At 43.1% G+C, this 132,121-nt stretch overlaps 1 protein-coding gene across 8 annotated transcripts; it reads left to right on the top strand.

Moving 5' to 3' along the window:
- The first annotated feature begins 30,790 nt into the window (after nt 1-30,790).
- Nucleotides 30,791-131,389, top strand: PASD1 (PAS domain containing repressor 1). Of its 8 annotated transcripts, none has more exons than XM_083722835.1 (20): nt 30,791-31,269; nt 82,599-82,655; nt 83,946-84,100; nt 85,472-85,563; nt 89,784-89,873; nt 93,285-93,405; nt 95,098-95,211; nt 97,395-97,513; nt 100,299-100,381; nt 107,776-107,882; nt 110,649-110,796; nt 112,595-112,676; nt 115,539-115,662; nt 116,656-116,765; nt 118,027-118,125; nt 120,030-120,188; nt 121,629-121,847; nt 122,922-123,133; nt 125,045-125,243; nt 125,483-131,389. In XM_083722835.1, exons 2-20 carry the CDS (start codon nt 82,624-82,626, stop codon nt 125,648-125,650), a joined length of 2,433 nt encoding a protein of 810 aa, XP_083578961.1. In that variant the 5' UTR covers nt 30,791-31,269; nt 82,599-82,623; the 3' UTR covers nt 125,651-131,389. The 8 variants fall into 8 exon arrangements, with proteins under 8 accessions (XP_083578961.1, XP_083578957.1, XP_083578960.1 ...); XM_083722831.1 differs by having other exon boundaries at nt 122,901-123,133; XM_083722834.1 differs by having other exon boundaries at nt 121,629-121,850.
- Nucleotides 131,390-132,121: the final 732 nt, after the last annotated feature.

The following is a 132,121-nucleotide window of genomic DNA, read 5'->3' as shown; positions in this document are numbered from 1 at the left end:
AACCTGTTTGACGTACTCGAACTCCACACTGCACAGTCTCCAGAATAATGCAGATGTCATGGCAAGCATTTGAATTTCCCTTAGCAACTGCGGTGCTAAACAGCAGGAGAAAAGTGCTCCAGCCAATTCTCACAGGACATCCCTTGGCATTTTTACAACTTTGCTTTTCTAAAAGAAATCCATCTTTTCTCGATATTGTGCTGCAAAACTGTTGTTTTACATTTCCAGTATAATTCATGAAGTGGCAGCCAAGTCTAGAGATGTTGCCACATGGAGCTGCCATTGCTCTACAATTGTTGCTCAACACCCCCCTGCCCCACCAAAGCACACAGTTTGTAAATGTCGTGTTCCCCCACTCTTTCTTTTTTCCCTGGGCATCCACTAGGGTTTGTGTGCTTGTGACATGCATGCATGCATAGATGCATGAAATAGTTGCCTTCAACTCTGATTCCTGTGATCCAAAGACTCATGCTTTTTATGCTGGATTCTTTTGTTTCCATTTTAATGGGTGCTGCTGCTGCTGAAGGGCCCTGGACTGGATACCCTTATTGCAGGATGGAGAACCTTTTAGAACCTGAGGGCCATATTCCCTTTCTGGCAAGCTGCCAAGGGCCACAAGCTAGTGGTGGGTGGAACCAAAGGCCAAAATGGACAGGACAACAAATGTAATTTTGTACCTTACTGCAAAGCACTACTTTCTACACACTATCTTTATTTCTCGTCCATCCTGAGAAGCAAGAGGCATTTTGGGGGGCTCAAGGACTCTTACCAGCCAAGCAAAAATGCTCAGGTTGCAATGCAGAGCCAGGGAGTGGCGCAACCTGGGGACAGTTCTGAGCACCAGATAGAATGACCTGGAGGGCCACAATTGCCCTCCTGCAGTTCCCCACCCAGCCTTATTGAGTCCCCTCCACAAGCAGGGTCCATCTCCTCCTCACCACTGACATCACTGCTCCTTTCACTCACTTTCTTCCCCTGGGACCAATCCATGTGGCAGCCAATGGGGAGGGAGGACGAAGCGAACAAAGCGTGCCGCCCCTTTTCCATTCTCCTGTTGATCACAGCCTGCTTGTATAGAGAGGACTGTTGAACAGGCAACCAAGAGCAGCCCAAGATGTTTTGGCAGCTGAGGCAAAACGCCTTGCTGCTGCCGCCATAATTGTGATGTGTGTGTGGGTGTTCTGCAAGGGCTTCCCCATAGCCAGTAACATTATGTGCGCTTGGCTTCAAATGCAAGAGGAGGGAGCTGCAGTAAGCTGCAATGTGTACACAGCCTTAGTGTTGCCCTTGCAGAACTTGTCTAAAAAGAGGATGGGGGCAAAACTGGAATTAGCTGCCATTGGCTTTGGCTCTGGCTTTTGTTGCCTTTCTAACCTTCTGCCTCACCAGTTCCAATAGACACCACCACCACCACCACCACTGTCCATTGCAAGAGGTCCAAGGAAGTTAGTTGTCCAGTACAACCTTCATAAACCTGCAGACCTCCTGACGTTTTGAATTGAAACTCCCAACAGCTCCAGTGTTGGCCGGGGCAGATGGGAGTTGTTGCCCAAAGCATTTGGAGGCTGCCAGGTTGGCAAGGACTCATTCAGTGCACAAGTATTTGCCAGAGTTTCCTGCTTGTTCCTCTGTGCCACTTGTGTCGAAGGGTGGAGTAAATTCCTGTAGCTGGTGGCACCCAGAACTATGCAGATAGACAGTTTTTATTTAGGACCAATAAAGCAGCTGGAACAAAGAACAAATGAAGGAAAGGTACACTGCACCAAAATATATGCGCTAAAATAGAACCAACTCTTAAAAAACATAAATTTCTAAGTTTTGAAGCGGGGGGGGGGGGGAATAAACCCTGAATCTATTTACCTTTGGTTTATGTGTGTGTGCAATGAGGTTATAAGAGCACGTAATTATAACCATGCAAATTAACCACAATCCTATTTCAACCCTAGCCCTGCCTTAAATTAGCTCTTGACCAACACTGCTGATCCTGAAATTCCTGTTTAGGTGGGGATATGCCTATAAAACTTTCTCAGAAATTCCCTGCTTGGTTAGAAACAAAATAAATATTCATAGAAATATAAGGACTCGTTGTTTGCACAGCACAAAGTGGACTAACTGTGCCAATGTTTTGGTGCGAATCTGCTAATTCTTATGAACACAGTACAGTGGTACCTTGGGTTAAGAAATTAATTCGTTCCGGAGGTCCGTTCTTAACCTGAAACTGTTCTTAACCTGAAGCATCACTTTAGCTAATGGGGCCTCCCACTGCCACCGCGCCGCTGCTGCACGATTTCTGATCTCATCCTGAAGCAAAGTTCTTAACCCGAGGTACTATTACTGGGTTAGCTGAGTCTGTAACCTGAAGCGTATGTAACCTGAAGCATTTGTAACCTGAAGCGTATGTAACCCGAGGTACCACTGTACCTTTGTTGACATTAGCAGTGAAATGCCATCTGACTACTGAAGAAAATTCTGCTTCATTCATAAATGGCTTTCAACACCAAGGTTGCAGCATTTGGGACTTCTTAGTTAAAGAAAAAAGCTCATTGGAGGTGACAAGATAGAAGTTTATAAAATTATGCCTGGCATGGAGAATACGGATAGAGAAAAGTTTTTCTCCGTCTCTTATAACACTATAACTTGTGGGCATTCAATGAAGCTGAAAGTTTCAAAACAGATAAGGAAAAGTATTTCATGTAGCGCACAGCTAAACTATGGAACTCGCTCACATATTGGAGAAGTGGAGAAATTCACGGAGGATAAAACTATTGATGGCTTTATGCTAGCCATGATGGCTCTGCTCTGCCTCCAAGGTTGCATGTGAAGACCCCCAAACCCCCTCCAAAATAAATCACACAGGACACAGAATATTTGTTTAAGATTTTTTGGCATTAATTTGGCCACAACTTTATTGATTACAGCATGTGAGTGGTTGCTTAGGCATTGGTTCGGACTACCTGAACCTGCACTGGCAGGAACAGGACTGACAACTGGAACCTCCAGAGGTCAGTAAAGGAAAACATACTGGGGGAGCACAGAGTGGATTTCCACCTCTTAGTTCACCCCAGATGCTCCCAGGACCTCTGGCCTGGCCCTACCCCTGATTGGATTGGACAGAGCAAATGTAGCCCATGGATTCCCTAGCAGCAGCAACAAAAATGAGGGGCAGGCACAGCCAATCCATAATCCCTTCCACCAAAGAATGAACCAATGCCTAACCACCAAACTTACAAAGTTGTGACTATCTGCTACATGGTAGGCAAAAAAACCAAATGGCACCAGCCAATCAGCCAAGTAGCAGAATTCCTACTGGGCCCCTGCTCCAAAAACAGACAACCCCTAGACAAGCATAGCAAGGTCAAAAACACAACCTTAAATTACAGGGTGGGAGGGAGATCCGCTGCACGATGAGAAAGAGCAAGTACTTCACCTCGTGCAGCCCCTTAAATAGCCCCTTAGTTGCCAATTAAACCCCAGCCTACAGAAATTTTTTCCCAGCAACAAAGGCAACCAATGAGGTGCAGAGGTCATCCAAACGGGCCCGCCCCAGCAACAAGAAGGCAGTTGGGTGATCTCACCACAACATGCAGCTCTCCATGATTTGGAGGACACGATTTGCTGGAAACCTCAGGAGGGGAGAAGTCTCTTGTACTCGGGTCTTGCTTGTGGGCTTCCTACATGCGCAAAACAACAACAAACCTCTGGTTATGTGAAACATATTCAATAAACACACAAGACGTAACCGGCTGTACGTTTGAAAAAGTAATATATACGATTCATTGTACTGAACTGTAGATTTCAACAGTACAGCAGCTACTACTATGCTATAAGATCCACTGTCCTGTGATATCATATATGAGCTTCTCCTGCTGATGAAGCCCAGGACGGCGAAACAAGGCTAATATTCCAGAAATCCTTGTCTTAGACTCTGTGAAAGGATTCTGTGGAACTGCAACAACCTTTTGTGTGGATTGTTGGACTCTATGAACAGACAGGTAAATAGACACTTTCACATATATGGACCTTATGCATAAACTGATTAGAGAATGAACTGATCCACTGGGTCTTCTACTTTTTTTGTTGAACTTTATGAGCTACTTCTGTTGAAATCTACAATTCAATACAATGAATAGTATATATTATTTTTTCAAACGTACAGCCGGTTACATCTTGTGGGTTTATTGAATGTGGGTTTCCTACAGGCATCTGAGAACAGGCTGATAGGCTAGATGGACCACTGGCTTTAACCAGAAGGGCTCTTTTGTTCTTACCTCCTCCGATCACATGGGAATGACGTGCTCTTTAGTGTTTCTGAATGGCTCCACAATCCCCCTCCACCACATGCACCCCTGGACACAGAGGGCTTCATGCACTGGTCGTTTCTTAACTTTGTTGCTTTGTTTTTATTTTGTATGACACCCAGAGAGGCTTTTCGTTAATACAAGGGTAGGAAACCTTTCTTCATTCCAAAGGCCACATTCCCTTCTGGGCATGCTTTCAAGAGGAACATGTCAATGACAGGTAGGGCTGAAAGCAAAGCTGAGTGGAAGAACAGATGCAAATGTTACTTTTCTACAGTAGGCTTGCTTCTTTGCTAGACAAGCATGAGGCTTTATCAGAATTCAATGACACATTCCAGCCAGGAAATAACATTTAGGGTGTGAAGTAGAGCCAATAAGGGATGTGGTTTGGGGACAGATCCAGGAGCCAGATAGGGAGGCCTGGGGCCTAATGGGCCTGAAGGCTCCCATCCCTGCATTAATGCAATAAATAAATAAACAAACAACATACCATTGGGCTACTTGTGAAATGTCTCTATAGCCATCACACCCTCTTCAGGCAAGCGCTTTTGCTAGAGAGGCATGCACTGTGTGGACTGTGGTTGCAGAAATGTGAAGGACTTATTTGAACAAACTGGAGAAGCAGGGTATAAATTGCTAAGCAAACGCCATATAAAATGTTCCTGGTGTCTCCACACTTGTGATCTACTCATGATGTCACAACTAAAATAAGCACACACCCTTGCCACTTCCCACCAGTCATCAAATACTTTTCTGTGCCAGTGGATTTTTGCTTCATTGCCTTACATAAAAAGTGGTTTTAGGGTGGCACAGCTGGTGCAGTGGCACTGGGCATTGGCTGCAGGGGCACCATAACAATGCTGTGGAATGGAGTGAGAGAGGTGGGGGGACACCCACCCACCTAATTTTAGCATCAAACAGGGTGCTGCTGAAATTTGAGAGCCCAATGTCCGCCACCACTTAGGTAAAGCTTTGCATGTAGGATTGTTTGTTACCTGCCACGCTTGTCTTTTTATTTTTGTGCTTTATCAAGATGTTTTATTGTGATGGCTTTTTGAATTGACGTACGTTGTCTTCAACAGGCCTCAGACAGGTGGGACAGAAACCTTGTTAATGTTTTTTTTTTAATAAAAAAGTTACTGTACTAGAAGCATACATTGCTGCAGTAAAAACCCATTAATAATAAATTGCATGTACTAACTAACTAACTAAATAAATAAATAACAGGGAGGGAGGGAGATATGAATTACAGCAGGAGTGCCCAAAACATAGTTTGAGATCTACTGAGTGATTTACAGAAGATGAACAAAGGTTTCTGGTTCTTGAATTGCTGAACTACAAAATTATGTTTTCCACCCAAATTAGGCTGCCGTGAAATGCAGAAAGGTAGAACGAGGAGTAGAATTTTATGTAGAAAGGTTCTGAACTCAGTTCAGTTCTGGTTCAGGGGCACCATGTTCTTTAATTCTAACTGAATGCCTCTTGATCTGGTTGGCAGACCACAGAGCTCCAGTAGGAACCAAAGTGGGTCTGACAAACTTAAAAGTCTGACCACCCCTGAAATGCAGTATCTCATGAGGAATGAAGCAAAAACGTAGACCTTAAAAAAGCAGGGCAAATGTTCTGCAATATATCAGCAGGAGGGGATGCAAAAACAGGAAGAGAATACCGTAACACATAGTTTACACAACTTAATGTTAAGGCTTTAGTATTTTGGTTCCACAGCAATGACAGAGTTGATTTCCAGCAGCTGCTCCCATGCTCAACTTAGAAAACACTTGCGTGTAAGTTCTAGAAGATCCATTATGGATTCTCTTTCATGGGTGTACGCACTTGAACTTTGCATTTGCAGTCATTGTTTCTGAGGAAGCACACTCTCATTTTTAAAGAAGCCAAAGGTACCTTTGCCTCTTGTTTTTGTTACCTTACCTTACCATACCTTACCTAGCTTGTGTTGGCTAAAATACCTGCTTAGACAATGCCATATGAGGAAAGCTGTTCTGTGCAGAGGAGGCTTCCAACCTCTCAACATTTTCAGGTTGGAATTCAACAGCATGCCAGTAAATTCAGGTCTTGCAATTATAGTTGATGGGGGGGGTGTCTTTTATCAAAGCCACTTCCCCAGAAGATCAGGCTTTTGGTGATTAGGCAAATAAGAGGGAACTGCAGTGTAAAATGTGAGGTAATTCTTGCTTTGATGCAATGTCGTCTAGTCTCCCCACAAACAAATCAGGATGAATTCTCAGCAAGCAGGTTGCCTGGAAGCATGCTGAGTCAAGCAACAAGGTCATCTAGTCAAGTACTGTCTACTCGGGCAACATCTCTACAGCACCTGCAAGTTTATAGTCAAGGCCTTGTGCCCATTGGTTTCATTAGGACAGTGCCAGCCCATATTCTGTAGCTGCATCATGGAAGGCACTCCCTTATGGGCAGGTTTCATAACACTCCAGTAATAACGCCTGAGTTAGGTGGAGAAAACAAGGCAGCCTTGTCATCTGGTTGAAAAACATTGGATGAGAAATTAACAAAATCAGTCGTCACAACCATGTGGTTCTTTTTTGCATTGGCTGTTTTCCTTCTTCCAGATCATGTGAGAAACCAGATAATTCACCACATCCAAGCAGTTCCTCCATCTGAAACATATGGCTGGGGACCCTGCAGTCCTCCAGGTGTTGCTGGATTGTAATTCCCATCATCCCTGACCATGGGCCAGAATGGCTGGAGAAGATAGAACTCAGAGAACAACAAAATCAGGAGAGTCACAGGTTCCCCATAACTGATCTAAATGTTATGACTGTTGAACTGGGACATGGAGAAAAAGTGAAGGTCTGAATAGGCAGCCACCTGCACAAAGGGCTTCTTTTCCTCCCAAGAGGAGATGTATGCTTAGCTGAATAATACAGTGGTACCTCGGGTTACATACGCTTCAGGTTACATAAGCTTCAGGTTACAGACTCCACTAACCCATAAATAGTACCTTGGGTTAAGAACTTTGCTTTAGGATGAGAACAGAAATCGTGCAGCGGCAGCGGGAGGCCCCATTAGCTAAAGTGGTGCTTCAGGTTAAGAACAGTTTCAGGTTAAGAATGGACCTCCGGAACGAATTAAGTACGTAACCAGAGGTACCACTGTATGGTACATTTCTACTGAGACAATGGCATAATAAGAGTGGACTGGACTATATATACTGCAGCTTGCCGCTGTGATTTGAAAAAGAGCTTTGTGATTTTGGAATTCAACATGTATGCTTGTGTGATACACCAAATCCCAGTGCTTGGGCAGCATCCCTTCAGACCTCAACTTCCCCAGGGAGGGGAAATTGCCTGCAATTGGATGCATCACCAGATGGATCTGTCATCATGTATAAAACTTTGCTTTCGAAGACCAAAGTAAATAGAAGTGGCAATTCAAATTGGAGCTGACTCATTGCATGCAAGTTGCAAGCAAAGGAGATAAAGCTATTTGTTCAACAGCTATTTGTACACTAAATGAAGATGTGGGGGTTGGAGAGGGTATTCTAGCAAATAGAACACAAGAAATATTAAGTCACTGGAGAAAAAGTGACAACAGTGTTTGCTATTTTGAAACAGTTAGGACCAGCCTTCTCAGATGTGCTGGCTGGGGCAGATATACATAGCAGTCCATAGCATCTGAACAGCACCAATTTGACAAAGGCTGTTCCAGATTATCTAAGGGGCAAACTAGAAATTATGCTAAAAGTGTCACTTGCATTCATCTCAGACTCTTTTTTTTAAATACATGTTGGAGAGCTGAATTCTATTAAGACTACAGTGCACAGTGATGAAAATAACCCCCCCCCCAAACCTGATACTATATTCTGGTATCAAAACCTTCATTTTCTGTTTCACAATGAATCTGCTTGTCATAGAATCCTAGAATTGGAGGGGATCCCAAGGGTCCTCTAGTCCAACCCCCTGCAATGCAGGAATCTCAGCTAAAGCATCCATGACAGGTGGCCACCCAACCTCCAAGGAAGGAGAGTCCACCACCTCTCGTGGGAGTCTGTTCCACTGCTGAACAGCTCTGACTGTCAGAGAGTTTTTCCGAATATTTAGTCGGAATCTCCTTTCTTGTAACTTGAAGCCACTGGTTCGAGTCCTAACCTCCAGAGCAGGAGAAAACAAGCATTCTCCCTCTTCCATGTGACAACCCTTCAGATATTTGAAGATGGCAATCATATCTCCTCTTTTCCAGGCTAAACATGCCCAGTTCCTTCAAGCACTCCTCATAAGGCTTAGTTTCCAGACCCTTGATCATCTTGGTTGCCTTCCTCTGCACATATTCCAGTTTGTCAGCATCCTTCTAAAATTGTGTTGCCCAGAATTGGACACAGCATTCCAAGTGTGGTCTGACTAAGGCAGAATAAAGTGGGACTATTACTTCCCTTGATCTGGACGCTATACTTCTGTTGATGCAGCCTAGAATAGCATTTGCTTTTTTTGCTGCTGCATCTCACTGTTGACTCATGTTAAGCTTGTAGTCCACCAAGACCCCAAGGTCCTTTTCACATGTACTGCTAAGTATCCAGGTGTCCCCCATCCTATATTTGTGCATCTGGTTCTTCCTGCCTAACACAGAACCTTACATTTGTCCATATTGAAATTCATTTTGTTAACTTGAGCCCAGTTCTCCAATCTGTTAAGGTCATTTTGAATTCTGTCTTATGGGGCATTTAGCTACCTCTCCCAGTTTGGTGTCATCTGCAAATTTGATGAGCATCCCCTCATTTCCTTCATCCTAGTAATTTATAAAGACATTGAACAACAACGGGCCCAGGACAGAACCTTGTGACACCCAACTTGTCACTTTATTCCAGGACGATGAGGAATTTGTAGCTGGCTCAGTCAGTCAAGCAGCTACAAATCCACTTAACAGTTACCTCGTTCAACCCACATTTTACCAGCTAGAATATCATAGGGGACTTTGTCAAAAGCCTTACTGAAATCAAGATACACTGTGTCCACAGCATTTCCCTGATCCACCAAGTTTGTAATTCCACCAAAAAGAGAAAGAAAGAAATCAGATTGGTCTGGCATGACTTAGTTTTGAGAAACCCATGCTGGGTCTTAGTAATCACAGCATCCTTTTCTAAATGCTCACAGACTGACTGTTGAATTATCTGTTCTAGGACCTTCCCTGGTATCAATGTCAAGCTCACCAGTCGGTAGTTACCTGGGTCTTTCTCCCCCCCCCCTTTCAAAATGGGGACAACAATTGCCCACCTCCAGTCTATAGGGACCTCACCTGTTCTCCAAGAATTGTCAAAGATAATAAAGGCTCTGAAATTACATCCGCAAGCTCCTTTAGTGCCCTTCGATGCAGCTCATCAGGCCCTGGAGATTTGAATTCATTTAAAGTGCCGTATTTTTCGCTCTATAGGACGCACCCGACCATAGGACGCACCTTGTTTTAGAGGGGGAGAACAAGAAAAAAATATTTCTCCCCCTCTCTGCAAAGCCCCTTCAGCGAAGCAGCAGGAGAAACGGAGCCCCTTCCATTTCACCTGCCGCTTTGCTGAAGGGGTGCTGCGCAGAGAGGGGGAGATTTTTTTTCTTTGTTCTCCCCCTCTAATACAAGGTGCGTTCTGTGCGCTCAAGGTGCGTTCACCCGAAGCCTCTGGAGCGCAACGAGAATTCTCGCTGCGCTGTGGAGGCTTCAGGCAGCTACCTTGGAAGCCTGAAGAGCGAGAGGGGTCGCTGCTCACTGACCCCTCTCACTCTCCAGGCTTCAGTGAAGGCAACCCGAAGCCTCAGGAGCGCAGCGGGAGTTTCTGCTGGGCTCCGGAGGCTTTGGGTTCCTTTCAACCTGCTCTCTGGGGCTGGCGGGGGGGGGGGAGCACTGTTCAAAGACCGCCAGCCTCAAAGACCAGGTCGGGGAGCAGCGCAAAGGCTGTGCACCGCCTTCCCGCTGCCCCCCAAGCTTATGGGGCTGGCAGTGGGGGGAAGCGCTGCTTTGCCCCACCGCCAGCCTCAAAGATACCTGAAGCCTTCTTCTTGTTCTTTTCTTTTATATTCTTTTATATTGTTTTGTAGAGGTGCAAATAATTGTAACTATGAGAAGAGGTAAAATGTTTTCTAATTTTTTATTGGTTACATGTATTTTCCTTTTTTGTATATTTTTATTTTTTTCTCATTTGTACTCAATAAAATTAATAATAAATAAATAAATAAAGCTCATCATGTGTCCATCTCCTCGTCCCATTTGGCGGTGTCAGGCAACTTCATGTTTTGTCACATGAAATCAAGGAACAAGGAGGCCTGCAGTAACCGGCCCAGCCTCTGGAAGTGCCGTGTATGGTAGGAGAGACTCCACAGCTGCTTTGATCCCTTCATACTGCAAGAGGCTCTCTGGCATCTCATGCTTGAGGAGGGTTTCCACCACTGCCTGAGCCTCGAGGTAGTTCCACCAGTTTGTGTTCCACGTGATGGGAAACGTCAACACAGCCTCTGGAAGAAGGGGTTTGGGGAAGACACGTCAGGAAGGAGTGCAAGTTGCAGGCAGCGTGGCCACCTTGAACCAACACACCTTTCTTGCGAAGCGTGGCCAGGTCTGGGCACACATCTGACCCGCGCCTTTCTTCAAGGCAGGGAAGCAGATCCAACACCCCTCCCCCCCTAGTAGAAACAATTAATGATGGGAGGGGTGACTGGGTTTATTCCAGACTACATGGCTTGCAGGAATGGGTTTTATAATATTTATAAAAGTACAACAACAACAACATAGCTCTAGTATTTTATAATCTTTGCTCTAGTATTACAGGGCTGGTGGAGCTAATTTGAGGCTGTGTACACACCATACATTAAAAGCATTATCGCTTCTCCCCTGTAAGAATCCTGGGAACTGTAGATTACCCTTCTACCGCATAGCTACAATTTTTAGCACCCTTTACAAACTGCAACTCCCAGGATTCTTTGGGAGAAATGAGCTTTTAATGCCTGTTTTTCCTGCAGCAGGCATGCTCAGCTACCCCTCTGGAAGCTCAATCCCACAGAAAGCTGTGACGGCCACCAACTTGGATGGTTTTACGCAGGAAAGGCTATCAATGGCCACTAGGCATGATGGCTATGCTCTACCTCCACAGTCAGTGGCAGTAACCTTTGTGAATAGTAGTTGCTGGAAGATGCAGGAAGGGAATACAGAATGCTCTTGTTTCCACAGGCCCCTGTGAGAACAGGATGCTGGACTAGACAGGCCAATGTGTACCCACTCTGGAAGAATGGCAGATGAAAGTGATGGACTATATGGGAATGGCAGAAATGACGGGCAGAATCCGAGACCAGGGAGAAGAGTCGGCGGAAGAAGATTGGAAGAAATTTAAAGACTACCTACAGAAATATTGTAAAATTAATGAATGTTAGAAAGATGTTGGATAGAAATTAAGTGGTTTCCAGCTGTAATGTCTTAAGGAATATGAGAAATAGGCTTAGAAACAGGTTAAAAGTAATGGTAAGGATTTGCTGAACTAACAATTTGAATTGGAATACAAAAAAGGGAGGTATGAGGAGGTCCGGGAAACATGTTAAAGGAAAATGAGAAATGGAAAATCTGTATGTTTTTTTTTCTTTTTAATTATTCTTACTTCTGTATTTTTGTTATTATTTTTTATTCTTTTTTTCTTTTTACTGCTATTGTATTAAAACCTTAATAAACATTCTATTAAAAAAAATAATAGACAGGCCAATGTGGCCTCATCCAGCAGGCACTTCTTATTTCCTTACGTGGTTCAAGGGTAGAGATTGTAAGAAGGCATCTTCCAAAGCAATCCCACCCCGCAAATAGCTTGGGAGCCTTCTTGCCTCTAGCCTAGCCCTCACCCCTTTTCCTGTTCCCGCTGAAGTCTTCTTTTGCTTGCCACTCCTGCGGGCTCTCTTCCGGCCAACGCTGCCCATGACAGATCTTAAAAACTTGGGGTCGGTGAGATTCGGCAATCGCATCACCTTACCTTGCGCCTGCTGGGCCTCCTGAGTGGAGTGGGTTGTGTCTTGCTCCTCGTGAAGTAGGGTGAAGTGTGAGGAGTGTTGCAAGCCGGTGTAGAGGCAGAAGGTCTGGCCGAGATGGTAGAGCACGGCTTCTCTGTCAGGGGCTTCTTCCTTTTTTTTTTTTAAATAAATTTTTATTCAAAGTTTCCACAATTTCACACACGACACAAATAAAGAAGAAACAAAATAATAGAACAATATAGAAAAAGAAAATGCAAACATAAAACACATATAAATTCTAATTTTTCTTTCTTATGACTTACTTTCCCGACTTCCTCATACCTCCCCTTTCTGTATTGTAATTTCAAAATAAATTTTCAGCAAATTCTTCCCGTACTTTTAGCTTAATTTTAATATTATTTAAATTCTTTAAATTTACCCTTGCCGCAATTAACCCCTTATTTTATAATCCAGCGTCTTTCTAACATTCATTAATTTTGCAATGTTTCTTTAAATATTCTTTAAATTTTCCCCAATCCTCTTCCGCCGTATCTCTTCTCTGGTCCCGGATTCTGCTCGTCATTTCCGCCAGTCCCATGTAGTCGATCACCTTCATCTGCCATTCTTCCACGGTGGGTAGATCTTGTGTCTTCCAGTACTTTGCGATGAGTATTCTTGCGGCTGTTGTAGCATACATAAAAAAAGTTCTATCCTTCTTTGACACCAATTGGCCAACAATGCCCAGGAGAAAGGCCTCTGGTTTCTTAGGAAAAGTATACTTAAATACCTTTTTCAGTTCATTATATATCATTTCCCAGAAAGCCTTAATCCTTGGGCACGTCCACCAAAGGTGAAAGAATGTTCCTTCCATTTCTTTACATTTCCAACATTTATTATCGGGCAAGTGATAAATTTTTGCAAGCTTGACTGGGGTCATGTACCACCTATAGATCATTTTCATAATATTCTCTCTTAAAGCATTACATGCCGTAAATTTCATACTGGTGGTCCACAACCTTTCCCAGTCAGCAAACAAAATGTTATGACCAATGTCCTGTGCCCACTTAATCATTGCCGATTTAACCAATTCATCTTGTGTATTCCATTCCAACAGCAAATTATACATTCTTGCCAAATTCTTAGTACTGGGTTCTAATAGTTCAGTCTATAATTTTGATTTTTCCACCTGGAAGCCAATTTTCCTGTCCATTTTAAAAACTTCCATTATTTGAAAGTAATGAAGCCAATCTCTCACCTTCCCCTTTAGTTTCTCAAAACATTGCAATTTCAATTTGTCCCCCTCTTGTTCCAAAATTTCTCCATATCTCGGCCAATTGGCCTCCATATTAAGTTTTTTAGGAGCCTTTGCCTCCATTGGCGACAACCACCTTGGAGTTTTATTTTCCAACAAATCTTTATACCTGATCCAGACATTATATAGTGCTTTCCTGACAATATGGTTTTTAAAACCTTTATGCGCTTTAACCTTGTCGTACCATAAATATGCATGCCATCCAAAAATATTATTAAATCCTTCTAAATCCAAAATGTCAGTGTTCTCAAGAAGTAGCCAATCTTTCAACCAGCAGAAAGCTGCTGATTCATAGTAAAGTTTAAGATCTGGCAGGGCAAAACCGCCCCTTTCTTTTGTATCAGTTAATATCTTAAATTTTATTCTCGGCTTCTTGCCCTGCCAGACAAATTTAGATATATCTTTCTGCCACTTCTTGAAACAGTCCATTTTATCAAGTATTTGCAATGTTTGAAACAAAAATAACATTCTAGGCAACACATTCATCTTTATCACTGCAATTCGACCCAACAAGGAAAGCTTCAATCTTGACCAAATTTCTAAATCTTTCTTGACTTCAATCCATGATTTCTCATAGTTGTCTTTAAATAAATTCAAGTTTTTTGATGTCATATTTATCCCCAAATATTTCACTTTCTTAACCACAGTTAACCCTGTCACATTCTGAAACCTTTCCATTTCCAATAATGTTAAATTCTTCTCCAATACTTTCGTTTTAGATTTATTCAATTTAAAGCCTGCTAGCTGACCAAATTCATCAATTAGTTCTAAAACTCTTTTTGTACTAGATTCTGGCTCCTGCAATGTAAGAACTAGGTCATCTGCAAATGTTCTCAATTTATACTGTTTTGCTCCGACCTGCACTCCTTTAACCAACTGGTCCTTCCTGATCATGTTTAGCAAAACCTCCAGGACCGAAATAAAAAGTAATGGAGAGATTGGGCACCCCTGACGTGTCCCTTTTTTTATCTTGAATTCTTCTGTAACAACGTTGTTAACTATAAGTTTTGCTTTTTGTTCAGAATATATCGCACCTATACCATTTTCAAATCCTTGACCTACCCCCATCCCCCAGAGATTCTTCATCATAAAGCTCCAAGAAATATTGTCAAAGGCTTTCTCGGCATCCACAAATATCAATACTGCTTTGGTATTGATGTTAACTTCCAGCATTTCCAAAATATCAACTATATTCCTTACATTGTCTGATAAATGTCTTCTCGGGAGAAAGCCTGCCTGATCTCTATGAATCTCCTCCATCAACACTGTTTTCAACCTTTTTGCTAAAATGTCTGCAAAAATTTTGTAATCCACATTTAATAAGGAAATGGGGCGGTAGTTTTTAAGTTGAGTCTTTTCCTTCTCTGTCTTCGGTATAAGTGTGATGTATGCCTCTTTCCACGTATCGGGTGCCTTTTTTCCCTCCATAATTTCATTACAAACTTCCTTCAAAGGTTGTATTAGCCACTCCTTCAAAACCTTGTAGTATCTGGAAGTAAACCCATCCGGTCCTGGAGATTTGCCCAATGTCATCTTTTGAATGGCACCTTCTATCTCTTGACCTGATATTGTCTGATTCAGAATTCTTTTACTTTCCTGTTAAATCCTTCTCAGTCCATTTTTTTCCAGAAACAACTCTATATCTGTATCTTTCTGAGGATCTTGTGTGTATAGTTGTCTAAAATATCTCTGGAAGCAATCTCTAATTTCTGTTGGTTTATAAATATTCTTTCCTTCGATTTCTAGATGGGTTACCGTATTCAATTTTTGTCTCTTCTTTATTTGCCAAGCCAGCAACTTCCCACATTTATCTGCCGATTCAAAAGTCCTTTGTCTCATTTGCTTAATTTTCCATTCTATTTCTTGATTCGTCAGCTCCATGTATTGTGTCTGGTACAATTTGATTTCTCTCAAAATATCCTGTGATTTTGGTTTAGCTCTTAGTTTCCTTTCTCCATCTTCTATTTTCTTCAATATTTTTTCTTTCTTTTCGTTCTGGTTTCTCTTTTTAATTGCATTTTGTTGTATCAAGAATCCTCTCATAACTGCTTTGCTTGCGTCCCAGATTATTCTTTTCTCCACACTGGTCCTCAAGTTAATTTCAAAATAGTCTTTTAGAGTTTTCTGGGCCTTTTTACAGAATTCTTCATCCCTAAATAAGATGTCATTCATCCTCCATCTGAAGGTACCAGTTGTTGTTAAGTTCATCACCATCCTTACCGCGTTATGGTCGGAACAAGTTTTTGGGCAGATTTCCACTTTTTTTATCCTCGGTGCCATTCCTCTAGTTATCCAAATTTGGTCGATTCTAGTCCAAGTCATTTTGGCTTCAGAAAAGAAGGTTCCCTCTCTTTCAAGTGGGTGTTTTATCCTCCAAATATCCACCAAGTCCATAGTGTCAGTCATTTCAAAAAAGGTTTTTGGTAGTCTTCCTTCTTTTGTTACTATCTGTCTTTGTGATTTGTCCATATTCGTTGAAACTACTCCATTCATGTCTCCCATCAGGATTAAATTATTGTCCATATAGTCCATCAGAGTCTCGTGTAACTTCTTAAAGAATTCTGCTTTCCCCTCATTTGGTGCATAAATTCCCACGATCAAAAATCTCTCTCCTTGGGCTTGAATTTCAATTGCCAAATATCTTCCTTGATCATCTTTAAAAACTAATCTCGGTTGCCATTTTTCCTTTGCATAGATCACCACTCCTCTTTTTTTAACTTTGTCTGATGAGATAAATTCTTGTCCTAATCTTTTATTGATCAATAATTTCCTGTGTAGTCTCGTCACATGAGTCTCTTGCAAACAAATCAAGTCCAATTGCTCTTTTTGTAATAAATGAAAAACATTTTTTTCTCTTTCGGGGAATGTTCAAACCGTTACAGTTCCAACTCAGTAATTTCAAAGCCATGATGGGATTTATTTGTCTTCTCCTCCTACTGCTCCAGGTGGGTCCTCTTCCTCCTCAGGTGGTGTCTTTTTAAATTGTAGCTTATCTTTGTCCAAAATTCCTCCTCCTGGATAGTCTTGTCCAGATTCCGCCCCTTTGTAGAGATCTTCTTCGTGTTGCTCTAGGAACTTATCTTTCTCCTCCTCTGTCTTTATTTTCCTTTTTTTCCCCTTGTACTTGAAGGATAGGCCTTGAGGGTATTCCCACCTGAAGGAATAGTACCACTAGATCCTTGTACTGACTTCTTGCATCCAAAATGTGTTTCGGGATATCTTTGTAAATTTCCACGAAGGAATCCTCAATTCGCAAAGTTCTTTGATAGTGCAAATTTAGAATTTTACCTCTCTCTTCTCTTGATCTTAATGTTACCAAACAGTCTCTTGCCTTGTTCTTCCTTTGTTTCGCGCCCAATCTGAAGGCACTCTCTATTTTAAATTCTTCCTGTTCCAACTCCTGTTTCCAAAAATCCGAAAACTCTTTTGTTAGATATTCCACCAGGTTATCACCTTCACTCTCTGGTATTGCCCGGATCCTAAGGTTCCTCTCCTTCCTCTGCATTTCAATCATGGACAGTGCCAAATCATGTTCTCCTAATTTCCTGATGACCGGTGGAAATTTTTCGTCAGTAGCAATTGCAATCTCTTTCGCCTCCTCGGCTATCCTTCTAGTACTGGCTGTTTCTTCTAATAATTTCCCAATAGATTCTGTATTCGTGTTCCCTTTGTTTCCTAGGTCAATTATACTCTTGGTGTTTAAATCAATTTTCCCTGAGATCTCTGCAATTGTCTTGTTTGTTTCAGCAACTTGTTTATTTGTTTCTGCCCCTTGCCTCTTTAGCTGGTCCAAAGATTCATTAATTTTGCCCAAGAATTTCGAAAGTGCTTCCTCAGACATGGCTTTTGTAGCACCTGTTCCAGAAGGGCCAGGAGGACCTGTTCCAGAAGGGCCAGATGTAGAGGTTCTTCTTTTCATAAAAGAGTCAGTTTTATATTGTTTACCAGATCTCAAAGTTTTTTCCTGTGGCTCTCCTTTGTCTTGATCATTTGCCATGCCACTATCTTGCAGTCAAGGTCATTCCCACATTCCTGAAACCCTTTCCCCAGCAGTAACTAAACTTCAATTGTTGCTGAAATTACACAGTTCTCCTCTAGGGGGCGAAAAATCTGTTGTTGTTAAAATCCTTTTAAAATGGAGGTATTCTTATATGAAAGAAAAAAGTCCCACACAGTTCCCAATTTTGCCTAGGCTCACAGTATTAGTCTCCAAGGGTTTGAAACAAAGTCATATAGTCCCGGGGAAAGTGTATCTTTCCAATTTCAGCAGCAAAAGTCTATCATTAATTTGTTACTTTGTTACTTCAACACTTGACAGCCTACAGCCGGCTTCCCTTCCCCGGCAGTCCGTCCCAGAGTCAAGGTACAGCGGTATAATTATAGTCCTTTTTAAAGGCAGGCAATTTAATCTCAATTTCTTCCTTTCCCCCCCACTCCTGCCCGCGGGGGGGTGGGGAGTCTCTGTTTCTTAAACGGTGGATCGCTTATTCCAAAAGAAACTTCAAAGTTAAGGCTTACCAGTTCTTTGCTTTGATGTTGCTACAGAGCGGAAAGGCAGACTTCCTTTTTGGTCCTTTCCCGTTTCAGTTCCAAATTCAACAATTTAGTCCCAAATTGGTTCTCAGGTCTTCGTCCTACTCACGGGTAGTAGTTTTCTTTACTCCCAAATTGAAGGAATAAATCAGCGCTCTCCGTCAATGGCGACGCGGCTTCACTTCGCAGGCTGGCTACAAGCGACTCTCAGCACCGCGCCACTCACCCGCTGCCATTCTGAAGCCTTTAAAAAGGCTCCTTCACAGCTTCGGGGGGCGCAAAGGTGCCCGCCGAGTCTCCGGTTTACAGGCTTCGTGCCTGTAATTTTTTGGGGTCCCTGCTTCGCCGTAGCTGCGGGACCCGAACCTACAAAGCAGATCGCCCTCGGGAGCTCCGAGGGAAATCCGCCATTAGACGATGGTGCTGACCGGAAGTGTCAGTGGCTTCTTCCTAATCCAGTGGAACACCAGTATCATACGCCTCTTAGATGGGTTGGACATGCTGAAGAAGGTGCTGGAGGCCCAAAGACCAGGGTGACTTCAAAGCGGAGGATGCAGCAGGCAGTTCTCTATCAATGGTGCCAAATCCAAGCAAATGTTAGCTCCAGTCCTGTTAAATCGATCCAGCAATTATGAACGTTAAATAAGGGATTAATTCCTCAGGCGTATGAAAAGACTTTCTGTGGCTTTTGGGTAGATGGGAGCCCCCAACTACTGCCACTGTTGACAGCCTGTTGCTCCTTCACTCTGCTTGAATGGGTTATGTCACAATGGTTCCTTCATCAGGTGTTTGTGAGCATGAAAATGCTGCTGGGAGTTTCAGCAATGAAGGCTCAGGCATAACATACTGTTTGAAAGTCTTAACATTTCCTCTTTTTTTATTTAACAAAATTTATATACCACTTTTATAATTTATATACAAATAAAATAGAGAGTAAGTTAAAAATATACTGTAGTTTATTCACTTATAGGCTAGTTTACACACTTTATTCCTTCTTATGCTTCTATCCCACCTTTCCTCCTCCATAGAGCATACACACTTCAGCCTCCACCTTCTCCATTTTATCCTGACAGCAATATTGTGAGCTAGGGCCATAGCTCAGTGTAGAACAACTGCTTAGCATGCAGAAGGCATCAGGCTCAGTCCCCAGCATCTCCTGGTGGGACTGGGAGCGCTCCTTCTGCGCTTCGGAGGCTTCGCGTTGCTATCGCTGAAGCCAAGGAGCTTGCATTCGCTCCATAGGATGCACACACATTTCCCCTTAATTTTTGGAGGGGAAAAGGTGCGTCCTATAGAGCGAAAAATACAGTAGCTGGGTGGTCCCTTACTGGCTCTTTCCCTATAGTGGGCTGCAGCTCCCTCCTTACATCATTTATTTAGTTATCACCAGGTTGGGCATCACTTTCCTTTTGGGTGAAGACAGAGGCAAAGTAGCTGTTGAGTAGTTCTGCCATTTCTCTGTCACCCAATAGCATTTCTCCATCTTCCCCACACAGAGGACCTACCATTTACTTGTTCTTCCTCTTACTTCAGACATAGTCGAAGAAATCTTTTTATTTTTAACCTTTCTTGCAAACTTGAGCTTCAGACAGCCTGATATTCCCCCTGCAACTGTTGGCTACTTGTGTATACCCTTCCTTTGTGATTCTCCCTTTCTTCCATTTCTTATACATGCCCTTCTTAACTCTCAGCTCATCTGTAAGCTCCTTATGCAGCCACACCAGTTTCCTTAGATGCCTTCCACTTTTCTTTCTTTTTGGTTTTGTCTGCATTTGGGCCTTCAATATTTCTCCTTTTAGAAACTCCCATCCTTCTTGGACTCCCTTCTCATTGAGTATTTCTGACCATGGACACACACCCAGTAGCTCCTTCAGCTTTTTGAAACTGACCTTCTTAAAGTCCAGAGTGTGTGTCTGACTACACTCAGTTTTCCCTTGCCTCTGTATCCTGAAACCCAGGAGAACATGATCACTTCCTCCCAAGCACTTCCACCTCATGAATCACTTCCTCCCTATTGGTGAAAACCAGGTCCAATATAGATGATCCCCTTGAATGCCCCTGTTTGCGAGGTCTGGTCACAAGCTCCCCGAATCTGCACTGAGCTAAGTTTGACTGCTGCTGGTTGCTAATTCCTCCCCCTCAGATCCTGTGTTCCCACAGGGCAATCAGCCACACACACCCTCAGGCCTGCAAGGAAAGGAAAGTAATCAGGAAAAGTAATCAAGCCTCTGGCAGAGCACTCAGCCACTCCCTGAGTCCTGCTATCAATCTATCAAACTTTTAAACAGCTCAGAAAAAGCAAGCAAGCAAGCAGCCTTACTCCAAAAGACAAGCTCACCCTCTTCTGTCTCCTCCAGCAATCCTTGTCCCTGTTTGAGAAATCTAGTCACAAGCTCCCAGGATCTGCACTCAGCTTATTTTTGACCACCTTTATCTTCCAAGAGGAGACTCTTGAGAGTCCCATGGATTGCAAGAAGATCAAACCTATCCATTCTTAAGGAAATCAGCCCTGAGTGCTCACGGGAAGGACAGATCCTGAAGCTGAGGCTCCAGTACTTTGGCCGCCTCATGAGAAGAGAAGACTCCCTGGAAAAGACTCTGATGTTGGGAAAGATGGAGGGCACAAGGAGAAGGGGGCGACAGAGGATGAGATGGTTGGACAGTGTTCTCGAAGCTACCAGCATGAGTTTGACCAAACTGCGGGAGGCAGTGGAAGACAGGAGTGCCTGGTGTGCTCTGGTCCATGGGGTCACAAAGAGTTGGACACGACTAAACAACTAAACAACAACAACATCTTCTTCCAAGGATCTCAAGGCGGTTTACATGGTTCTCCTCCTTCCCACTTCATCCTTGTTGGCAGATCCATGCTCATAGTAAACTCATTATTCACGTATGGATCATTATGTAGCCAAAATGCTACCATCAATACAAAAAGAGAAGTATCATCAGGCTTGAAGAGCCCCAAGATATGAAGTTGAAAAAAACAAAACTGCAGAAAATAATAAATAAGAGAGGAACCCCTTCTGAAACAGTCAGATGAGGAGTGAGCATGCACAATGCCTGTTTGTGGGTGGGGAATGGGGAAATGGGGTGGAATTAGAGGGGAGAGAACAAAGCATTTTGGGAGACAGGATGGCTGGAACTTTTAACAGGAGCATTCCACGCTTCAAAATTTCATCGCACTTATCACTGCATTGAAGATGCAAGAAAACAAATTGAGAGATAGCACTTTGCCAGCAAAGGTGCTTCAAAATTGGGGCTTCATATTGCAAACAGATCTGTCAGATATTATGAGCGAGTTATTGACAGCAGTGCCGCAACAGGGAATATGCGCTGGCATTCTGATCGCTAAGGGATGGTTTGAAAAACTTGCATGTATGAAGAACACGGATCCCACAGTAAACACTCACAGAGAAGCAGCCAAGAGAGTTCACAGTTGAGACTTCCCATATAGCACTGTCCCAACTATGTTTCAATGGGACATACTCCCATGTCCATGTGCTTGATGTCGCAACTATGCAGCAGAAATCTAACCATGTCTGCTCAGAAGTACGTAAATTGCATTGAAATCAGTGAGGCTTCCTCCCACAATTACAACTGAGGTCAGGATTGAGGCACCATGATTCTGAACCAGTTTTTGCCTGGTAATATTTTTGAATAAGGGAAAGAATTCAAAATAAAACAAACTGATAAATATGTTCTTTGTTCATAGTATATAATGCATTTCTTTTTGTAAAGGATGGTGCCATCATTTTTTGGAGGGATAGGTTGGCTGTCCATGTTCCTTCCTGAAGTACTTCCTAGTTGAAAAGAATCAAGCTGCCACATTCTTCTTTATTCCACCTGTTTGCCCATCTTCTCATCTATTTGAGAAACAGAGCTCTCTAAACAACAAAGGCTAACATTATGCATAGCAGAAAGATGCACAGAGGAATGTATGTGCTGCAGGGGGTAGAAATCATGACAATGGGAGGGGGGAAAGAGTAAAAAAGGGCGCTATGAAGAAGGAAGGAGAAAATGTTAAGTTAGTGACTCATAACGCTGTGTGACTAATAACCTAGAACAGCTTGTTTCAAGGGTGGGATCTGTAGAAAATATCTTGCTGAAGAAGCTGAGAGGTTATAGGAACTGATGTGTGGGTTCAGCTTGGGCAAAGAGTCCCCATATGCCATTGACTGTGAAGGACACTGCTTTCTTTTCTATGCCAGAGTTCTCCTGGGTTCATTTGAGCAGATTTTTCAGTAATGACATCACACACACAAAATCTTTGGGAGATGCAGTTTTCCAGTCAGAAGGGAAACAAATAAATGCTTAGATTAATGTTGCTAAATTGATGTGCAGTTCCATCCTGTTCATGTTTAGTTGGAGGTGAGACCCATTGTGCTTAGTGGGAGTTTACTTCCTAGTAGGTTACATGTTTAGGACTCGGGTAGGTAGCTGTGTTGCTCTGACGCAGTCAAAAATTTTTTTTTATTTTTTTTTTTAAATGTCCAGTAGCACCTTATAGACCAACTAAGTTTGTTCTGGTATAAGCTTTTGTGTGCATGCACACTTCTTCAGATAGTCTGAAACAGAAGTCACCAGAGACCATTATGTATAGTGGGAGGGTGATATGCTAAAGCTATATTTGCTCATCTGCATACTATCCCTTGCTTTTTCCTGTTGGACTAATTGCAGACGTTAACAGTCAATCAACAGGTTTACCATACCCATTGAGCCAATCACCCATCTCCTACTACCCTTCTGAGAAATACTCCACCCCACCCTCCCACTATATATAAGGGTCTGGTGACTTCTGTTTCAGTGTATCTGAAGAAGTGTGCATGCACACGAAAGCTTATACCAGAACAAACTTAGTTGGTCTATAAGGTGCTATTGGACAATTTTTAATTTTTTTAAATTTTTAGGACTGCAACCCAAGAATGCAATCTTTAGGTCTCCTGCCCAGTTCAGGTGTGTGGCTTACAAGGGAAAGGATACACTGATTATGAATTACTTTCCTGTGGGATAGTCACCTACCTTGATGTGATTTCAATGACAGGAGACATTTTTATTATTATTTCCCATTGTGGTGCTGAAACATTTCCGTTTTGATTTGTTTTATTGGTCATTTCTGCCCTGGGAACCTCTTGAGGAAGTAAGATATAAATCCTCTACAGAACTAACCTAGGCAGGCCTACTCAGAAGTAACTGCTACTAAGTTAGTTTTAGTTAGCTGATTAGTTAACTAATTTATATACTGCTTAGTGCCATAGTTTCAAAGCAGTGTACAATGGGGGGGGGGGTCGCAAGAGTGGAACACCATAAAATGAAGCAGAAATGCTCATTTGAAATTCTTGCTGATATAATTATGATGAAGCTAATGATAATATAGTCTTCACCAAGAGCTGTAAGTTCAACTAGGGATAAGGCCTATTTGACCTCAGTAGGGAGTCTTGCTCCCAAGTTGTGTGGACAGAATTGCAGCCTTAAATAAATAATAAAATAGATAAAACCGCACAACTAACCTCTGTTTGAACTCTCCTAGCTCTCATAAGGGTTTTGTTGTTGTTTTTAAAACAAGGCCTTAATAGTGGGAAATTGGGTCCTCCCTTAAAGAGGGCACGTATTGCGGTGAGACCTGGAAAACCGACACCCTGTGTTGTGGTTGGGTACGATTGGTCAGCCACAACACCCGATTGGTAGGTCCCTCGTAGCTAGGTGCAATCTAGCCAAGGTGATGGAGTCCAAATGGTTCAAGGGACCTATTTATACCCATGCACGTGACCCAGAGCTTCCTCTTTTGGTGCATGCATTTGGAACACCAACAGCATGCCCTTGGCGAGCCGAGAGAGCAAGAGCGATTTACCTTCGATGGACCGTCCTGGTGATAGCTTTCCATTATCCCTTCTTTTAATTCCTTTCACCCTCTTCCTTTTCCCTTATTTTGATTTTGATTTAATCTTCCCCATCCTTGCCCTTCCCTTACTAAAAGGGGCTTTCGCCCCACGGGGCTTGCAGCCCCTTAGCGCTCCATTTCAGAGCTTTTCGTTCCTTTAATTTCTCTACGTTTGTCTTTAGGGTGTCCCCTGAGCACTCCCTTTTCCAATTCTGTATTTGTGGCTTGTGTAGCGATTGCTATTCCCTTAAAGGGCTTTAGCTCTCGAACTTGTTGATCCAGGGACTCCCGGTGTGCGGTGTTGTTGCAGTGTGGAAAAAACCTCTGCTCAGTAGCACCTCTTATTTGTTTTCAGAGGAGATTTTGCCCACAGGGTTTTGGCCTTTAGCGTTTCTGGCTGTGGAGTTTCCTCCATTTCCCTGGGCTGGGAGCAGCAATTTTGAGCAGTTATAGCCGCGTCTTTATTTTAAAGAGCCTTGACTTCAGTTTTAGTGGGGCAAAGATTTTGAGTTATAGTGATTGTTTTGTTTGCTGTTTTGGCTTTTGAGAGTTCCCTCTCTGTAAGCTTGGTAAATTCTGTACCCCCCCCTCCCAATTGGCTTAAGGTTGGTTGGGGAAATTCCTGGGGCTGGCAAGCATTTTCCCCAGCTTATTTTGGCGGGAGCGCCATCTTGTGCTGCCATCTTGTTTTGGCGGGAGCGCCATTTTAACGGCTTAAGAGTTTATTTATATATTTTGTATTTTGGGAGAGCTTATTGAGACGCCTGTTAAAAGGAACCCTAGTCCTGCTCTCCCTTCGAAAAGGGTAATTAGAGGCCTGTCTCAGTCACCGCGTTCAGTGCAAGCCCCAGCAGTGCCTCAGCAAATGCTGGATCGTCTGTGTGCTATTGTGGCCAATATGGGCTCAGACCCTGCGGCCTTGACAAGGTTTAATTCGGAGCTTGAGTCATTGGCTCAGCAGTTTGGGAGGCAGCCTGATCCCCAGCCTGGCCCCTCCTCATCTTCTACTGATTATGAAGCTCATGGTCCCTCTGATGCGAGTAAAGGGAGAGAAGTTTTTGATTCTTCTGGGGCTTTGTTTTCTCAATTGCAGTTTTCCAGGATTACAGTCCCAGCTAGTCCCAGGGGTCGTCCCAGGAGTATGGGTGCCATGGTTCTGCAGGCCTTTCGGTCTGGACTGCCACATTCGCAGTCAGCACCCTTGGGTTCTGAGAGTCCAGGGCTTCCAGCAGCGCAGCTTATGGGGAGAGGAACTTCTTCTCAGCCAAGCACCGCACATGTTTTTACTTCTTCTTTTTTTAAAAAATAATATTTATTAACAGTTTAAGAATTACAAAAAAAGAGTTAAACAAAACAATACAATACAATACAGAAACAAAAACACTACATAAACACGAACCTTAACAAAACAAAACAAAGACAATTAAAAACACATCCAATAATTTCAATATCTTAACTTTCATTCACTTGTTTCAGCGACCTCCTCACACCTCCCTTTTTTGTATTCCACTTCAGTTAACTGTTTCAGCAAATCCTTTCCATCTTCCTCAGTTTTCTGTCCTGTAATTTATCTTAACACATTCTAACCTTATTTTTCCCTTTAACCCATTAACAATCTATTTGTACTTAATTCTTTGTAACATTTCTGCTAAAGCCATATAACTTCATTCCAGCATCTTTCTAACATTCATTAATTTTACAGTATTTCTGTAAATAATCTTTAATTTTTTTCCAATCTTCTTCCACCGACTCTTCTCCCTGGTCTCGGATTCTGCCAGTCATTTCCGCCAGTTCCATGTAACCCATCAACTTCATCTGCCATTCTTCCCGGGTGGGTAAATCTTGTGTCTTCCAGTACTTTGCGATGAGTATTCTTGCTGCTGTTGCTGCATACATAAAAAAAGTTCTATCCTTCTTTGGCACCAGTTGGCCGACCATGCCCAGGAGAAAGGCCTCTGGTTTCTTCAAGAAGGTATATTTGAATACCGTTTTCATTTCATTATAAATCATCTCCCAGAATGTCTTAATCCTTGGGCATGTCCACCAAAGGTGAAAGAATGTACCTTCAGTCTCATTACATTTCCAACATTTATTGTCAGGTAAATTATAAATTTTTGCAAGCTTGACTGTTTTTACTTCTGTTTTTACTTCTGTTCAGGTGCAGCCGGTTCATTTGAGGGAGGCGCTCAGCACCCACTCTTCCAAGGAGGATCTTCCGGTGCCCAGAGTGCGGCAAAAGAGTCATCGCTCTATGTGCAGGGCCAAGAGGCGCAAAGATACCCGTACTTCTACGGGTACGTCTTCTGAGACATCTGACGATGAGTGAGATGTGGTCCTTGGTCTTTATTGGGGCAATGGCGATGGGGCTTCGGGCCTTCCCAGGTGGGTGTGGCAGTGTAGAGCCAATTCCCAGGGCTAGGTACAGCCTTCCCCTCGAATGTTTAGATGGTAAAGCAGTCAAGGATGTTAAAGTCTCAACCAAAGCAGTCAGGGATATTATTCCTGGTGCGCACTTGCCATCTAGGATCCGGAATAGGATTCTAAATGGCCAGTATGTTGACATTTTCAAACTCCTTCCCCCGAAGAATGTCTGGATAAGGACAAGCAGGTGGTAGGGAAGGGTAAGGCCGGCTCCCTTAAGGCTGAGAGCTCTTTTGAGAAATGGCTCAATGCCTTTCAGGTATTTGCTGGAGTTATTTCTGCAGCGTATCCCCAAAAAAGTTTTCACCTGTGGATTTACCAATCGTTGGTGAGTAAGGATTCTGCATTGGCTGGTCAGGTGGCAAGCTACGACAAGAGTTTTAGACGTTGTGCCGCCAGGATCCCTTCTACTTGATGGGATCAAAAAGACCTTGATGCGTGGACTACTTATGTCTCTCCGAATTTTGAGAGCAAGTCCACTGAGCAATCAAAATCCTTTGTTGGGAATATAACAAAGGATCCTGCTAGCGTCAAGGTTGCAGGTTTTCCCACATTCGTGATAAATGTTTTGGGAGCCATTCTGCCGCTTCCTGTGGAGTCAAGCGGCCCTTTCGTGGGGCAAGGAGAGGTTCTCAGTGGGATCAGAAAGGATACTCTCCTCCAGCAGCCCACGATGTTAAGTGAGGTCTTATTGACCCTAGCTCATACTCACATTAAGTTGCCCACCTTATGGGCGCAGGCACCCTGATACAGCTGCTGCTTCCTATTTGTGGCTTGGATTTTCTCAAGGCTTTCATACCCTAGTGGTGTTCCCGCCTAGGGCTAAGGAGAAATATCAGTAAAGAACTGGCTTTGGGTAGGATGGCTGGCCCATTTGCACGCCCTCCCTACCCAGATTTGCATCTTTCTCCTTTGGGTGTGGTACCTGAAAAGGCCCCAGGTGAATTTCACTTAATTCACAACTTATCTTACCAGCAGGGTTCATCAGTAAATGATGCTATCCCTCCTAAGCTGTGTTCTGTTAAGTCTGCCACCTTTAACCAAGTGGTCAAGTTGATCAGGAGTTTCGGGAAGGGTACACTTCTGGCAAAGTGCGATGTAGAAGCTGCATTCCACTTACTTCCTGTTCATCCACGATTTTAAGTTGCTGGGGTTCCAATTGGATGGAGCTTATTATGTGGGTAAAGCTATGCCTATGGGCTGCTCTATATCCTGTGCAGCTTTTGAGGCCTTCAGTACATTTTTGGGACTGGGCTTTGCGTACCAAAACAGGTTTTAGGGGCGTGACCCATTACCTCGATGATTTTTTATTAAATTCTGCAGCCAATTTGGAGGAATGCTTGCTTCTTTTGCATTCTTCTGTTTCCGGCTTTCTGCTTATCCAGGTGTTCACCCTTGGCTGACCTATGCTGGAACCCTGGGTCAGCGCTACCTGCATGGCAGGGAGCTAGTTGAACCAGAGTATATGCAACCATTCACTTTGTGTAATCAATAAAGTTGTGGCTTAAATTCTGCCAAAAACAAACCAAAAATTTGAGTCATGTGTGAATTCATTTAGGGGGGAGGTTTCTGGGTCTGAACACGCAAAACACTGATCTTAGAGTATAGATGACAGACATAAAATGCTGTTTCTTGGGTGACTTCCTCCACATTCAGTAAGAGCACACCTCTTTCTGTCTTGGTTCAAACTCTGAAATACCAGTTCTGCTAGTTTTCAGAGTGGCTCAGTTTGAATCCGAGGGAAAGCACCTATTGGCCTGCACCTGTGCCATCCCAATACACCTCCCTCTCCCTCCTCAAAGTTTTGGTGAAAAATAAAGTTATTATATAGCCTTGGCAGAATACTGAATGATGCCTCAGTTTCAGAGGGAAACCACTTTAAATGTTTTTTTTATGACCTCCCTAGGGAAGCCTACCTGGTTCCACCTTACCTCACTTTTCTGCTAATTGTTAAAGCATAGCTATTTCAAGCTCTCTCTTTTCCCCCAAGGCTTCATTCTAATCGTTTTTGAAGTTATGCGCTGATGTAGCTTCTTAATTACTGCATTCTTTGGTTGTATTGTTTAATGTGTTGTTGTATTATTAATAATACAAATCAAACGGGTTATTAGCTGCCTTGTATACTATTTTTTTAATTTTCCTTGTATACTAGAAATATTTAAAATAAATAAATAAATAATACTTACTGACCTTCAGGGTTTGTTGCACAGTATAGCTTATAATGGAGTGTATTTGAAATGGTTTGAACACCTTGAATGAGTTAATTACAATTAGTTACCATGCCTACATGCAGAGCAGTACCTCACTGGTCAAATTTCTTTCTGTTGGGAGTTTTAAAGCCAGTGCTAGAAAGAAAAATAAATTAAGGTGGCATCCCTAGCAATGAAGGAAAGGGGAAATTGCTGTCTCTGACTGTTCACAAAAATAGATGGGGCTTAACTCAGTCTTTCCCTGCTCTAGAATATTTTCTTCCTGTGAAAGAGGGACTTTTTGTTAAGAGAAATGGCACTTTCCATCCACTGCAGGGCATTCCTCCCCCCTCCCCCCCCCCCGCCAGGCCACTTCTTGTATTGTGTTCCAGGTTTGAGAAGCGGCATTAACAACTTATCCTAATATTTACCTTTTAACAATATTTAAGTTCGAAAAGATTTCATGTGATTGTGTCTGCTAGGCTAATATATGCAAAGTACTGAAAATGAGCAAACAACTTCAAAGAAAAAGTAATCCAGCATTAAAGGAGTGGGTCACAAAACTGGAACATGTCTGAATGAAACTGAAAATGATTTGCATCTTACTGGAATGTCAAGACGAAAAAATATTGTTGTTGTTTTTTCCCTTTGCTTAGAATGGGAGTGTTAAACCACTCCCTCAATAAAACGGTGTGTGCCTCTGCTTATGTTATTTGCTTATTTTTGTGATTTTATTCTCCTATTTTATTATTTTGCTCATTCACCCATTTCAGTGCTTTAATGTTTGCAAGTTGCTTTTAAACAGAAAAGATGCAAATTATATATATTATGTATATATAATTGTATTACATATATACAAGTGAAGCCTGGGCACACTTTGTACATGCTTGGCGGAACTGTTAGCCCAGCAAGGTTGTGGAGCTGTGCAGTTTGAAGGGAAGGCTTCGTAGCTCAGTGGCGAAGCACCTGCTTGGCATGCAGAAGGCCTCGGGTTCAATCCTTGGCATCTGCCTAGTTGGGGCTCAGTATATTAAGCTGAATAAAATCAGTTTTCCCTCCTCCTGGGTGTGCCAAAAAGCAAGAGAATGAGAAACAAATTCTGTGTGGGTTCTAATGAAGCCATCACAAATACACACACACACACACACACACACACACACACACACACACACAGATTCAAAACGGCGGGAAAGGAGCAGCCCGTTTGTTCGCCTCGTTCGCGCGCGCGCTCCCTTCCCGAGCGGCCCTGGAGCGCTTGGGCTCTCTCTTCCTCTCTGCCTATGTAGCTGTTGCCACCGACGCTCAGCTCTCGGGCTGACCTACTTTCCACGCCAGATTCCCAGCGTGCCAACCTGGGGAGCGCGCAGCACAGGAGCGCGCAGGAGCGCGACAGAGAGAGCACTGGGAGCCCTTGCTTGTCAACTCTCCGTGGCGGCAGCTCATCCTCGGATGGGACGCCTCGCTACGCTGCGCTGCCTGCTTGATGCTGCTGCTGCTGCCGCCGCCACCGCAGCTCCTCGGTCCTTTGGAGTTTGGCTGCCATCACCACTTCAGGAGGGCTGTTCCTGAAATGTGTTCTCCCTTGGCTGTGCCAAGCGAGACAGATAAATAAATAGCGCGCGTGCACCCACACTTATACCAAGGCTCTCTTTCAGCGTGGGTGGCACTCTCTAGCCACCTCCGCCTGGCTTGGCATGATTGGGATGGCTTCAGTTGAACCCTTCCCCGCCTCCACCCCCCCCCCCACATAGCAACCCGGCTTCCATTACTATCCAATATCTGGACGGGGTGGTGGGGTGGTGGTCCGGCTCTCTTCTGTCAGAGATTCCCATTAAGGCGCGCTCCGTGGGAACATTTCCCCCTCATGCCCAGCGAGTTCCTTCTGCCGGTGCCTGAGGATGCGCTCCTCCTCTCCTTCACGTGCACGAGTAGGTCTCTCAGCCTATCTACCTAAATCTCCCCTCCTCTAAAGTAAGGGAGCTCTTCGTTATGCGCGTCCCACAGCACAGCAGAGGTTCGCTTCCCCGAAGCGCGCCGCCGCCGCCGCCCTACTCAGCGCTTCTCGCTTTTGACACAGCTCTTGGCAAGGCGCTCTCTCTCTCTGTGTATCTCTTCCTTTCCTCCAGTCCCGTCCTCCGCCTCGGCCCTCCCTTCAAAAGATGTGGCTGGCTGACTAAACTGACTGGACTTCTCCGCGAGCTAGAGGCGCGCGCACGCGTTCCCGGGTCCTACTGACCCAGGAGGAGCGGCGGGAGCGCGCCCGCAGCCCGGGCGATGATGCCAAGGGAGGACGGGCTAACCCCAGCAAGCCGTGCATGTATGTGTCTGTGTGAGTGTGTTGGGGAGTTACACAACCAGTCAGGGCAGATTGCGTGCTGCAAATGTGAGTTTTCCCCAAGTAAGCCAAAGCTCCCGTCTATCTTTCTCCACCTCTTACTTGGACCAACCCCGTCTTCTTATTTTTATTTTTAATTTTTTTGGGCGCCCCTTCAAGTGCCCTCACTGTTACCACTTTCTGGAGACGTTTCCCTCCGCCCTCCCTTAAACAGTTTTCGTTTTTATTACGGCTGTTGTTGTTATTCTGCTTGGGAAGACGAGAATCGAAAAGATGATATGTGGTTCCTTCTCCTGGAGGCTGGCATCAGAACTGAGGACCCTCGCTGCTGTTGGTCGGGCATCTTCTTAGAAGAGAAGCTGGGTAAGTTCTTGCACTGGGGGCAGTTCGACTTTCTTTCAAACCGGGGTTCTCCCCCACCCCCCACCACCACAGCGCGGTATGTTTGTTTTGCATATTTGCTGGCATGTGCAGGCAGTCTAGGTACCCGATGTGGGTGGCAACTTACTCTGTGCGGCATAAAAGTTTTGGGTTCTGGGGGTTGTCGGGGTTTATTTGCTACCCTTGGTTGCAAGGCAATTGCTTTGTTTTGCAACTGCCTTTCCCTTTAATGAAGATGCCTGCAAGGTGAAGGAAATGGATGTGTTGGAAGATTCCCGGTCCGTCCTCGTTTCCTGATCTCCCAAATCGCGCTAAAGTCCTGTTGGTAGGACCTTTTTAAAACTTGCAGCAATGTGTTTCAGCCTGAAAAGTAATTTTCCTTCTTTCTTTCTTTCTTTCTTTCTTTCTTTCTTTCTTTCTTTCTTTCATAAACCAGTGGAATGTGACAGGTTTTGACATCCAGGGAATCTTTAGCTAGACCAGGGCAGATTGAAATGGTCTTGCTAGGTGTGTATTATAACTTTGAATCAAATCAGAACCATGGAAACAAATGGAGAAGCATCTTTAATTTAAAGTCATCAAGGCTTACCTGTGTCTGAGTAGATTTTGGTGAACAAATAGCATAATTAATTAAAAATTCTATGCATAGTTTGAGTTACAAAGGTATCATATAAGGAAGAAGGCTGATCCATAGTGTGCCCAGTTTGCTGTAAATGAGAGTGATTTATCCTGGGTACAGATGAATGTGGTTGTGATGGATGTTGCCAGCTTTCTCAGTCTTTCATTGCAGAAGTCTATTAGAATGGTCCAACAGCAAAGGGGGAAAGCTAAGTCATATTCTGATATATAGATGTTTGATGCGAGGTCAAAAAGTTACTCCCTGTCTGACTTTGCAGACTGCTTATAAACAGGGAATTGTGGAAAACTGCTTATCAGCCGACAAAAACTGTAAATTGATTGCTCTTGTGAGTGGTTTGTATTAGAAATGTACAGCTAAGCCGTGCCCAGGTGACTCAGGCAGTGTCATAACCATCTTACAGAATGCCTGGCCTTTGTAAAATTACACAATCCCAAATGTCAGATCTGAGCCACCAGATATCCCGTTTTACCAGTCTACCTTAGATCCACCGTAAGTAGATTTAGAGAAGCAGCCCTGCAATGAATAGGAGAAGGAGGAGGAGGAGGAGGAGGAGGAGAGGGGCAGTTGAGATGACATGATAATTAGTTGGGCTGTGATCTTCAAAACATACTTGGGAATAGTGCCATGAGCTTTAGTGGGAATAGTCAAGAACAAGTGGACTGAAAACTACAACTTTAAACAATTGAACAAACATCCTCCTGTTTCAGGAGAGATTTTAGGGGGATGGGGTTGGTATTAGCAAACCTTTTTAGCAAGGTGCACTTGAAAACAGACATCATTATCCTCAGACATCCTTAAAAAGGGTGCAGTAGGAATATGCTAAGAGGGAAGAGATTTATTACAGGGAGATTATTTTACCTTGCCCAGTAAAAGCAGTGTTGATCTAATTAGTGAGACAAAATGTTCCATTTGTTCAGACTCTGAAATGTCAGGAGTCATTCTGTTTCTTAAAAACAACAACAAAAACCCATACTGCTAATTCACCTGTAGTTGCCTACCCTAATTTATGGGATTCTTTTCTGCTAATACCAGGGGCTTTGGATAGGTCCATCACCTGATGAAATATATCTTAGCTGATTGGTTGTATGAATTTTAATTGATTCACCAATTAATTAAAGGCAGACGAATCTGCAAAAATGCACATGCAAGGAAATCAATACCGCTGCACAGAAAGTAAGTAAAACGAGTTACTTAAAAAGAGGGATTAGCTCCTGTGTGAGGCAGAATAATGTGGTATCTAATAGCAGATTTTTTTAAAAATAGATATTTTAATACAAAAACTGTGCATAGAGTGTTTTGCAATACATAGTTTTTTGTAAGTCCTTGTAACACTTTCCCCCCCCAAAAAAGTCTGTTAATCAGTGTTAACATATTTTTAGTAAATCAAGTTATTTTTTTTAAGAAAAAAGAAAAAAAACACTGATTAATGTTAAACCATTTAATGGCCTAATAGTGCACATCTATGCTCAAAGTAAAGGCATGCTGTGTTCCTCAAAAGTAAAGCCCATTGAACTCAGCGTAATTTACTTACAAATGTTACAGCTCTAGTTTTGGACTACTAAGCAGCTTTTAAGATCCAATATCAAAATTGGTATGGACAAGTTTGATGCAAACAGTGTACTATCTTATGGGGGGGGGGGAGGAAAAGCACTTGTACAGTATAATAGGTGTGGGAAAATCTGAGGCGCCAAATTCAGCCCCCCAAAGTCACTCTATTTGGCCCTTGAGATTTGCTCCAGGCCCCCCCTTTTACAAGGTCATGCCCTTGTCATGTCAGGCCACATCCCTCTCTCAACTAGCCCCGCCCTGCACTCTCAAGTCATTTTGACTGACTGGAGCAGGCTTCCTCAACCTCAGCCCTCCAGATGTTTTGAGACTACAATTCCCATCACCCCTGACCACTGGTCCTGCTAGTTAGGGATCATGGGAGTTGTAGGCCAAAAGCATCTGGAGGGCTGAGGTTGAGGAAGCCTGGTCTGGAGTGTATCAGTGAAATGTAATAATGCCTCTTGCTTGCCTAGATAGAAAAACATTGTGACTCTAAGGGAGACTATGAAAAGATGTGTGTGGTGTAAAAAAAACAACAACCCCTCTGACTATACAGCCCATGAGCTATGAACATCCTTGTTTCCTTAGATTCTCAACCTGTGCACAGCGGTGGAGGAACCCGCTCGGGTGCCTGGGGTGAGCTGCCCATAGGGGCGGGGTGAGCCATCCATAGGGGTAGGGCGAGTTGCCCATAAGGGTGGGGTAAGGGTGGGGTGAGCCACCCATAGGGGCAGGGCAAACCAGGGGGCCTCGGGAGTCTGCCTGCCTCCTCCCACTCAGCTGCCCTACAGCTGGGAGGGCGGCAGCAAGTGGACCGTTTGGGTAGGAGAGACGCGTGGCTTGGGCACGCTGCAGGCCCCGCAAATGCCACCTGGCATTTTGTCACCCCACCTGGGCTGACCCGCACCCACCACCCACCCCTTCCTGTGCATTTCAAAGGCTCATAAGTGATTTATTGATAGAAAATGAAGGCGTTGGCATGTTCAGATGCTTGGACACTGGTGCAGAGTGGTCCCAGAGACCCATAGCCATCAGGATTTGAGCTATTATATTCATCAGATGCTGTGGCCTGTGTGGGGTAGTGGTTAGAGTGTTGGATTAGTGCTTCAAGTTCAGAAAGGGACTTTGGACTAGTCAATACCTCCCAGCCTAACTTACCTCCCAAGGTTGTTGTGGGAATCAAATGAGGAGGTGAATCACGTCCACCACATTGGGCTCCTTGGAGAGAAAAAAGTGGGATACAGTGGTACCTCAGGTTACATATGCTTCAGGTTACATACGCTTCAGGTTACAGACTCTGCTAACCCAGAAATAGTACCTCGGGTTAAGAACTTTGCTCCAGGATGAGAACAGAAATGGGGCTCCGGAGCAGCGCAGCAGCAGCAGGAGGCCCCATTAGCTAAAGTGGTGCTTCAGGTTAAGAACAGTTTCCGGTTAAGAACGGACCTGCGGAACGAATTAAGTACGTAACCAGATGTACCACTGTATAAAAAATAAATATAAAAAAGCACAGGTAGGCAACTTTGCCACCTAAAGGCTGCATGCATCCCTGATGTCATTTTATGTGGTCTTCTTAGGATCATGTCATGTACCTAGTTAGAACATTCGTCCACAGATGGTATTTAACACCCACCAGATTGGCGAAAATGTCTTAAAAAAGTAAAAAGAGGTATTATGTTGGAAGTGTGAAGAAAATGAAGGATCCCTTTGCCACATTTGGTGGTCCTGTAAAGTAATTAAAGAATATTGGGAAACTATATATAATGAATTTTAAAAATGTATTTTTTTAAAAAAAAACTTTCCCCAAAGACACCTGAGATTTTCCTCTTGGGAGTGGTAACAACGGATGTCTCCCCCCCAAAAAAAAACACACACGAAAGAGTTTATTACTATACGCCATTGCCACAGCTAGAACCTTATTGGCACAAAGGTAGAGAACAACTCTAGTACCCACTAAGGAAGAATGGCAGTGTGAAATGCTCGAGTACGCTGAATGGTCTGGTCTGATGAACAGGATAAGAGAAAATGAAGATAGCGAATACAAGGAGGAATAGATACCGTAATGTTTATTGACTATTTCAAGCACCAGTACAGACAAATACACAGCTTAGCAGGTCTCGAGTAAATCCAGCAGAGTTGAAATATATATTTTTAACAAATTGGATGATTAAAAAGGTGTGGATTACACAGAGTAGCAGAAAAGCAAAGGAACCAGGAAAAGTGTGGAAGGGAAGTCATACGGTATATGTATACATGCTGTATTTGGTACGAAGATGTAAGTGGGACAGGGGGGGAGGAGGGGGCTTAAAGATGCTATTTGTTCCTGTTTTGGAAAATGCAAATTAAAAAGATGGAAAAAAGAACATTCGTCTTTATGCACTGTACCCTGACTGGCTCTCCAGGGTTTTAGGCAGGAGGCATTCCCAGCTATACCTGAAGATGCCAGGGACTGACCTTTGTACCTTTTGCAGGAATAGTAGATGTTCTGCTACTTAGCCGTGATCTTTTCCTATTCCTACATCCCATCAGGGCAGCTTCCCTTCCGTTTGCCTCCTTATTTTCCTGGACTTTTAAAAGCTTTCCCTCACCCTTTCTGTGCAGTTTTAAATCAGTTGGAAGGGGCAGTTTTTCGCATCATGGAAATAGACGGTTTTTGATTAAATTATTGCTTGTGTGGCTTGTATATGTTTTATTCACCAGCTGTCTGAGAAAAAAAAGTGCCTAGGCTTCTACCATACATGTGTGAGATACTACTTTCACTTGAAAAGCAATATACATATTTGAGAGTAACTGCTTCAACCCCAGTGGGGCTTACCTCTGAGTAGAACTTCGTAGGATTGAGATTCTCAGTTAGTCATAGAGAAAACTAAAGCAGGGTTGCCTCTCGCTCCATCCATCATTAGCTCTGACTCTGCCCACTATGGAATGAGTTCCTAGAGGAATGAATGAATGAATGAATAAAAAAATAAAATAAAATAAAATAAAAATGTTAGCCTTCCTGATCCAGACCACATTTAAAGTATATTACGGCAGTTTTGTGTGCAATCCTAACCATATCTACTCAGATGTGAAACCTATTGAATTCAATGGGTCTTTTCCCCAGATAAGTGGGACTAAGATGGCAGCCATTTTTTATTTTTATTTTGGTGAAGACAGCTTGAATCAGAAAGCCTTTTGGGTGGAGTTGGAGGCAGGGATGTTAACACAAATAAAATACTGGAGGGGGCAGGTAAGCCCCACCCCACGTAATTGATCACAAAATGTGGCATTCACACCATTTGAATAGCCATGCCTTTGGGGGTTTTCTTTTGGGGAGCGGGGTAGGATGAAAGGACCTCGGCCTCTAGGAGTTGTCATAGCAAGTAGGCCTGATGACCACTCTGGGATCTTTTATATTCTTTATTTATATTTATTTATATTCTTTATTAAAAATAAAAAAGAATTATAAGGCAAAAGAAGAAGAAAAGGGAGAGGGAAAACTTATAAACTTACAAGATTGTTATTATACTCATCCTAAACCTGGAATAGGGGATGCGGGTGGTGCTGTGGGTTAAACCACAGAGCCTAGGACTTGCCAATCAGAAGGTCAGTGGTTCAAATCCCCGCGACGGGGTGAGCTCCCGTTGCTCAGTCCCTGCTCCTGCCCACCTAGCAGTTCGAAAGCACGTCAAAGTGCAAGTAGATAAATAGGTACCGCTCTGGCGGGAAGGTAAACGGCGTTTCCGTGCACTGTTCTGGTTCGCCAGAACCAGCTTAGTCATGCTGGCCACATGACCCAGAAGCTGTACGCCGGCTCTCTTGGCCAATAAAGCGAGATGAGCGCCACAGCCCCAGAGTCAGCCACGACTGGACCTAATGGTCAGGGGTCCCTTTACCTTTTAAACCTGGAATATTGCACCACTTGGAGATTGCGGTGGTATGCAACACTATTTTAGCTTTCTCTTTAACTAGCCAGTTTTCTGCCTTGGAGGCCTTTGCATCCTTCCATGCAGGAGCATTTGGGCATCTTGGTTCTAGTTGCAGTTGGAAGTTGCACAGTGATTTTTTTCCCCTTCCCCTACTGCGTAGTAATAACAATCTACGGTTTTCAGTGGTAGCTTTCTACTTTAAGCCCCCCCCCCCTTTCACCTGACAACTGCCGGCAAATATTGAAGTGTTATTGAACCAAATATCTTCTCCCCATATGCATTGCTCTTAATTTACTGCCCTTCGTATGTATTTATGGTGGTGTAAATGGCAGCAGGATCTGCCCCAATGGATTTCAGTTTGCCAGTAACATCCAGGCTTGTACCATCGATGCTGGAGAAGACTCACCATTCTGTATCACAGCTGTACTGCCAGCCTCTGAGACAGAAGCATGCTGTTACAAGTATTGCTCTTTGCAAAAGCACTTTAAGGAGGAAATGAAAGTTCATTGAATTTAACAAAGTTTTCTTGTTTACTTCAGTGGCTAATAATGTCCTGAACCGTATCCTAAACCCATCATCTCTCTTACAACGGTTGATATGTTCAGGATGCTGTTAGGGACATGGAACTAGAGAACATTTAGCTCTGTTCTATTGCTATAGCTGTGTTTCCTCCCCTATGTTTTTTACACTCAGTGGGTTGTAGTCTAGTCAAGAGTAAAACCCACTGAAACTAATGAACATAATTTACATGGGCATATCAGTTTCAAGGGGTCTACTCCAATTTAGTTAAGCACAACCCCAAATCTAATGTCAAATGAATTCTGATCATGTTTAAGTAAGCGTCTGCAGCCAAGATTACAATCTGAGTCACTGGGACTTACTTCTTCTTAGATGTGCATAATTTTGTACTTTTAAGAACATGGAGATCTTTTATCTGATCAGACTGTGTCGGCTCTGCTGGGTTTCAGAAAGAGATCTTCCCCATCATGTGCTAACCCAGTGGATGCCTTGAATGATGGTCAGGGATGCCGCGGGAAACACTGGCCTCTGTCTCTCTTTCCTCCCCTCCCTCCTCTGATGCCCTATTGCATCTCTGTCTCCCAAAGACTTGCACAGTTGTTTGTTGCAGCAGCCCTTGCTACAAGTGAATGGTGCCTCTGGGGATGACCAGGGGGTGCTTCCCAAGCCCCTGTGGGGCAGTGTGAGGAGACACCTCTCTTTGGGGCTGGGCTGGGGCCAGCTTAGAGACCAGGGGTGGCAGCAGCGATTGCCCAGAGGACTCCCAAGGAGAGGAGAGAAGAGAGAAGCCTGAGGGAACACTCCACAAGGGAGGGTGCTCAAAAAGGGGTAAGGGGTTGCCAGCTCTGCAGGCAAGGGGTGACTTAGCTGGGCTCCTGAACCCCAAAGGGGTGCCGTAGAAAGAATGCAGTTGGTCAAGGGGGCCATGGACTCAAAAAGGTTGACAATTTCTGAGATGCCTGGGATTAAATATAAAACTTTCTGCATGCAAGCGAACCTTTTCATACCACTGATCTACTACTCTGTCTTATTGGTTGGCTGCCCCCCCTGCACACCACCACCTTTGCCACTCATTTCAAGTTCCGTATGGGACTGGACTTGGATTCAGGTGGCTCTACTATTCTTTTTTTAATTTAGTGCTGTAGCCAATCATTGTGTGTGCATGTGTATATATATGCATGTGTGTCTTAAGGATCTGAATAGTAAGGCTATTGTACACATTAAAATGCAGTGGGGTTGTTTCCTCCCACTGTGTTTCAAGACACATTTTTATGTTTTTGCACATACCAGAGAGGGGGCAGGGAAGTCTTCAACAGACGCACATTACTTCTTTGGTTTTCCCATGCTTCCAGCCCTCCTGAACTCCTTTTCATAGAAGCTGCTATCTGCACATGTGCAAAGGCTGTCTCAAATGTACACACCTCAGCCTAACCACAGCTTACATTAAGCTGGTTTGAGGGAAAGCATAGCAAACAAGAGTGTTTCTCAAGAAATTGCATATGGATTGTAGCTAACATCTTGCGTACTCAAAGTCACCAGCAGTACCAGCACATTGGAGCCAAAGTTAATGATAATGTGTGCACAGCCTATATCCTTGTCAATGTGTATACATAAATTACTAATCATGAAAATCTACAACCCCCTTTTCTCATTTGCATGCCCACATGTGTCATTGTAGCACATCAGTGGCCTGGAACCAACTCTGTTCTGGTTTAGATAAGCTTCATTGCTTTCATTTGCTGAAGAAGAAGGCTTATTCACCGTAAGCGATCACTTGAGTGCTCATTCATTCATTTCACGCTTTTCTATCCTTCCTATCAGTTTTAAGCTGTTCAAGTTACCTTCCAACATTAAAACCACACATAGATTGCAATTAAAAACACAGGAAAGAATGTTGTGAAAATACAGTCCATAAAATAGCATTGGCGGTAATAAAAAAATGCAGAAATCACCATTCATTAAAGGCAAATGAAATTGTTTTGCATTGGTGTCTAAAACCCAAAGGATCTGGAACCAGGCATGCATATCCTGGAAGCCAGTTCTGTAGACTGGGTGGGAGTAAATAAAAAAATGTAATTTGCAGTTGCCACCCCAGTTTTTGTAGTCCCATCAGCACCTCCCCCCTTCGCTTAAAGCAAATTCCATCTTCAAGAAAGGGGTTTCTACAGGACCTCAACCATAAATCACACACATACACAGCTGATGCAATTTGTTCTTTTTTGTTTTAAAGAAAACCCTGCATGTTAGACTCATTTAATGGCTGGTTCTTCCTGCCCTCTGCAACTCGTGTGCAGTTTGCCCAGAGATGGCTCTCGTCCACTTATGTCTGATCATGAACCAGCTGCACAGACTTGTTATTTCCATTTGCATAAGGGAGGTGTTTAATACACCCCCTCACCCCCTCCACCGTAGTCCCCCATGTGCTGATGCATTCTTTTGACCCCCATAACAAGGCTGTAAATATCTGCAGAAAGTAAAGGTGGAGGTGCATGTTAATTGTTTGGGCTTGTTTTGCCTGTGTGTGAGATGCTTCTGTCAGACCAGAGGTGAATGTGTTACTCCTCTTCTAGTGCACATCAGGTCCTTTAAAAAATGGGCAAAGGGAAGCACACAGCACATAAAACTGCACTAGGGTGTGAAGTCTTGGATGTTCTCCCTGCAGAGGAACAACTGTTTTTTCAAAGGAATTGTGGATGTAAAATATACACCGCCTCCTCTTTCTGCTAGGAATTGAAAACAATTTAAGATTCTTAGCCTGGAGCACAGATTTGACAGCTGATAAGCTGTCGTCTTCCTAGAATTTGAAATAGCAGTGCACTCTCAGAAAGTAATAAAAGAGGAAGTCTGATTTACCTCCCTCTGGTAAGTTATCTGATCTTATTTTGCTTCTCTTACTCTTGAAGTCAGGGGCAAGGCTTCCAAGTTTACATTTTTACTATGTGCCTCTCTCAGCAGATGCAACACGTGTTATTAACTCTTTAGTTACCACGACGACTTGCATGAGTCAGCATTTTTTTAAAAACAGTAAATCTGATCTTCTATTTTGCAGCGGACAGCAGTTTAGAGACTGTGGTTGATATTTCCTGTTTTCTATATTGATTTAATGACAGGGAGTCAATGGGCAAAGAGAGTTGCCAAAAATAGTAATTTATGGCTGCTGCCTGCTGATTGATGTTTGTATTGAACAAGTCACATTTCTTAATACTGGAAGATTGCCGGACATCTTAATTTAGGAGTTCTCTACTAACTGAATAATGAGGCACTTAATTTTGCAAAAACCACAAGGCTATTATTATTACAAGTGATTGTTTTGATACAGTAATCTCTCTTTTGTTCCAAGAGTTCCACATCCAGTATACACAAAAATCATGTATAGTATACTGAAACTTTTGGAGCTGCCCCATGGCTAGCTGTTGAGGGGAATAAACAGAACATCTTTAACACTGCCCAGCCAGTGTGTTGAGCCAGCCTTGGCCAGCAAGCAAGGTGGAGAGCTTAAAAGTTCTCGCTTGGTGTTACCCAGTGCAAAAAGAGCTTTTAAACTCTTTGCCTCGTCCGCACAGCATGCTGGCTCTTGGAAGGCTAGGGATGCTCATGAGAGGTCTCACATGGATTGCCCTGCAAAATCTCATGAGAGCATCCCAGAGCCAGTACACTGAGGGGGGCCTTGCATTTGTGCTGGGTAACCCAAGTGGACCCCATGAAAAAAGCCTTTAAGTTCTCTGCCTTGCTTAGCATATGACTTGTGCAAGTTCAACCAGCCCATCCTCAACTGCATTATCAGAGGCAACACCTCTGACTGGTTCCCCCACAGTGGGTTACCTCACCGAGGGGGGTGCTGCAGGGCTTTGCAACTATGATGTAGTGGTAAATGCAGAACAGAAGGCAAGAGGCGGGATGGGGAGCGCCAAATTTTGGCCTTGCACAGGGTGCTGCTGAAATTTGGAAAACCAAATGGTTGAAATTGTGCAAGACAGGGGGTTGGACTAGATGACCCTCAGCGTCCCTTTTAACTCTACACATCTATGATTCTATGAAATTTAAATTGAATTTTAAATTGTGCTTTATTTTTTAATAAATTTGTTATAGTTCTTATTTGCTTATATTATATTTTTCTGATGTGTGTGTGTGTGTGTGTCTTGACATTGATTTGATTTTGCTTTGTGAACTGCCCAAGGGATTTATGTTATGGGATAGGCAAATATATATATGCAACGGGAATCTTTGAATTCAAGCCTGTGGTACAAGCTTGTCAACTTAACTTTGTACAGTACTTCAGGAATGTAGTTGATTGCAATTAATAAACAGGATCATATGAGTGAAGGTGGTTCTTTAGCTAGTTGGGTCAAAAATATTTAGTGCATCTTCTAGAATTCTCAGTAGAGCTCAAGTTGGTGCCATTACTTAGCGGACAAAATAGCACACCTATGGAGGGCAGATATACCGTACTTTCTTCTTTGGTTACCTGACTACACCTTGTGTTTGCATTTATCTCCTTCCCAGCTCTTTCTCTGTGTTCTTGCCAGGGTTCCCCCATCTGTTTTGTTTTCTTTTGTTTGCATTTTTACCATGTGTCCAATTCCTTAAGGCAAGAGCAGAGAACCCCTGTCATTCTGAGAACTGCATTCATCTATGGACAACTTCAACCTTTTGGAGGCTGCATGCCAGTGGTGGGCAGAGGTTTAAAAAGGTAAAGGTAAAGGTACCCCTGCCCGTACGGGCCAATCTTGACAGACTCTGGGGTTGTGCGCCCATCTCACTCAAGAGGCCAGGGGCAAGCGCTGTCCGGAGACACTTCCGGGTCACGTGGCCAGCATGACATCGCTGCTCTGTCGAGCCAGAGCCGCACACGGAAACGCCGTTTACCTTCCCGCTGGTAAGCGGTCCCTATTTATCTACTTGCACCCGGGGGTGCTTTCGAACTGCTAGGTTGGCAGGCGCTGGGACCGAGCAGCGGGAGCGCACCCCGCCGCAGGGATTCGAACCGCCGATCTCTCGATCGGCAAGTCCTAGGCGCTGAGGCTTTAACCCACAGCGCCACCTGCATCCCGCTGGGCAGAGGTTTAGCCAGAGGCAAAAAGTTTGTGAGTGAGTGAGCGCAATGCTTCAGGACCAGTTTTTAGACTGAATTGTCCTTGGTCCTCACAATAGATGACTCTTCAGGAGAGGGACATGGGGAGTGCAATCCTGTTGCTCTTGCTTTACATCTCAGTGACTTTCAGTACTGTTGACCATGGTATCCTCTTGAGTTGGTGGCACTGTTTTCATTGGCTTCACCTCTACTTAAGGGGCTGACTCAGAAAATAGTGATGGGCGATTATTGGTTTGCCCCCTGGCAGTTGTGCTGTGGGATGTAGCAGGGCATTACTTTGTACCCAATATAAAATAAAGAAAGCTGGTGACAATGGTCATTATGAGATTTGGGGCATGGTGTCATCAGTATGCTGATGACACCCAACTCTGTTTCTCTGTTAGATCTCATTCAGGAGACGCTGCAACTTTTCTGAGCTGGTACCTGGATGCAGTGATGACTGGATGAGAACCAATAAACTGAGACTGAATCCTGGTAAGACTTCATGTGTGAGCAGTTCTCAGGACCAAAAGTTGGGGAGTTTTTCAGTTCTGGAGCACTCCCTCTGAAAGAACAGATAGGTAGTTTGGGAGTAGTCCTAGATCTGCCTTCATCACTAGATGCTCATTAACCTCAATGGTGAGGAATGCCAATTATCAATATAAGTTGGTGCACCAACTGTGATTTCTTCCTGGACAGGAATAGCTTGACCACTGTGATTTATGCATTTGTAACCTTGCAATTAGTCTGCAGTAAAGCACTGTGGGTCTTCCCTGCACCTTGAAAGCTGGTGCAGCCAGGTTATTCAGTAGTGAACCTGGAGTGCCACCTTTTTCCATCTGTGCTAAGAGAACTGTGTTGGCAGCCAATTAGCTACCCAGCAATGCTCAAGATCTTGTTATTAACATGCAAAGCTCTGAACAACAATAATGTTGCCTGAAGGACCGGCTGCCCCTGTACAAACCTGCAAAATTGCTAGAGATCTTATTTGGGGGAGATTTTACTTGTGGCACTACACCAGTGACCTGATACTGTATGACATAGCTTTCTATTTTTGTATGTACAATGTCCCTTTAAAAGCAACCCCTATTCCCCACTTATTTTTCTTCCCTTAGAAAGCTGCCTTACAACAAGTCACACAAATGGTCCAAATAGCTCTGCACTGCCTACAGCATTGGTTCTCAGACTCCCCCCCCCCCCGGCTCACATTTTCAGAATAAAAATTTGCTTATGCCACACTGCATTTCTTATTGATAAGAAGTACATTGGAAAGCAAAAAAAAAAAAGAAACAACTTCTAGCAGTGCTTGATTTTGAAAAGGTATCTATCCATATTATGGAAATAAAATAACATTTTGATGTGATACCATATTACACTGAAATGTTTCTTTGTTTGTCCCTGAATCTTCCTGCCACACTTGCAATCCCCTCCTGCCAACCAATGTGGCATGCCACAACCTTTGAGAGCCATGGGTCTATGGTGCCTGAAAGTACCTCTCCTAGGTTTCAGACAGCCCTACCTGGAGATGCTAGGAATTGAATGTGGGTCTTTCTGAACACCAACAGGTGCTCTAGCACTGAGCTACATTCTGTTGATTCGAATAAATCCTGCTTCAGACCTGCCAGGGAACTGTGCACAACCCTTTAAATAAACCCATTATATTTATTTAATGGGGAACAACAGACAACAAAGGTGCCACCTTGTCCAAACCGTGACAACTCAGAGAAGGAGGAGGTGGTGGTTAAGAATTCTTTGGCCAACAACCCGTTAGCCCCTCCATAAAGTGGCCATTTGTCAAAATCCTTGTTGTGCTATGTGGCTTAGCAGCCTTTTGCCAGATGTAATGTCGTCAGGGGGTGCGGGTGGCGCTGTGGTCTAAACCACTGAGCCTAGGGCTTGCCGATCAGAAGGTCAGAGGTTTGAATCCCTGTGACAGGGTGAGCTCCCGTTGCTCGGCCCCAGCTCCTGCCAACCCAGCAGTTCGAAAGCACGTCAAAGTGCAAGTAGATAAATAGGTACAGCTCCAGCAGGAGGTAAACGGGGTTTCCATGCACTGCTCTGGTTTCACCAGAAGTGGCTTAGTCATGCTGGCATATGAGCTGGAAAAACTGTCTGAGGACAAACGTTGGCTCCCTCGGCCATTAAAGCACGATGAGCATTGCAACCCCAGAGTTGTTTGCGACTGGACTTAACTGTCAGGGTCCTTTACCTTTTTAAAGTTGTTAGCAAAGACAAGAGGCTACAGAGCCACTACCAAAATTGATGCTTTAGTCCACCTATTTTCTTTCCATGCAGATGTTGCTAACTGTTAAGAAGGCCATCTAGTTTTGTCTTAGTGATTATGGGGGTGGCTTGCTGCTCAGTTCTGTTTGAATAGCGAATATCTAACCAAATTCCACTTTCTGCAATTAAGCAGAGAGAAAGGTGCAAAGCCCTTGCAAAATAAACATTCAAAACATGGGTGTCATTCAGATATACTGATCTCTGTGCAAATCTTTTTATTTTTATTTTTACTGCCAAGTCTTAATGTAATGCAAGGAGATAACATAAATGCAATGCAAGTGTTAATGCAAGGAGATAACATAAATAAAGTACCTGTTTCATTACTGTTTTCCAATTTCACATGTAAAACGCTGGGAATGATGTTCCACAATGATGGAGTGTGGCTGGAGTTTATTTATGACTACATAGGGCAGGCTTCCTTACCACCCGAGGAGACAATTCTTGCTTCTTCTGAAGCTGAAAAGACACATGTGCATTCTTTGAAGTCAGTCTGCTTTTCTTTAACTGTGTGTGCGCATGCGCAAGCCCTGTAAGCCCTGTGAGTAAGCTCCTTGAGGATGGCAGATTTCAAGCTTGTTTCATCACCATGGGGCTCCACTCAAGCTATTAGAAAAGCTCTGCTCAACTTCCAAAGTCACAATTTACATACAGTGGTTTTCCAGGCACCATGTCTTAATGCATTTTTTTCCAGCAGCTGTAGTATGTTATTAGAGCATAATGGTTGATGCTGTCACTATCGGGTTCAGGCAGTTTTGCGGCACTATGATTTATATATATTGCTACCAGGCAGTTGTCAATGCCAGTATCTTCGCCATCTCAGAGACACGTAAGATTTGTCCAAAGACAAGTTGGAATGTGGTTAAGTGCTTTAATTAGCTGATTGTATCACTCTTCAGTTTTGCCGTCGATTTTTCCAGACACTTTGTAACAACAAATTGTTCTTCGTTACGCACCAGGGTGTTCAGATTATCTTGCTGTTCTCAAAACACTGCCAGGAACCTGAGAACCTTCCTAGTTTTCCACTTGCAGGCAGGAAGGAAATAGGAAAGCTTTGTTGAATGTCTTCTGGGCCTTCATGAAAGGCAAATAGGTTTGTGTGTTTGCTTCTTCTTCTTTTTTAAAAGATAATGTTCCCAAAGATGGGAAGAACATGCAATGAACCATACACTTGTAAGGGCATGCAGAGAACATTTTGTGAGCTCCACCCTGGTGCAAGAATTCTCATTTCACGTCAGAAGTTGGCAACCCTATTTAGGTAATGTACCTGTACCAGGATGGCCCTGTGGTGTGATACATGACTTGTATTTTATGCTGCTTTATTTCAGTGTACGCCTTTTACTGTACAGCGGTGTAACACTTTGGGATTTTTAAAGGTAAAGGTAAAGGTACCCCTGCCCGTACGGGCCAGTCTTGACAGACTCTGGGGTTGTGCGCCCATCTCACTCAAGAGGCCAGGGGCCAGCGCTGTCCGGAGACACTTCCGGGTCACGTGGCCAGCGTGACATCGCTGCTCTGGCGAGCCAGAGCCGCACACGGAAACGCCGTTTACCTTCCCGCTGGTAAGCGGTCCCTATTTATCTACTTGCACCCGGAGGTGCTTTCGAACTGCTAGGTTGGCAGGCGCTGGGACCGAGCAGCGGGAGCGCACCCCGCCGCAGGGATTCGAACCGCTGACCTTTCGATCGGCAAGTCCTAGGCGCTGAGGCTTTAACCCACAGCGCCACCTGCGTCCCTTGGGATTTTTAGCTGTTTGTAAATACTTTTCATCTTCCATTCATCTTTATTTAGTTAGCTTAGTTCTATTCTATTCCATTTTACACTTTTCGGGGGGGGGGGTACCCTGTAAGCAGCTTATAACATGTCTTAAAACACAACAAATTGAACATTGTAAAATATCAGAACATGACAAAGCGTGTTCTCCTTCATGGAGAGCACGTGTTGCAGTGGGGGCCGCCAGGACACTCCAAAGTTGTGGGGCGGGCTGACTGACCGTTGGCCATTGATGCGATTGGGGCTTCCCTTGTCGTTGGGAAGAAGTTAATGTTGCCATTTGTTGATTGACAGCCAGAAATGCTAAAACTCCTTGCACGAGGCTAGGGCTTCCTCTTTTCGCCCATGCATCGGATTGCCTGTCCCCCGCTCCCTAGAATAGGGTTGTTCGCTTTGACCTTGCTATGCCTGTCATGGGGTCGTCTGCTTTGGAGCGGGGGCCTGGTAGGAATTTTGTCCATCTGGCTGATTGGCTGGGGCCATTTGGATTTTGCCTACTGCGTAGCAAATCGTCACAACTTGTAAGCTTACGGTTAGGCACTGGTTTATGGTTTGGTTGGTTGAGGGGCATGGATTGGCTGTGCCTGCCCCTCTAATGCTGCTGCAAGGGATTCCGTTAAAGGAATCGGGGGGCTAACTATTGCTTGTCCACCCTGTCAAGGGGGCTCGGGCCACTGCAAGAGCTTCTGGCTGCATTTGGGGTGGGCTGAGGGCAGGTTCCCTGCTCCGTCGCTAGCCCCAAGTATATTCCCCTTTTCTGACTTTCGCAGGCATACAGAATGTCAGACTGTCCCCCACAGTGGGGGCAGCTAGTCGCAACCAATGCCTAAGCAACCACTCACATGTTTGTATTTTAATAAAGTTGTGGCCAAAATTATGCCAAAAACCTTAAACAAAAATATTGGTGTGATTTGTGAGTTATTGGGGTGGCCCTGGGGACCTTGACATGCAAATGAAAATCAAATGCAAAACCCCACCATCACATTTAATGCAGCATAATTAGCAGCAAAATAGAATACCCCCTTAAACATCAAAAACACTGCAAGTAGAAATCAAATACAATATTTTTAAAAATATCACGCGTTAAAGCAGGAGTAGACAATAGGCTAACTTCCAAATGTTGTTTGAAGTCCCATGTCCAATTGTCCATTCTCTGTTGCTTGCTTCCTGCATCCACATAAGCCTTGCTGTCAGTTTTAGATCATTCACCCATCACATAGGTCTCCACCCCCTTAGTCTTTTGCAATTTTAGGGTCTCCATACTGACACTGCTTTATTCCATTGGTCTGAACTGTCTCTTGTCACATGTTCTTCATACAGCAGCGTAGCGTTGGTTGCAAGTGCCCGGGACAGGTGGGCATGTGCTGGGTGGGGTGTGTGAGAGCCCAGCCCTCACCATCAATGCTGCCAAAGCGACCTCACCCCCACTAGAGCAAAACAGGGCCACAATGAGCTTGCCTGCCCACCCATGCAGAGGGGAGCCCAACTTTGCCAAAATGGCCCTTGACGGACAAAGAGGAGCACCGGGCCAGGCTGTGCTGGAGGTGCCTGGTCCGCGCCCAGTGCCATGCCCCCCCCCAGCACCCCCATGCTATGCCCCTGTCTTCATATTTCAGTTTTAACTTTTCTTGGCCTTTTCCACTGTATCCGTAACTTTCGATTTCTGTCATATCCAATTATTTGTTTTTCTATCCTTTAATGTTATTCCTAACATTGCATGTCCCATGGCATATGGTGGTACTCTGTCGTGTTTCTCTGCATCGTGATCTTGTTTTCTGCTCCATAATGCATCACAGGTAATGCACACGTTTTGACCACTTTAGCTTTCAAGTCTAATGAAACATTTTTAGTTTTCCAAAGGCTACCCAACTCAAAGCTGAGTTTTCCAAAGGCTACCCAGGATTGTTTTATTTCTCTGCTTTATTTTCACTGTTTGATTTTCTGTGCCCAATATGACTTTTTATCCTGAATCCTTAGCTGCAGGGCCATCTAACCTTTTGCCATGATAGCTGCGCTGTACCTGCATTGCTGGGGGGCAATGCACCTCTGAATGACAGTTGCTAGGAACTACAAACGATTATAGATATATTTTCCTGCCATACATTTAACAAATTGAAATGCTGTTCACATGCTGGCCAATATTTTTTTGTTTCGCTTCACACTTCATGGGTGGTTTAATGTTGTTGTTTCATTTATCTCGTTATAATTCATATGGCTTTCTTGTTGGTTTAACAATCAGCTTGCTATAAATGAATAATTGTAATTAATCACACCATCATCTCTATAAATTTTGCTCTGCTCTGTTGAGATGAATCGGATAATCTTTTTATGTTCTGAGTCCTGCCCCATCCCAGAAGTTACTTGAGGATTAGTGTATGGGAAACATTTCAGGACCAGACAAGAAGAATGCTTTTTGGGCATTGAGATGATGATGATGATTATATTTATACCACACCCATCTGACTGGGTTTCCCCAGCCACGCTGTGCAGCTCCCAACAAAACACTAAAAACAGAATAAAACTTCAAACATTAAAAACTTCCTGAAACAGGGCTGTTTACACCTCCCTCACAATAAACCTCTTCTTTGGCATCACTGAAAGGTCAGGATCTATATGTGATTTGGAAGTAAAAGGTAAAGGGACCCCTGACCATTAGGTCCAGTTGTGGCCAACTCTGAGGTTGTGGCGCTCATCTCGCTTTATTGGCCGAGGGAGCCGGCGCACAGCTTCCGAGTCATGTGGCCAGCATGACTAAGCTTCTTCTGGCGAACCAGAGCAGCACATGGAAACTCTGTTTACCTTCTCGCCGGAGCGGTACCTATTTATCTACTTGCACTTTGACATGCTTTCGAACTGCTAGGTGGGCAGGAACAGGGACCGAGCAACGGGAGCTCACCCCGTCGTGGGGATTCGAACCGCCAACCTTCTGATCGGTAAGTCCTAGGCTCTGTGGTTTAACCCACAGTGCCACCCGTGTCCCTATTTTGAAGTAATAGTACTCTGTTGAAATGGTTTGGTTGAAATGGAGTTATAATGGTTCACTTTCAACAAAGTTATGCACTTTCTGTTATTTCATTTCATATTTGGATATCAGGACATATATTTATGGACTTAAGCTGGATGGAGGAAGCTCTCACTCAATATAATGCCATCCTATGTTCCTAAAGACTAGGGAGGGACTTCAGCTTAGAGGTGGAGCTCATGTTCTGCTCATAGAAAGTCCCAGATTCTATCCTATGCATCTCCTGGCAGGACTGAGAAAAAAACCTCCGCCAGATGTTTGGAGGATTGCTGCCAATCAATGCAGACAATACTAACCCAAATGCACTAATGATCCAAACTTGTGCAAGGAAGCTTCCTATGAGTTATTGACTCCCAACTTGTGATCATGATGAATGGGGTTCACTCAACCAACCTGCCAATTTCTGTCTGGTCCCTAAAGATCCACAGCAAACTATGTGGCCACATTGGTCAGTGATGTGAACTGGATCTTCAGGAATTTGTGACTGCACACTGACGAATTCATACTCTCTGGACATTTTAACTGTTCCTTCTCCTCTAGCTAGGTTTCAAGGGCTATGCATCTTTTGAGAGCAATGTACAAGTCTCCTAGGTTTCTTTGGTAAAGGCAGTACATAAATGCTTAAAGGAGGACTTGAAGGAGCTGGGTGTGTTTAGCCTAGAAAAGAGTAGACTGAGAGGAGATATGATAGCCATTTTCAAATATCTTAAGGGCTGTCACATGGAAGAGGGAGCACACTTGTTTTCTCCTGTTCTGGAGGGTAGGACCCGAACCGGTTGCAAGAAAGGAGATTCTGACTAAATATTTGGAAAAACTTTCTGATAGTCAGAGCTGTTTGGCAGTGGAACAGACTCCCACGAGAGGTGATGGACTCTCCTTCCTTGGAGGTTTGTAAGCAGAGGTTGGATGGCCATCTGTCATGGATGCTTTAGCTGAGATTCCCACATTGCAGGGGGTTTGACTAGATGATCCTTGGGGTCCCTTCCAACTCCATGATTCTATGATTCTTTTTATACTCTGAACTTTGCACAGGTTTCTTTTCTTTTTCTTTGCAAAGGCAATAAATAAACACATACAATTTAGAGAGAGATGATTTAGAGGGGTGGAGGAGAAGGTTCTGTGTCACATTTTCTTCCCTAGCATTGTGGAATCTTGTAGAAACCAGGACTCTTTAGTTAAAGGTCACAGACATTTTTAACTACTGCTTCTGGCTCCTTGCTATACATATGATTGTCCACTATCTCATTGACCTTGACAGTGCTATGCGGTTATATTTTCACACAAATGAACTCTTTCGGAACCGTTTCTCAAGCTGCATGCATTCATTGCATGAAAAAGGGCCATAGCTCAGTCGCAACTGCATGCTCAGCATGCAGAAGATCCCAGGTTCAACCTCTTGGGGAGCAGGGCCGGGGAACACCCTGCCCTAAGACCTTGGAGAAATACTCCTGAATTAGACATTGGTTGTGTTTGCATGGAACACTAGGTGGACTATATGCACAAGCAGTGTGCAATGGCACACAGGGCCTTTGTAGCTGCTATGTGCCTCCAATATGTTAGTGGCTAATAAGCTGAGATCCTAGGGTCCCATCTTCTGGGAACCAAGAAACCATGGTCAATGGCTTCGAAGCAAGTGAGGGTATGAAGCCATGGTTTAGAGATGACCCACTATCCTAGGTTGTTTTCAGTCTATAACTATAGTTCCTGGGCTCACACATAATGGCTGCATTTGCAGATTCCAAGAATCTGTGGATGGCTCTCTCCCAAGCAGGAGCAGGAGCAACAGGCCACAACCCCTGACTTAGCATGATTTCCAAAATGGAGATCAACATTTGTTTTGCTCTAAAATGAACCATGATGTGAAGCCAAGGTTTACCAAACATGGTTTGCTTGAGTGAAGCTAAGCAGGAATCCCAACTTGGAGATATAACTCTGAGCCAGGGATTGTGGTTTCATGCTTGTGCATGAAGGGAAGAATGAAGCAGGAGCAATCTCCGCATTCAGTGTAAACCATTAATTATGGTTAATCATGACATGCAAACGGGAACACTGGGAAGCTATGGTTAAGTACTGATTTCTGGCTTGTTCAGCCACTCATGCAAAGGAAGCAGTCAAGTGGCTGTGAAGGAGTTCTTGAGTATCTGAACAAGCTTGTGTATATTTTCCTCCTTATTTTTGACCTAGCTTTGGATGCAAATAGAGGGAGTGATGGACTAGAGAAGGACCAGTGGTTTAATCAGTAAAAGGCAGTTTCACAAAAAAAGTATATTCATTTAAGGAGGAGGACCTGGTATACATTTGCATGGCACAAGCTAGGGTTTAGTCATATCATTAGTTGTAGCTGACATAATTCTTACATCCCCAAGCATTTTCTAAGTCCTAACCAAGGGAACACTGGGTTATAAACATGAGTTGTGCTTTACAAAATGCACAAAATGTGCTTAATTTACATCATATATATATATTTTTAATTTCCAGCCTGAAATTTGAAAAGATTTTCAATGAACAAATGTAATAGCAAGATATGCTTGGTAACTTTGGAGCCATCCATGATGATGGCTGTTAAAGAGTACCCTATTTCTTTCTTCTCCCTTTATGGGCTCCTTGCTAAAAGCTGCAGTTTTGTACTTTGGGGGGTATAGTTATAAACCATAAATGCCTGCCAATTATGGTTAATAATAATAATCATAATAACAACAACATTATTTATACCCTGCCCATCTGGCTGGGTTGCCCCAGCCACTTTGGGTGGCTTCCAGCACATATAAAAACATAATAAAACATCAAACATTAAAACATTTTAAAAATAGTCTTTTAAAAAAATAAATAAATCAGAAGTTCCTGTTGATGCTGCTCCCATGCTGAGTCATACATTTTGTTAGTTCAATGGTCTGATTAACCACCCAGCCATGCAAAAGAGCTGTAGGAAGAAAGACATGTATAATTTAAATAAGGCTCATCAAAGCCCAAGGTCTTTCTTATATAGTATTTATGGTAACAATTAGCCATAATGAGTGGTCATTATTCCAAAAGGTTAGCTTAAGTTGAGTTTACAGATGCTTTTAAGACAATGCAGCTTTTCAATATAGATGTTTTTGGGTTGTTTTTTTTACAAATTTTGAGATAAAACTGTTCTGCCTTTGATCAGACATACGTTAATCATATGGGCAGATGGAGCTTAGAACTCCCATATTATTTAAACTGGTTATTGATTCATTTCGAAGCCTAATTCAAAATTCAGGTTCTTACCTTTAAAATTCTAAATAGCTTTTGTGTGTGTGCTTGTACGTGCCAACCCCCTGCCATTAAGGAATCTTTCATCCAACATGGGACTCAAACCCGGAGATTCAAAGTCTAATGCTTGACCAACTGAGCTATTACCTGCATGCACCTTTCAGCTCTGGAGGCCCAGTTTCCTCTTGCAATATGAGATTCAGCACATAAGACAAGGCTTTCTCAATCGCTACACCTCAGCTGCAAATGCACTCTCCACTCCCAAGCTGGCCAAATTGTTTAGAAGCACAGTAAACTGCCATACAGCTCAGCACTGCATAATCTGACAGGCAGCAACACAGGCAGAGATTTAATTTGGCATGGAAAACAGTAACTTTACTGCTAAGCTAGTACAGCTGCTCCACCCACTATCTCTATATTTTGCGTGTCAAGGTCCCCAAGCCACCCCTAAATAAATTCACACTTCACACCATAATTTTGTTTACGGCTTTTGGCATAATTTTTGGCCACAACTTTATTACAATACAAACAATGTGAGTGGTTGCTTAGGCATTGGTTACGACTATCTGTCCCCGCCCAGGGACAGAACTGACATCCGCAAGCCTGCGAAGTCAGTAAGGGGAAACATTTTATGGGGAGTAAATGGAGCTGGGTACCAGACCCTCACCTCTCCCCAAATGCTCCCAGGGGTTCTTGTGTGGCCCTTTCCCCCTTTACAGAGGTGCAGCCAAAAGCATGGTGAGCCCCTGGATTCCTTTAACAGAATTCCCTTGCAGCAGCAGCATTGGAGGGGCAGGCACAGCCAATCCTTACCCTTCCACCAACCAATTTTTTAACCAATGCCTAACTGCAACCTTACAAGTTGTGACGATTTGCTACGCAGCAGGCAAAAACCAAATGGCACCAGCCAATCAGCCAAATGGGCAAAATTCCTACTAGGCCTCTGCCCCAAAAGCAGAAGACCCCATGACAGGCATAGCAAGGTCAAACGTGACAAATGCCCTAAAATTAGGGAGGGTGGGTGATCCAATGGGCGTAGCGAAAAGAGGAAGCTCAACGCTGCACGCAGGAAATATATTCAACCAAGGCTGTCAGTCAAAATTGGCAACATCAAACTCTCCCCAGCAACCCAAAGAGTCCAGTCACACTGTGGGCCAACCAAACCAACTTGCCCAGCAAAAGTGTGTGTGTGGGGGGGGGGTGTCTGGTTAACCCCACCGCAACCTGTGCTCTCTATGAAGAAGAACATGCTTTGTAAGGGATGCTGCATTTTGATTGCTGTTGGGGACAGGACTGGTCCAAAACATTTTGACACCCGAGGCAAACCACAAAATGCCACCTCACTTCCCTGCCAGGAAGAAGGGGTGATTAAAGATCTATGTCAGGAACCAGGTGGGTATAAAGATCTATATTAGGCTCTGCTGCCCCTGTGGAGGCTGTCACCTTGCCTTGCCTCTTCGGTAAAGGTAAAGGTAAAGGGACCCCTGACCATTAGGTCCAGTCTTGGCTGACTCTGGGGTTCCGGCGCTCATCTTGCTTTATTGGCTGGATGAGCCGGCATACAGCTTCCGGGTCATGTGGCCAGCATGACTAAGCCGCTTCTGGCAAACCAGAGCAGCGCATGGAAACGCCGTTTACCTTCCCACCAGAGCGGTACCTATTTATCTACTTGCACTTTGATGTGCTTTTGAACTGTTAGGTTGGCAGGAGCAGGGACCGAGCAACGGGAGCTCACCCCGTCGTGGGGATTCGAACCACCAACCTTCTGATTGGCAAGCCCTAGGCTCTGTGGTTTAACCCACAGCGCCACCCACCTCTTAGGTAGACAAGCCTTATTTGGGGATATGATTGAAACGCTTCCAGAATCTCCATTTATATCTCATGTTTTCTTTCATATACTTGTTTTATCATTTGTTTTGTTTGATTATCTAAAGAGATGATAATGTTTACCACCTTGAATATCAAGACGTATAGAAGGGTGGGGAATCTTTGTAATAAATAAGTTTAATATTTTGTTATCTGTATAGCTCTATATAGGTAGAGAGAGGCATTGTTAATAATGCAAATACTTTATATATAATTGAATAGCCTACCCACAGGAGTTTTTGAAGTAACTTCAAATAAATCCCCCTCATGAGCAGAGATTAATGGGTGCATGAGCTCAGAGGAGGGGAATTCTTTTATTTCTCACACACTTTTAACCATGCAGTCCTGCGCATGTTTACTCAGAAGTAATTCCCTCTGGTTTCAGTGGGACTTTATAGTTATCCTTAAGACTACAGCCTAAAACCTAATTACTGTAAACGTGTGTGTGTGTGTGTGTGTGTGTGTGTGTGTGTGCGCCTCTGAATTTAATTGGGTTACAATTAAAGCTAGAGGCACCAGGGGACAAGTAAATCAGTGGTCTTTGTGTCTTTGAAGTCCCAAACGCTTACCCTATGTAAGACATGATGGCTGGTTGTCATTAACCAGCGGTGAACAAAAAGCATTATTTGTTTTTGCAAAACATTATCCTTTGCAGAATTATTTGAATTGTGTTTGAAAAGTGAGGCAGGGGTTCCTATTGAGACACAATAGTGAACATGCATGTCATGCATGAGTTATCCTGCTCCTTACATTCATTGCCATGGAATCTTATTTTTGAAATAGTATTAAAAATTCAGGCAACTGTTTTCTTTCTTTCTTTCTTTCTTTCTTTCTTTCTTTCTTTCTTTCTTTCTTTTGCTTTTTTTCTAAAAAAAATAATGTTTAGGGGTACTTTCAGTTTACTACTCATATTGAGATACTGCCCCTCAATGAGGCCAAACTTAGATTCACAAAATGTTTAGGGATATGCGTACTCCTGCGTCCCCCCAGAAAAAAGCACTCTATCTGTCTATCTATCATCTACATTTAAATCCCATTTAATATTTCAAAAAGTATCTAAGCAGTGTATCAAAAAGCAAATGTATATGCATTAAAACAAAAACACAACCTGACTTACGATCAAACCTAATTAATCAGCAAATGCAATAAGCAAAAAAATCAACACACACACATATATGCACCGTGGTTTCTGTTTATTTCCTGTATGGAGGCCAATTGAGCTTCCAATCAAATTCTAATCAAGTACAGTTACCTACGGTATATATTTTTCTGAGTTTGTGGCATATGTCATCTGTAATTTATATATGGCTTAGTCAGTAAACTTGTTGTACTGCAAGCATTGTATATTAAGGATTGTCATCCCGTGGTACCTCAGTTTATGAACAGCCCTGTTTATGAACTATTTGGGTTACGAACTTCCGCAAAACCAGAAGTCTATGAACTTTACCTCAGTCTAGGAATGGAATCCGAACAGTGATGGGCACCAACGATGGGAGACCTCACTAGGGAAAGCGAGCCTCGGTTGAAGAATGGCTCCCATTATCCCTAACAATTCAACCTCTTTCACCACCAAAGGAACACAAATGAACAGGAGAGAACCTGCACGAGCAACACTAACACCAAACCCTACATACATTAAGCAAAATAGAAACATCGCCACCTGAGCCCCCCATCTCCACCTCTCCACGTCTCAACAAATGAAACTGATTCGTAAAAATGTTGTATGGAAAAAAATATGAGAGACATTACACATACTTCTGTAAAACAAGAAAATCTTTAATAAAAGAAAAGAAAAGAACGGACTTCCAGAACGGATTAAGTTTGTAAACCGAGGTATCTCTGTATTTACTCCTTTAGTGACTTTATTGTATTGCTCTCTGTGTGCTTGAATCTTTAATTCTACTTCAAAATAAAATCGCACTATTAAAAATTTTAAAATATATATTATAAGAACAAACAAGAAGAATGCTGCATGACAATACAGCAAGATCGCTAATTAAGGGGAAAGGTAAAATCATTATATCCTTTGTAGGCTTGTGGGACAAAAAGGCTCAATTATTAACTATTACTTAACATTTTTTTAGGGCTGGTTGAGCTAAAGCTCAGTTCTTGGATTAAGCCCTGGGCTAATGTCTTATTCAGCTTTTTGAGGCTGCACCACTTATATGACCCACACATTACAGATAAGGTTTATTTTGACTGTGACATTTTCATTTGCTATATTTGTCACATGCATTTGTCAAGTCTTGTTCCTGGTAAATAAGAAAACGAATCTTCCAGGACCTGGTGGCCACAGGAAAATCAATGGGGGGACGGGACGGGACACTATTTCTTATTGTAGATCAAGGGTAAGAAATTTGTGGTCCTCCAAGTGTGATTGAAGAGCAGCTCCCATTATCCCTAACAATTGACCATGCTGGCTGGGGCTGATGAAAGCTGGAATCCAGAAACTCACAGAGATCATGATAAAGTTGATTTGCGATTTACGTGTGTTGAACATATGTGATATCAACATTACCTGGTTGAAGACTGGCCAGTTGAACTACACAAATTACCATAAATGCTGAGAGGGCAGAGAGCTTAAAAGCTCTTTTTGCGCAGAGTTTTCCCAACACAGAAAGAGCTTTAAAGCTCCCTTGCTTACTGGGCTCTGAAAGGCTCTTGTGAGATACTGGATAGGCCTGTGAGATCTGGCAAGAATATCCCAGTGCCTGGTAAGAAAGGTGGAGAGTTGAAAAAGTTTCTGCCTTGCTTGGAAGGTAAGATCCATTTGGTGCACTGGCTCCAGAAGGTAAAGATTGCTTACGTGGGGGCTGGTTCCAAGGGGTTGTCTTGACTTTTTAATATTTCAGCTTTACGTGCTCTCCCTGGGGCCTAACACCATGCAGAAGGTGAGAGTCAACTGCAACTCTGGGTTTATGATGCGTGCATAATTGCAAGTGTGGAAGTTTATCCACGTGTGTCATTGACATTTTACATTTCCAAGCTTATACTTGAAACACCAAGGGGAAACAACGTGTGCCTCACCACTTAGGAAAGTTGATTCACAACATAGGAAGCTGTGTTATGCCTTGTCAGAACATTGGTTCACCTCCCTTGATGATGCCTGCACTGGCTGGCAGTGGTTCTCCAGGGTTCCAGGCTTGAGTCTTCCCCACCTATACCTGGGCATGAACTTGGCACCTTTTGCACACAAGACCACATGCTCTGCCACTGAGCTATGGCCTTGCCCCTTGAGGCATCACTTGACATTTCATCACCAAAGGACTTAGGGCATATCCACACTTAATAATAATTTAATTATGTACACTAGGGTTACCAGATTTTCCCCCCCAATGAATCCGGGGACACTTTTCAAAATCAATTGAAATTGATTTTGTATCGGGACTGATTTGTAAATCTGGGAACTGTCCCCGGGAAATGGGGACGTCTGGTAACCTTAATTTACACCCCACCCATCTGGCTGGGTTATTATATAGAAATATAATAACACATTAAACATTAAAAGCTTCCTGAAACAAGCCTGCCTTCAGATCTCTCTGAAAGGTCCATAACAGAGGAAGAGAAAATCCAATTGAACAAGTGCATAACAATAGATGAAGTTCAGGAAGCAATAAAGAGAACGAAACTAGGGAAAGCACCGGGCCCAGACGGATTATTGGCCAAATATTATAAAGTTCTCGAAGAATATTTAGCCCCGGTGTTATGTGAAATAATGAATAATATCCTGCAAGGAGGGAAGATACCGGACTCCTGGAAAGATGCTCACATAATGCTAATACCTAAAGCGGACTCAGACAAATTGAATATAAAAAACTATAGACCGATATCTCTTCTTAACAATGATTATAAAATATTTGCTGAAATAATGGCAAACAGACTTAAGAATTATCTAAAAAATGTAATACACACAGATCAAGCTGGATTCCTTCCTAATAGACAATTATAAGATAATGTTAGGCATATAATAAATATCATCGAATACCTGGAAAAGAAGAATGAAATTCCTGCAGCATTAATTTTTATCGATGCAGAAAAAGCATTTGATAATGTATCATGGCAATTCCTATTAAAGTGTATGGAGACAGCAGGGATAGAAGGTGCTTTCATGGAGGGAATCAAAGCAATTTATTCAAATCAAAGAGCCAAACTGATTATTAATAACAATTTATCTGACACATTCGAAATTTCAAAGGGTACGAGACAAGGCTGCCCCCTGTCACCGCTTCTATTCATAATGGTATTGAAAGTAATCACAAATAAGATAAGGAAAACACCAGAGATACGAGGAATTAGAATTGAGGTGAAATAATTCAAACTGAAAGCATACGCTGATGACTTGGTAATATCAGTGGAGGACCCAAAACAGAGTATTGACAAAGTCCTGGCATTTCAAGAGGAATTTGGGAAAGTAGCTGGCTTTAGGTTAAATAAAACTAAAACTAAAATGATGGTTAAGAACATCGGAGAAGATCTAAGGAGGCAGTTAGAATTTCAATCGGGAATCAAAGAAGCAAAAAAGGTAAAATACTTAGGAGTGTGGCTAACGATGAAAAATATAAATTTAATGGCTGATAACTACATAAATACCTGGAAGGAAATCCAAAAGGAACTAGATATTTGGAATAGGATAAAACTCTCCTGGTCAGGTAGAATGGCAGCAATTAAGATGTGCATACTGCCGAAACTATTATTCTTATTTCAAAATGTCCCGGTGATTAGAGGAAGTGCAATATTCAAAAACTGGCAAAAAATTCTCTCTAAATTCATATGGCAAGGCAAAAGACCGAGAATTAGACTAAAATTGTTAACGGATAGAAAAGACAGAGGAGGATTCCCGGTCCCAAATCTGAGATTGTATTATGAAGCCTCGTGCCTTTGCTGGCTTAGAGAATGGATTACCTTAAAAAACACAGATCTGCTGGATTTAGAAGGCTTTGATTTAAGATTCGGTTGGCATGCTTATCTCTGGCAGAATAAGGAAAAGGTGCATAAAGGCTTCTCAAACCACATTATCAGAGGAACACTGTTAGAAGCGTGGGAAAAGAATAGAAAATTATTGGAAAAAAATACCCCCTGGTGGCTATCGCCTATTGATATATTAACTATTAAAAAAACAAACATGGAAGGTGAGAGATTGACCTATGAAGATCTCCTGGAAAGATCGGAAAGAGGATGGAAAATTAGACCATACGAAGAGTTAAAAAGCAAATTAACAGGTTGGCTGCAGTATCATCAAATTAACGCCTTATGGAAGGAAGACAAAAAGATTGGAATGAATGAAAAAAAATCTAAGTTCCAGGTAGAGATAATAGAAAGTAAAATTAAACTGCTATCTAAAATGTATAATCAGCTATTAGATTGGGACACCAAGGATGAAGAGGTCAAGGAGGTTATGGTAAAATGGGCAATAGACATCAGATATAATTTGGATTTTGACAAATGGACGAGGTTGTGGACTAAAGGAATGAAATTTACAGCCTGTACTACCCTTAAAGAAAATATGGAAAAGATGATGTACCGTTGGTACATCACCCCTGTGAAATTGCAAAAAATGTATAAGACTGGTGATAAAAGGTGTTGGAAGTGTAAATCTAAAGAGGGAAGTTTCTACCACAGGTGGAAATGTGAAGAAGTTAAAAATTTTTGGGAATCCATATACAATGAACTGAAAAAAATACTTAAATACACTTTCATTAAAAAGCCCGAAGCCTTCCTTCTGGGAATGATCGGAGATGAGATTAAGAATATAATGTTTCATATAATGTTTCAATATGCAACTGTAGCTGCCAGGATTCTGTTAGCACAAAATTGGAAAACCCCAAATATCCCGACCGTTAAAGATTGGCAAATTAAATTATTTGAATATATGGATTTGGCAAAAATGACGCAGAACATCAGACAGCAAAAAGGGTACAAAGTTTATTGACGATTGGACCAAATTCATAACATATATGGAAACAAATTCAAGAGATATAAAAATCACAGTAGGTTTAATATAACCCTTGCGATGTGTAGACAATATAAAATGAAAAACTGCAGAATGGATTTAATATTTACGTAACCCAAAACCGAGATGGAGGGAAGTCAACCATTATTTGTTGTTAATTAATGTTTGTCTTCTGGTTTGTTCATGTGTTTTGTTTTGGTTGATGTTGTCTTTTTTCTTTGGTGTGTGTTGTTCGTTTTTGTTTTTCTTTTTTTGTGGTTTGGTTATAGAAAATGAATAAAAAGAAGTTTTTTAAAAAACCATTAAAAGCTTCCTGAAACATGCCTGCCTTCAGATCTCTCTGAAAGGTCATATAATTGTTTAACCCTTTGGCATCTGATGAGAGGGCGTTCCAGAGGGAGGTTGGCACTGCTAAGAACGCCCTCTGCTCCTCTCTTTCCAGACATAGATTTATACTTAAAAGCTCTGTGTCTGCCTCCATGAAAAGCTGCTCTTTAGCACTCACTTGGAGTTTTCCACTTATGTGATTGAGCACTAAAGGGCAGGTTTTCACAAGGAGCAAAAAAGAAAAGAAAATACACTTGGACCCACAGCTTTAAAACATGAACCAAGCCTGGAAAGAGGGGAAGAAAGGTTAAGTGTGGCTATGCCTATTCTGATGAATATTTGAGCTGGCCACAAGCGCATACTTTCTTTCAAAACACTCCGTACAGTTCTTACATTTATCATAATGATTTACAATTAAAGAGGCATGATATAAAAGCTGAGGAAAGGCAGTGAGGAAGGGAATTGCATTCTGCCATGTAATCCAGTTGCAAAATGTCCAGGTGGAATGGACAGGAGTCTTGAAGAATTCACCCCCCACCCCACCCCATTTCCCCTCAGTGCTTAATTTTTCTGCAGGAAAACTTCTGTCTCATAAAATCATTAGCGACAACAATTCAATGCCAATCGCAAATAAGTATTAGGCAGGCTTGGCTGTTGCAGCGCTTTTACCTTTGTTTGATCAAAGCAAGTAAAATAAACATTCTACATTAGATCACTCTCTAGAGCATTAGAAACATTCCTGACGCAATCTGAATTTTTTGTGATGCATGCGCACAGCTAGTTTGCATAAGGTAATGCGAATCACAATATTATCAGTTTGCATCTGGAGTGGCATGGCCTAGTTTTCATAGTACAATTTTCCAAATCAAAAATTTCTGCAAAATCCACACCACTAATAAGCAGTGCAGGGGATATTTTCAGCAGAGGGGAACTCAAATAGCAACTGGTTCTAGCCACAAGCCAAGGGAGTGGGGCCTTGCTATCACCTCTCAGAGGCACCTAGGTGGAAATGACAGCTGATGAGAGCTAGTTTTAGGAGGGGAGGAGCCAAATAGCTCTTGGTCCCAGGTGGAAAAGTGCCAATGGAAGGAGATTTGGGAAGGGAGGAGCCAAAGGACAGCAGTTCCCCCCACCAGGCTGATATGAGGGGTCTTGCTGTCATCGAAGATGTGTATTCGATTGCTGAAACAATTCTGAGCAATGAGCTTCCTAATAATAGTGTTAGCCGCCAGCACTCAATCATTACACTTCAAATAAGTGGGCCCAAAATGTCGGGGGGGGGGGGCAGTGAAATTACTTATTGAGATTTAAATCGTAAGCCAAGAAGAGGCTTGATCAGATTAGTCAGGGCTGAATAAAAATAGCACTAAGTAGAATCAAGTAAATGTGTTCAATATATTCCAGACTAGGAGGACTGACAGCTACAGGGTTTGGATCTTCGATGGTGTAGCAGAGGGCCTGTCTCTCAAAACAGTCCAGCTATGGTTGGGATTTGTTCTTCAGCCCCGCACTACCTGGGAACCAAAGCAAGCTGATTTTTCTGCTATCATTTCAACTTCTCAGCAGCCTTTGTAAAAGGAGGCAAGAAGAGGCTCTGGGCCTCTTGCACTTTTAATAGTTACACAGTAGAGAGAATTTCAGCACGTGTAGCTTGCATAGTAATCAACACCTAATGGAATTATCCCTTTTGCAACAACTATTAAAGGAGTATAAACTCTGTCCATTTTTTTTTCATCTGGCCACAGCTGCGATAGACAACCAAAGATGTCCTCAGGCTTCCAATAAGCACAGATATAAAACAAGAACAACACATCCTTTTATCTGGATATCAATCAGTCAAGGCCTAGAGCCTCTAACCGTGAGACTCGAAGCCCAGAACCTCTAACAGCAGCCAGCCATGTTATCAAATGAACATCCAGCATTTCCCATGCTGCCTCTGAAACAACCAGCCCCTTCTAGGGTTATTAACTCTTTAACTCTGGTGCATGCCTGTTTGCACAGCCAACAGCTGATAAGAGTTGCTGATGGTTTGGCCTCCTTATACCCTCAACACTTCTCTGGAAACAGCTTTGGCTGTTTACCAATCCCATGCCAATATTTCTGATCCAGCTTTGGTGGGCCACCTCGTGGCTTCTCTCCCACCCAGTATGCACCTGCCCCTTTCCCACCATGGCAGAGCAAATGTGGCAAGAGAACAGCAGTTGGGAACAAGTTCTTGCATGGAAGCGTGCCTGAGGAATACAGCGTCGAATCCTCCAGGCAAATTGCTGCATGCATGCCCACAGAACCCAAAGCAACATACGTGGGTGAGTTTCTTCTCGATGCGAGTATTTTGATTTCCTTCTAGGATGTGTGTATGTGTTTTCGAAGCTTGTGAGTGACGGAGCGCATTAATGCCATGGCCTCCACTCCCCTGGGGAAGGGGAAAACCTTTCCATCCTGAGGGCCACATTGCTTCATGGGCAGCTTTTCAGGGGCCACATTTGCCAGAGGCAAATGGAGCTGGCTCTTACTTTTTGTGGAGTAGGCTGTATTCCAGCCACACACAAGTCAGGTGTCCCTACATGCGTGCATACGCATGCACACACATCTCTCCATGGTCCTCCAGGCAAGCAAGGGGCATCGTCGACGTCCAAGACACATTCCAGGCAGGCAAAAATACAGAGGAAGGCTGGCGAGGGATGTGGCTTAGTAAGAGTGGTTGTGGCCAGGGAGAGATGCTTGGAGTGCCACATTTAACCCTTGCTGTAGAGGAGCCTCTAACAGAGAACACTTGGCACCTCATCACAGTACACCCACCACATTTGTAAACAACTTTGAGGTTTACAATCAATCAGCGGCAGAAATAAATAAAATAAACAAATGATTCTTTGGAGGATCCATGACAGTTAAACATGTGCCAGGGTCCAGCTGCATGCTTGCATTGTTGATTCTTCGTTTGTGGTTATCTGCTGGGATTCTTATAGCTTGGAAAGTGATACAATGAAACCAATTAAGATATACCCTCCAACATCTCCAACATTTCTCTAGTGAAAATAGAGATATCTACTATTATTATTATTATTATTATTATTATTATTATTATTATTATTATTAAATTAATAACTCATCCAGCTAACTTGGTTGCCCCAGCCACTCTGGGTGACTTCCAACAAATAAAAAATAATAATTTAAAATTAAAACTTCTCTATTCAGGGCTGCCTTCAGATGTCTTCTAAAGGTTGCATAGTTACTTATCTCCTTGGCTCGGTGTTCACATGACATTTCTCTGATGAAAATCAGGGCATCCTAAGGAAAAGTGGGACATTTCAGGATCAAATCAGAAACCAGGACAGCTTCTGTAAATCCAAGACTGTCGCTGGAAAATAGGGACACTTGGAGGGTCTGATAAAAGTTTGTAGCGAAAGCATAATACTAGTTTTCCTCTGTGTTTATAATATCTTGGATCTGCTATGTTGCCTTTTTCACCACTCAGGGCTGCGTGTGTCCCTTTCTCTCTCTCTCTCTCTCTCTCTTCGCCTTTGCATGCTAAATACTTTCAGGAGTATCATGGAATGACTCCGCAAGATAAGAATGGCATGCCTATAGAAACGATGGCATAGCAGTGTCCTTAAGCTATCCATTTCCTTCCTCTGCCTTCTGACACTCCATCCCTGCCATCTCACCATCAGCTTTAAGATTATTTCTGTGGCATCAGTAAGGTCGCTGGGCCATGAATGGGGAGCTCAGCTGCAGAACAGATGTGAACCGGATCATTTCAGGATCTCTGAGCCAAATGAGGTTAACAAAGAATTGTGAGCTGTAAGGCTTTATATTCTTTCGGGCTTCTGCGCTCATTTGTTGTACCTGGGTCAGGATAATGCAATGCTATGTGTGCTTTTATTTGGCTTCAATTAATATGCACAGAGCTTAAAAATAGAAGATGAAGCCAGTTAATTCATCCCTGCTGTGACTTCTTTTGATACTCATTTCAACAGGCAAGCTGATAAAAATCTGTGGGGAGTATCTAAACTTTAATCCTTTGAGTTTTTATGGTTTTGTGGCGGCTCCTTCTGATCACCTCCTTCTGCTTGCTTTGCTAGTGTAAGGATCCAGATGCATGTTTGCACTAAGTTCATTCTCTCTCCCCCCCCCCGCCCCGCGTTCTCTATATGGCTACTTGCCAGGCTTTAAATATTATTTAAGATAAGCTTTGAAGTCAGTGAATGACTTCCTGGTTGTCAAGAGTTCTAGGCATTCCACCGCTAATACATGCACATGAAGATCAGATAGCAAAAAAGGAATTGTTGAGTAAGTTGTTCAGCTTTTTGGGAATTACTAAGGCATTATAATTGTTTCCCTCTTCCCCAAGTATTTTATTCTGTCCAAAATAAAAATATATTTATTGTACTGACCATAGGACAAAAAACCAGTTAGATATAAACAGTGTATACACAATCATTTTAGTCTGGCTCTCTGTTGGTTAATATTGCTACGGGCCACCACAATCTTTGATGAGCAGTGCAAGATCCTAGGCCTCTTCGTGCATATTTCCTTTGGAATGAGGCATGACAGAGACTGCATACCCTCCAACAGTTATCCAGTGAAAACGGGGACATCCTATTCCATAATAATGATAATTTTATTATTTATACACCATCCATCTGACTTCCTCAGCCACTGCAGGTAGCTACCAACATATAGAAAAACATAATAAAACATTAAACCATTTACAGGACTGCCTTCAGGTGTCTTAGCACCCAGCACTCTCTGCTCCTGTGGTTTCCAGCAACTGGCATATGGGCTTTAAATGTACTTTTATTGTGTGGTGCAGTCAATGCTTCTTGTATCTGTTTTATTCAGTATACTATTCTGAATTCTGGAGGGATGGAGAGCAGTAATAAAGTGAAACTGCTTTAAATTAAAACAAATAGAATAATGATACTGACCTACCTACAGGTTTGAAAAGATTGCTGAAACAAGGCATATGAAGTGCTTTGAAACTCCGAGAGCCAAGCATTTGTTCAGAGAGGGCATGCCATATTGGAACGCAAACAAAATGCTTTGCATCTGTAAGTGGAAAGGAAACCCCACTGCAAGGAATAGCAGGGTATTGGAAGAGACAGACTAGATCTGCTCAGTGCCAGCTTATACAGTGGTACCTCAGGATACAAACGGGATCTGTTCCAGAGCCCCGTTCGCATCCTGAACAGAATGTAAGACACGTCTGCGCATCGCGTTTCGCCGCTTCCGCGTATAATGTCATTTTGAACATCTGCGCATGTGCAAGTGGCAAAACCTAAAAGCATAGCTGTCAACCTTCCCCTTTTTTGCGGGAAATTCCCTTATTCCATCGCCGTTTCCCGCTGCTATCCCGGATTGTTAGATATCCCATAGACTGTCCCCGAGACAGGTGAGGCTGCTGATCCCTTATTTTCGAGGCTGCTGATCCTTTATTTTCAAATCTGAAAGTTGACAGCTATGCCCAGAAGTAACACGCTTTGTTATTTCCGGGTTGCTGCGGAGCGCAACCCGAAAATACTTATCCTGAAGCGTATTTATCCCGAGGTGTGACTGTACTGAGTTTTCCTCAGGAGGGACAGTTAGAATTGGGACTTCCAAGGATGCATTTCCTATCTCTAAAGCACTTCCTAGCTATTAAACAGCCTGATACATGAGTCCAGTAGTGGAGACAGCACTGCAGGGGGAGTAGGCCTCAGGGGACAGCGGGGAGGAAATTATGTCCTTCACTCATTCTCTGGTGTCTGAACAATAGCACTCTTAAGATTCCTATTCCAGTTTATCATTTCTTCATGTCTGAAGCCAGGAGATGGAAAATATTTCCAAGGAAGCACTTCCCCCCCATTCCATAAGTTCATTAAGTAGCAATGAATGTATGCTATTTGCAAATAGAATTGCTGTATTACGCAAGCTTGGCAGTTTCAGAGTTTTTAGCTCTGTTTACTAAATACAGGATAAGTAAACATGCTAAATTAGATCACTTTCTAGGGCATCAGAACATTTTCTGATGCAAATTCCCCTGTGAAAACAAGTCTAATTTGCACAGCGACATTTTCTGGAAATCACTCACTCTGGGGTGGGACAATACTGCAACATTTTGCTGCGGGTACTATTTATATTTATTAGTCCAGTTCTGATTCCTGACCCCCACCCTTATCGTGTGAAAATACCCAACCAAAAGAACAACCCTGAAATTACTACTGCTCCTTTTGGATCGGTTAATAATCTTGACGTCTTCATTTTTGTTGCAGCCCCAGAATTCTATCAAAACAAATCAGCGGAAGAATTAATTTCATAAATATTTCTTCTGTTATGTAATTCCATAAACCTTCTTTCTAAATAATTGCTTCAACATTGGTGTGGCAAGAATTCTCCAGCCTGCTTGGTGAGGATATGGCAGGCATATCCAAGCTTTCCATTATTTGCAATACCCATGACACTGTCTCTGTGTGAGTGATTGATCATGTGCTGGTGTTGATGGGGAAATGGGGAAAAAACAAGGTCCGGCTGGGCCCTACAGGACTCATTAGCACATGGGCACTGCAACTGACTTTGAATGGTCAGAGCCCATTGTGGGGATGGGTGAATCTGTCCATTTCAGTTTTATTCAGTTTCCCATTTTTACAATCTTAAGTTCAGCTCTCCATGTTTCCATATGAGTTTGCATTATTGCATGGCAAGACCCCCAAGCCGACCCCCCATTAGAATAAAGAAATTCACACAGACACGGATATTTTGTTTAAGGTTTTGGGGCAAAATATTGGCCATAACCTTATTGATTACAGGAATGGGAGCGGTATTGGCTTAGGCATTGGCAAGACTATATCTGAGTCCTGCCCGCTTTGCAGGAAGTCTGTACGGGTAAACCACCCAAAGGGAAATTGCCACTTAAAGTGACAGCAGTGTTCCCCACCAGGCAGCCCCACTGCCCTCTCACTTGGATCAAATATTGTCTGCACAGGCAAGCAGACGCCGGTGCCCATTCCCATGGCAGTATGCGCCCAGGAGTGGTGTTGCAGCAACAAAGCACTTTACCATACTGGATAAATTGTAAATATAGAACATATATAAGGGATTAGAAGGAGATAGAACCACTCCTTCCAACAGACCGCAGTAAAGCTCCAAAGTGATGCCCTTAAAGCCTGACAGATGAAGACACGTGTGTGTGCATTGCGAGTGATAGTGTGTATGTACAAACTATTATTCACCTGTTGAGTTATTTTCATTAATATATGTATCAAACCTATTATCAGTACTTATTATTATTATTATTATTATTATTATTATTATTATTATTTAAATTCCATGTAATGGCAGCAACCCAAATTGATTATGCTAAACACGCCTGGTCAGGCCAATGCAATTAACCAGGAGCTGATTGCTATAAATTTACTTGTTAATTTGACCCAAAGTGTGCGCTTGCAGCAGGCAGTACAAAAAGTAAAGTAGATCCCAATAAATAATGCTATGTCAATTTCCAGAAAACCAAACAAGTTGCGGTACTTCAAAGGTTGCAGTTATAAGAAGGACTAGTTGAAAATAAACAACTCCTTTCTACATAGACAGCAGGATCAATCAATTATAATTGCAATTATAGCCTGCGGGGTAATAAAAATGTTAGAGCAGCACTTCTACTGAAAGGCCAGTTGTAGCACTGACCCCCAAGAAAATATAAGTATATATATAATTGTGCATAAATTTATATAAACTATTTATTTAGTTAGTTTGATTAATTGATTCTAGGCTGACGGAAGGGAGAACCAGAGTGGGCAAGCTAAAGCCACAAGATCACCCAAATGGTGGCTATTATTCATCTATTTGTTTACACCAAATATTTATTATGTGATTTAAATTCTGCACTTAAAGCTCATTGGCACAGCCTCTGCCGTGCCCACAGAACCTCAGAACTATAGCATTGCGACTCTGAGGATCAAATGACCCATATAGGAGTGAAACCTTCAACCTCGGCATCATCACCACCACTCCAACCCGCTGAGTAGGGGTGGGAAATAACCCAAACGGCCTTTCAGAGTAGCGCTGAACAACCAGCACCACTGAAAGAAAACAGCAGAACAATTAAAGGAGCCTGCAGGCCGAGAAATGTCAAATAAAAGCAATCAGTAAAAGTAAGCCCTTGAATTAAGTTACTTGTATTCGGTACACATGTACAGCTGTCAGCGCACAACAGAATTATTTTTCTACGCAATTTCACCCAATGCACACTTTTTTTGGAGAGAAAATTTTCCATAGTACAATGCATTTTTGTATGTTGTTTTACTACACACACTTTACCCAGGTTTGTGCATTTTTGTGCATTTGGCTGGAGAACTGTACTGCAGATTTTGCAGCTGGGTGAGTTTTGAAAGATGGCTGTGTTCAGTTTGCATATTGTTGTGGAATACTGTACTGTAAACTTTTGAGTTTACCTAGCAAATACTGATCCAACGCATACCCTTACCTTTTGCTCTGGTTGCCTGAGATATATACTACGTACAGTCAGGAAATGTAGTATGTTCCAATCCAGTAATGTAGTAGTTCTTACATGGTTATGTTTCTGCAAAGTCTTCCAAGTTTTCTAGAGCAAGGAAGAGAGGACTGAAGTGCAGCAGACTCTCTTGAAGATTCTTTACTCTGCTGCTGCTTGTATCTAGGTTTATGAAACAGGCTTGTGCATGCAATAAGCTAAGGAAATGTGTTACTGGGGCAGGAGAATTCCTGTCTACCTCTCCGTCCCAGAAGAGAAGAGGCAAAACTGTACATCTTCATTCCTCTTTGACATGGAGACATGGCAACTCTGGCTACCCTCCAAAAGTGTCTGTGAGTGTGCATGCTTTACTTTGGCTAGCTAAATGTCATTCTGAGTTTGCAACAGTCTGCCAACAGCAGGAGGCAAATTTTAATGCTGCATGTATAGACTCCTTAATTACCGCATTCTCAGTGCTTAAACCAGCCATAAGGAATTTGGAAGCCCTGCCTGCTGTTGAAATGTCATCTATAAAAATGAGGCATAATTGAATCAGTAACACTTTACTGGAAAGGTTAAACTCACACTTTTCTTTTAAAGTCATTGTGCATTCAGATGTCAGACGCAAGCTGTTTCTTTCTGCTTATAGTTGAGCTTGAATGGCAGACCCTGATTGATACTATAGAAGTGTGCAGCCATAGCGGTTCAGAGAGCTGTCCTCCGTCCCCAAATGTAGTTATTACGGTATGCTTATTGTAAAGGAATTGTGGCAATCCCTTATGTGCTCTGTTGCATAAGCTCGTACCCGGCTTTATGGTTCCATCATTGGAAGTCACCCAAAGACCAGGAAACCTCAAATTGCTTTGAAAGAAAGTCATGAAAATGGGTTTTTGTTAAAGACCCATCAGAATGAGAGTTAAGCTTTGCCTAAAATTCTGTGGATTGGAAAGAGCTATCTGGGAAAAATATAGTACTTTGCTCAGGAAATAACCTTCATTCAGAGGTCTCCTCCTAGCTGTTACTAAGGTATGAGCACTTTCCTGAGTATTCATGCCCTCCCCTCTCTGCTTGTGTATTTTTTTATAGGGCTAGGATGAGTAACTTCTTCCTCTGTGGACATCGCTTTGATGGATGGTGTGAATTAGATTGAGAAGCAAACATTGCTACTACTATTTAGCGCATACATGCTGCTGACAATTTACAAAGTGCACCACAATCTTTTTATCATATATTTGCCATCACAGTAACCCTCTAATCTGGTTGATGCTACTTTTACTTTGCAGTCAGGAGGCAAAAGGTCAAGGGCTAATGATGTATAGGACTGAGTCAGATTTTTGTCGAATGTTGCATTTAGCCATGAAACATTGTTTTGGGGGAAGCATGAGGTTTTCTCAGGGTCATCCAAAGGGCACAAAGATCAGCTTTTGCTGTGAAATTAGAACATCCCGCCCTCGTTGGCAGAGCCTTGCCAAGAGGAAGGAAGCTATGCCACTGAGCTTAGCTGTTGGCATAGTTCGATACTCCTAAGTTAGTTTATACAGCAACTTTAAAGGGAGGCAGTTCACAGAAATATTCAGAACCCTACCCACTTCTCTTGGTAAGAGGGAAATTATATTACTGCACTTTGCTTCTGTTAAAATGTCTGTTGCAGTTTCTCCCTTTGGCAAGTTTGGAAAAGTTAGGGGACAGCAAAGGGAGGGCATTAGTCTCTCTTGTGCCCATCATGACATCATCAGTGGTGCAAGTCGTGGCTGATTCAGCAGAAGTCCAGTTTTGAAATCAGAGGCATTTAAGTTATCCAGACGATGCCATCCAAATTGTTTTCCATTTAAACAGCCCCATTCCAAACTGGATGTGGGTGGGTCTTTCATTACTAATTGCAGCATGTTGCAATTCTGCAAGCGTGCTAATGGTTGCCAAAGTAGCTTCTCATTCTACATAGAAATGCTTCTCTGAATAATTTGGTAATTAGTATTCTTTTTTATTATTAATTTGTATACCACCCTTCGTCTGAAAATCCCAGGGCAGTTCACAACAGAAAAATACAAAATTAAAATACAAAATACATAATAAAACCAAACCAAAACAATAACCTCTCAAACACATTTGAAAAGCCATAGAATGTTAAATAGCCAAACTCTAAGCAGTCATTAGTAAGCCTGTGACTTTAGGACAAAATGCAGGAAATGCATATTACAGATCTTTCACTGCAATATTTTGCTCCATATTGCAATTTTTTCTTTTGGGAGAATTACAGTAGCCAGTCAACATGCTCTTATTTATTAATTTGCAGAATTTGTATACTGCTTTATATCCAGAAGTTGCAACAATGGGGTTTACAATATAGTTTTAATTAATTAGTTAATTTATGAAGCATCCTGAATAAATCAGCACAGCAAGATGGAAGCAATCCCAACAAAAGCCAGTATCAACAAGAATGGAAAAATAAGGCTGGGAGGACCAAAAGCTTTCCTAAATTAAAGCTCCTTTTCCCACTTTCTGAAAAGCAAGCAGGAAGGAGCATTGAAAAGCCTCTCTGTAGGAAGGGAACTCCAGAGAATCATAGCCACAACTATGAAGACGCTTCCTTTTCAAGGGCTTAATTTTGACTGGGTTGTTGATTGTTTGACTTCTGTTGATTATGCAGAGCAATAAAAGCAGCACTATTTTTCTAGGAAAAGAGGTCCCTTGTTTTCTTATACAGTCATACCTCATGTTACGTTTGCTTCAGGTTGCCCCTTTTCAGTTTGCATCCCACGGCAACCTGGAAGTACCGGAAAGGGTTACTTCCGGGTTTCGCTGCCCGCGCATGCGCAGATGTGCAAAAAGACATCACACGCATGCGCAGAAGTGATGAATCGTGACTCGGGCAGGCGCAGGTTGCGTTCTCTTCAGGTTGCGAATGGGCCTCCAGAACGGATCCCATTCGCAACCAGAGCTACCGCTGTAATGGCAATAGTGCCCACCTGAGAGGTTATCCCTGTTTTCCAGGGGCAGTCCCAGATTTACAGAAACTACTGGTTTCTAATTTGATCCTGGAATGTCCTGCTTTTCCTTCGGATGTCCCTGTTTTCACCTGAGAAATGCTGGAGGGTATGCAGTTATATGACCCCCAAACCAAGGAGATGAGTAACGATACAACCTATAGAAGACCAGAAGGCAGCTCTGTATCAGAAAGTATTTTTTAATGTTTAATGTTTTATTGTGTTTTTATATTTGTTGTAAGCCACCTAGAATGGCTGGGGCAACCTGGTCAGATGGGGAGGGGTATTAATAACAAAAGTGTTGTTGTTGTTTGTTGTTGTACAGGACATCCCTATTTTCACTGGAGAAATACTGGAGGGTTAGGGTGCAGGGCCATCCCCATGTTTCGGGGAGCCCTGGGACTCTGGGAATCTGTGGGTGCCTTTGCCCCCTCTTCTTTCTCAACCATTCCCCTCCTGCCTATTGGCCTCAGCCCTTTCAGGTAAAACCAAGTACAGTATTGACCTATATGTCAGCCCATTGTCAAAAACCTGCTCAAATCTGCTGCTTTTAATGGTAGTTCAAATTTAAAATATACAGTGGTACCTCGGTTTAAGAACAGTCCGGTTTAAGAACAGTCCAGTTTACAAGCTCTGCAAAACTGGATATAGTATCCCGGTTTGAGAACTTTACCTCGCCTCGGTCTATGAACGGAATCCGAACAGTGGAAGGGCACCGGCGGCGGGAGGCCTCATTAGGGAAAGTGAGCCTTGGTTTAGGAACGGTTTCGGTTTAAGAATGGACTTCCAGAACGGATTACGTTTGTAAACCAAGGTACCACTGTATATGTTTTTAATTGCCTATTATTTTACGTTTTAAATGTTTGTTTCATATCTGTTATTCAGTTAGAGGTTCTAATTACAGTCAAGCCATAAAGAAATTATGACCAATATAGGTAATACGAAAAGAAAACTAATCATTTGAATTTCACTGATTGCTTTTAAAAATAATAATTAGCAAACAGTATAGCTCGTGATGCTTTTTCTCTAAAAAAATGTTTAGGGGTACAGTGGGAACTCGGGTTGCGAACGTGATCCGTGCAGGAGGCACGTTCGCAACCCGCAGCCCCGCGTCTGTGCATGCACAAAGCACGATTTAACGCTTCTATGCATGCACAAGCATCGAAACCCGGAAGTAACCCGTTCCGGTACTTCCGGGTTCGTTGCGGTGTGCGACCTGAAAACACATAACCTGAAGTGTCTGTAACCCGAGGTACCACTGTACTCCTATTTTCCTACACATATTGAAATACTGCCCCTCAATGAGGCCAAACTTAGATTCACAAAATGTATAGGTGTATGCGTCCCCCTGCATCCCCCCAGAAAAAAGCACTGCTCGGAGGTCTAACTTAACGTGCAATTTTAGGCACAGTCACCCAAGAGTAAAGTCAATGGGAGGACAGACATGTCATTCATTGAGATTATCCCCCCCCCCAATGGCAAGGGTAGCTTATCTTTGATCTAATCCTTTCACCTGGACTTTAAATGGGCACAGCACAGGTAGATGGGCAGGTGGATAGAATCACACAGTTACAAGTTTGACCACATCTTATGAAACTTTTCTGACGTATCTTGAATCGATTCTATTTAAAGATCCAGCTTAAAACAAGACGGCGAACACTTTGCACTCAATGTAGCCCTAAACTGTTTAATCCAGTTAAGAATATTTTGACCTTATTTGTACCATCTAGGCCGATTCTTTTTACAGCTCAACATTCTGCTGCATCATGGCAGAAAAGGCTGTGTGTGTTTTGGCAAACATTTTTACATGCAAAGCTATTCCCCCCAACTTGTGCTTCTAGCCAAGTAAATGTTAACTCCAGCTTTCTCGTTTATTTAGCTGTTCTGCTCTGGCACTCAGACTGTGCAAAGTAATTTGAACACTTGAAATGAGCTCTAATATATATATATATATATGCTGATTATCATTGTTGTTAGCACTGAAGCCTTAAAAATTAAGGATGCAGTCCTAACTCCCTGGTGCTGATGGACTCAAGGAGCATTGCTTTGCCATGAAAAGCCTCAATCAACCTGTAGCCCTTAAGTTTGGAATTGGTGCCCCGCACTTGGAGAGCCATGGTTTCGCTATCCTTTCACTGGGGCCTGCTCTGAGACGTTCTCAAATTCTGTGCCCTCCAGATGTTTTAGACTACAACTTCCATAATTGGGCATCATCTGAGGTGCACAAGGTTGAGGGAGGCTGTGCTGGAGCTCACATAGGGCATACCCAGAGATCCAGGGTTTTATAAAAAAGTGTCAGTGTGGTCAAAGTGTCAAACTTACTTAAACCTCCCCTACTGCAGCAAAACTTACTATAGGTCCTTGGGACACTTACACTCTCTCAGCCTAGCCTACCCCATTGGGATGTTGTGAAGAGAAAGTGGGTTGGAGGTGGGGGGACAACGACGACGACCACAAACACTTCCATGAGTTCTTTGGATGAAAAGCAATAAATACATGCAATAAATAAATATATATATATATTCATTCAGCTTTTTTGATATGCTATTTTAGTCTTGCATTTCTTGATTTAGTGTCTTCCCCACTTTCTGTTATGTGTAAAAGTACCTCTGCAAACATGTAAAAATTGCAGTTAGCCATCAGCTAATTAAATGATCTATGGCCTTGTAAGGGACGCTGGTGACTATTATTCATCTATAGGGCTTGCCGATCAGAAGGTTGGCAGTTCAAATCCCTGCAATGGGGTGAGCTCCCATTGTGTAGTCCCAGCTCCTACACACCAAGCAGTTCAAAAGCATGTCAAAGTGCAAGTAGATAAATAGGTACCACTCTGGCAGGAAAGTAAATGGCGTTTCTGTGCGCTGCTCAGAAGCAGCTTAGTCGTGCTGGCCACATGACCTGGAAAAACTGTTTGCGGACAAACGTCAGCTCCCTCGGCCCATAGAGCGAGATGAGTGCGCAACCCCAGAATCGTCCGTGACTGTCAGGGGTACCTTTACCTTTACCTTTTATGGCCTTTTAAACTGGGGTGTGTGTGTGTGTGTGTGTGTGTGTGTGTGTGTGTGTGTGTGATAATTCTATGTATTTTTGTGCTTTTAAATTGTAAACTGCCCTGTGACCCTGGAATGAAGGGTGGTATAGAAACATATAACATATGTGGCTTTTTAGTTTAGATTAAAGATGACATCACAGGCATGTATAAAATCATACATTGTGTGGAGCATAAACATAGAATTGTAGAGTTGGATGGGACACTGAGGGACATCTAGTCCACCCCCTGCAATTTAGGAATCTCAACTAAAACATCCAGCAAAGGAGGGTCCACAATTTCCTGAGGGAGTCCATTCCATTGCCAAACAGCTCTTACTGTCAGAAAGTCCTTCCTGATGTTGAGTCGGAATCTCCTTTCTTGTGACTTGAAGCCATTGGTTCAGGTCCTACCCTCTGCGGTCTACTATGACCTCTAGATCCTTGTCACATGTACTACTAGCAAGCTAAGTATCCCCCAACTTATATTTGTGCAGCTGGTTCTTCCAGCCAAAGGGGACGCAGGTGGCGCTGAGGTCTAAACCACTGAGCCTCTTGGGCTTGCTGATCATCAGGTCAGCAGTGTGAATCCCCGTGATGGAGTGAGCTCCCGTTGCTCTGTCCCAGCTCTTGCCCATCTAGCAGTTTGAAAGCATGCCAGTGCAAGTAGATAAATAGGTACTGCTGCAGTGGGAAGGTAAACGGCACTTCCATGCTCTCTGGTTTCCCTCATGGTGTTCTGTTGTGCCAGAAGTGGCTTAGTCCTGCTGGCCACATGAACCAGAAGAAGAAGAAGAATAATTTGGATTTGATATCCCACTTTATCACTACCCTAAGGAGTCTCAAAGCGGCTAACATTCTCCTTTCCCTTCCTCCCCAACAACAAACACTCTGTGAGGTGAGTGAGGCTGAGAGACTTCAAAGAAGTGTGACTAGCCCAAGGTCACCCAGCAGCTGCATGGAGACTCTAACCCGGTTCACCAGATTACAAGACTACTGCTCTTAACCACTACACCACACTGGCTCTCCAGAAAGCTGTCTGTGGACAAATGCCATCTCCCTCGGCCTGAAAGTGAGATGAGCGCTGCAACCCCATGGTTGCCTTTGACTGGACTTAACCGTCCAGCGGTCCTTTACCTTTACCTATTACCTCTTCCAGCCCAAGTGTACACAAGTGGATAGAGAACAATTTATCTCCCTTATATCGCAGTGCCATTAAATTATGGAAAAAAAGGGTAAGAAAAATTTGTAACTTTTCTTTTTTGCTTTTATAATACGTTATTTATTCTTCTTTCTGTATTTTATAAAACTAATAAAAAATATTTTAAAAATAAAAAATAAATAAATTATGGAATTTGCTCCCTCCACAATCTGCTCAATGGGTCAGAGAGGACGTTCCTCTCAGGAGCATGCAATTCCTAATTATTTTCACGGCAATCAAGATTGACACTGACCTCAGTGATACCTAGCTAAATCATTGAGACTCCAGATGTGCCTATATATCCCTGTCTTCTGCTTTTCCTGCAACTCCCCCCCCCCAAAAAAAAAACCCCACTCCCGTCTTTATAATTTTAAAGTGTGGGTGTTTTCAACATGAGTAGAGGATGCAACAAAATTGGCTAATTAAGCAACTGCTTCAGAGAAATGATACGTCTTACAGATAGACAATAAAATGATTCGGGGCACAGTAAGGTCCTGGCAAATTAAAGCAAGTAAAGATCTGAGGTAACATAGAGAATCTTATAGATCAGTGGGTGGTACTGCCTCCTGGGGGGCAGTGGGATTAGCTGGGGGGCAAGGAGGCAGTGGGAGGTGGGAACTGGGGGTGTAAGTGACTACCAGGCTTTGAAAAACTGGTGACACTGAACAAGTTAATCAGTTTTGTTGACTTAATTCAGCTAAATAGTTTTAATTGGACATTGAATACATGTGCAATTAGTTGTTCTACTGTACTGTTATTTTCCTTAGAGGGTTGTACAAACCGCTATTCTGAATAATGCTTTTTTATGGCTGCAACCTAGCAGTCGGGGGGGGGGGCACCAAAAGTAGCATTGTAGCAGCACTGAATGGCAGAGTATAGCTGCCATAGTGCCTGAGAGGAACATTACATCATAGAAGTGGGGGGAACCAGGGCGGATTTGATTTAAATCAAATCAATTTAAATTCCCTTTTTTACAGAAAGGTTCAACCTTGCTGGCCTTGCTGTCCTCTTAGTATTGACAATCAGGAAGGTTTCATTTTTGGAATAATAAATTTTCAGAGTAGTTTTTACAGTTCTATCAAAAATTACTGATTTGGTTCTACTATTAGAAATACATAGACAGATAATTATGAAATTATTGTGAGGTTTAATAAGTTAACTCTTTATATTTGGGAAACTTTTCTGCTGTACTTTAAGGAAGGAGAAAAATAACCATTTCCTTAATAACAATTTAAACAATTTATTTAACTAAAACAGTAACAATATAACACATGCAGTGCTTTTTTTCCTGGGGGTACGCATACTCTTAAACATTTTGTGAATCCAAGTTTGGCTTCATTAAGAGGGGCGGTATTTCAATATGAGTAGGAAAATGAGAGTACCCCTAAATATTTTTTAGAAAAAAAGCACTGAGCATATGTATCCATGTTTGTTAACTGATGTGGTTAAACAAATTTTATTTTATTTTTAAACTTAGACTGAGTTTGGAGAGGCTGGCCTTTCTTTTTCTAGCGGGGAGGAGAGATACAGTTGGTAGGCTAGGCTGCAACAGGCTTGCAGAAAGAACAAGGAGGAGGAGAAACAGGCTGGTGGAAAGCTGGAAAAGGGGAACCAGGGACCGGAGCAGAGAACTTCAGGGATTCCTGCTGCAGGACTGAAGTTCCGGGTAGAGACTTTATTGTTTGGACAATGCCAGGCGAGCCCTGGGAAGAAGGGCCTGGAAGCCGTGAACTCTTTTATTAGTTGACTGGCAAGCACTTCAAGGTCTCGCCAAGGACTTACAGATCCCAGTTACTATTTGCACACACCCCCTTTGGATTTGCTTCTACATTCAGGTGCCTATTCTGTACAGTTAAGTGTTAGTGCAGTTGTTGGAACCCAGTGGGATTGGGAAAAGGTTGCACTTGCCTCAAGTCTGAGTTGCACAGACATTCAACTGACTTGCACAATTATTACACAAAGATCCCAAGACTTGTGGAGTATTCCGCTCACAAGGCTGCACTTTCATTTTTACTGCTTCTCACTTAGCTACTTGCGCAGATCTATTCCACTCCAAACAATCTATTCATTGAACCTCTTGGAACTTAGCCTTTAAGAGGTAAGGGGTCAATTCTGTGTACATAAATTTGCAAAGGAACAAAATGGGATTAAGGTTTTCCCCCTCAACTCTGTATGTTTATTTTATAACATTTTTCCTGTGAAGAAAAGGCATGTTACATCTGCGGACACTGTTTCACACTTTTGAGAACTGCAAAAACAAGCATCTGTGAAATATCTTCTTGTTAGAAAAACTGCCTCAAATAATCTTAACAGAAACCTTTGGAAGACCATGACATTGTGAATGGATTAATGGAATTCATTTACCAAAAAATTTAAGCATGGCATATAAAGCCTCATGCTACATAATTAAAAACAAATCCTTATTGCCTTTGGACTATATTGTTGTTTAGTCGTTTAGTCGTGTCCAACTCTCTGTGACCCCATGGAGCACCCCAGGCATTCCTGTCTTCGACTGCCTCCCGCAGTTTGGTCAAACTCATGCTGGTAGCTTCGAGAACACTGTCCAACCATCTCATCCTCTGCAGTCCCCTTCTCCTTGTGCCCTCCATCTTCCCCAACATCAAGGTCTTTTCCAGGGAGTCTTCTATTCTCATGAGGTGGCCAAAATATTAGAGCCTCAGCTTCACGATTTGTCCTTCCAGTGAGCACTCAGGGCTGATTTCCTTCAGAATAGATAGGTTTGCTTTTCTTGCAGTCCATGGGACTCTCAAGAGTCTCCTCCAGCACCATAATTCAAAAGCATCAATTCTTTGGCAATCAGCCTTCTTTATGGACTATAATGTAACCTTATAGCCTTTGGTCTATAATGTAACTTAAATAGAAAACTATCTTTAGAAATATTTTTTTCCTCCAAAAGCATTCTATTTTTAAAAAGCCAATTTAAATAATTTTTTTTATTTAAATCAAAAAATCCAATTTAAAATTTAAAAATCTATAATTTATTTTTTTTAAAAAAATCATTGATTTTTATCCTCCCTGAGGGGAACTGAAATGGAGGCTAGTTGCCTGAGCTTCTTGCTAGAACCCTGGAAGTTGCTTAAGAATGCCAGGTACTAATGTCAGCCCTGTCTATGCTAACCTAATCTAATTCAGCGTTTGCATGCAATTTTTTTAAAAAAATAATTATTTTCAAATAGGTTGAGATTTCTTACTGTCAGCCAAATTCTCAAATATTTGCCTATTTTTAAACTAGACATCCTTTCTAAAAAAATTTTTGACTGCTTATCCATGTTTTTAACCAACACCTTGGTTTTATCTGAATTTATTTTGAAACCTGCCACTTCTCCAAACCTTTTAATTTCTTCTCATGCTTTGGGAACACTCTCCAAGGGTTGTTCTAGAGTCAACAGCACATCGTCAGCAAATGCCCTTAATTTATAGACTCTAGGTCTCAATACCTTTAATTTTCCTGTTTTCCCTTATATTCTGAAGCAGTATTTCTAAGGTCATAATAAACAACAGCGGAGCCTTTTCTTCACTGCTATTTTTCTTTTTTAAAAAAGAAGGAATGCTGGAACTCACTATGTTCTCTTAAAATGGCAACAATGCCCACCTCAGAGGTGCCGGAACTGAGTTCTGGCAAGTTCTGGCTGGAAAAAAAGAGAGACCTGCTTTTCTTCCATATTGTTCTTGTGAAGTTTTAAAACTTATGTAGCTGTTAAATCATTTGAGGTGGCGGTTGCCATGCAGCAAAAAATATTTTGTTGCACCCACCTAAAAAATTTCCTGGGGCGCTAGGCGTGGTCCTCTGGACGCACCACTGAAAGTGGCTTGTGAGTTCCTGGGGTTGTGATTGGTTCATTACAGTCACTGATGGAGGATGTTTCTGATGGCACGGCTGTGATTAGTTCTGGTTGGGAGTTTTTCAAAAGGGAGGATCATTCCCAGCAGTGTAAACGCTGGTGAAATCAAAAGGGTGTGGAGACAGATTGTGGCTTGGTTTGCCTGCCACAGCCCATCTGTCAAAACTGGGATGTGATTTCTCATAATCACTCTGAACCGATGGATTTAATGCAAGTCGTCAGCCAAGAAACAATTTCCATAGCTGTTTTCAGTGAGTTCCATTGTGTTCAAGATGTGATTTCACCCCCATTTTTTTCTGTGGTTTTGAACATGTAAACCATGTTCGAGATTTGCGCACAGATTTAGCTCTCTGATACAGAAAAGCAAATTTCTCTCTATCTGACATGGGTTGTACTCACCCGCCATACTAAACCAAACCAATGACTAGTGTAAATGTACCAGCTGCTGAGTAAGAGATCTCATCTGCTTTGCTTTCCCCTGTGCTTTAAATCAATGTGGTACCGCAATAAGCAAAGCTGTGAACCCTGGATCTTGGCTAACCATGATCTGTAGCCAAGGCTTGTTGTATGGCTAACCGGTACCCCCAGTTCATATGACATGCTCAGTCAGACCTTGGTTCAGCAGCTGTGCAATGCTAACATAACAATCGCAGAGAGGGCAATGCACTTGCCAGCTCAGGCCTATCATGATGTATGAACCAGATTGTTGTGTTTTCCTTTAGGAGAGGCATTTTTAATGGTTCCCTATACACCTGAGGTGTGGGTGGCGCTGTAGATTAAGCCACAGAGCCTAGGACTTGCTGATCAGAAGGTTGACGGTTTGAATCCCCACAACGGGGTGAACTTCCGTTGCTCGGTCCCTGCTCCTGCCAACCTAGAAGTTCGAAAGCACGTCAAAGTGCAAGTAGATAAATAGGCACCGCTCCGGCAGGAAGGTAAACGGTGTTTCCATGCGCTGCTCTGGTTCGCCAAAAGCGGCTTAGTCATGCTGGCCACATGACCCGGAAGCTGTACACCGGCTCCCTTGGCCAGCAAAGCAAGATGAGCGCTGCAACCCTAGAGTCGGTCACGACTGGACCTATGGTCAGGGGTCCCTTTATCTTTTATCCACCTGATGATGGGCCGTGGTCTAAATCACTGAGCCTAGGGCTTGCCGACCTTAACTGTCAGGGGTCCTTTACCTTTACCTTTTTATACACCTGAGGGCCATCTTATGATCTCTGTAATCCTCATCAGCTGTCCAGAGTTTTCAACACTGAAGTAAAACTTCTTTGTTTTCAAGGGCTTCATTGAAAGGTGACCCAACCATTCTGGGGTTTTATTATATGTTTGTTATTTTATGATTTATGGTGTCATATTGTTTACTGCTTTGGTATTTTAAAATGTAAGTTATATGCAGATGTTTATATGTAGATAAAATATTGAAAATGGTGTAGTTGGGTGTTTTGTTTTGTTTTTATCTATCCTGAGCTTGGGTCAGACAGGTTATTTATCTAAATGAATCAGCCAACAAATACAGCAGCATCAACAATTATTGGTTGATGAAGCTGCCACCTTCATAGCATTGGGCAATTGCCACCTTCATAGCATTGGGCAATGTTTCTCATGCCTCTCGTATTCTCCTTGTGTTCCAGAACTCTGTATTGTGTAAACGAGCTGATGGACGAAGATGAGAAGGACAGGGCAAAGAGGTATGGATATAGGCGCATGTCATTCTCCAAGCTCACCTGTCCTTATCTGAAAATGCAACAACAGTTAATTATACCACTTCTGATAACAATGACTCAAAACCCAAAGACCCAAAATGGAGGGTCGTTTCTCACTCTTGTTTCTTATTCTGTAGTGGTACAGATTTGTGTACCGTGCAAGATGGCATCCGTTTTCATCATGACTAACAAGGGTGAAATTATCAAAATTATCAAAGTTTATTAAAGGATAAAACTATCAAAGTTCATTAGCCCCTAAAGTTGCTACATGCAGTTTTTTGATGTTTTAGAAACTGTGGGTGAATAACTGAAATGTGGATCCATGTCATAATTATTCCACCCACACTTTCCCCTAGAATCTGGTTCTGCTGGAGTCAGGACACTGGGCTGGATATAACTGGAAATAACTCCGAAGGATGTAAGATCTTCACAATCCTGTTGGGTTCATGCAAGCACAATTGGCCAACATTGTGTTTCCAATAGGGGCAAAGCCAAATGACTGCAGTAGGCTTCCCCCTAACATTTAGTATCCAGCTGTGCAGTGCCTAAGGTCAAGTGTAGTATCTGTTCTTATCAGTTTAAAAAAAGCACTTATTTCATATGAGGTTTCCTGGAGATTGCACCTGTAGTCTTCCTCCCAAATTCAGGGAGTTGCCTCCCAAAGTGGTTTACAAACCATACACCAACACATACACAATGAAGTATAATATTAAAACCATTTCAAACATCAAAACAGTGTTAAAAGCCAACATAAACCATACAATAATACTTACCAGCATAGATCTAATATTCCAGAGCCAGAGAACAGTATCGTATATATGTAACCCAATCACAAGTTGCTTCCCGATGACCTGTTTCTTGAGCACTTACCCTGATTTGTTTTCACAAAGTTTGCAGAGAGGTTAGATGACACCGACTACTTATTCTTACTTATTTTAAGGGAGGTCATATAATGTTACATCAAGCAATTGTTACTTCATTTCCCCATCTGTTTCCTTATTGCAAGAAACTCACTTTTGTGGGGGGTGGGAGTGGGTTTGTGCAGAAGAATGCTGTATCAACTTTAATTGAAGCACCTGAATATGCCAGTATCTAATTAAATCCCACCTAAAAATAACCATGGTCTGGAATCTAGCTGTGAAAGGCCATGGTAAGAAACCAGGTTTTTATGGCTGTTTTTAAAATGTTGAAATGATCATGACCTAAACCTCGATTTCACAGTTCTTTCATTATCCCTTCATTATTTTCAATGGACTTTGTGTTTTGATTGACTAGGGCATCACGCAACAAGTCAGAAAAGAAAAGAAGAGACCAATTCAACGTCCTTATTAAGGAACTTTGTACCATGCTGCAAGGCCATGGGCATCCACTCAAGATGGACAAATCCACAATACTGCAGAGGACCATCGACTTCTTACAGAAACAGAAAGGTACCTGAATTGCTTCTGGCTCCTTTTCTCTGCCTCCCTTCTTAGTAGTGCCATTGCTATTTTTACTGTTACTGAAGTATATTGCACTGCAGACATCTTAAAATGCATATCACAAGCTTTAAAAGGTGTGCAATGCCTTGCGATAACCCACCCCACCCAGTTAGCCTCTTTTTAAAGAGCACAAACGAACAGGATATATAATCTCTAGTTTGGGGAAAGAGGGAAGAGGGCATGTATTCCCAAGGCAAATATATTTTATAATAAGCTTTTGAAATGACAAGGATGTGGCTCTTAACATGGTAAGGCATAAAAAAAGGGAGAGCCTTGAGCTTTTAAAATAAATACTTTTAAAAGAGCTGCATGAGTACTTATGCAAATTAACACTCAACCTTTGCATTTTTTCCCCTTACAAACTTTTTAAAACCCTTGTATGAACACATGGAGCTGCCTTATGCTGATTCCTAGCCCTTTGTGCCTATTCTGTTTGGCAAAGACAGAACTGTAGTACTCCAAAACATGTTGCCCTCCATATGTTTGGACTTCCACTCCCATCATTCATGACAATTGGCTATGCTGTCTGTGGCTGATAGGAGCTGTAGTCCAAAGCAGTTGGCAGGCTTCAGATTGGGGAAGCCTCAGACAGAGCTTACAGAGCCTCAGTCAGAGGTCTTACAGAACATCTGTTACGTGGTCTTTCTTAACTGGAAATGTCCAGGACTTCTGCATGCAACTCCTTAGAAACTGTTCCAAAACTATAAGGGCGTTGAAGAGAGGGAGATTATTTCATTGTCAAAAATGTCATGCAACCAGTGCTTTTCTTCTTAAAAAATGTTTAGGGGTACTCTCATTTTCCTACTCATCTTGAAATACTGCCCCTCAATGAGGCCAAACTTAGATTCACAAAATGTTTAGGGGTATGTGTACCCCTGTGTACTCCCCAGGAAGAAAAAGCACTGCATGCAACTAAAGAGGTTTCTGGATTGGGAATCATGGACACCAGTAAGACATGAACATGATTGAGAATTGAGTATATTTATGGGATGTGTGTTCAAATGCATGTTTGCCTAGCGGTCTTATGCATTTGGTCCCATGCCAACTAAAACTGAATTTGGGCCGTGGCATTATCTGCATTCTCCTGTTTTCTAGTCAGATCAAGAATTATTTCTAGTTATTAGAGTTGATTGTCAGGTTTTTCATCACTGTTTTGTCTATAGTTAGATTCTCTTCTAGTACAGGGCTGAAGGGGTGATATATAATATGTCTAATTTTCTGATATTGTTCCCTTTAAATGGCCTTCCTGTTTCACAGTGTTTGATACTCCTGTGCTGCTCAAAATCATAACTTGCCTGCCCTCCTTGTTTTTTCTTTTAGAAATCACAGCACAGACTGAGGCCTGTGAGATTAGGCAAGACTGGAAACCTTCATTTCTTAGCAACGAGGAGTTCACTCAGTTGATGTTAGAGGTAGGATAGAATTCAAATCGTACAGAATATGGGGGTGGGGGTGCTGATTTTCAGTTCTCTTTGTCACCAGGCCATTAACCTGCTGTCCTTCTGAAAGGTGCTAGAAAAACCACACCCAGCGTAATACAGAATGCCATCTGCCAACAGCTTTATACGTGTGACAGTCTGGCTGTGAATTTCACTTTTCACAAACAACTTGGCTGGCGATATGAAGAATTAAGATTTGAAGCATCTTTCTGGTTTCCAAAGCCTGACATCCAGTTGTTTTGGCAGTGAATAAAATGCCTAACAGCCCTTCTGCAGTTTGTTTAATCATATATTCCCAACTATTTTCCATGTTTACTGTGGGAATTGGGAAGTTCATAAACCTTACACTTGAAGCAGCCTAACTACAGATATATTTGGACATTCGCCAAATGATTTTTTTTACGTGTTCTGTGAATCATCCTATTTGGGTTTCCATTCTCAATCAGGCTTAGTGGGAAATAAGCATTCTGCACATTTTTATATATAAAAGAGTCCATCTATCTGCCTACCAACTTACCAACCCATCTTGCTTTTAATTGTTTGCTAAAGCAAGGTTTCCCGTTGTTTTCAGACAGTTCTCTGCTTTTGTTTCCCCTGCCAATGTTTAAGGGCGTGCACTGCCCTAGAATTGCAGTCTCTTGATTATTTCCTTCTCATAGAGATGTGATGACTCACCTTCTTTGGAAAAGAAGGTATGTTTATCTCCATCTACAAATGCCTCTTGATGAGCGAGTCAGTCCATTGCAGTTCAATCAAAACAGGCTTCTGCCTGAGAGGAGACAAGCTCTTCGCAGGCTTCATTTGCAGATAGAGGACTATTTAATGTGCTGAGGGTTCTTTATTTTTGACATTATTTTAATGATTTCCCCATGAATGTGAGGGAGCAGAATAAATTGGGGAGTGGGAAGGAAGGGTACTGGATCCGCCGCCCCGCCCCCCCCGTCCAAGCTGCTCGTCTTGGCTCCCTGCTGACCTGACAACAACAACACTTGATCTCAAGAACATGTTGCCATGTGTGCAGCACTCATCAAAACTCCAAGCCTTTTACTGCACTGACATAAATAAGAAACATTGACTAGGGAGAGAAATAATGAAATGGAACGAATTAAGTCAGAATAAAGGTAACAGAAAACTTTTGCTGCTGTGGACTCCCAGGTCTCTGTGTTGCTGTTTCAAATAATATGGCTGGGACTTTTCCACATGGCTTGTGAAAACCTGGTGTTTTATAATTTTTAAAATACAGTGATGTTCTGGGGAAAACAGATACATGGATGAAGGTAAAAAGGAGCAAAGGTTATTGAGTTCACTAAAGTTCTCACCAAATAGCCTCTGAAGTAGTTCAGGAATAAACTGCTGAAAGGTAGTTATTATCCCACCTGAACTCTTTATTCGCCTTCATGGCTTTGATTCTAAAATGACAAGTGGCACTGAAGAATCCTTCTTAATGGCAAGACTTACCTGAGAGTAACTCCTGAGCTCAATGGGACTTGCTTCGAAATATGCCAAAGCCTTCTGAGTTTGGGGTTTGTACTGCCCTCCCTAATGATTGTTCAAAAATGGCATTGCATAACCAGTCTCCCTCAACCTGGTGCTCTCTAGATGTTGCTGAACTACAACTCCCATCACCCCTGCCCATTGACCATGCCGGATGGGACTATAAAGGGAGTTACAGTCCAAAACATCTGGAGCGCAGCTATTGGGGAATGTTAGCATAGACTGTAATGTTATGTACACAGTGTATGTTTCTCAAAAAATCTAATTATACTCATTTCCCTAAGGTGTGGGGGACACATGATGTCATGCAGTGTATAGGTGTGCATTATGTTGGGTAATTATTGTGGGACGCTGAGTTAGAGAAACCTAACAATAATTAATTACTTCGTATTACAGAAGTTCACTCAATGTTATAATTATCCTAACGTTACCTGGAATTAAAAAAAAATTTACTTAAAAGCTCAGAATTTGGTGTCATTTAAGGAAATTGTTTATTTTAATTTTTAACCATATATATTTTTAAATTAGATATGCAGTCAACTAAGCCCCATAGATTTCATTGGGAATTATGTCTGAACAGATCTGTTTAGGATTGTACTCTTAAGTGTGCTTGAAATAATATGTACTCTAACTGTGCAGTTGTTTACACATCCCTTATGCACACAATGAGGGACGTGGGTGGCGCTGTGGTCTAAAACACTCTTGGGCTTGCCGATCAGAATGTCAGCGGTTCGAATCCCCGCGACGCGGTGAGCTCCCATTGCTCGGTCCCAGCTCCTGCCAACCTAGCAGTTCGAAAGCACGCCAAAAGTGCAAGTAGATTAATAGGTACCACTCTGGCCGGAAGGTAAATGGCATTTCCGTGCGCTACTCTGGTGTTGGTGTTCCTTTGCGCCAGAAGCGGCTTAGTCATGCTGGCCACATTCAGTGGTGGAGCTTCATGCTTCAGCACCGGGGGCAGAGAGCAGGTGGGGGCGGGGCTGGCACGCATCCCGGGGGTGGGACGCGCCACCCAAAGGGCCATGGTGTGCGTCCTGGGGGCATGGTGCCCAGCACAGGCGGGGGGACAGCCACAATGGAACTCCACCAGGATTGCGCTGCCGGGGGCGGCGTGCTTCCCCGTCCCCCTCTTCCTCTGCCAGTGGCCACATGACCCGGAAAAACTGTCTGCGGAGCGGACAAGCACTGGCTCCTTCGGCCTGTAGAGCAAGATGAGCGCTGCAACCCCAGAGTCATTCGCAACTGTACTTAACATGCACATAATAGCCTTTACTCCCAAGAATGTGTAAATAAGATTGCAGCTATTATCGCAAGGACTTACCTCTGAGTAAATGTACATAGGATCAAGCTGCATAGCTGCAGTATTATACATACTTGCTAGTCTTCCATTGAAGACTTACTTTTAAATAAATGTGCTCACAAAACTTTTCGAAATCAGTGCACAGATGGTTTTGCATGACATTTAAAATACCTCATGTTAAAGGAACAGAACCATTTAATTGCTAGCAGGGCCTCTTTATAAAAGGTACATATTGTCACATATGGTGGAGTTGCCCCACAGTTTTACCTTTCTGGAACAATGCTTTTCATGTAATGGGGGTGAGGATCACAGATCAAAGTGTTTTAATTGCATCTTTAGCTTTATTATATATACTAAGAACAGCATGATAAACCCAGATTAAAGATTATATTAGTTATATATTTCTGACTGCTAATGACATTTATCTAAGGGATGTGGGTGGCGCTGTGGGTTAAACCACAAAGCCTAGGGCTTGCCGATCAGAAGGTCGGTGGTTCGAATCCCTGCGACGGGGTGAGCTCCCATTGCTTGGTCCCTGCTCCTGCCAACCTAGCAATTCGAAAGCACGTCAAAGTGCAAGTAGATCAATAGGTACCACTCTGGTGGGAAGGTAAACGGCATTTCCGTCCGCTGTTCTGGTTCACCAGAAGCGGCTTAGTCATGCTGGCCACATGCCTTGGAAGCTGTATGCCGGCTCTCTCAGCCAATAAAGTGAGATGAGCACTGCAACCCTAGAGTCGGTTACGACTGGACCTAATGGTCAGGGGTCCCTTTACCTTTGATGACATTTATCTATAAGCATATATAAATGGTATTCTAAATTACAGTTTATTGAACTAGCAGAAAAGGTAACACAAAAACTACAGTTAGATAAAGGACAAATAAGACATCCTTTCTGAAATATGGTATAACTATTATTTTTAATGGAAATAAGGCAGAAACCAGAAGAACACTGACTGTAGAAATGACTGAAATCCCAACAATCTCACAATAAATCAAAAATAGCTTTTGAAAAAGATCTCCAAGTAATTAGAAGACCCTGCCGGGGGGGGGGGTGTCGATGAATAAAGCAACATATATAAAAATAGAAAATGTTTGTAAATGTTTGTGGCAGCAACAGACAACTTGGGGAAAGAATTGCAGAATAAAAATAACAATTGCATTTGTTTCTAATTTATATATTTTGCTTATTGTATTATTATATTAAAAATCCATACCCAGATAAATCATATTCAGATTAGACCCATTTAAATAAATGGATTTAAATTGCTTATGTTCATTGATTCCAATTAGTCTACTTTGAATAAAACTAATGTTGAATGTCACCCAATAATATTATTTCTCTCTCACACAGGATGGAAGCAGGGTTTTTATCTAAATTATTTCTTTTTCCATATAGGCATTGGATGGTTTTCTCATTGCACTTACCACTGATGGGATTATTATTTATGTATCTGATAGTGTCTCTTCTCTTCTTGGGCATTTACCGGTAAGTTCTCACAACATAATGTCTGAAAATCTTACTATTTTCCTTAGGAATGTCAGTATGGATGAAATGCGACAACCATGCATGCAAAGTAATTTTTCAGGGACTTGAATTAAGTTTAATACAACTGTTCTTGTCCCTAAGTAGATATATTTGGATGTTGCTGTCTTTTCTAACCCATGGTTTTCTAGAAGCATGACAAAAACTTGCAGACAAAAACTTGTTTGGTCAGAAATTGCAGGGGATAATAATGGGTACTCACCACATGCTGTCTTTAAGTCTGCAGAAAAACTGTCATCCTCATCCCAATACGTACAGTGATGTTCTGAGATTCTGCACGAAGAACTGCCATGGTGTGGCCTAGGGATAAACAAATTGATTAATTTTGGTCTCTCTTGGTCTCTCATTTTCCCATTCTTAAGTACACTTTGCCTGAATTCCTCATGAGGAGTGTGCATTGTTTTTTCTTAAAAGTCCACATGGCAGTTTGTGTGCATTTTCAGGTACATTCCCTCATATGGGTACATTAGGCAAAATTGGTATCTTTCAGGACATATGGTTTATTACACATATATACAACCTGACCATACGGTAGAAGAGTTCATAGCATTGATGCCCCAAGATGGTCTCGTTTCTCCCATAGCCAGCAGAAATCAGCCATGGCTCTGACCCTCTCTCCAGCTTGCCGCCTTTTCCAAACTGCAACCTTTTCCCTCCAGGTCACATCCCAACCAACTCTGACTTTGTCTTCTACCTAGGAGGGCTCCCACCCACTTGCCATTAGGCACAGAGCCCCTCTCCATGGTTTTCTTGATAAGCCATTGCCTTTCCTTTATTTTCTTAATGGTTCATTTCCCAGGTGATTAACCCCTCAGGAAACTGGCCTGGCTTATATTTTAACATTTGCCTTGACTAAAACCCGACTCCCACTGGATCCAGGAATTTAGGGAAGTCTGGTACCCACAAGCTCATAAAGTGGGTTGTAATACATAAATGATATAAAATACCTGGAACATGTAAACTATGCCTATAATAAGAAAAACAACATGATACTTTAAAATATGGAAGTTAAGAGGGACTTGAAGAAAAATAACCAGATTAAGAATTGTAATATATGAGAGAACAGCAGCTAGACAGGGTAGGTTTAACCTTTTGTGTTTTTGCTGCCAGAAAGAGAAATCTAGCTACAGTCTCTATTAATTGTTTGAACCTGCCAAAGGGTACCGTAGTCCAGATACCAGACGTTAGTCTCTAAAATGCCCACCAGATAGTAATGCAAGATACTCCTTAGAGAGAAAGCTCATGTGCTTGACGCCACCTCTCTTAAGTAGGCGTTTTGTTTGTTTATCTCTTTCCCTGAGTGTATGGGAGACATTTCTCTAATTAACTGTGCTGTAGACTATTCTCTTTTCCATAAGGAGTGCAGATGGCTTGGCTATCTTTTGCGGCTTTGAGCAAAACTGTCTGTTTTCTATGGGTGCCTTTTAAGGCCATCACATTAACACCATCATCATCATCATTAACGTTGTGCAGCCGAAGGCCCACTTTTTTTTTTTTTTTTTTGCTGGTGATATTCAGTTGGGTTCTTCTTTGCCTCCTTGTTCTCTTTGCTTTAGAACAGCTTTCCCTCGCTGTCCGCAGAGACCCAGGGTAAATGCAGAGTCAAAATGCAGTCGGCACATTCTTAACTTGCCCTTTTCACCTCTGGCCTACCAACCTCCACACTTCTTGTGTTCTGTTCTGCCCTGTGCTGAAGCGTTTTCTGCCGTGGTTCAGTTGACAGCACATTGGCTTGAAATAGATCTGGGTTCTTGGCTGAGAGACACAATTTTTTCAAGGGTGTTCCCTCCTCCCCCATTTAAAGCGTTATCACTTCACTCTTTAGTCAAAAAAGGCTCCAAGAAAGGATTATATATCAGTAAAAACAAGGCAGACCCTCTTGTCTGGCTTAACAGTCTAAAATTCACAACACCAAAGGGAAAAGTGGGATGCAGAGGCACTACTTAAAGTTGCAGCTATTATACAGGGATGGAAACTGGTCTGGCAGCCTGATGGAATAGCTGCTGCTAGGTGACAACTGAGGAACAGCCAAAGAAACTTGGTCTCTCAGCAGAGTGGACAGCATTTCCTCTGCTTTATTTCTCCCCTTCCGCTTTGCAGCCTGATGGAATGGTGCAGCTATGGTGGATAGTTGAGTGAGAGCCAAAGGTACCTGGTCTCTGAAGAGCCAGTTGAATAGTTCTGCTTCCTTTTTCTCCAGCCTTTCCTAGATATTCTTGGGCAGGTTACTCTTTCCCAAGGTTATAATTAACAGGTCATAAGCCTTGCATGGAAGGATGACGGTACTGACTGTGTCTCAAGGGACTGAATGCTGCTCCATACAAACAATTCCCCTAAGAACGAAAGATAGAAATCGGGATGTATTGCATAGCCTTCTCCCTGACATCTTGTTTTCTAAATGTTTGAATGTTTCACCCTGCCCCAATGGGAGAGACACTCCGTCATGCACTTTGTTGGCATCGGTCTGTCTCTAGAAAAATGGAGTGTACCTCTGGGGGTGAAGTCACACTGCTGGAGAATCACAGCACCCGCTGTGGCTGCAGAGACCAATTAACTCATAACCGCTGCCTCTGATGCTGTTTTTGCTGTGTTAGCAGCACTGAAGTGACCTCCCCGGGGCACAAGCCTGGGCAGTGCTCATGGAGGTCCTAGTCTGCCTTGATGACAAGACTCCGCCTCTTGGCCTCCTTGGACCCCTTGATGTGGTCCAAAGGAAATCAGAGCAGTATATTTGGCACCAGCTTGGCTTCAGGACAAAGGTTTACCACCTCAAGTGCTGTTCATGAGCATTTGGCCTCAATTTTCCATATGCAATTCGGCAATAGTAGTACCCCGAGTACATAAATTGTTGTGAGGATGATAGGGAAAAAAGAATGCAATATGGTTGTTGGCACATTATTAGGGTTAAAACCCTTTCCCTACGTACTCACTACGTACGTAAACAAGATTTATTGGCACAGAGGTTATAGCATCTCAAAACTGTTATTGTAGTAATTAATAATCATCCTCTGTCTTCTAAATCTTTTTTCAAAAGACTTGTGTGTACATGTCTGCCTCTGAACCAGCTCATGTGTGTGTGTATGTGTGCCCATCATCTTCATGCAGCAGCATTGGATGGCTTGCATATGTGTACACACACCAGAGATCTAACAACACCAGCAAATCATTTATGTCACTTGACGTCAACATAAATCCAAATTCCTTACAACAGAAGCAGTTCCCATATTTGGCTGAGGGTCTTCAAGTGTTGAGTGACTATTCAGTGCTGTTTTTAAGTGTGAACCAGCCATTTCATGTGTTGTGATCATTTAAACACTCTGCCATCGAACATGACAAAGTCTTCTTTTGTATCAGTCAGATTTGGTGGACCAAAATATATTAAACTTTCTGCCTGAACGTGAACAGAGTGATGTGTACAAGCTGCTTTCTCCACACATGGTCATGACGAACGCTGTGGCGACAGATTTCCTGAATGGTAAGTAGCATTTTGTTTATTGTCTCTTTGATAGGAAAGAGAAGACCTGCACAGCAAGGGCGCATCCACAGCATAAATGTTAAGCACTGTGATACCACTTTAACAGCCAGCCAGCCTCTGAAACTCACAGGTCTCTGAATTTCACAGGCAGTTCTTGCAGTGCAAGAAAAGAATACAAAACTACAGAGATTATGGTGTAAAATTTGCATACAAATACACATAAGAGTGAAAACAACATACAAAAATCCATTCTTTTAGGGAAATTTGCTTTGCAAAAATGCATACATTGGGCAAAATTTCCCACGAACATATGTATGTTAGGATGAATGTATACTAAAATCCTGTTGAATTTTCATGACGACTATTTCTCTCTTTTTTTAAAAAAAATCACAAATTGATGTGGAAATGTGAAGAACTGAATTTAAAGTGGGGGAAACGGGAAACTGAAATAAAATAAAATGGACAGATCATATCTGCAAGTTCAGTAGTGTTCATCTGCCATGAATTTGTCTAATCCTCTTTTAAAGCCACCCAAGTTTGTGGCCATCACTTCTTGTGTTACCCTAGCCCCATAAGTAGGACAGAACAGTATGCAATGGCTTTAATTCTGCCAGGGCAATGTAAGAACCTCTATTAGGTTTTCCTATCCTTGCTGAAAGAACCGAATCTCTGTCCAGTGATTCTACAGACAGCTTAATTGTCATGTAAGTACTGATTAAGCTGGCAAAATAAGCCTTCACTGGGACTTAAGAGGCACACAGGGCTTCTTATGTCTTGTGCCCTCTGCCCTATTTCAGCCTTGAAGAAGGTTGCATGATTGAATGACTCAGGTGCAGGGTTAATCTAGAAGTCTTATTTAATTCCTGCAGCGTGCTGTTATTAATGTGAATGTGCTTTGGACAAAGGTGTTGTCAAGTGCAGACCAGTAAGCTTTGTTCTCAGCATAACTTTTAGTCCTATGGCAATCAAAAGAAGCAGCTACACAGGCAAAATGATCGGATTTTAAACTTGTGAAGATGTGTCACTTAACTATGGTTTATTTTTGTTGGCCGTTATTAAGCATTGCATCCAATTTGCAGAAGTCAGAGTTCAGGATGGGCTCTAAACCTGAAGGCAGTGGCGTAGCGTGGGGGGTGCAGGGGGGGCCGGCCGCACCGGGCGCAACATCTGGGGGTTAGGGTTAGGGGGCGCAAATCCACGGGTTAGGGGGCACAAATCCACGGGTTAGGGGGCGCAAATTACTTGTCTTGCCCCGGGTGCTGACAACCCACGCTACACCACTGCATGAAGGCAAAAGCACGGTTGAAGTTTTTTCCATAGTGCAAAACATCTGAATAGAACAAACTGGTTGTAGTGACTGGAGGGCATTTGGGTTCTAGTTTGTACAGTGCCAAGCTACATTAATTGCTGCTGTTGTGATTAATGCTAATAGGATATTTATTGTATTTTATTTTTTTTACTTAAAACGTTTCTGCAATGCTCTTTGCTAAAATTAGTTCAAGAGCAGTTTACACAATTAAAATTTGTTGCAAAGAAGTAGCCTTTTCTTGCCATAGAGTGCTGTCATTTTGTGCCTATGTCATTACATTTCTTCTAAAATATTTTATTTTGGGGTTGGATATCCAGAGTTTTCTGAAGGGATGAGGTCACTATTGAAATTTTTAAAACATTTTCTCTCTCTCTCTCTTTCAGCTGAAAAACAGATAGAATTTTGTTGTCATTTAGCCCGAGGAAATTTAGATCCAAATGAACCCATTACATATGAATATGTGAAATTTGTAGTGGAATTTAAATATTTTACTAATGGTAAGCCATTGTATTATCACTTTGTATTATCACTGTCCCTCTCCCCCCTGCCCATATGCTCATATAGTTGCCTTAAACCTGTTGAACCTCTAAAGTTTCTGGTGCTGACAGTATGTTAATCGAGATTTATTTATTTTTTAGTGCATGTGGGGGTCATCATTTTTTGCATTGTGGAATAAAGCCAGGGCATGGCATTACAGTGGACATCCAGTTATGGACTTCACAAAATCTTTCCCCACTTTCCTTCTGTTTTCTACCAGATCATTTTAGGTCTTCCAAATGTTTTTATTGTTATTGAGCATTCATGATGGTTTGTGCTCATGATGATGGTATCAATACTGTTTGTACCTTTAGAGGTTTCCCAGTGGACCTACCACTTCATTTGCAATCAGTTTATGCTTCATAGTTTACTGCTGAAATCTTTTAACATTCTGTATCACTGATGTTCTAGTTTATTGCCCCCAACTTGTGTTGCACTGAATGAATTAACTTTATTACGGTCACAGACCAGGATAAAAACAACAACAACATATAAATAAAATAGCAGTTAGGATTTTTTTTTTTTAACTGATAAATGTTGGAGCAAATAAGAACAAAGAAACAATCATAGGATAAAACATCTGAATAAAATACAAGATTAAACACGGATAATGGATGGATAAAAACTGATAATTAAAACAGATAAGAACTAAAAACAAATAAAAACATGCAGTTAAAACAACTGTAAGAGCGTAAGAACTAAAAGACTCGCAGTTAAAACAACTATAAGAGGCTGCAGAGTAGAAGCCTCTGAAATAGATGACACTCACAGCATTAGAAACTGATGTGCAAATATGGTTAAATCAGACAATTAAAACAATGTACAACAATAAACTATCCCAGGGGGTTGACTCAGAGTCACCCATGGAACTGAGTTTGGGGATTTTCATGCCAGACTATTTTGTGTTGGGCGATGGTCTGCGCCTACAGATTTGTACACAGAATCTGGCGACCATCCAGGTCTTCTTCTGATCTTTGCCTAACAGCAAAAGGTCAAATTTTTGCTTTTGTGGGAGGTTGTGTTGCACTGTGTAAGGCAAGAGTTCCCTTCCAGACGGTAATAATTTTAATGGAGTAATAATGGAGTAATTTTGGGAAAGCATTGCAAAACAACTAATAAAGCAGAATGATGTGTGGAGAATCCAAAGTAAATTGGCTACTAATGCTCTATGATTGCATCAGGGACATACAGCCCTTGCCCCTGCCCCAAAGAAACCAGTCAGGGTGGGGGGAGGCCCCTATTTTAGTACTGAATAGAGTTGTTTTCTTTTCCCTGTCCAAGGTCTTCGCGACCTTTTTGCAGCTCCATTTCACAATCTTTTCCAGTATAACAATGCCGCGCCAACATTTTTGAAATAATCTCTCAAATAAAAGAAGTCTTGTTATGCTGGATGTTCATAAAGTAGAAAGTTTAGCTGGCTTGGTTTTATTGGCACTGGGTGAATACTGAGGGGGATGATAACCAAAAGTAGACAGGAAAGTTTTGGAAATGCTGTCTTTACTTAAGAACCTAACAAGAGCCCCAGTGAATAACATCAAAGGTGCAAATAGTTGAGCATTCTGTTCTCACAGGGGCCAACCAGATGTTTGGCACCCTTCTGTCTCGAGAGACAATGGAGTGTCCCTCCCAGGGTGAAGTCAAATGACTGCATTAGCAGAATCAAAGTAGACCTCTCTGGGGCGCAAGCCTGGCCAGCAGTGTGTCTGGAGGTCCTGGGCTGCCCAGATGACAAGACCCCCCCTCTTGACCTCACTGATGGAAAGCAGACCAAGGTGTTTGGCACCAGCTTGACTGCAAGAGTTGCGGAAGGAGGCCTACAAGTTGCCGTCTTAGGGACCCCACTCTGGATTTGTGTAGGGTTTACTCCTTAGCTTTTTCTTCTCCCAAAGATTTCCCCCAAGGCAGCGAAGCTATAGGGTCAGAGTTTCCCATGTCTTCTGCCTTCCCCATCTGTCCCACTGTAGTCTATGGGAAGCCCAACAGCACTCCCCTCAGCTCTGATTCCTAGCACCCTCTGTCTGACAGTGGAGGTGGAGCATAGCAATCATGGCTAGCCTTACCTCCCATGAATTTGTCTCATCCTCTTTACAAACAACAATGAAAACTCAGCTTCCAAATCATCGCTTTGTGCTTTTGCTTTCAGTGCCTACATCTTCTTACAATGGCTTTGAGTCTGCCATCGCGCGAGCATTCCGATCGGCCAACGAAGAGCAGGTCTGCCTAGTAGCAACAGTTCGTCTCGTCACTCCACAGTTCTTGAAGGTATGCAGTCTCTCTGATTAGTGCAGTGTTGTCATAAACCAGGGTAGGGAACTGTTTTCAATCCCGGGGCTGCATTTCTTTCCTGGGCCACTTAGTGGTGGGCAGGGCCAATGGGAAAAGTGGGTTGGGGCAACAAATGTGAGTTATACCTTCGCATTTTTAGGCTGGTTTCTTCACACAGTTGCACACTACTCTCTGCCCTCCATGCAGACAAAGCCACAGGCAGTATTCCAGCCAGGCAAAGTCACTCAAGGTGTGAATCAGGGGAAGTGAGCAGCATAGCCAAGGGAGGCTTCTGAGGGCCTGACAGGGAGCCCCAGAGGGCCACATTGGCCTGCTGGAGCCTGAGGACCCCCACCACTGTCTTAAAGGGGCAGGCTCAGTGGGTGAGAGGGGCAAAAGAAGAGAGCTTCTAATGAGTTTCACAAGATCAGCATCTGTTTGTTAATTTTATTTAAGCTATTTGTATACTGCTTAATTACCAAGGCTCCTAACCCAGTGTACATAAAAAAATTACTGAAACATCTCAAAAGTCATATGAGAAGCTGTGGAACTCTGCCGCTTCAGAATGCACATGCATTTTTCATATAGGTAAAGGTAAAGGTACCCCTGCCCGTACGGGCCAGTCTTGACAGACTCTGGGGTTGTGCGCCCATCTCACTTAAGAGGCCAGGGGCCAGCGCTGTCCGGAGACACTTCCGGGTCACGTGGCCAGCGTGACATCGCTGCTCTGGCGAGCCAGAGCCGCACACGGAAACGCCGTTTACCTTCCCGCTGGTAAGCGGTCCCTAGTTATCTACTTGCACCCAGAGGTGCTTTCGAACTGCTAGGTTGGCAGGCGCTGGGACCGAGCAGCGGGAGCGCACCCCGCCGCAGGGATTCGAACCGCCGACCTTTCGATCGGCAAGTCCTAGGCGCTGAGGCTTTAACCCACAGCGCCACCTGCGTCCCATTTTTCATATAACAACTGGCAAAAACCAAACTTCCTGATATCCTGGCTTTCCACATGAGCAGGAAGGCTTTGCTTTTGTTTCATATAGGTACCCTTCCCCATATGGGCCAGTCGTGTCCGACTCTAGGGTTGTGCGCCACCTCACTTAAGGGGCCGGGGGCCAGCGCTGTCCGCAGACACTTCCGGGTCATGTGGCCAGCATGACAAGCTGCATCTGGCGAGCCAGCGCAGCACACGGAAACACCGTTTACCTTCCCGCTAGTAAGCGGTCCCTATTTATCTACTTGCACTTTTGTGCTTTTGAACTGCTAGGTTGGCAGGCGCTGGGACCGAGCAATGGGAGCTCACCCCGTCGCGGGGATTCGAACTGCCAACCTGATGATCGGCAAGTCCTAGGCGCTGAGGTTTTACCCACAGTGCCACCCGCGTCCCATTTTTCATATAACAACTGGCAAAAACCAAACTTCCTGATAATCCTGGCTTTCCACATGAGCAGGAAGGCTTTGCTTTTGTTTTAGTATGGGGCAGTACTCCAGAAGTGGTACCATCCCAGAATGACTCTTACATATGACTTTCTATGAATGCATAGTCCAGTTATAAGCCCAAAGAAGGTACTTAACACTTGAAGCCAATTCTCACAAGCAGCAGATGAGGAAAACCATGAGCACTTCTGGACTTGCATGACTGAATGCTCATCTAAATAAACAGGCACACAAGCAAAATCCCCTATACATCGAAAACCCATACATGTAAACGAGAAGAGCTCTATCCTAGCCATCTGCCTGATCTGCTAGTTTTCTTGGGGGGGATTATTGAACCCCACTTCATATGAGCCACACCTGTAGCCTGAAGTGGAATAGTCCAAATACCAGTTTAATCACCTTATCTGCTGAAAGTTGGTTTTGACTGTAGAATCATGGGAACTTGACTGAATTTTCATACATCATGGATTCAATCCCCACACTAGAAACTGGGGCTTAGTTATAAAAAAATATAAAATTGCTTAGTGCAAGGCCTGCTATGTAACTGAGGCCCTTCTTCCCAGGAGTATCAGACATGCCCTTCTGTCTTCTGTCAGCTAGAGTTCACTCATAGGGCCATGCTATTCGCTTCCTTAGCTATATATAGCAGCCTGGTATTTAGGTTCAAGCCTGGTAGCAAGAGGTGAGAAGGAATTCCATGCAGGTAGGAGGGAGAGAGAGAGGGGGGGAGCACTCCATCCCTCCTAAATGGCTAGCACAGGAATACAGCAGACTGTTGCAGAACAGACATAGTTCTCCATCCCTTGCTCATCTGGCTGGTAAAGGTTTTGGCAGGCTAGTGGAATTGGTAGGCCTATTTGCAAGGCTGTAGGTAAGGGCCAACACATGGCTACACAGTGAATCTATATGTGGGATTTCCAATGCTGGTGCAGAAGCATCAGGTTGCATGATGTTTGTGACAGAATAGCCATGTCCTTTGCCAAGTGGGCCTGCAAACCTTCTCCATTACCATGTCCACTTGAGGTTTCTCACCCTTGTTGTTCAGCAGCTTTGGGCCAATAGGTTGTAATGCTCTCTCTGACACTGACTCATTTAACAACCTTGGCTAAGTTAATGCAGCCTTTTGGTCTGCACCCACAGAAAAATAAAATAAGCAAGGAACGTAGAGGAATGTAGTTGGGAGCAATTCTCATCAGGTTTTTTCAAAGGCCTGCAAACCCAGCAGCCTCATTCACCATATGGCCCATGTGTTTGTCAGAAAGACGTATTTGTTTTCCAAGAGCTGCATTTATAAAAGGGGGGGGCGAGGAAAGAGGAGGAAAAAACCTTCTCCTACCATCTGTTTCTGCAGGAACTTTGCAATGTGGAAGAACCGTGTGAAGAATTCACATCGAGGCACAGCCTGGAATGGAAATTTTTGTTTTTAGACCACAGGTGAGATGGATATGTTTGTTTTAAATTAATGCATTTTTAAGGGGAGGGGAGAAACCACCTCAAGGTGGAAGGGGGGGGGGGGAAGAGTTGGAGAAGACAAACTCATCTTAATTCCTAACCAGGATTTGGATTCATAGTCGAATTAAGTAAATTTGAGAGCATTAAAATTGACACATTGGGTCAAATGTTTATTAGTTCAGCATTCTTTCCTTTCACAACATCTGCTATTGATCCCCAAGTTATAATACTCAGATGTTAAGAGTTGGTTCCAAAGATTCCCTTTTTATAATAGAAGGGCTTCCGTAACCCAAGGAATGTATTTTTAAAAAATCTACCTTATTTTGTCGCAAAGTATGGATGTTACATTTGTGACTACCATTGCTCACAGCCTAGCAAACACAGAACTTCATATGCTTATCTTAGCATTTTAAAAACACTGTGTGAATGTGTGCATGACCTTTGCAGCAACTTGTGGCCATGAGTTCCATAGGTAAATTGCACGCTTGGTAAATAATTTTTCCCGTTTCTGTAAAGGAAACAATAACCAAGTTTGGCAGAAAGGTCTGAAGCAGGGGTGGGGCTTATTGAACACATTTAACTGAACACACTTAGAAATTTCCATGCACTTGTGATCTCTGACTTTTCAGGATTTGTGCCTAATGCACAAAGGCCTGAGAGAAGCCCTGTGCATGCAGTAGAAATATGCCTCCTTGCTCCTCTACACATTTTTAATGCTTGTGTATTCTGTCAAAGCATTTGAAGACAACTCTGATTAAGATTTCACCTTGTGGTTTATATGCACAACCTGTTGTTTGATTAATGAATCTGCCTTTGGGGTGAAGCCAGACCATTGGAGAGTTACAGCACCTACTGTAGACCAATATGGGAGAGACATGTTTTGTTGCAGCTGTGGCAGATGAATTGCACAACCATCATTCTACAATATGTGGGAAAGCAAGAGTAGTTATCACTTGCGGCTGCACTTGTGCTTCACACCCACTAAACCATGGTTTAACGAGACATGTCGGAGCAGGAAAAGAGAAAATGAGAGTCTTGAGAGTGCATAGTTCTGCCTCCCACACAGCCAGAAGTAGAACATAGGCTTTGGCTTCTGTTTAAAACAAGCTGAAGAAACCATGTTTTGAAGTTAGCTTCTGTTGAAGCTGTCCAGGGTTTGTTACTAATTGCATCCCGTCTCTGTGCAAAACAAGCCAAAGGAAAATGAGAAAAACCTGCTAAAATCTTCCCCTTGACCACATGGGGGGAGGAGAGTGGAGAGGTTGACTTATTATACTTCAAATCAGATCCTTAGCTAATGAAATTGATGTGGTATGAAACTGGGCCAGAATTTTTTAATATTCTTATTAAAAAGATCTAGTCAATTTACAGACCTCTTAGTATGTTTTTCTATTAAAAGGTCAAATCTGCCAAGACAATACAAGCAGTTAATTTGCAATAAAGTAGTAAACCAGACACAGGCAGCCTTAAATTATTTACATGGAAAGAGGAGAATTACAAAGACAAATTATGGATTGTATACAGTGCTCTGGGGGGGGGGGAGTATTATGGGAAACCATGTTACTATTTTAAACAAAAAAGTCACAGGAAATCCTACCTTGAGGCAGTGTGTGAAACCACTCATATACAGTGATACCTCAGGTTACATACGATTCAGGTTACAGACTCTGCTAACCCAGAAATATTACCTCGGGTTAAGAACTTTGCTTCAGGATGAGAACAGACATCATGCAGCGGTGGCGCAGCGGCAGCAGGAGGCCCCATTAGCTAAAGTTGTGCTTCAAGTTAATAACAGTTTCAGGTTAAGAATGGACCTCCGGAACGAATTAAGTTCTTAACCCGAGCTACCACTGTACTCAGCCTCTCCCAATTGGATGCATATTATTCATGCTGTCTAGGCATGGCTATCCTAGCTTTCAGAATCCACAGGAAAAAGTCGTGTATATTTCAAAGTACAATTGTACCTTGGAAGCCGAACAGAATCCATTCCAGAAGTCAGTTCAACTTCCAAAACATTCGGAAATAGGATTGCCATATTTCAAAAAATGAAAATCTAGACACAAAAGTTGTTGTTGAGCTTTTTAAGGAAATTCAGCAAAATAATAGGCTTCCTGGGCATTTCAGCGATTTCCAACACTGCTTCCAACTGCTATATTCCGCTTATGTCCAGGAAATTCCGGACTTATACCAAACCTGATCCTCCACACTAGAAGATACTGACAAAGGGCTGTGGCTCTTTAAAGCTCGCTTTGAAGCCATAGTTTCCAGTTCATGTGCAATGGGAAGTTATGGTTCACTGTGGTTCCTGGCTTGTTTTGATAACTCATGTGGAAGAAGGAGCAAAGTGTCAGCAAAGGAACTGCATGCAGGCATATAGCCTGACTTATAAAGCTAGATTTGATCAGGTGAACATGGGTTTTGTGTGGGATGGGGCAGGTTAATACTGTGTCTTTGCAGACTTGTGTACGTGTGTGCCTGGATGTGCAATATCCTCCTTTTGCTGTTTTATTTGCATTACTTGTCCTTATTCTCCATTTTCCCAATAGTACAATAGGACACTGCAATTTCTGTGTTACTTATTCTTGCATTTCATACCATGCTGAGTCACCAGTTTCCTATTCGGAAATCCTAAGAAGAATGTCCAAATTCCAAGCAGCACAGGAAGTTACAAGCAATGAATAACCTAAAAATGAGGGGGTATGCTTTTCAGCTTGTACTGCTAATACGCCAACTCATTAGCAGATCACAGCTAGGTAACTGTTAATACTTTTGTTATTACTTGAAGGATCTGTTCTCCTTCAACAGTACAGACAGTTCTGAAATCACTTTACGATCTCTCCACAGCATTTTCTGGCAATTTGTTAACAACATGTCCCTTGTATTTATAAGTGCTGGACCAAAAAGAAAGTTTGACTTTTGCAGCGAATTAGGGTTTGTTGGTTTTTTGGGTGGGGGAGATTTTTAGTGAGGTAAAAGAAATGCTACAAAATTTGGGAACCTGATAATAGTAGCTAAACAAAGTGTAATCAAAGACACTTGGAATTCGTGATCCTATGCATGCATACTCAGAAGCCTCTCTTAGTTTTCCTAGGACTGCAGCCTTGATAAACTTCTCTATGGGAAATAATTGGCTTTGCATCACAGCAACTTTCTGCAACGTGGTGCCTTCCTGGTTTTTTAGACTACAGCTATGTACACACCCCACCATTCAAAGCTTTATGACTGAGTGGGGGTTTGAGCCCACATCTCCCAGGTTTTAATCCTACACAAACCACTATATATATATTTTTTTAAAATAATATTTATTGAAGTTTCAAAAAAGTTACAAAAAAGAAAAAAGAAAAGAAAAAATACAAAATACAGAAAAATAAAAACAGTTAAAAACAAGTCAATCTTTCCATATCTTGTCTTTCATTTACTTGTTTCCCTGACCTCCTCACACCTCCCTTCTTTGTATTCTAGTTCAATTGGTTATTTCAGCAAATCCTTTCCATTTTTGCTTTTATCTTAATAATTTATCTTAATATATTGTAACTTTACATTCTCACCTGTTAACAATCCATTTTTACATACCCCTTTGTAACATTACTGCTAAAACCACATAACTTCATTCCAGCATCCTTCTAACATTCCTTAATTTTACAGTGTTTCTCTAAATAGTCTTTAAATTTCTTCCAATCTTCTTCTACCGACTCCTACACAAACCACTATAACACAGTGCCTCTTTATGCAAAGATGCATAGGATTGCACGGTTAGTGAGATAGTCCCTCAGGCAAATATGGACGCACTCAGTAGTTTTGCTCTGGGATGCCACAAACATCGATTGGTATGCATTCCATTGCCAACATAAGAAGAGTCCTGCTAAATTTGTGAAGCCCAAAATCAGGATGGAGACAAGTAACTAATACTCATTGAGGTTGGGGTCACGCTGCCTCTCAACCTGAATATTTAGTCAACTTACGCATGTATTCCAGTAGTGAGCTTATTGTCCCAAGAGTGGATTCCTTCTGTAGCCGAAGCAGCACCATCCATGCACAAGGGAGCCCCAAGACTTTCAGAAGTACAAATAAAAAGTTTAAGGGCCCTAATGGAGGGAAATCTTAATATCAGCCCAGTGAGGACTGACCATGCTAAATAGCCATGAAATGTCTAGCTGAATGCTGAAGATGGGAAAGTAAGGCAGGTGGAATGGAACAACCTGGAAAAGGGCATGTTTGGCTGGAAACCTGAGCAGGAATAGTTTATACTGCAACGTTGTGTTCAGATTTTGCTTGTCAATGTCTAGCAGCTACTGATAGACTTTTTTTTCCTGCATGAAGCTCTGCTTCACACATACAGTAGGATGGCTCACCTGTTGTGAACAATTTCCATCATTCCTCACAATTGGCCATGCTGGGAAAATCTGGAGGGCCACAGGTTAGGCAGTCCTGTTATACAAAGACAACCCACTCAGCCAGTTATAGGTCTCCAATGAGCATATCTGTGTGAAATCTTTGAAAATATTAGGCATAAACCTAAGAAACACACATAACATGCCTTCATATTTCTTGTACCATTTTTGTGGGAGAGGGAAGTATTCACTTTGGGTTGATTCCCGTTGCCCCAATACGTAGCACACTTTGCAACACACTGCCCCCCCCCCCCCAGCTGAATTCAATCTTGCTGGTTTTTATAACCTATTTGTAGGTTGCTTTGTGACACTTGCCTTTCCTCTTGCAAAAAGCATACTGAGAGTGACTAAAAGGAAGGAAGATGTTATTCTGTTATGCAATAAAAAGCCTCCAGCTTGTTCTTGTGAATGCCGTAATTTCTAAGAGCATTAACTGTTTCCTCAGTGCATACGCACACATCTCTACCCTGAATTGTTTGCCCAAAATTGTGCAGAATTTACTGTTAACTGTTCCTTCTGAGAGCCGACACAAGCTCTTTGTTGAAAGAGTGTTTGCAGTCCTGTGCATATTTTTACTTACCTGGCAGTGCAAAGCAAGACTCAGGTTTTAGTAGACAAGTTTCGGCTTGTGCTGAAAGGCAGGACTGAGGGCATGAATGTGTAGATTGCCAAATTATGCCTTATGTGGAAGGGAAGGATATGTTGTTCTGTTTGCAACTTATATATTGGCCTGTTCTTAGGTGTAATCAGAACAATTATGCAGGAGTCATTGTATACATTTTGTCACACAGCTGTTCGAAGATTATTCCCTGACCATAGGAGACTTGGCTTAATGAAAAGCTTTCCCCAGTGGTGGTGGCTGTGCTCACAGACAAGTTTGCTGTGGTTTGTTGAGATTGGGGTTGGTGTGGGAAGTGGAGAAACAACCCAGCCTACTAGTCTAGTATGCCCTTAACAGCAGGTTGATTTTATAGGTGGCCATAGATGAAGCTTCTCCAGGCAGGGACAAATTCACAGCTAGAGCTCCACTAGCGCTGGTTTCAACCCCATATGGGCCAACTGCATATTCCTGCATATGCAGGGGGTTGGACTAGATGACCCTCAGGGTCCTTTCCAACTCTACAATTACAAAATACTATGAACAGCTGGGGCTTCTGGGAATTGTAGTCCAACAGCATTTGGAGGGCCATTGGACCCCCACTGCTGTGTTAAAAGGTGATTGTTAGATTAATTGATGGAGGGAACCTCTATCAATGGCTGCCAGCCATGATGACTGTAAGGGACATTTAAATTCAGAAACAGTAATAATAATTAATTTAATTTATTAAAACAAAACTTAAAAATTAAAAGATGGTTAAAAACAAATATCACCTGTTGTCAGGGGTTCAGGAGCAGAGACACAGGAGATGGAGCAAATGGAGAGCGAGGAGGAGGAATCCGAGGGGGGTGTAGGCAGTGACAGTGGTCAAAGAGATTCCATGAGTCTCTCCAGCGAATCGGAAGATTCACAGAAAGGAGCGCCGATGGCCAGGGCAAGGGGGGTGCCAAGGGGGAAACCCCAGAAGGAAGGGGCCAGCGGGGACTCCCTGAGCAGCAGTTGGAAATCAGGACCAGCTTCCCCACCAGAGCGCAGTGGGGGGGAGGAGTCCCAGGCATCAGGACCAGTGTTCTCACCACCAGAGAGAGGAGATGAGTCAGGATTGACCACGCCTCCATCGGAGAGCGGGGAAACGGTCAAGAGGAAAGTCACAGGCTGGGCGCGCGCGCCAAGTTCAAATGTACAGGCGAGCGGCACAGCAGGTAGCCCAGATAGGGAGCCAGGTCCTAAAGCCCGCCGGAAGGAAGGGCAAGACTCAGGGGGGTCAGCGTCAGAAGAGTCCAGGAAGGAGGAAACCCCAGGGGGCAGAAGGACCCAGAGGAGGAAGGTACAGCGCAGGAGGTGGAGCCGGGCTAGGATCTTAAACTGGTGCGGAAGGGATAGTGACTCAGAGGGGACTTCGCCGATCTAGAGTCAAGACGTAGGGCTGCGCGCTCTGGGGTTTGAAATGGAAACTAAACTTCAATAAAGACTTTTGTACATTACATCAACCAGGCGTTGGTCCTCTGTGAGCTGGGACCTAGAGGCAGCTCTGACACCTGTTATCATGATTTACCCTTACTTTGCACGGTTTCTTCCATATTATTATTATTATTATTATTATTATTATTATTATTATTATTTAAAAACAACTTCACATAAATTGTTCCTTCTCTGCTTTTCACGGGGGACTGGTGGACAAGGAGCTAGGGAGGAAACGGAAGCCCCAGACTTCTGACCACAGCAAATCCCCTGGTTTTGGCCATGTGCTTTTAAGACTATGTGCTCATAATGGGTAGAAATATGATTCTATGTTTAAACAAAAGGGTTGGGAGTCTTAGGAAGCAGCTTCTATAATCATGGCATGTACACACAGCACTAACCGTAGCGCACAAATTGGTTCCCTATCTGGGAACCCTGAGCGTCTGTCAACTTATAAAACCTCCCAGGCATTTGGTAACGAATGACTCACTTCCCTCTCCCCATTTGCTGCTTAAATCCCAAGAAGTGAGTAAACTCCTTAACGACATACATAGGAAGCTGACTTAACATCGGCTCAGGCCATTGGCCCATTTAGACTAGTAGGGTGAGTTCTGATTGGCTCTCTCAAGGCTTAAGGCGGGTTACTTTTAACAACAATAATTATTTACATTGCCATTCATCCTCTTAAGCAATCTCTCTTTAGCGCTAGCTAAGATATGGTGCAATCCTATGCTGTCTATCCAGGAGTAAGCTCCATTGAATTCAGTAGGACTTGTTTCCAAGCATATTGCAGATAAGATTGCAACCAATACATCTTTCTTGCAATACATGATAAAATAATTTCAGGATAATGCTCCCCCCCCCCACTAAAGAGCTCTCAAAACGGCAAACTTTGTACTCACAACTTTCCTTCCCTCGTGTTCCAGGGCCCCACCTATTATAGGTTATTTACCCTTTGAGGTGCTTGGGACTTCAGGTTATGACTATTACCATGCAGACGACCTGGAACTTCTTGCTCGGTGCCACGAACACTGTAAGTGTCTCTGTTCACTATGTGAAATGGACTGTCAGATGTGTGTATTTTAATTGCATTTCTTGTTGTCTCTCTCCACCCTCCACCCTAAGCTTAGAACACCTGTGCAAATCACTGCAGCCATACGAAAACCATTTGTGATGGAAAACTTAACTGTAAAATGATGTCAACCCAAAGCCAAATTAGACTGGACATTAAACCTATATTTGCATTTAGCATGCAGTGTTGTTTGGCTGTTGTTGTTTTTTAAAATGCAGATTGTATTAGCTGGGAGTACTGATAATGAATGGAATTAGAACAGGCATAAAGGGAATTTACTCTGCCTTATTTGCCTTATTTGAAGTTATCAGCCTAAACCCCCAGATGGAGCTGCTATTATAATTGTCATGGGTTTATTTGTTTTAACATTGTCTATTCTGTTGTAATCTGCCCTGGGACCTTAAGGTGAGGGGTGTGTACGAAATTGTGAGAAGCAGGAAAGAAATCATGTAAAAAAAAAGAAAGAAAATGAAAACATACAAACAAATTAATATTTGCATTTTTAAAAGCGTGCATGCTAAAAGCAAAGATGTGTTTAACGTCAAATCTAGTTTGGGACTCAGCCTTCTTATGTTACCTCTCTACCACCTGTGTTTTTGAAGCTGTTTCAGAGGACTAAATTGAAGAGACATAGCCTTTATTATTAATACCTTTGCTCAGTGGTTTGCAAGGCACATGCTCCTTATATATATATATACTCTTCATACATAGGATGATTTCTCTTGGATCTTGTAACGATGGACCCCAAAAGCCCCACCAAGCCATGGCAGTATTTGGTTTCCACATGAAATCTCCAGCAGACCAATAGATGTATTTTTGCTGCAGGGACTGAAGGGAGAAAAATTAAACTGATCTCTGCTGCAGTGCTCACCCTAACTCCTGGCAGTGTCTGGATTGCATGACCTGTTACAGAGTGTGCTGGATGTTCTCGTTAACCAGATTAAGAGGCGTACTTAACTCCCTGCCAAGTTTTGTTGTTCGCTTCTCTTTTAGGTCTCCTCAGGCCTTCGCAGACCCTGGCTGTCTCTCTGTAGCTGCAGAGGGTCTAGGCTGCTTGCTAATACTTTGAGGTGGAGTGGCTGATCCCCCCCCCCCCATTAGTGCTGCTACTATGCCTCTAACGGCAGCCCAATGCATGTAAATTTAACAGGTGGAACTAGATGCCACCCAAACCCCAGGATGCCAGACTTTTGTGTATGCCAAGCTGCTATTAACATACAAGAGGAGAGTCTGTAGGAAAAAGGGGCAGCTCTCACTTTGGGGTTGAAGCTGGAGGAGATAGAAATATATGAACATCTTGCATTTTGTTACTTGTCATTGTTAGGAAGCTTTTTGATATGTTTGTTTGTTTGTTTGTTTGTTTGTTTTGATCAGGGTGTGGGGTAATTGCAGCATTTAGGAGCTTCAGATTTCAGCTGCTTTTCTCAGGGTTCTTTGCTTTGCCAGTGTATTGGGGAATTGTTTCCTCAAGTGCAAATCCCTGCAGTGCTAACACAGGATTCTTTCTGATCAACTCTATGTAGAGTTGCCTGGTTGCAACACAAAGATTTGTGCTGAAGCTTTAGAATTACAGTGGTACCTCGGGTTACATATGCTTCAGGTTACATACACTTCAGGTTACAGACTCTGCTAACCCAGAAATAGTACCTCGGGTTAAGAACTTTGCTTCAGAACGAGAACAGAAATTGCGCGGCAGCAGTGGGAGGCCCCATTAGCTGAAGTGGTACCTCAGGTTAAGAACGGACCTCTAGAACGAATTAGGTTCTTAACCCGAGGTACCACTGTGCTAGTTAATTAGGACTGCTGGAGTAAGTTGGGCCCCCATCATTTCAAAGAAGCGGAACCTCTGGCTCTCCATGTGTGTTGGACTCCAACTCCCATCAGCGTTACCAATAAACACAGGTGATGGGACTTGGAATCCCCAACTCTGCCCAGCAGTAAAAGGGGAAAAAGAGTGTACAACACAGAGACAATAATAATGTTGCAGCGCTCAGGGAAGAAGCACCAAACAGCTATTTGTTTTTCAGGTTCTTGAGAAGTCCTACTACCCTTGTTTTTTCAAACAAACAAGCATACCCCAGACTTGATTTTTCTTGAAACCTTGGAATTATTTGAGTTTGGTGGGTCACAAAATGTACAAGCCCCTTAAGGAAGGACAGAGCAACTTGCCAGTGTGCAGTCTAGCAACTGTGCTCCTGTCTTTCAGCTGATGTGGGAGGTGAGGGGGGCAGGCCTGTTTACAATTTTCGAAGTGTGAAAGCTGTGAACATTTTGAATTAGCAGCTATGCTTTTGCTTTTCAGATCAAACTTCTGCCTCTTTCCATTTTCCTGCTCTGAAAATAGACAGAGGTGTACTTAGATGGTTTGAAAAGGAAGCAGTGAATTTCTGACAGCAACAGCCCCCCCCCCCCCAGCTGAAAAACAAGCAGAGTGCAAAATCAGAGCAGAGTGCAAAATCAGAGCAGAGTGCAAAATCAGAGCAGAGTGCAAAAGCGGCCCCAGATATGGCAGGGCAGGAATAGAAGTGGAGCCAGGAGATATTTGAAGGTACTGAGGAGTCAGAATCCCACCTGACCCTTACAATGGGTGTTATTTTGGCATGCACAGGGATTATGCACAGCTTTTTATGCACATGCCTGGAAGAGCATTAATGTTTCTCCAGATCAAAGATTACAAAAAGCCTAATACGTTGGTGATGTTAACTAAGTGGTTGTTTTCATATGCAGTGATGCAGTTTGGAAAAGGCAAGTCCTGCTACTACAGGTTCTTAACCAAAGGCCAGCAATGGATATGGTTACAAACACAGTACTACGTCACTTATCATCAGTGGAACTCCAAGCCTGAGTTTATCGTGTGCACCCACACGGTTGTTAGGTAAGAAACGGCACACAATTTCTGCTGCCATTTATCTGCGTCTTCAGCTATGTCTGTTCAAATATTTGGCTATGTGTATTGGCTCGATAAGGCGCCCCATTATATAAAATGATTAGGGTTGGGAAGTGGGGGAGAATGTCACTGTATTTTTATTACTCTTTTATTTTTGGCAGCCGAAAGAGAAGCCTAGAAACAGTATCAGCTGCCAATTTTACTCTGTTCTAGAGGGTCCACTCTCCCAAGCAATTTAATGGGTAAATGAGAAAAACTGATAACAGGCAGCAGCACAATTAGCAACTTTTAAAGCAAATGGTTCTTTAGAATAAACTCATTTCTCCCTGTCTGTCATCGTATTACATATTAATGATGGCTGAATTCAAATGCAAAGGTAGAATGTGGTTTAGTGTTGTGCTGCTTGAAGAGTTATAAATATAATGAGTTATAAATGTAATAAACATTATGACAATGAGCAGCAGCAGCTCATATACTCTCCTCCTCATGAGTGAGGGGGAGATCAGAAGCTTTTGCTTCCAGTTTAGGATAGTCACAATTTATTCTGATGCCTGAAGCCATGGAGACTGTGGTTAGGCTTAGCTGTGATAAGTGGCTTCAACCATAGTTTACAAAGCAGGCTACCCTCCCTCCGCCCCATAACCATTGTTAAGATTCACTATAGTTTAGGATTCAGACACAATCTATAATGGAAGTGGAAGCTTCTGATCTCTTCCTTGTGACTTCACCAGAATGGGAAACTGTGTAAGGCCAGTGCTTGCCACAGCACAAACTGGCTCTGGTAAACCATGGTTTAGCGTTATGTGCAAATTGGGGCAATAATTGGCAGCCCAGCTCTTCAACTGTAGTTTTCAAATTGTGTTTGAGCCGATGTTCAGGAACACCTAACAGAGAACCCACCTAACCCATCTCCCACTTCCCTTCTGCTACCAAACTATGATGTTGTTACAGCAGGCATTCGATGAGTTTTGGGCAGATTTTGCCTGATCTCCCTTTGCTCTTACATTTGTTTTTATAGCATTGGTTTTTCAGACATGTTTTATAATTGCAGATTGTTTTAAGCCACTCTGAGCACTGTTCTTACAGTGAATGGGTGGAATATATATAAAAAAGGGGGGTCTCTTAAAGCCCTGTAAGTAACTCCGGTTAAAGATTTTAGATTACCTAAGAGAGCCGCTGCCAGTCAAACTGTTGGGCTTGATGGACCATCAATCTGACTTCTTATGAGACAGCTGTCACATAGTCCCATTGCTCTGATCCAAAGTCAGTGTTCGCCATAGGAAAGTACTGTGCTAGTGATGAAACTGGGTGGAATCATTAATGGCACACAAGCTTCTGCAAAAGGCTACTTTACCTACCTCTTTGTCTGATCTTCTGCTGAAATGTATAGTCACTAAGGGTGATGGGTGAGTTTTGGTGAGAATCCTATATGACGAACTGAGTGTGCACTCTAGAACATCATTTCCGAACCTGGTGCCCTCTAGATATTATGGACTACAGTTCTCATCATAGTTCCTTGCATTCCCAATGGTCAGAGATAATGAGAATTGTAGCCAGCAACATCTGGAGTGCCACAGGTTCATGACAACCACTCCTGCTGTGTGGATCCATTCAGCCTTTATGACCAGATCTTGAGTGTGCCATTGCATTCCAAGATATGATTGGCATCATGCAAGAGGGCTGTCTCTGAGGTGGTGCCCCAACTGTGGAAACCCTAACCCAACTTCTCTATTCTTTTCCTTTCCTATGCAATATATACATATATATCACACACACACATATATAGTTATGCTGAGGTTCGAGCTGAAAGAAGAAGAGATCTTGGCCTTGAAGAGTCATCCATTGAACTAGCATCTTCGTCTTTGAAGGTATTGTGTTATGGGATAAGCAAGTAAGAGCTGTTAGAAATGTGTTTTTGCTCCTGGTGGCAAGATGGCATTTTGGGGGCATGAGAACCATCATCAGCATCAACATAATTAGTTCCTCCAGGTGTTACTGGACTCCATCGCTCCTACCCAGTCAAGGATGCTGGGAGTTGTAGAATAGCAACTTCTGGAGGGTGCCAGGCTTCCCATCTTGGCAGCAGCTCTTCCAGGTTTTGTTAGGATGCAATTAGTCTTTTTCTAAGCTTCCCCCTCCCCTCCCCCTCCCCCAAAATATTTTGATATATGATGCCAGGGATTGAAGCAGGATAGGAATGGCCTAAAAAGTTACATTTGGAACCTTTTTTTGGGAGGGGGAGACGGCATTTGGGTGAGGGACTAAGGTGGGGAGAAAACTCTGGATTCCAAAGTTGGGTGAGCAGGGGTGGGCATTCATGTGCGCCGGGTGTGTGTGTGTGTGTGTTACACATGGCAGTGGTTACAGGTAAAAGCTGGTCTATGGAGGAAGCCAGATTCCACTGATTTAAGTAGCTTCAAAAGGGAGGGGAGATTTGAAAGTCTACCTGACAGCTCCTGGAGTCTGTTACTGATAAAAGTTGGCAGTTACTTTCATAGGTTGAGCCTTTTTATCAGAGTCATTTGATAATTAGAGCTCCTACTCACACAGCAGAGACTCAGTGGAGACTTGACCAGGTGCCATCATCTCCCAGAAGTCTGTTTAATACTATTTTTTAAAAAAAACACTGACATGAATGTTGCTGATTTTCCTACTCCTACTGTTGAAAAGAAAGATTTGTCGAAGGTGGGATGGGGACCTTTGTGCCGGGAATGGCACAAGAAAAGCCCCTCTGGGTCAGATCCATGCCCCACCCAGCCTAGCATCCTGTTCTCTCGGTGGCCAGCCACATTCCTGGAGGAAACCCACAAACGGGACCAGTTTTCTGCCTCTGAGCTACGGATAGCATATAATGTGTACAGTCCCATGCTACCCATACGTGGAATGAGACGACTGGAGGCCAGTTGGCAGCATTTCCAGAAGCTACATCTGTAGGACTTTTATGCTGAATCACCTGTTCTAGCCAGACAAAGATTGGAAGCGAAGGAATGATTTATTGATCTGTTTTCTCTCTGGATTGCTGCTGTGTTTTTAAAGGCTAGGCAGAATGCTGTCCAGAGGGTGGGCAGAGCTGTGGTCATGACAACAGTTTCCATTGCCTTTTTTTTTTAAAGAAAAGAAATCAATCGGGCATCGTCATAGCCTGCCCAGTTAATAGGGTCAACTCAGTTAACATTTTAAAAATAAACCTTGCCAGGGTTTTCATAATGAGATGCCGAAGGAGCACCAGAAATAAAATCCAGCGAAATGGATCCACGCATCCAACTACCAAGTTGTCAGGTGATGTGCTTGCCTGTTCGAATTGGCTCTGTGGCTGCCCCTTTGCCATATCATCACAGAAGCATACATTAGGGCAGGGGGGCCTTCACAGCCGTGGCAGTTCTTGCGCTGCGTCACACTAACATACAGCTGACCCACAGAATTCACACTGCCGGCTGGCACCATCACTGGGCTCTGTGTGATCAGGATCATTTATCTTTTATCCTGTTTTGTTCAGTGGTTAAACACGGACACCACCCACCCCAGTGTTGTCTACAGAACCCCTCAAAGTTGTACTTTTGTTGTGGAGAGCAGACTTAATGTTTTGTACTTGCGAGGTAATTGCATTTCCCCAAGGTAATGGAATCAATATTGTGTTTGCTATGTGGGAGGTTGTTGAATGTGATTGTACAGGCAACATGATGTTCGAATCCTGTACATTAACTTAAATGGAGGGCTAACTAGAATTGGCCTAAATACAGCGAGGCCATTTTGCTGCTACGTCTGATGGGAGCTACCAATTAAGGGGCTAATGAAGCTCACGAAGGATATTGCCAGTAAACTGACTGATTCCTTTTTCACCTTCTATACTCATTCCACTCTCCATAATATGAGTCCTCAGCAACCCTATTTTTCTAGTCGGCCTCCCTAATTTGGCCATTTATTCATTAATTCTGCATATACTGTTGAAAGCCTGTGACATGTTGAGAGAAAGTGGGCAGAAGGGAGCTAATTATAAAAGAGCATTTCTATTTTTATGCACGACTCTGTCGTCATACGGCAGTGATGGGTAAAAGCGATAGGGGAGCAGAAGGACAGAAAAGCCACAGTGTCGTACCATGGAAAATGCACCTGGTGCTTGGCAACAGACAGCCTTTGCACCTATTTCCCATAGCAGTGATATGAACCAGTTCACCTGCAGGTAGCAGGTTTCTATTCTTGCAGATATACTGCATTGCCATGGATTCACAGACAACTTTGTTGCTTTACCATTGGGATTATATTTCCAAGAGATGCCTATGTGTCAAGTAAAACATAAACCCAGGGCGCTCCCCCCCCCCCCGCCCCAGCTGGAACTCACTGCAGCTCAGGTGCGCACCGTTGCCATTGTAAGAGAACAAGGGAGGCCTTCATAGTTCCGGCACCTCTTTAATTTCCTAGAAAAATAGCACTTAGATAAACCTAAGACAAGAGTGAGGAACCTGTGGCCCTCCAGATGTTGTTAGATTCCCAACTCCCATCCCCGCCACTCAGCATGGCAGAGGTCGAGAATGATGGGAGTTGTAGGCTGGAGACACACTTGGGAGAAGGTGGAAAGAGGAATTGAAAAATCATTTGCTCCAAAGAGGGCAATCTACCTCCATGTTGGAAGAGCATTGCTTTGCTGCTTTTGCTGTTGTTTGTTAAGCATGTGCTGATCTCCGCTGCTAATGATACGATGCTTTTTTTCTCCTGGGCTTTCCTATTTCCAGAGTCACGGTAGCTACATTGATATCCGGCAATGTGTAACCAACCAAGAAGCCAGCCGGGAAAGGGTGTCGGTGTCATCTCACAGCTCTCGGCGATCTTCTCACACAGCGCTCTCGGACTCTGCATGTAGGTATCACATGGGACAGCTGTGATACCAAAGGGTGGGTGTGGTTCTAATGCAGCTGGCCAGTGTTCAAGAGCAGCATAGGAGTCAGCCCATCCTTCCCTGATTCCGTTTTCCTTTGCCACTCTCCATCCTCTATAACAGGACGGAGGCGGGCAGTTGGGTCTGGAGCAGATGGGTGAGGAGCCTTGGATTAATCCAGTTGTTTCTCCCAACCACTTCAGAGTATCCCTTGGCAGCATGAAAGCTTTGTGCCTTGGGCTCATTTGCACGTCTGCTCTTCCCCTGCTAGGTTGGCTTTAATTTTCCTTTTTTTAAAAAAAGAAAAGAAAAGATATTTATTAAAGTTTCCAAAAAAAAAAAAAAAGTTACAAAAAAGGTTACAAAATAAGAAAAAGAAGAAAAAAAGAAAAAATACAAAGTACAGAAAAATGAAAAACAGTTAAAAACAAATCAATCTTTTCATATCTTATCTTTCATTTACATGTTTCCCTGACCTCCTCACACCTCCCTTTTTCGTATTCCAGTTCAATTAGTTAATTCAGCAAATCCTTTCCCTCCTTATTTTTATCTTATTCCTCTACCTTGATGTATTATAACTTTACATTCTCACCTGATAACAATCCATTTTTGCATACTCCTTTAAAACATTGCTGCTAGAACCACTTAACTTCATGCCAACATCATTCTAACATTCATTAATTTTGCAGTATTTATGTAAATAGTCTTTAAATTTCTTCCAATCTTCTTCCACCAACTCTTCTCCCTGGTCTCGGATTCTGCCAGTCATTTCCGCCAGTTTCATATAGTCCATAATTTTCACCTGCCATTCTTCCAGGTCCCCCTGCTAGGTTGGGAGGAGAGACACTGGCAACAGCTCTCCCCCATGTTTCCCGCCTACTCTGGACGGAGAGGCTAATTTCTTAGTTCCTTGGGAAGGGGTTTTCAGATGCTTTCTTCCATGCATCCTTGAAAGATGCTTCTTTTTTTTCCAGCCACGTCATCTGTACGGCACACGGATGCCAGCACCCCTACTAGGCAGTCGTTACCGATGGGCCAGTCGGACAAAGCACCTCTAAGACTAGCCTCAAGTAGCAGCACACAGGTAAGGAAGCAGCAGAAGCATCGTTCCCGAGAAAGGAAGCCAGGGAGGGGATTCACCCAAAGAACAAGAGCGCAGATCTTTAGAACACAAAGAGGAAAGCATCAATGTTTTCAAAATTTCTAATCTGAATTGGTACAGTGTATCTGAGCAGTCGGCTACAGTACCTATCCTGGCATTCAGGTAGTTAGTGGGCAGGTTACCTACAGGTTATCCAGAGAGTGAGGGGGAAATGACCTAGATCCCAGGAGTTGGGATTTCTCAATCAGTAGTACATGAGACTCTTAGGGTTGTAGGTTCAGGCCCCACACTGGGCAAAATATTCCTGTATTGCAGGGGGTTGGACTAGATGACCCTCGCGGTCCCATCCAACTCATAGAATGATTCTAGTCTGAATATGTGCCTTTAACAAGCAGCTTGATATTCAGAAATCAGCATTTCTAACAAAGTTAAAGCAGGCATTATTGCCTGTAGAATAAGCTGCTGTTGAACAGTACATGAGGAGAGAGAGAGGCTGGTAAGAAATAATAATAAGTATTGGCTACAGGGGTCTCTTTTTGACCTGGCCTAGTGGTCAGCTGACCTGCAGAAGTCTCTCACACAGGTAGGTTTTGGGAGTTTTAAGGGCTATATATGCTGAGTGAGTGAGTAAATAAAGATAAAAAATAAAAAATAGCACCAGTTGGTCAATCTATCTCTGGCTGGCAGTAGTTCTCTTGGGGTTTCTTCAAGCTGTACTGCAAGATGCTGGAGATCAAGCTTGGGACAGATGTTATACCACTAAGCTGCAGCCACCACCAGTTCTGTAATGAATACTGGCCTGGGCTGGGTTGAGAAGTTTAGTCAACACTTTTAACAGGTTAGGAAGGAGATGGGGCAGGTCAGGTGCTGGGCATCTATTCTAAGGTCTTTTGCTTATCAGATGCCAAGTAAGAAGGGAATCTTGCTTAGTTCTCAACTAACATGGTGAAGCTGTGGACTGAACAATTGTTGACTGCATGTTTCTGCTTCCATAATTGAATGCTGCTCCATAAAACATTTTCCCTGTGTATAGAAGCCTAGGATTGAAACTTCTTCCTGACATGCTGACTCTACTTTTGCATGGAGGACTGTCCAGTCATGCGCATCTTTATTGCCTTAGTAAGAACTAGAGCTTTGATTAAGAAGGAAATACTGTGGCAAATGTTGTGGCTAGATAATCATATTCATCCTTGCACTGGGTGAATTACGATCCCCTATTCCCCCCCCCCCCCCGCTCCTGCAGGGTATTATAACTCCTCAGACGCCCACTGAACATCTCACTGAACATCTTGCACAGCACCATATGGCACAGACGACTGTCCCGGCCCAGCAAGCGGTTATGGTATGTTGGGATGGGGGAGAAACTCTGCAATTTGGTTTGCAGTTTAATGCAAGCCTACCTAATTCACACTTTGCAGAACAATGTGCTAACTGAAATACAGCTATCCTTTGCAGTTCATATTTTCTCCAACAAATGCGTGCAAAAATAAGCTGGGTCTTTGGGAGTTCTTTGTAGGTGCTTCCAGTCAGCACCCCCTTTTAGATGAACTAGGTCTTCACCTGCCCCACACCGTGTCATGTAGGAGGACTTAAGTTCCCTTCAGAGTGTCAGTATTTTGTAAGAGGGATTCAAGTGCATACCAAAACTTCAGGTTTGCCCACCTGAAGTGGATTAAAGGGGGTCTGCTTGCCTAGTGTAACACATCAACTTTTTTATATACAGTGGTACCTCGGGTTAAGTACTTAATTTGTTCCGGAGGTCCGTTCTTAACCTGAAACTGTTCTTAACCTGAAGCACCACTTTAGTTAATGGGGCCTCCCGCTGCTGCCGCGCCGCCAGAGCACGATTTCTGTTCTCATCTTGAAGCAAAGTTCTTAACCCGAGGTACTATTCCTGGGGTTAGCAGAGTCTGTAACCTGAAGCGTATGTAACCCGAGGTACCACTGTATATAAAAAGAAATGCACTGCAAAGCATAGCTTGGATGAATGATTGACAGGAAGGCATGTTATACCATACAAGTGATTTGCGATGAATGCTTGTTGTCATTTAACCCCCACAAGCAAATCCGAATGCATGCTGAACCTCTGCATGAGGCTTGTGCAAGTAAATGAAGATGAATGCTCAATAAATAGATGATCTGCAAGAGATCATGTTGTCCTTTCTACATATGAATGTACAGCTTACTATCTGAAACAGTTCCCAAGCATCCCCCCCCCGACATACGGCTGCATAGGTTGACATATATTCTTTAAACACCAGTCAATTTGCATATATCTCCATTCATCTCCTCACAGCAGTCCCATTTTCCTTCTGATCTATAACTTGCTCTCCTTATATCTTAGCCCCCTGCTGTTGTTAGTTTGCATTGCTTAAAATAAAACAAAAATGCAATAAAAGTGTACTTTAAAAGAAACAAAACCAGGTGAGCAATACCAGGTGAGCCCCATAGGCGACTGGAGGGCTACAGTGATCATGGTGTGATAGAGATTGCTTAATCCTGCCTGCTGCAGACAGAAGATTCTGACCTTGACATGTTTTTGCATTTGATTTCGAACGTTGCAACGATTAGTTTGGAGACCATTTTTTTGTCTTTGGTATTATTTATAGCCCAGTGAAATGTTGGTTACTGGTTTGTTGTTCAACAGAACTGGAAAACAAATCCTTAAAGCAAAGTTTTAAAAACAATCACAATGAGCCCAATGAGTGGTCTGGGATCACCTGACACTGCAAAGTTGCTACAGCTCAGCAGGTGACAGATCTTCAGTGTCTTATAGAGGAGACCACAGGTCCTTTGAGAAATGCCTAGAACAATAAGTTACATTTTTAGCATGGAGAAGAGGAGGTTAAAGAGAGACAGGATAGTTGTCGTCTTAATATCTGAAGAGCTGTGGACACACAAATGATGGGGCAGACTTCATTACGGCAGAAAGCAGGACCAGAACCCAGTAGGTTGAAAATTGCAGGAGAAGCAGATTTCGGCTGAATGTCGTTAGGTGTAAGAGCTGTTTGATGATGGAACAGGCTGGTGGTTTCTTCTTCACTGGGCGTTATTTAGGCTGAGGCTGCCTGGGTCAGCGATGCTGTAGTTACCTGTTGCATTGCAGATTCTTAGGAACATAGGAAGCTCCCTTTACACTACATCAGGTCATCGATCCCTATAGCCGAGTTTCTCTGAAGGCGGAAATAATAACTGCATGTAAAAGTTGCATATTGGGTAATGCTCCTTTCTCATCTATGCTTCCAGCCAGTGTATCACTTCCCAACTCAGATAGGGATGATGCATCATTTGAAGGAACAGCTTGAGGAGAGAACGCGCATATTGCAGGCTGACATCAAGACACAACAAGAGGAACTGCATGTGATCAAAGAGCAGCTGCAGCTGGTGCAGGACTCCAATTTGCAGGTATTTCCTATATAGGGAACCTCAGGCACGGGGCCGGGGGGGGGGCATGTTGGAATATAGAAAGCTGCCTTGTATTTCTTTATTAATATATTTATGTACTGCTGCGTCACAACAATATATCACAGCAATATAAAAGTTTACAATATAAAAACAATCAAACCAGACTGTAATATCATAAAAAAAGTTTTAAAGAATTTTAATGGAAAAGCAGCACTGTATACAAGTATTTCAAACAAGTAAATAAATATACTGGCAACGCTCTGCAATCAGGTATGCCGGATCCCTCTTTGCTTCAGCAGGAGTTACTGTGCATACGTTTGTTGCATAAGGCTACACAGCAATTCATTCACCTGACCTTGCAGTGTTGCTAGCCCTTCTGCTTCCAAAGTAAGAAATTATGTGCAAAATAACCTTTAATTGCTCAAGTGATTTCTTCCCAAAAAGCCTTACAGTTTTTATTCAGAGTGTGTTGGCGTAGGGAAAACAACGACCTGCAGCCATTTGGAAATTAGGGGTTATAAGAATAGAGTCCCATGACACCTTAAAGACTGATGAATTTAGTGTGGCATAAGCCTTCCTTATTCATCATATGTCGTGTAGGAGCTACAGTTTGTTTTAGCCCTTTCATTTCAGCATGAGCAAGACTCGCTGTCTGTTAGACTGAAACTACCAGAGACCATTTTTCCACCAGCCTCTGCTGATACAAGCAGCATCCTGCTTATATAGATGCCCAACTCCACATGAGCATTGAGGGAAAGTGGTTATTGCTTGACAAGTAGAGAAAAGGGAATTTCCTTAAAAGCAACAGTTCTGGATGTGTTTTTAAAAGAAGTTTAAAAATGCATATTTGTGTTAAAATATAACCTCCCCCCCCCCCCCCCCGGTGTCCCAACTCTCAGTTTTAATCACTGATGGGTTAACATGAGAATATGTTTGATGCTTGGGTGACATCTAATGGCTGTTCTGGATGTTGCTGCACTTGGCGAATTCTTTTCACAGCACTTAAGCTTGTGCTTAACAGCCCCTACGGTGTTTTCTGCAACATAGACACAAAAATAGTGCAGTAGTGGTGGGTTTATTCTGCCACAGCGACAACAGTTGGACAAAACCAAACCAAAACATTTGTTGCATAGAATGTTACAGGAATCTAGCTGGAAGTTACGGGATGTGCACTACTTGGAAATGAAACAGTGTGACAGCCCCATATCAACAGTATTGAAAGCAGAATTGAATTTGACTGCCGCAATAGCATCAGGAGCACGAATCATCGCAATTGCACAATAAAAATGATGTCTGGTTGGCCAGCATCAAAGAGATTACTTTATCAACCTCTTTATTTTGTGCATGCCAAATTTCGAGCCACCATCTTTGTAGGCGTTCCCATGTGTGCATTGCTAGTGACAACCCCAATGTCTCTCCCCACTCCCGCTTTTCCGGTAGATGCTGATGCAGCAGCCTATGCCCATGGTCTTCAGCGGGGTGCAACACCAGAACCCGAGGAGGCCTTCCCAGCAACAAGCAACAGCAGTTGCGAGCAGACCAGCCATGTCAAAGAAATCCCAGCAGCAAGGCCTTATGGGATCAAAGCAGTTCTGCAGCACACACCTGGCATCGCCTCAGCAATTCCTCAGGGACCCTTGTGTCACATCATCCCAGGTGGTGGTTTTTGTTCAACGTTGTGCTAAATGCATCACTATTTTAAAGCTGTATAACCTGGGGTGGATCTACACATCGGGGGACGGGATGGGACGCTATGAATAAGTCAGAAATTAAATAGTTATAACAACAGAAAAAAACCGCTATGGAAAACCGCTTAGAATTTCATTTATTTATCTTGCTCTCCACCACCACCTGGTGTTGCATGTTCATAACACATTCAAAACACTGATTTTTATACTAATATAGCTGAGTCCCTGGTTACTGCCTGCTCCCCTATAGACCTACTACCCTGACTTTGTAGGGCCTTCACAACACTTGCAGGGTCTTCTCAGGGGTCTTCTCTACTGCAGCTCTGGAATCCACCCCCATTATGGTGATTCTTGTTCCTGTCTCTTAGATAAAAATTTTAAAGTGTTTTTATTCTAGCAGCCTTTGTAATTAGGCTGTTTTGGATATTATATCGATTGCTGTATTTGATGTTTCTTTTGATTCTAACTGATTACAGGGTTTAGAGACTGATAGTTGAACTTAGTTCACAATTACCACATTTTTCACGCCATAAGACGCACCTGACCATAAGACGCACCTAGTTTTTAGAGGGGGGAAGCAAGAAAAAAAATATTCTTGCTTTAAAGCAAGCAAAGCGAGAGCTGCTTACATGGCTTCTCTCCCGCTTTGCGCAGCTCTCACTTTCCTTGCCTGCCTTGCTGTAAAAACAGGAGGAAGAGGAGACACCGCGACAGGTGCTTTTTAAAGGGAGCGCTGAGCAGAGCCTGTGTGCGGCTCTTGCTGGCTTTTCTGGGAGGTGGGGAAGGGACGGAGGGCTGCCGTCAGGGTGCAAGGGAGCCTGGGTGCGCCCCTGCATTGGAGATGGCATTTTGGCTGCATTAGGCTCAACACTCAAGAAAATGGTTTTCCTATTCGTATACCAATTTGCATGGCTGCAAGCTACTCTGAGCCCTCTGTGTAGCGGAAGAGAAGGATGTGAACATACCAAACGAACAATGTGCTCATTCTGACAAAGGGGTGTGTGCATTTATGTATCAGGTACAGCAGCAGCAGCAACAACAACAGCAACAGCAGCAGCAGCAGCAGCAGCAGCAGCCCATGAGAGGAAAGCAAGTCCCACAGACCTGCTTGCCAATGCAGATGAGCATTGCGATGCCACTGTACAACAACCCAATGGTGTTCTCTCAAGCGCACCCTATCACTGCCTCTACTCCAATGTCAGCTGAAATTGGTGAAAGGCAACAGCAGTCCAATTACACCCAAGATCGGACTCTAAGGTACGGATGCAGGTATATGTATGCTGAGAAGTCCAAGTAGGGGTCGTTACTGATGGTATTATTATTGGTTTTGCTCTCTCCTGGCGATGAGCGGATTCCACTTCCCTTCGCAGTTCGTTCTGGCAGCCTTCCCCTACTGTGGCTCTCCACATGTTGCTTGACTACAACTCCCATCTTCCCTTGACTGTGGTGTTGATGGGAGTTGACATCTAGAAGGCCACAGGTTGGAGAAGGCTCCATTGCTTTGCTTCTCCTGGGCTCATTTGTATGAGTGGTCCTTCCAATAGCCAACTTTCCAAGCCGGATTGTGAAGTGTTAGGTACGTCCTGCACTGTTTCCCTGCCCTCACCCAAGGCAAATAGTATCAGTGAGGTGAGGTGTGATTGTGGGGAAGGGGCAACCGTTTCTGCCCCTGCAGAAGCCCAGATGAAAACCCCTCCTTGAAGCTGGTATTTGCATTTGGAGGAAATCCCTTTTTGACACCGTGCAGCACCATTTTTTATTTTAGGAGAGATTTTCCTCTTCAGCCTCCGCTGGGGAGGAAGGGTTTAATGCAAAACAACAACAGCAAGCACTTCAGTGCTGGTTTGGTCCCAGTGGAGGACAAATGGAGACCTGCTCCATCAACTTCAGCCTGTCCTGAGCTAGCCCCAATTTGTCTGCCTTCTGTCTTACAATTGGTCTGGTAGAGTGACTCTGGCTGCCAGCTCCCTCCTTCCCTGCCTCAGTGCTGCGCCCTTGAAGAACTTACAAGGGAGGAGGATGCAGGCAAAATTAGAGTGAGTTGGCTTTGTCTGTCATTGGCTCTGGCGCCACCTGGTGTTGGTCTTCCTGTCTTCCTCCCTATCAATCCCAGTGTGCACCACCCACCAGTCTTTGGTCCCTGGTCTCTGAAGAGGCAAGCAATGGCTCTGAAACTGTGCTGGCAAGAGGCTTTTGAACCTGCTCATTGCCACGTTGTTAGGTCAGCTTGTGCAGCCTGCAACATCTGGTGCGCATGGGAGCAATCAGTCTTCACAGATCAATACTGGCAGACAGAAGGCAAAAAATGCCTTCCCACAATTAAAACCAAACAATTTCAGGGTAAGAAGCCTCTATATTAGAGGCTGTCTAGTCCTTTCCCCTGCTCGGCACAGGAATCTTTTAAACTGACATGTGGCTGCGCAGCATCTTCATAGCTACTTCCACCAGCTCCCAAGATTGCTCTGCTCTGTTCCACTCTTGAACAAAACCAAAGCAAAGAGGGGATGCCATGGGAAGCATGTAGAGGACGCATAGGCTGGGCTGCCTTCCTGTCAGAAGTGCAACACAAAAAGGGAGGCTAGTACCTCTAAATGGGCAAAGCTGACCCTAGACTTCCATTTACAATTTTCATAGTAGTTAAGATATGAATGCAGCCTGGGTTATGTGCCCTGCATGCTGAACAAAAGGACCCAGGGAACCTAAACTCTCTCCCATGAAAAGTTGGATTCTGCCAGCAGCATACATTATGCAGGAGAGCTCCCATTTCTGACTTTGCCTAAAGTATTCTGCATTTTTAGAATAGTTATAGCTGATTTTATTCTGTGGTTTGGTGACTGCAAAAAAAAGGGGAAGGAAGAGCACTGAGCCTTTGCTTGCTAGCCACATTAAACTCTTGTCCTGCCATCACTCCTGGTTCCGAGGGTTCAGAGAGCATTGCCATAACTTTCAAGCAGATTGTCACTCCAGAGAGAGCTGGAAAAGGTTGCATCAGGGGGTGGTTAACTAGTGGGCACCCAGATGTTGCCAGGCTCCTGGCTCCATCAGCACCAGATCTAGTTCAGCAACATCTGGACGGGGCACCGGTCGGCCACCACTGCTGTGGAAAGGGTTGCGTTTTGAGGCAACCTCCGGTGGTTTTTGATCTGTTGCCTGCTACCTGTGTTGCAGATTTGCTCCGGAGCAGCAAGGGCTGCCTGCTGCAATACAGATGCAGCCAATCACATGCGCCGCCACTCCGTCACCCGTCTTCACCTCCTCTGTGATGATTCCACGCGCCAACATCGCCCCACATCAGAGCCACCCTCCTCCCAACAGCCTCCACCAGTGGCAACCGCAGCCAGTTCAACAACATCACCTCTACCTTCAGGTAACAAGCTACTAGTTTCCAGCGAGATAGTGGAAGGCGTGATGACTGATAGGAATGCCAAGGTGGGAGGCAAGGTCTATAGCTTTAACTATGCACTATGTGAAAGATTGCTTCCTTTTGCTAGTCCTCAAGGCTCAGCTTTACTGGGTGACCCAGTCTTCCAGTATTATGAGAGGAGGGGTACATACGTGGGAGGGCTGGGCGTTCCCAGTGCTAAAGGCTGTTGCATTATCCCGCAGATGCAAGGTGCGGCTGAGCCGGGCCAGAACCAGCGCCTGTTCCAGCAACCTCATGTACCGCCGCAGAACCCCACCATGGGATATTTTCACCACCCGCAGCCGCAGAGCCAGCACCTGCAAGGCCAGCCTTGCAGTTTACAAGACCTGCCTGAAATGCAGCTGCCTTGAGGCCTTGGTGGTGGAGGCAGTCTTGGGGGTAGCGGCTGTGCTGAGCAGAAGGGAGTGGATGGAGGGGCAAAGCACAGAGGAGATGAAGGTCCTTCCTTCCTGGTACGCCTGGAAGGTGAGGAACATGCCCGAGGCCCTGGAGAGCAGGTTGGGAGTTTCTTGTACTTACTTGGAAGGAAAACAAACAAAGGAACCACCCAGGAGCGACACTACTCCAGCAAAGTGGGATCAAAAGCCAAGCTTGGCATTTCTTAACCGCTTAAACTGTGTGCAGCTAGAGCATCTCGTCTGTACATCCTTTGGCTAGAGATGGGGGGGGGTGAGTGCAGCCCGGGGGCAAGGCTAGTTTATTTTTGGATGCTTCTGTCTGCCAGGAAAGGTTCGCTGGCAGATAGGGTTCCTTGCTCACCTGCAATAATTAAAACAAAAATGAACTTAACTTGCCCAAGTGAGGGGGAAAGGATTATTTTTCAGGAGAGCAGCCGCCTTTGTGTGCTGCAAAGCCATATATATGAATATTAGTTATATTTATAAATATGGTAGATGGAATTCTAGCCTGCAGGTTTTTTGTTTTTTAAATAAAATATTAGTAAAGTTTACACGCTGATGTGTTATGCGGCAGAAAACCACACACCTGTGCAGGAGGCAGCCAAGTCTTAATTTTTCCTTTTTCTAAAGTAATCGTTGCTGAAATTCACTGTGAATCACTGTGAACACAGATGGAACTGTAAGCATCAACCCACGACCATATAACTTTTTTTCTTTTGTGGATGTATTTGTGTACATACAGATTTCATTTTTGTGTAGTAGTTCATGTGTGGATTACTGAACATATTCCCCAGCACTCTATCCCATTACCCAACCATTTCCCTATATGTGAAGCCCATAGTTTCTTTGGATAATTGGGTAATGCTGCTGCTGTTTATGACACCACTCTTGCCTGAATTTCTTCTTTTTGCACCAGCCCCTTTCACTGTTAAAGAGTTATGAGAGTTACGATGTGTCTAAGAGGTTCTCCTATTTTGCTGCAAAGTCCAGATATATAAACCTACCTATTTCTACTGCCCATTTAGCCAAATATATATATTTTTCAGGAGGTACAAGAAAGAGAACCTTCCCTTTCTTTCTCTCTGTGTATATCCAATGAACCTTTCTGTGGGGGAGGTATCTTTGATGCCCAAAGACAAAAGCAAACTTTGTGGTTTTGCTACTTAGTAGGTAGAATTTGGCAAAGTGGAGTTTCTACCTAAACAAGGATACCTACGATGTTACAAGTCAGTAGCGTTAGCAATAAATTGTATTTTTTTAAATGGTCACTTTAAGTGTGTTTATATATTTATGAACGTTTTCTTTAAAAAAAAAAAGAATATATTCTTCAGTGGGTGTGTATACCAAAGTGTCCCCTACTGTTTTGTGTGTTTCCAAAGGAAAATTAATACTTAATTAATTGTTAGGGGCATTTTTTGTTTTGTTTTTGCAAATGTAAGCGTGCTCGACTTGTACATTTTTTATATGCTGGATGCAGAAGGCAACTTTCACTAAAACTTCTTTAAAGAAAAGAAGAAATGAGGTTGCATTTAGGGATCTGGTTAACAACAACAACATCCACCTGTTGCTGGCTGTTAGGAAGAGGGTTTTTCTACCTGCAACATCAGAGTAGATTCATTTAGTAAAGGTTCAGGGCCATAACTTCAATGAAAAACAAAGCTACAAACGTTTGAAGCATAGTAGCTCTGTATTCTGAAGACTCTCAGGCAGCACTAGAGATCAATCACTGTGTACAAAGGGCCTTTTCCCCTTTACTTACCAGTACAGTGGTACCTCTGGTTGCGAACAGGATCCGTTCCGGAGGCCCGTTCGCAACATGAAAAGCCCGCAACCTGAAGTGCCGTATCTGTGCAAGTGTGCAGCATGATTTGGCGCTTCTGCACATGTGTGAGCGTCGAAACCCGGAAGTAACCCTTTCCTGTACTCCTGGGTCGCCGCGGGACGCAACCTGAAAAAAAAGTAACATGAAGCAAACGTAACATGAGGTACCTTGGGTTACAGACGCTTCAGGTTACAGATGCTTCAGGTTACAGACACTTCAGGTTACAGACTCTGCTAAGCCAGAAATAGTACCTCAGGTTAAGAACTTTGCTTCAGGATGAGAACAGAAATTGTGTAGCGGTGGCATCAAGAGGCCCTATTAGCTAAAGTGGTGCTTCAGGTTAAGAACAGTTTCAGGTTAAGAACGGACCTCCGGAACGAATTAAGTTCTTAACCCGAGGTACCACTGTATTGTTAATTCTCTACTACTGATGTGCAAACACACACAACTAAAATTTCACAGGCCCTTCGAAAGTGTACAGGTGTACTTTGCTTGCTTTAATTGCAATACATAGTCCAAACCTGCAGAGAGTCTACGGGGGGAAGTGGCCCTCTCAGCTTGTCCCGTGTCTTTTAAGAGGAGAATGTAAGGCATTTAAGAGGAGCTTGGAACCATCTTGCTTTCAAGTGTAATGCACAATGTATTGCTTTGCATTAGGAAAAGATGGGTGGGTACTTAAAGATGAGCTTATATCTCTCTCCAGTTCATTTCCCCCAGTCAATCTAAGGAAGGAAAGGCAGAGCAGTTGCCAGAGCTTCCTCTGGCTGGTACTTCCCAGTTTTTAGTGGCCCTCCCTTCTCCACCAAGATGTATGTGTGAGAACGGAAAACACAATAGATCTGGAACCAGCTCCTCTATTTAGTCCTTGGCAGGCCCAGGGCACAGTAGACACCTAGGCCAAAATGCCAGTTTAGAAAACAAACAAACAGCATTTCAAAGAATGTAGAATATGGTTTTCTTTATCCCCTTGCTAACTGCAGGAGAAAAGGCTGGAGCAACTCTAGGTATGTCATTATTTCACTGATAGCTGCTCCGCCACCCCAGCAAAATGTTGAGGCTTGCCACCAGCTACAGGGAGCCTGTTTCAAATGTTCGGATTTGTGGCTTTTATTTTTTGAAATAATAAATGTATTAACCACATGCAAGAAACCTAAATGAGAACACACTAAGCACCAACAATGTCAGCTTGTCTGCCATTTCTTGGGAAAAAAGGCATAGGAAGGCATTATTAAACAACAGCAGCTGTCTGAAAAGCGTTTCACATGTGGGCGCTGTAATGTTGTGCCGGTCTCTGCCAACGAGCTCAGCACTGATGCTCATTTGTTACAACTACAGATGCAATGAAACTAAGGCATTATTAGGCCAGGGTTTGGAACCCAGTGGCCCTCCAGCTGATGTCTGATTCCAGCTCTCATTAGCCCCAGCCAGCGATCATGCATGAAGGGAGTTGCAGTTGGGAGTCAAAGGTTAGCCACCCATTATGTAAAGCTGTGTCTAGTTCTAAACGGGCACCACTGCCATTTCAACTTGAGGGTTCTCTCCCCTCTCTAACCTGGAATAGGGTCACTTTGCTCCTGTAAGTAACTGGCTTTTGGTAGTGCTAGCTCTCCCTTCAGAAAATGCTACTGAAATCATCCTATGCAGGGGAGAAAGTTTCCGGTGCCAGGCACAAGGCAGTGGGCATCTGCTTGAATCACTGAATCATAGAGGTGGAAGCGACCTTGAGGGTCATCTAGGAATTTGCAGCTGCATCAAACCTGCAGCCTTAGCGTTATCAGCACCATGCTCTAACCAACTAGGCTATCCAGCTGAGACAGGAGACATCAGTAGGACCACTTTTAAGAGGGGAGGGGTGCACATTAGCTGCACACCCAGTTCTGCTGTGTACTTGTATCAGTAGTGATGTCAAGGCCACAGCAATCATCCAGTCCCCCAGCTGCATAAATCCACTCCCAAGAGTAGTGGTATCAACACTTTCGGTGCGAGTGAAGGAGCATCCTCTGTCACTCTTAGGTCCTTTGTTCCGTTGTCACTTTGAGCACAGGGATAACAACCTGCAGAGGTTGTTGACTCTAACTCCCACCATCCCTAGTTAACACAGCCAGTAGTTGGGGGTGCACAGCCTCTTTCATAGAAACACACCAATGTTACCTTTCTCCCCCTCCCATCCCCTATCTTCATGCACTTTAGAACACCTGGGGGGGGGGGTCAACCTTAATAAGTTTTTGCAGCAAGTTGTCAACGTGACATCCTTCCCCACTTCCATTTTTTTTTTAATGTGACAGACTCAGCAGAGGCTGTGGAGAGGAGGTCTGTATGCCCTCTCTGGCATCTACAGCTGGCTCTTTGTCTCTCTCGCAAGGCACTTTGGAATTTGAGGGACAAGAGGGAGCTCCTCATGCAAACCCAGTAAGTGGGAGAGCTTGACTGTCTTATTTTAGCTATCTGCACTCAAAACTTTAAATCCGGATTTTGTGGAGAAAACTGGGCATGTTGGTGAACAAAATTAGTTTTGGAAAACACCCCAGTCAAACAGAACCGACGTGGTTTGGCATGTCTTAAGGAGGGATAATTCATGGATCATCTTACAGTCTTGCAGGGCATTTGGATTCCCCCCCCCCCCTTTTTGAGCCTGAGTTATGCCCGTTTCCCCACAGCTATACAGACCTATATGAGACTACAGTTTGTGGTGGGCTGTGCTTTAGAAATCAAGCCCTTAGTATGGCAACCACGTGCACTGGGGAAGAGATATTGTTTTACACTGGGGGAGAGGTAAAACCATGCACTTTATTAGTAAGGAACTTCTTCCTTCATAAAACGTTGCACAAGGTGGGAAGGTCGCTGCCTGGTGTTGATTCATCGCATGCACTGTTCAGGGGAGGAAGAAACGGTATGCCAAAATGCATGTTCCATTTTATTGTGAAGTTTGAACCAGTTCTCCCCATCCTCTGAGAAGCCATGAGCTGGCACCTCCTTCCCTTCAGTGTTTCTGCAGGGTCTTACTGAGGCAATTGCCTAGGTCAGCTGTGCATTGGGGACTTTAGATTTAGCTGTCACTCCACCTTCAAGCTTTCTTTCTTTCTCCCCATCCCAAAACAGATATATTTTTTAAGAAACTAATGCTATCCAATGGTTTACCTCTGTGTTATGGGAGAGAAGAGTTTGGAATTGGATAGAGTTAATTAGCCTGGAGAATCCAAGGGGACAGTTCTACTGGTTAACAGTTCCATATTAGATATAATGGGCCCATGGACTCTTCGCTGGTGTTTATTTACAACTCTGGCTCAAGAGTTTCCCATGGTGCCTCGAAATACAAATGTGAGAAGGCTATAGCCTCATTTTGATGTATAAAGAGGATTTGTTAACGCAATTAAAGGCTTCAGAAAACAAAGGCACATTTCTGAAGCCTTGCACTTTTAAATGCATTTTGTACATAGATATAAATATATATAAGCTAACGGCTGGTTGATCTGGCCAGGTTTGGTTTGACAGATACAGATTCTTCTAACGTTGTCTATATCATGGCATATTAACTATGTAAAAAAAAAAAACCACACGAAAAGAAAGGACAGAAATGAAAAAGATTTTTAAAAAGCAGCAAAAGCCTTAGAATTGAATATTTAGTTTATTTTATATGATGTCAAAGATAGATACATTTATAAATGTTCCTATTCATAAAAGTATTTTGTAAAATGGGCAGGGAGGGGGTGAGGAAGTGTCTTATGGGGGCATTTAAGAATTCTAGCCGGGAATACTCACGCTGTTGTGAAGGTCCATTGGCCAAGAATTAACATGTCTCCCATGTGCTTTAACAGATTTGTACATAGTATTTTGAAAGAAAAATAAAAATGTACTTTTATGAACTCTTACTGGGTGTCTACCTCTTTTGTACTTGGTGAAATGCGCAGTTTCCCCCATTCATGAGAACAGAGCAAGCTGGCTGACTGCTGAACAGAAGTCATCAAAAAAGGCCAATTCAGGATTTCCAGCGAATTACAATAGACAGATTATTTCTACCCCATTCTGCTTACATTCTCATCAGTTTGTTACTTGTGCTTAGCTCAGTGAGGTTGCCCTGATTACCTTTTTTTTTTTTTTTTTTTTGAGAGTTAAAAGCAGGTTTATTGGCGGACGGACATGGTCGAGGCTGCCATGTCCAGGCAGCACCTCTGTGGAGAAGAAGAGATGAGTTTGGATTTGATATCCCGCTTTATCACTACCCGAAGGAGCCTCAAAGTGGCTAACATTCTTCTTTCCCTTCCTCTCCCACCACAAACACTCTGTGAGGTGAGTGGGGCTGACAGACTTCAAGGAAGTGTGACTAGCCCAAGGTCACCCAGCAGCTGTATGTGGAGGAGCGGAGACGCGAACCCAGTTCACCAGGTTACAAGTCCACCGCTCTTAACCACTACACCACACTGGCACCGACTGCTTCTCTGGCAGGTCAGCACAACGCCGATGCAGCGGCTGTCGATGGAGACGCCGACGCCTGGACCATTGATGTCCATTGCTGCCAGGAGGTATTGGTTCGGCAGCCTGAAGTTGACAGGGTCCGTGAGCAGGTTCTGGGCGGGCAGGGCACTCAGGTCGCCAAGAGCGCT

The sequence above is a fragment of the Podarcis gaigeae genome (assembly GCF_964106915.1).
Source record: "Podarcis gaigeae genome assembly, chromosome: Z".
Classification (NCBI taxonomy): domain Eukaryota; kingdom Metazoa; phylum Chordata; class Lepidosauria; order Squamata; family Lacertidae; genus Podarcis; species Podarcis gaigeae.
This window is presented reverse-complemented; position numbering and strand designations above follow the sequence as displayed.

What these genes read in the sequence shown, in the direction of transcription:
- PASD1 (XM_083722828.1), top strand. Translation starts at nt 82,624, where the DNA reads ATGGACGAAGATGAGAAGGACAGGGCAAAGAG. An exon ending in TAGCATCTTCGTCTTTGAAG is followed by an intron (nt 112,677 to 115,538) that starts GTATTGTGTTAT and finishes TCCTATTTCCAG; the next exon opens with AGTCACGGTAGCTACATTGA. An exon ending in TGCAGGACTCCAATTTGCAG is followed by an intron (nt 120,189 to 121,628) that starts GTATTTCCTATA and finishes CTTTTCCGGTAG; the next exon opens with ATGCTGATGCAGCAGCCTAT.